At 40.4% G+C, this 144,179-nt stretch overlaps 1 protein-coding gene across 2 annotated transcripts; it reads left to right on the top strand.

Annotated features, from left to right (window-relative positions):
- The first annotated feature begins 30,345 nt into the window (after nucleotides 1-30,345).
- TSHZ3 (teashirt zinc finger homeobox 3) lies at nucleotides 30,346-99,490 on the top strand. Of its 2 annotated transcripts, XM_075189245.1 has the most exons (3): nucleotides 30,346-31,696; nucleotides 34,035-34,210; nucleotides 95,867-99,490. In XM_075189245.1, exons 2-3 carry the CDS (start codon nucleotides 34,171-34,173, stop codon nucleotides 99,061-99,063), a joined length of 3,237 nt encoding a protein of 1,078 aa, XP_075045346.1. In that variant the 5' UTR covers nucleotides 30,346-31,696; nucleotides 34,035-34,170; the 3' UTR covers nucleotides 99,064-99,490. The 2 variants fall into 2 exon arrangements, with proteins under 2 accessions (XP_075045346.1, XP_075045347.1); XM_075189246.1 differs by lacking the exon at nucleotides 30,346-31,696 and having other exon boundaries at nucleotides 33,719-34,210.
- Nucleotides 99,491-144,179: the final 44,689 nt, after the last annotated feature.

Raw genomic sequence — 144,179 nt, 5'->3', positions numbered from 1 at the left:
AAGAGCTTTGCATCGTACGGTTTGTTTTTTTAAGTTACATTAAAGCCCCTTCAAGCTAATACAGCCACTTAAAACAACATGGCAGCAATTATGGGAAGCTGCTCTTCAAGACCATTCTCTCTTTTGCGGTATTGATTAAAATCTGTGACGAGTTTATTTTTGAGAATGTCTTTTGATTAATAATCTAATTACATGGGTGCTGAAGTGAAATTAAAAAGGTCCTACAGTCTACAAAATAACATCTCCCCAAGGTCTTCATTATATATAATTATAAACTTAGAATGTTTAGACAGCAGGCTCGTGTGGGTTGGCCGCTGTAGTGGACAGGCGGCTCAGACATGTTTCCTTAACAGAGATCGTTCTACTCCTGGCTCTCTGCACTTTCTTTGGATGTTGGTCATGTAATTCTGTTCCTTTTAAACGTTTTCTTTTCTCTCTCTCTTTTCATTTTTGTCTCATTTATTTCCCACAATGGAATCATAAGATCATTTTCAAGTTAATGCCATTAACTTTTCTGCTGCTTTCTGTTAGTAAAATAAATATGAGAAGGATATTTCAGCTGTATCAATTCAGTTCAAAAAGATACTAGTCTGAGCTCAGACATCCCCCCCCCCCCCCCTAACAGAGAACTTGGCAGGCAGCCAGGACAACTGCTTGTTTTATATATCATTGCAACAATGTTGCAGTTTTCTGCAAACCGGTTAACCCTTGGTTCTACAGTGAAGCTGATCATTTTAAATCTTGCTTTAAACCGTAAGGAAGTAATATATTGGAAAGTGGACCAAGCCTACATTGATTTGTTCGTTTCGGATAAACAATTGGAGTGCCAGACCCACCAATCGCCAAGTTACTGAAACAGTCCAGTTGTTCGTCGGCAATGGACAACCAAACTTTTCCCATTTTCTGAAAGATTTGGCCAAATGGATGTGCACTTTCGATATTCATATGCAAAGTGTTTTTACGGACCGGGCGGCTGAATTGATATATCTGGCTTCCCAATGATCGCCTTGTTCCTGTTCTGTTTTCTCCATCTCTATTTTCTGGATCTTCTTTCTTTTGTTAGTTTCTCTGCTTTCAGTATTTTTAAAAAGCTCTGGGATATGGGGATGTATAGATGCTATATAAATCCAAATCCCTTTGCTTATGGGAATCAATGCTGCCTATCCGAAGAATATATTACCATCACAAAAGTGTCTCACCGAGGTGTCTGCAGTATCTTTAAAACACAGAGGTCCCTGAATGATGCTCAGAGAAAAATAGCTTGCTAAAACCAGACGACGTGCAAGTTGAAACAATGCACCGGGACTGGCGTTGTATTAAAGATTTCATGCAGCAGCTGTATATTATGTTCTTGTTACTGGGTGTTAGTTAAAATGTGCACTATTAAAGCGCTCTGTTTGCGGGGAGACGACAAATATTCTAAAGTTACTGTGCCTGTTAATAAAGCTTCTCTATGTAAAACATTCTCTTACTGAGTACTTTGAATTCTCCCCTAGTTCTGAAGGAAGAAATTTTGCCTTGGGCAACAAAATCTTTTCATTCAGTTCCTTCTGAAGCCCAAACCAATAATTGTCTATTGAAAGTTAAAACAGTTATGGTTTCGGTTGATGGTGAAGTTACTGTTATTAGGTGTGTTTTTGGGGGTTTTTACGCCCATTGTGCTTGATCAATCTTGCTACCTGTCTGTAGCTGCTGCTGCTTGTGATTTCGCTCACTTAGAAAGTATACCAAAAATGTATAACTGTATAATAGTGAAGTCCAAACACAACTAGATGTGAGGATTTCCGTCAATCTAACTGGACGGAAAATCCGGTTAATGAGCACTTCGGCCTTTGTGTCCTACTTGCCTACACTGCCGGATCACCCGGAAGACTCAAGAATTTTGGGGAATCCTCCCTAGCGGATCATGCCTCTCCTTTTCTAACGATTTGCATCATCTGGGCTTGATGATGATCCTGATGGCGCGATTTGTGTCATCCTAGCTGCGCATCCCTCCGCTGCACAATGGAGTTGTAATGGCGGGAACTTGCCCTTTGGACCCGTCCTTTTGCTCTGTGCGCAATTACCATCCGTCTGGAAACGCTGTGCATCTTGCAATCCAGCCGCAGAGTACAGCTATGAAGAATTGCTGCATCTCGTTCATCCTACAGAGACTCTCTGGCTGCAGAGGGTGGTTTAGAGTGCGCAACTTTAAATGAGGACCAGATGATTGACATTAAAAGGCTGATTGGTCACCGGATCTGTCCTATTTCCAGCCAAAATAAATTTCAATGAGGTATCTATCATATACATGATCCGACAGAGGGGGAGACACAAGGGTGGTCTGTGGCCTCGTTACTAACGTAGCACGTCCGAGACATGGCGGTGCTCTTTCTCAGAGTGGCTGGCTAGAATCACCTCTTGTTCTCTCTGAGGTCAACCTGACAAGAGGATGGGGAAACTTATTGCCCATTCACACAAGGTGTTTCAGCATCCATCTTTTTGCCCCCTGCTCCCACCACCACCAAAATAAAAAATTAGAATCGCTGTCCAAATGGAATTGTGTGTGTGGGCGAAATAACCACCTATCTGGTTGGTTGTGTGAAACGAGTGGATGAAAACCAGTGTCTGTAATACAGTCATTCTACTGCTCATTACAAAACATAAATTGCCTCAATGCTTTGTGTCCTCTCTGAAGACTGATCCCACGGACTCAGCAGGTTTCACACCTGCTCTGGGGTACTACAAACCGTGCATGCGGGAGCGCAGGTGTGTTCACTCATGACTGCCTGGAGATCTGTGTGTGCGTCATATTATTTCACTGACCGTTGCGAGAGATCTTGAAAACATGCCCAGCGAGGAGGACTCATTGCTGTGTTTGCTTTAGATACTGTAAGGAGTAACGTTTATTGACAAACTGCACAAAATAAATAAGAGTGCCTACTTTATTTGCATGCGGCTACTTGTCCGGCTAGGACATTTCAAGCTGCAGGTGTGTTACCCGGTCTTGGACCTGTCTCCGGAATTTGAATATACACCTTGTTTATGGATGGGCATGATGGAAAGAATATAACGTTGCTTCAAAGTCCAGTTTATTAGCCCTTCAGGGACACCCCTTTATTCATTCCAGTGGTTCAGTTTTTCTCTTAAACACTGAACGGTTTAGCTTAATTAGTTGCCTAAATTAATCATGAGTTTGTTGGGGCACAAGGACTGTCCTTGTGTAGGAATCTTGTGTTTGTGGATACTTCTATTACATTGTTCGGTGTGCAGTTGTGCACCTCTATAAAAGTGGGGCTCCACCGAAACTGGTTCCATGTAGGACATGACCTGAAGACCGCCAGTTGGTGCAAAATTAATTAAAAAAAAAAATCTCACTCCATAAATGGAAATCTTCTTACTGTGCTGTTCGGCAAAATGACGTGCACATCGTACGCACTCCATACTTTGTTAGGAGCGTCTTTACTCTGCCTGTGCTAGGTACTGCGCATATCGCCCGTAAACCCATGCGGTTCTAAAGCCGCTCCTTATCCGCTATGCAGTGGACATTATGATCTTTGTAAATGACCACTGTAGTGATTTTTAGAGGTCCAGGATATGTGTTTTGTGAGTAAAGGTGGTCCTGGGCTGAGTGGCCGTGTGCTCGGTCGGCTTCTCCTGGTTTTTAGGCCATCACGACCATTCCTTGTCTGCCGCTATCAGGCCCCAAGGGGGGTATAGTGGTTATGGTGACCTAAGAGAGCAATAATGGCAAAGAACTGTGAGTAATAGGTGCATTTATTTGAAGAGGTGTCTGTTTTGAGATCTGGGCACCATGCCCACTCATTGTTAGTTAGAGAACGGTTTGTTTGGTAAGAGCTAGACAGGAAAGGATGTTTTATGTTTTGTTTAGCTCATCCCCTATGTCGGAAAATCTGCACCCATTTCCCTTCTATCACCTGCGGATGAGATTAGAGTGTGTGTTAGCTATACTGCTGGATTCTGCCAATGTGTCTACCCCAGGAGAGGGCAATCTCCTCGTGGTTTGTACATAACCTCTGTATTATAACCTCTAATGGGCGAGATTCGTGCCCGACCACAACCTGGACGTAAGTGTGGTATTTAATAAGAACATGCGACTTGTGCGTAGTCCTTCCTGTAGTCTAATCCAAGGTGGTCTCAAGACACGTTACCATATGAATATGGGTGGAAGTAGATTCTGCCTAAACGGTACTTTCAGTCCGTAGTCACACCTAGTAGAGTAAAGCATACACACATACAGTAAAAGTTCACATCAGAACGCATACAATTTTATTTTATCATTATTTAAAATAACTTTTAACGGTATAATAAGATAAAAAAATATATAATTTTTTTTTACTACTTTTTTTACATTATTTACATAAATAAAGAATATTTCAATGTATACAATGCATTTATTATTATTATTATTATTATTATTATTATTATCGTAGATTTGTAAGGCACCACAGTGCTCCACAGCGCTGTACAGTAGGGAAAACAGTACATACAAAAAAAATCAGGGACATACAAGGAAGACAAAATAAATGTAGATGACAAAACAAAAAGGTTATGAAGGACCTTGCTCATTAGAGATCTTACATTCTAAGTGGGAGAGGGCACAGCTGAAACAAGAGGAGCGAGTGTGGCTCAGAGTGGAGATTGGGATAGTTGTGAGGCTGCATTAGTGTGAATAGTGTTATTGAGGATAAGGTCATCTCTAAATAAGAGATGTGTTTTCAAAGAACATATAAAGATTTGAAGGCTGAGGGAAAGTCTGATTGAGCGTGGTAGGGAATTCCATAAGTGGGGAGCAGCACGGGAGAAGTTTTCTTGGCTTATAGAGTATATTTATTTATTATTTTTATTTTATTTATTTATATAAAATATATAATATATACATTTATATTTAGATAGTATATCTTAGTTGCATACAGTTCTGTGATAGCTACTGACTCTCATGCATGTCGTTTTTATTTAAAAAAACTATGCCATGTCCGTCATCGCTATCATCCGCCATTTACACCTGACCTGTAGTGGGTAACGATACGGCTGAAACAAGTGCACTTACACTGACATCCTTATTGTACATGCCCTATGTTAATCTGCCCCTTCCCTTATCTGTTTCTCCCCACGAGTTGGAGGTGTCAGCTGCTTGTGGATATGAATCGTCTGCAAGTTGCGCTCATTGGCGTAATGTCCATATCTTGGCACGTGCAGTGTAGAATCACACATAGATACGTTCTGCAAACGGACGCAGGTCTGAATGTGTCAATCAGCCAGACACATTTACATTACTGTGAATAATTGTATCATAAAAATTGTATAACTTGGTGTTTAGAATGTAACCCTCAAATTACCTTTTTGTACCACCAGCGTGGATCAATAAATAAACCGCTCTGTTGGCAGAATTGTATATAATTTACCTTATTCGGTGACTTATAGATAATCAGTTGAAAGATGTGTGAGTTTGTTTTCCATTATATACAGTCCAGTCAACTTTGAATGGCCTTTGAAATGGCTTTGAACATGTGCAATGCGGTACAGATTCCTGAAATGTATCAAGCTGCAAGTTTCTGGCTGGTTTGAAAAGTGGAGATGTTGCCTATAGCAACCAGAGTCTATTTATTTATTGTATTCTACAAAATGACATAATGTAACTGGTTGCTATAGGCAGCATCTCCACTCTTCAAACCCGCCAGAAACTTGCAGCTTGATACATTCGCCCCCTGGAGGTGAGAGGGGAGGAAAGTCATTGCCTATCAGATGCACTGTCCTAGGATGATTTTGTAATAAATGGCTGTGAAATATCATCTTTTATCATTGCGATAAGGGTTGATATTTAACGGGGTATATGCAGCCATTAATAAATTAGCTCCATGTTTGGATACCAGACCCCTGATATCCTGCTACTCATTGAACAGGAGTTCTTTAAACCAAGTATTTATGTGTACGTGTGGTCTCACTTAAATGATACAAATTTATTGGAGCAGGTTTCCATCTGCTATCAGCAATGGGCATCCCGAAACACTTGTGGGGGAGCAGTTATAGCAACATGAAATCGCTGAATTATTATTTGATAACAACGTGGAACGGAGCCGCTCTCGGTGTAGTCTCTATATTTCTGCGAGTCAGTTTAAGACACGTTCTCAGCTCCTGGCATCTCTCCTATTGTGTACGAAACGATGTAATGGCATAAAACAGCTTTGTTTCCTTTTTTTGAGAATGAAAACAGTCTGCAGCTCTCCCTGTCTGCGGAGTCTGCCGGCGGAATCTGCCTGAAATTATTTTGAAACAATAAAACCAGCTGTCTGCCCACAAACAGATTTGTATATTCATGTCTCAAGCAAACCACACGTAACTAGCTGCGCTGGTGTCACAGCGCTCCGACAAAGGTTTTGTAACAATTTAAAAAATGATGGGAGATAAAGTAACTGTTTTATAGAGAACAGTAGCCGACGTGCTAAGAACAGATGATTGGACGGAATATAACAGATTATGATTCATTATGATTGTCGAAGAGAGACCATTGTGTTTTTTAATTTTAGTTTATTTTTCTGCAGAGTTCACAAATCGTAAATCAAAAAGGAGGGAGCGTGCACCTTTGTTTTTAGTACTTTGACCCTCTTCAACCCCTGCCAATTTCTATCTCATTTTTGTTTAACTTTTTACATTGGAGTTTAATTTTAAACCTAGTCCAGAAGACAGTGATGTATTGGTTACATCAAGACCAGTCTAAATGAGTCTCTCCCCTGTGATTTGAGAATTAAGGGAAGATCTGTGATACATAAGGGGGCTTGGGACACAATTGGCCTGTCCCTGCTTTCCACATACCGCTATACCATACATCAAGCTGTTTCGCCTATTCGGCAATATTTTTTAGGAAATGTACAATTTACTTTCCAATATTCTTTTTTTTCCCTGAGACTGTATCCATTGTTCTTGTTGCAACTGCTTGTTCTTTTTAAACTGATCGTTTTTCTTTTATACCTGATAGTTAATAAGTTTATATTTAGCTTACAAATAAAATTATACTCCTGCAAATTTTTATAATAAACTGGTGCACTCAGAACTGCAAAAAAAAAAGGTACTGTAATGCACAGCAACCAATGAGATTCTGTGATTTTTTTTAGTACAGTGCAAGAAAAAATGAAAAAGAATCTCTCATTGCCGTGGGAGACAGCTACTTTTTGCACCGGTTTAAACAAGTGTCCCCAATAAAGTCACAGCTCATTATCCTAAATTGGTATGGGTAGCACAGTGGTTAGCATTGCTGGCTCACAGCACTGAAGCAATGGGTTCTGTTTTGACCAGGGTGTTACCTGCATCCAGTGTGTATGTTCTTCGCGACTGTGTGTCCTATGGGAGCTCTGCTTTCTTCCCACAGTCCAAAATTTTACTAGTATGTTAATGTTCGTGTGTGCGGTAGATAATTTAGATTGTAATCTCCACTGGGGCAGGGACTGATGGGAGTTATGAAACATTATCTGTGTAATATGTTGATTCTTCATAACTAAAGGATGCGTATCGGGATTGTAACTTATGTCGGGAACAAAGGAGAACATAGGGATCTCTCATCTTTATGGCAAGTGCGCGAAAACCACATTGGTCATTAACACTTACATTAGGACAGGGACGATTAACCTGTTCTTTGCCTGGTACCCCAAGTGTCAATGTTCGTTTGTTCTAGGACCCTCAAACAAGAAGTTTATCAATAGAACACGTTGCATATCTGACATTCAGCAGACCCTAAAAACATATCTGGGACCCCACTTGAAATCACCTGTGCATAAGGAAACAACTGATAATGTATTAGAAATAGTGGGCGGAATCCAGAATTTGGGTTATACAGTGCTCTCCCCTGAAAGTTTTGCCAGCCGTGTGGCATTAAAAAGTAGCTGGGTGGGGGCTGTTGTAATACTTTGTAATAATAATGAAAAATGTTGGCGGTTATTGCTCACACCTGCCAGGACTGGTCAGACCGGTGGTCAGTGGTCTAACGCACACTGCTGGCTGTAGTGCTCACATAGTGCCTGTTCTAGTAGGAGATACAATGGTTTATTATATTATAATAGGACTCTGTTGGGCTCCACGAGCCGGGTGACAAGTAAAAACATCTGGGTGGAGCACCCGGGATATAGGTGCTGTGGAGAACACTGGGTTATAGCAATTTTTGGCCCAAATCTGTTTTAATGTTCAAATATCTCTTCCGTATCTCTTGTCACGTAGAACCTTCAGGGAGGTCTATGTATCAAGGTAAGAAAAGAGAAACGATTATTTCTTTCATATTTACTTCAAGACGGCCTATTCCCTGTAGGGGCGCGGCCAGAGGAGGAGTCAGGGTGGAGCGAGGATGCCCATGCATGGTTATGAGATGAATCGTTAACATGTGGCGTGCTCTCACGCTCCCTCCTCCAAAATCCTCCATCACCCCTGAAGCGGTGGAGGTCAGCCCTGCTATGTGTTTAAGCAGACCTGCGTTATATGCAATAATATTTAATATGGCACCGCTAGGGTCCTGGGTGTTCAGTAGATGACGTACAATGTCTTTTATTTCTCTACATCTGTTAATTTGGAACTTTCTTTCTAGTCTGACCAGAAACAAGTTCATGACAACTACATTAGATGTTGTATTTCTAGCAAAAAAATAAATACATTTTATTTTTCCTGTTTTGAAGTTGCAGTTTTATTGTATGCATGGTGACCCAACAGCAAGACAATAAAATAAATAACTTTATAATAAAAGGTATCTCCATTCTTAGGAAATGTTAATATGACCTTCACTTTACCTTATCTGACATTTGTCTTCAAGGCGATCTGCAACGCCATTCCCTTCTGCTTATTACGCTGTCAGACTGCCAGCGCTGCTCTCTTTAGCAGTTGGGTAGTGGTTGCCATTGGCAATAATGGCCAACTGAAGAGGCATGTAGTATCAAAGCAGAGTTACCCTTTAATGCTCTGCATGCCATAGATGTAACATTTCCTCCGGCAAGCGGTCGGCGGCTGCAATTGACACGCGGCTGGGTTAAGAGGAGCCCGGCCCACGAGCAGATCACTCAACGTGCGCTATCATAGCGACTTAAGGGATTGTGTGAAACATTGATGGTAATATTATCACCTGTTTGCCTAGAGGTTGCAAAATCTTGAAATGTTGTATATAGTTCGTGGGGATTGAATTAATTATGTAAAATTTGCCATGGGAAAAATCATGAACAGTTGGTATTTTCTGCTGTTTTTTCCCCCCTGTCCCCTGTGTAATGCCCTTTAATGGAAAAGATATTCGCTGTGGTATCAAAAGGCTGCCCTATTTGTCCTAAATAATCAACATAAAATATACTTCAAAAACATTTGAATAGTTCCTGGTGGAACCCAAGTGGCGCTGAATGTAGAAAGTGCCCCTGGCACATGTCGCTTCAAACCTGGCGCTGCACGGTGGTTAAGTGGTTAGCGCTTCTGCCTTACAGCACTGGGGTCATGTGTTCAAATCCTGACCATGGCCTTATCTGTGTGGAGTTTGTATGTTTTCCCTGTGTTTGCGTGGGTTTCCTCCGGGTGCTCCGGTTTCCTCCCACACTCCAAAAATATACTGGTAGGTTAATTGGCTGCTATCAAATTGACCCTAGTCTCTATCTCTCTCGCTCTCTGTATGTTAGGGGATTTAGACTGTAAGCTCCAATGGGGCAGGGACTGATGTGAGTGAGTTCTCTGTACAGCGCTGCGGAATTAGTAGCGCTATATAAATAAATAATGATGATGGCGCTGTGAGGCTTAAGATATATGCACTTTTGCAAATTGAGTTTGATCTATTGTCTTCTGTCATCCTCCATAGCGGTGTACGTCAATACTCTGCTGTACATAAAGGTTCTGGTTCATCATGGATGTAAACAGCGATTTTGTCCGTACAAACTGCAAAATCACCGGACCGTACGCTACAGAACGCACCCACGTTCAATTAATCTTCAAGTGCAAAGGACGCTTACTGCAGCCTACGAATTCACAGAGGGGATAGGACGAGGAAGGGGCGTATGCACGTAGTCAATATATAGTAAGGGCGCGCCAATCTTGAGTCCGATCCAGTCCCTGGGCATATCTCAAGTAATTGTTTTCAAGCCATATCAGGAGCAACTGTAAACATGTTTTCTATGTACAATAGATCTTCATAAAATACTAATAAATGTAGTAGTTGAATAGGTTGGGATTTTTTTCTGTGCGTCCTTTTGTGACTTTATATTCCACATATGTATTGTACGTACCCTGCAGTGTATTGTCTGTTAGAGCAGAACGGACCTAGACCCGTATTCATCACCAGACGTATCTTCACCTCCGCTTCTTGTTGAATTCGGGCGTACGTACCCAACATACATGCGTTTTAAAACAAACGCACGTTACGCTCAGTGTGCGTGCCTTAATGATTGCGGCCCAAAATGTCTACAATTAATAATACCTTTTAAATCAGAAAAGCTCATGAGACAGTGATTGTGAATAGAATCCCACATACTCACTCAGAGACCACACGCATCGACTGGAAGAAATGAAAAAAAAACATAATTTAATTGAATAAAAGGCCACCAAGAGATCTCTCACATCATCAAAAAATGGGTTTGGCACCAGTGCCTCCCCCGGGGCCCTGCGTTGCGTTATCACATGACCCGGACACCTCACATGATGTTACCCTCTGTGTACATGTCTCACACTACAGATCCCCAAGGAACACACAAACATTGTAATCTGGTGCACGGCTTAACCCTTTCATGTCGTCAGAGTAGTATGAAAGGAAGCTCCCCCGGCAATCCAAATCGGTCTGTCTCTTTTGGACATGAGGACTCCATCTGTTTACTAGAAAAGCAAGTTTCACCCAGGACTCGGATCATTATTTCAAGGAACATATATTCTAAACAAGCGTCATGAAAGGTCTCTGCTGCGTTTTATTTTTACACTATTGTTCCTTTTCCATCTGGAAAATAACCTTTCACACGGAACGCTGGTTTGTCTTGTTTTCCGCGTCTTTTTAATGAAGTAACTCCATAATGAAGTGTTATGTCACACTATAGCAGTGTCTCACACGTTTACTGTACAATGGAAATACAATGGGTGTATTACTGGTCCATGTGATGGCATCGTCAGCATTCTGATGGGGCTGTCCTGATTCTCTGACCCCTAGAGGGATATGGTTGGGCAGATCTGGGTGGAATTTGGAAATATTGAGTGTGTGGTTTGGGTGGGTCAAAGTGAGGGGGACCTAAGTTGTCCAATATAGTTGGGAATGTGGTTGAATATGTAGTAGTACAGTGCGTAGCGGTAGCACACATTAATGCCGGGGTGTTTATATTGTTCCAAGTCAGTGACTTGGAATATGGAGTGGAATATTTATTATGATAGCAGAGGGGGTGGGCAAATATTTACTGTGATGGGATGAGGAGGGGGACCGGAGCATTTACTGTGATCTGGACCGGAGCATTTAATGTGATGGGGACCAGAGCATTTACTGTGATGGGAAGGGGGAGCGGAGTATTTACTGTAATGGGAAGGGGGAGCGGAGTATTTACTTGATGGGGAGGCAGAGCATTTAATGTGATGGGAAGGGGGGAGCGGAGTATTTACTTAATGGGGAGGGGGAGGCGGAACATTTTCTGTGATGGGAGGCGGAGCATTTACTGTGATGGGTAGCAGAGCATTTACTGCAATAGGGGGGGTGAAGCGGAGCATTTACTGTGATTGGGGGGGTGGAGCATTTACTGTGATGGGGAAGGGGGAGTGGATAATTTACTGGGATTGGGGGGGTGGAGCATTTACTGTGCTGGGGAGGGGAGAGCAGAGCATCTACTGTGAAGGGAGGGGGGGGAGCCGAACATTTACTGTGATGGGGAGAGCAGAGCGTTTACTAGGATGGGGAGCAGAATATTTACTGCAATGGGGAGGGGGGAAGCGTAACATTTACTGTGATGGGGGCGGTGGAGCATTTACTGTGATTGGGAGAGGGGGAAGCACATGTATGGTGAAGAGGAAGAGGGGGAGGTCTGCCAGGTTAATTAGTACTGGGTCCCACAAATTCTGATGGCAGCCCTAAGTGTAGGTGCACGGGGCGCCGTTGTATTACCTTCTGTGTCTCTGCCAGGTGGCACAGCAGAGCAGATGCCAGTTCTAAGCACGCATGGGTTGGCACCTCTGCAGTATAGCCCCACTTTTGAGCGCAGAGCAGGGAAGCTATAGTGACGTTGCTGGGCCCTTTCTCACATTTTGCTGCGGAGCCCCTCCATACAAGGTTCCGCCTCTGTCACTTCTATTACTAAACGCTCTGCAGAATAACTTCTATCGCAGTTAATTATAAAATAATCCTTTAGCACTATATGTTTAGCAGTATATTACACAGCATTACAGTGCTTGCAGATAGTCAGAACTCTAGCAAGAGATGAAGAGTAACAGGTTGTTTTTCTCTCCTCTCTCACGTAGCCATCACAGTAATCCAGTCCCATCACATAAACGATTATCCACCTCTCTCTCGCCCATGTGTTTATGTCAGTCTGGTCGGCCATCGGATCTATCTAGATTACACAGAGAGGGGTTTCCATTTTCAACACGTTACAAAAAGCATACTTGGCTCCGCCGCGCCCTAACAAATGGTGTTGTGTTTAAATGACTTTCCCTTCTGTGCCGATCCTATTACACCCGTGGTACAACCTGGACCTGGATCAGATTTGTAGCAAAGGGAGTAGCTGGCGTTCAACGACTTCGTCTCCCAACCTGCGCTCCCCTAATATTGTGTTTATTGAATTATTCAGCAACTCTTAAAGGACCACTGTACCTAATATGTATTTGTAAATATTATAAAAGGTCTTCATACCTGTCTGTGTTTGGAGATGATTCTCTCCTAGTTATTGTGATGGAATACACCATAAATCAATGTTTGCACTCCACAGTTGCTCATGCCCATGTATCCAACCCCCCTTCTCTTATCCTGGATGTTAGCAGCAGTGGTACTTTAACTTTTTACATCTTTCCTTTTATTTTTATTTTATTTTTTTCTATCTCCGCATATGTTATACAATATTTCCCGTCTAATAGGGGATTCTCTTGCTGTTATGCGCAGGGTCTGTGTGTGGCAGTAACCGTCTTACATGTATTTTGTTTAAAGACCATTAACTTTAATTTTTTGGGGGGAATATTTTAAATATCTCTTCCTGTCAATCATACTTCTTGCATTAGGAATTGCTTTTGGGATGTATGAGGATTTTAGGATAACTCCTGATTTCCCTGTACTGTCGGTTGAATGCTGCGTTAGTGGTCCGCATAGTAATGATCTATTGACCAGTCGCCTGAACACAGCTTAATGTAGCTTCGTACAATTTGGCAATTGAAGTGATCACAATGGAACGAAAATCGTCAGTTAGTAAAACAATGAAGTATAGCTGAAGATGATCTGAATTCCCCAAAGTTGTTTTATAGTATGAGGAAACATTTGAGGCTGTCCTGCAACGTGACAATAATTATACATTAATTAATTTTCTTTTCACTGAAAAAAAAAAATGTAATGGAGAGTATAAAGCCAGTTAAAGGACCACTAAACCCTTAAATTAAAATATTCTGATATTAACCATTAATGGAAAATAGAATGTTTACTGTTACACAGAGAATTTTCTGCAGCTTTGTTACGGTATTAACTCCAAATTCCATTACAGACAGCTAAATCTCTTCCCACATCTTCAGTCATTTCAGCTGCTGTGACATCACTGCCCCTGTTTCTCTGTATGATTTCACACACTACATTACTGCAGAGCAGTGTGTACTATCCTGTGTCAGTAATCACTGTCGTTCGGCCCTGTAGTGTGTACAAATGATACAACTGAAACCAAGCGTACTTGCGAGAAACACAGGACTTGAATCGGCCTCTGTGTTACTGTGCATAGCTTGCATTAATCCGCTCCTTCCCTCATTACGCCCCTCAAGTCGTAGACAGTGCTAAGAGTCATTTGAGTTCAAACATGCTTGCAACTGCATGGGTTGTCGTAAGGTCCGTTGCTGAGCGTACGCAGAGCACAAGATATGACACGCAACGGGACCTGCGTCCAAACCTGAATCTGGCCCTCTATGTCTTCTGTTATGGAAGCTGGTGGTAATCGTTTTCACGATTACCACCATTCCGACACCGAGGATTCCTCCACTTAACTATTCGGGCCTGTGAAAAAACGATTTAAATATAAGCAGACTCTCCTCCATACCAACGCTCTTGATCTCCGATCGCAGCAGGATGCTGACCGCTATTTATTCCGACTAGTCAGGTGTCCGTCACTAGACTTTCACGTCATTGCGACCTCTATCGGTTTTAATTTAAAGCGGCAGCGTCCTGCTGCGATCGGAGATCTACAGTGTCTGTATGGAGGTGAGTCTGCTTATATTTAAATAATTTTTTCACAGATTTGGATTTTAAGTGGATGACTCCTCGGTGTCGGAACTTTTCTCACCGTTAAAGCACCCAAGCCATGGAAGCAGCTCCCTCCTAATAGAGCAACGTGCGAAGTTAGAGAGCAGGGTGGACATAGTTAGTTAAGCATAAACACTCCAGATATTTCACATATATCATTCAGCTCCGTAATATATAACATTTTATATCTACTCTCTTATGTTAGTGAATCTATAAAACGTGCTCCATCTCTCCTGTGATTTGATTGGGAGTTAATATAGGAAATGCTGTCTGTCTCAGGCCTGTTGTGCTGTAACATTCTTGTGTGATTGATGCTTCCTCCCTACACAAATATAATTGCGTGGCTATATGCAAGATATCAATAATTCTGCATTGTATTTATTATACCTAAGTATATAATCTCTGTGCACCTGATGTATTTCCATTATTTCTGCAGAAGAAGACAAGTCCATCTGTTATGTGCTTATTAAAACCACACGCATGTTACAGATCCCTCTCGGTAATCACAACAGCGCTACACGTACCTAGGTTGGTGTATCTTTATACAGGGACAATTATACATCTGGTACACCCACTGGTAATAAGATGACCTTTTCATCAGGCTTCAAAACACTAAAGGTTACAAAATGTGTGAAAGTAAGTTAGTACTTAAAAGAAAAAAAAATCCTACAAATTGCTGTTCTTTAATGGCTTAATGAAATAATGCAGAAAATATGCAGCATTAAGTGATATGTGATCCGGTAATGGGGGGTGGGGGGTCTGGGATGTGCCTAATGAAAGGGTGAGAATCAGCTTTGAATGTAAATGAAAGGTTATCTGGGCCTATAGTTGGATACATGTTTAATTGCAGAGCAGGGGGCGTATTTCAAATACACAGATGTCGTAAGAATACCGTTAACCGTTCAATGGCGCTGTGCGATCTTCTTTGTTCTAACTTATGTTTCTTATTATCGTCACCTGGAATCACAAGTTGTAAACATGATCGTTTTACCCTACGTACAAAAGAAGGTAATTACTGGGGCCAAATGAAATGATACAATGCATCTTGGTACAATAAAACTTGATTGTGGGAGCGTACACATGGTTGCAATATCTGACCAAACGGTTGTTTACAGTGTGATCTTCACAATAATAATTGTATTAGTGTGTTCCCAGGTTTACCTGACAGATGATGATAAAACAGCTAAATAAAAACATTCCTTTTTTTTCTATTTTTAGGGGTAGGAGGCTGTTGCAGTTTTATTTTTGTTTTTTTTTACCCAAATACCCCTGCTCCCCTTTCTCCACACACAGCCCTGTTTTGGTTCTGGATAAATAAACTACTCATTTTCCTCCAAAACCGTTTTGGCTAGTAGATTTATTGTAGCATCCTCCCAGTGTATTATTAGATGCTTTAGCGTTTTGTTTTCTTACTGATTAGAGTAAGTGTTTAGACCTTAACAAAGTGTGGCCAGAAGTCCATCAGTATGCGTATGGATGACTGTGAATGCAAATCCTGAAACGGAAATCATTCTAGACATTAAAACATACTTGCCAACTCTCCCGGAATATCGGGGAGACTCCCGAAATCTGGGTCAGTCTCCCGGGAGAGAGGGCAATTCTCCCGATTCCCGGGCAGCGGTGGTAAGTGAATGGAGGAGGCAGGGCTTAACGGCGCCTCGGCCGCGTCATTGTGGCCCCGCCCCCTTATTTTATTGGACGAAAAGGTGGTGACAGTTTTGGGGACGGGGCTAACGGCACAATTCTTCAAGCCCCGCCCCCACACGCACACCTGACCCCCGGACCTCCCGGAAATTAACCTGCCAATGTTGGCAGCTATGCATTAAAATGGTATTTTTTGTTTGCTTTAAAAATGTTAAATCACTTTGGCAGGTTATAAGACGAATGTTGGTAATTACCATTTTCCTTGGTTTGTTTCTTCAGGCTGCTGTTAATGATTTATAATCCTGCAAAGTGTCATAACACATGATGTAGTGAGCAGAGAAGCTATGGAACGCCCCTATGAGCTCTATCTGCACTGTAATACCCCGCCCCCCAATCTGCTGTTCCATGACTTCCTGACAGTTCTGAGTCTGTGTGTATTACTGGCAGCCATACTTTTCTGGTCTCCAGAGAGATTTTGGAAAGGAGATAATGATTTGCAGGTGGACAGCTGAGAAGAATGCCTCTCGGATACATGTGTAAGATATTCTTCATTTGCTATTTATAGAAAACATAAAATGAAACCAATCTAGGCTTGCTGCTTTAGTAAGTTAATTTTCAATATATTAACTTTGTAGCCTTCTGAAAGCAAAACAAGCCTATGTTAAAGTTGTTTTTACTGTATATACTTTAGAGCTGGAGATTTCAACTGAATGGGGAGTGTGAAAAGATATTAGTCTGGACTCCGTCACTAAAATAGAATTTATCAGGCATCTAAGACTACAGTGAGTTTCTTAGTTTGCTGCAACAATGTTGCTGCACTTTGCAAAATTGACAACTGTTAGTTCTGCGGAGAAGTTTCAGTATGTTAAGCTGAATATTAGAGTGTTGTGATTCAGCAGATTACCCCTAACATTTGCATGGGACATGGTTTAAATATGGCAGCTCTTACTGATTTGTTGTTTTTTCCACTTTATTGTTGTTCTACGTTTAGTTTTAAAATCTTGTTTTAGAAGGCAGTGTTTGTCCCCTTTAATTCCTGACCTATAATGAGATGTGAAGGCTGGATTGGAGAAGTCTGTTGCTATTGAAATGTAATAAAACCAGAGAACAGAAACCCTCTTCACAACAAGCCCAGAAACTCCACCACAAGTTCTGCAGCCAGAACCTCAGTTCTTTGTAATCAGCCAACTTGGCAGTTACATAGTGTTGTTCATTGATTTAAGTGTTTGTCAAGTGGGGAGTAGAGTTCATTCAAAATATATCCAGTTACAAATGGGAGACTACAGAACGCTCCTTTGCTCCCAGCCCTCTACCTGAACCAGTTAAAGCAGCACTTTATCCTGGGAAAAGAAGAAAGTATTTGGCTGTGGGCAAAGTACCAGAGGGTTCACTCCCTAACCAGGTTTACTTACCAGGAACGCCAGCTTGCACTGCTACCTGCACGTGGGCCGTTCTGACAATGCTTTGTGAAAGTGGCTCACGAGACAAAAATAAATAACACCCATCGAGGGACAGCTTTTAAACTGTGTAAATAAATCGTGCACAATATTTCACAAACATGGGATATATTTCATAGTAGAAGGGCTTCTCTTCCCTTCTTTTTTTCAAATGTGGCCGCTAACAGGGGAGTGGATTGGATGGGACATTTTTTTTAGGACTGAGCTTGCCACTTATTTGACAAAATGCAATATTTCTGCGACATTGTTTCAATAATAAAATAGCGCACAATTGGTATAGTATCTGGCAGCTAAAGGTTCACCCGAAGGGGCAGGGACCTGGCTCGCAGGACTTTGGGAAAGATTAAATTCTCAGCAAAGTTCTGTCGGACATCACTGCAATTCTAGTTAATACAGAACTGGAGTCTTCGATTACTGGGGGAGATTCAATTGGCCGCGATGTGGGGTGCATTCATCGCGCTGCACACATTACTGGCCTTTACGGTAGGAATCCCCGCCCATTATTTATTTGCTCCATAGAAGTGCAAGGAAAAATGAGTAGAGATTCAAGCCAGAATATCGGCGCGAGGTGTCTCCCGGGGACGCTCCCCAGACACCTTGAATTGAATCTGCCCTGCACTGAGTGAACGTTTCAGGCCGTGGACCATTCCAGAATGCGCTTTGCACATTCAGCGTTGGGGGGATGCTGGTTAACCTAATGACGTCACCAGGCATTACCTAGGTGGTGGGTACCCCAACAGCCGAGAAGCAGAGGTTAAGGTCATAAATCCCCTGCCACTAAAGTGATTAAATCAAGTATTACTTGGCTATAATGGCAACTAATATACCAGTTGCTATTAGAGCCAAATAACGCCTGATCTAATGGAGTTAGTGTGTAGGGAAGTCCCGTTATGTCTCCTCCTCAATATATGGTGTCACAAAGTGAAATATTTAATATATATAATGGGTTGGGTTTTTTTTTTCTAAAAATAATCTATAAAAATATATATTTGTCAGTAAAAAATAAAATAAAGATCCCTTCTGTCTCTAACCCCGCTCCCTGTGTGAATGTAAAAAAAAAAAAAAAACCTCAACCACCTCCCTGATATTTGCCTTCCTATGTCTGGCCCTTCACAATCTTTCTTCCAAACTAAGGGGTCTATTTATGGCCCCAACAGGGTAACAATGTGTATAGCTGCGAATTGCAGTGATATATAAAGAAGTATCGCTGTAATTTAACATGGCGGGGGCTGCTCTTGGAGTCCTGGCAAAGACCCCCCTCCTTTATGAAGTCTCTTTTCTCTTTACCAGCAGCCTAACGTTGCCGGTGAATGGAGAAAGTGTTATGCACATAGCGCTTCCACCCGTGAGGGATCCAGCACGAAAAGTCCGGAAACTCCATCCTGAGCTTTGCTTTTCGTAGCCTAATAATTAGCCTAATGCCACCGTCCCCATCGAGGTCTATGAGGACAGCAGTAAGTGACAGTAATCAGGTTAATGTCGGAGAAATCTCTGATTTCTTCACCTTTACCCTTTGATACATAAGGAAAAGAGGTGAAAATGCTTTTGCCGGCATTTTAGCTCCTCGAGGTTTGTTATAAATATTTTTTTTTATTTTTCCCCATATAACACCCATAAAATAAAATAATTTATTCTAATGTGCCACCGAAACAAAACACAACAGTAAAAAATTAATTTGTGTGGTCTAAGAAATAGAAAGTTTTACCCACTGGAATCGACACATCGCAAAGCGTGAAATTTAGTGCTGTCATGAAACCCTGTGGTCTTGATGTGGTTACACAGAAAAAAAAAAGCGATAAATATATACAAACTGTTTGGCATTTTTACAAATGTTGTGCAGGAAAAGGGACATTTCAAAAAAAAAAAAATCAAACAAAAAAAACCCATCCTGCCCTATTTCTATTCCGTTCATGCACAAAGTTATTATTTTAGAATTATACACCAAGTATGTGCCTTAGAGGGTTAAGTTAATATTGTTTTTTTTAATTATTATTGTTTTACACATATTACATTAATGTTAGTTACACACTGCTGCTGGAGGACCCTGCTCCTTCCACTATATAACTCTCAGTCTGTGGCGTCCTGCTTCCTCCATTCCCCTCCTCACATCATGTCACTGCCCCTATCACATGCAGCCCTGTCCTCACTGACACATCACTCATCTCCTGATATACTCTGTGCTGCTGGAGGACCCTGCTCCTTCCACTATATAACTCTCAGTCTGTGGCTTCCTGCTTCCTCCATTCCCCTCCTCACATCATGTCACTGCCCCGATCACATGCAGCCCTGTCCTCACTGACACATCACTCATCTCCTGATATACTCTGTGCTGCTGGAGGACCCTGCTCCTTCCACTATATAACTCTCAGTCTGTGGCTTCCTGCTGTCTCCATTCCCCTCTTCATATCACTGCCGCTATCACATGCAGCCCTGTCCTAATTAACATAATAACAACATCAGTGCTTGCCAACCAATCAGAGCGCTGGCTGCACATCTGACACCTGGGCTTTCTCAGCAGATCTTCCATGTAGGACCTGCAGTGAGTATTGTGAGTCTTGTATTTGTGATGGGGTGAGTGTTTTCTGTATGCGGTGTCGGTGTGAGTGAGGAAGGGATCTGTGTCCTGGATGTGGGTTTTCTTCTTTGGTGTTTTTAAACTTTTCCCCCATTGTACACTTTTTTTCCATGTCCCCTGAAGAGTGGAACATTGGGGTTCCACTATGTGTATATATATATATATATATATATATATATATATATATATATATATATATATATATATATATAATGTGTGTACTTCCTATTTTGTATGTCCCTGAACTTCTGCTGGTGGTGGCAGTGTTGGGGCAGTCACTCTGCCGCAGTGTGAGAGAGAGAGGAGACACAACAAATAGGTGGGGGGGGGGGACATGTAAATTCGGGCCTGCTCCTACGTTTTTGAGTCTGTCTTACAATTAGAAAGTATAAAATGACGGTGGGTGGGTGTCCAACGGATAAGTGAAGGGTCTGGAGTAAATAGCAGCAGTAAACACATGCAAAATGTATTTATTTTTTATCACGTATGAGCTTCATTTCTAAGGCAGCTGAGGGCAGTAAACGGGGTGGGGGGGAGCCTGGTAAAGCTGGTGCTCCCAGATCTGTGTGTTCCTTAATATCTTACAGATATTTTATGCAGATGAAATAATCTATGGTAATTGCATAAAAACTAGCCGCTTTGTAAACTTTTCCAGAGATTTTGCATGATAAATAGACTGCCAGGGGTAAAATGTTGCACATAACTAACTTGTATTAATGAGCAGAGGATGAGAGCGTCTGAACTGACCGCCTCATATAGAGAGAGGCGAATTTAACCTCTTCATTGCAGATGCTGCCGTCTATCCCAAACACTGCTGATTTTTAAATGCTGATCGTGTAACTTGCTCTGGCCCCAATGGGAGATCCTGGTTGGAGTTTATCATTGAGCGCTCCTTAAATGATCACATTTCTCTCATCTTGCACGGTCACAAAGTTTTAGGGGTATATTTACTAATCTGCGAGTTTGAAAAAGTGGAGATGTTGCCTGTAGCAACCAATCAGATTCTAGCTTTCATTTACTTAGTGCATTCTACAAAATGACAGCTTGAATCTGATTGGTTGCTATAGGCAACATCTCCACTTTTGCAAACCCGCAGTTTAATAAATATACCTCTTAGTCTCTCTTCGGAATTCTGTTTCTACAAATATTTTGGACAATACAAAACTCCTCCAGCGCCCAATGAGACTGGTGCAGAGTAAACCACGTCCGTTTACGTAACGTATCTTGTGTGAAATCACTCTGCATTTGTCCAGAAAATTTGTCCGCAATATAGAAATGTTTGTAATTGTCGTCTGTTTTGTGAATGCTGCACTGACTTTAATAGGTGCTTTTATTCATTACACGTTCATATTATTTTTTGTTTACACCGGATATTTTTAATTCGGCTAAGTGAACCAGGGAGTGAATAAATAGTTTGCAGACAAAACAAATGGTTCTAAACATGGATGTAAGTGTATGTGACGTGTGCCTGGGATATACTACTGGTGCAAGTGTCTTGCACCTTTACATATACACCTCAATTGCAGCTTTTTTAGTGAATGCAATTTGGGGCCAACTCTGCATAAGCCCCAAAGTGTTAAAGTTCCCAAATAGCAAATAATTGTGCAAAAGATTAGCTGTCGACTTGTTGGTCAGTTCTCTGTCATTCACAACTGTTTCCCACCCAAAATATCATATACCTCCCAACACGCAAGTCCCGGCACCAGGATAGGGAGCGTGGTTACGTTCCAATGAGGGCGTGACCAAGTCTCAGTGGGGGCGTGGCAATGTCTTGATGGGGCTGTCTCCCTTCCCCCCAACATTGCCACCCGCGGGACAGAGCCCTAAATTTGGGACTGTCCCGCTAAATTCGGGACAGTTGGGAGGTATGATGATATCAAGAAGTGGCAGCATTTCAACGATTCATCTTAGCATTTTTATTACTTTTAAGTTAAACTGGTAAGGAAAGGCGAATTTAATTTTCCCTTTATAAATAGGGCTTTCATTTGTTAACATTTTGTAATTCAGATATAAGGAGGTAGATGCAGGTAAATCCCTCGACCACCAGCTACCTCTGTCTAAAGACGCCTTATGTCTTACCTGGCTCTTTTTGAGCCTTTGACAGACGTCTTAAGTTAATTCAGCTTTCTGCAAAAAAAAAAATATATATATATATTAACATTAAAGCTGTCCTTTCTATATGGTGAAAGGACAGAAAAATTCTCAACCAAAGCGCACGTGAAGATTTCCATCTCTTTGGGAAGAAAAGAAAAAAACTAACAACCATGAACATGGGTATAAATTTGATTTAGGAAAATAATTATATTGTTTATTAGGGTAATTAATTAAAAATAAAACTTTGTCCAGCCCTGACCTACGATATAAAATAGTAAATAACGTGTCAAGCTACACGCGCTGTTTTTAAGCCTATAATGGCTGCTCTCAAACATGTCTTAGAGAGGTTGTATCTCACAAGTTTAAAAATCAATCCAATCAATGTAATCTGGTCGTAACACTCCCTGTGATGTTTTAATGAATTGGGGGGGGGGGGGGGGGGGGAAACATTGTTTTCAAACCATTAACCCCCCTTGCAAATAACAGACGTGAAAACAAGCTGACTCTACTATTGGGTGGGGGTATAGCCCTCGCTGGTTATGCAGATGTAAGGGTCACATGGGGGTACCTAGATTACCTCGCCTAGATGAAGAAAGTTTCTGTGCATTGGAGAAAGATTGACAGGACCTCAGCAGAGGGGGTCTGTGTCATTGAGCCCCCATATTTCTGATAGTTTGAGAGAGAGACGCCGTTGACTAAAAATCCACTTTGTGGATAGAAGTTTACTTAATAATACATAGTATTATAGCAGAATACCAAATTGTACTGATACTTGAATGCCTCACAATAGTGTTAGGTCTTTAAGTTCTATACCAAAGAGCCAAAAGTAATTAATCAGTTGTGTAAATTTTACAATTTCTTGAAGGGTGTGTTTTGCAACCTACTTCAAAGAAGGACTGTAATTACTGTACAGTACTTTTGTGTTCCATTAGTTAGAGGAACTAGGAGGGCGGCTTGTTCTGTATTACCTTTCATTCACTGTCAGAACAGAATAACTCGATTCTCGCTTCCATATTTCTCTAAATGTCTATCTCACACTCCAAGCCACTGACTTCTGTAAGGTGTTTCTAGGCCTATTATTTTATTACTATTGTTATTATTATTAATCTTTATTTATAGGGCACCACATGTGGTCCACAACACTTTACAGAGGGCAAACAACAAGACAGTAGAGTATAACAGTACAATACAGTAAACAACTAACATTACAACTCACAACACAGCTACTGGTGTGCAAGGCCTAGTCTATTAGTGAAACATTTCCATACACAGAAAAATACTGGAATATAATAAATGATTATGCTGGGTTGTGTCTAACAATAAACATTTCTATGTCTAGTGCAGCGAAACAAGCAACAAAAGTAAATAAACAAATATTTGAAAAACGTAATTTTTCTTGTAAACAAATAACAAATTGAATGAGGTTTACAAAATATATTACAGTGTACGCGAGTGGTCATTTTCATATAAAAATGTGTATTTCTGTCTAGATTGGCATTCAATTTTCAACATGAGAGGCATGCAAACTGCACAGACCAGGCAGCTGTTTAAGTGTAAAGCAAGTGAATCTGGTGCTCTGGCTGGCAAGTCCTGCTGGAACTTGTAGTTCCACAACAGTACCGCACCACCTCTAGCAGAAAATCCCCTTAGTCAGCGCAGAACCTCACTGAACTAGAAATACTTTGTGCATTTACATGGGTCTATAAAAGACCATATTCTCTGACTCATTATTGTTTTGTGTTTTTAACCAGAAAGGAGCAATTAGAATCCTTGGATTGTTTGTACAGAACCAGGGTTCTGCAGAGGAGGACAGTGGTCCAATCCTTGTCCTATTCCGCAGGCAGGAGATTTATACTTTAAGTTGTGACTGCACAGACAGCTCAAGGTGTTTTGTCAGCCCCTCTAGCAAAACGCACGAGAAGCTCCTATAGTGGAGGAGTTTTCTTTCATTACTTAATTTATTTTTATTTAAAAAAAACATAACAAACAAACAAAAAAAAAAGACACAGCACTTTTAAGGTCTAAATTCAGGATGACTTGGTTGCATACAGCAGGGTCCTAAAAACCTTGTTAAATGAGCATTGCAATCCCTTTGTGTAATTATCACAGGCCATCCTCATTAACACAACATCTATGGAGAGGGGGCATTAATACAATTAAGCAATGGACTCCATCAAAAGATTGTTTTAATTATTCATTAATAGATATTCTGTTTATTGGTGTCATTCTTACATTGTATAGTGTTTTCCAACAAAGGGGATGATTACTGCTTTTACTGTATATATTTAATGGTCTACATCATAACTGGTGTGAAATTAGCTCTTTTAATTATTTATAGTTATTATCTTAGTTGCTATTGCTTTTGAGTTCATCTTGCTATTGCCCACCACCCCTGCATTAAAACTGTGTAGTATACCATATTACAATAATGATGAACGACTCTCCTGACAAATATTGGTGATTTATGTCATCCCTATTGGCCATAGATAAAATTAATTTTGTTGGGGGGGGGGTTGTAGGATATAACTGGGGAACATCACTGAGCCCCAGGTCTGCTCCCACAGCAATTGAATGTACATATGTACTTAAAAATCTATAAGAGAGCTCAATATGCTGAATGCAGTTTAATACATAGCCAGGGCTAAGATATAGGAGCATTAAACCAAGACTCGCAGCTAATATATGACCAGACAGAGTTCCTCTTTCCAGTCACTTGCAGAGCAATCACTCAATTTTATCTGGTTTTTTTTTTTTTTCTTTCTTTTTTTTTTTTTTTGTTGCTTTTTTTACATCACTTTTATTTTTTAACCAGCCATTACACTTTTATGGGAAAATTGAGGAAATTAGATAAATACATCCCAATCAAATAAAAATAAATATTTAGATATATATATATATTTTTAAACGCTGCTTGGTCACTCCATCTCATTGCAGTTTATTGTGGCTTCAATGTGTGCTTAAGATGCTGTGGGCATAGGATGGGGGGGGGGGGTGTACAAGAGGCCAGAGAGGGTGACAAATTAGCTGGGAAATAGGTAATTATACAAGAGCCCCCCCCCTCCCCCCTCTTTTACAGGCAGTGCAGCAATTGCAGTTAGGCACATGGATAGTGCAATAGGCTGATTACTAAATGAGATTCTCATGCATTGTGTATTGCTGGTCCGTTCTCACTGTGTCAGGCATAGGTACTTATGAAGCAGGTGACCAATATATAATAATGTCTTGTTGTTTGCCATCATCTTATTTAAATGAAGACACAGGATGAATAATTTATTATAATATATTATGTACAAGCCATGTCTTCCCTGGCTTGTGAGTATATATGAAATAGCTGTTTGGGATTTGGAAAGGCACCTGCTTCCAGAACCTCAAATCATAAACAATTTATTATGGGAGGGGGGGGGCGGTTGTTTGAGGTGGGGGGGGGGGGGGTGCAGGCAATATCCATTGCTTAATTGTAATTATATCATTTAAATATTTTATTAGAGACAACAAATATGATTAATTCTTAATAGAGGAGGCACATAAGTCAGGTGGATCTCCATGGCAATTAAATCACAGTTAAGACACATTTTATTTCTCATATTATATGATGATTGCAATGTGCATTTTATTTTGACACCCAATGCTGATTATTTTACATAGGAGATTAAATCCTATACATAGAGGCGGTGATTTATGTCCCACCGGCAAATATAAAATACGAGTTAAAAATGTATGACTAAATAAACTTTAAGGAAGGCAGTGTTATGGGGGAATATTTTTTTTAACTTAATGGAATTAATCCCACCGGTTTAGGAAGCCTGTGGCTCTCCTGCGGAGTTAGAGAGGTCATGCTGGCACTTGTGGTTCTACAGCAGCAGGCGAGCCACAGGCTGGCATAGTGTGATGGAATGTGCCCAGCACCGAGCAGTTAGGGGCTGTAATGTCATTTATATGTTATAATTTTGTAGCCCAGTCAGTGACTCTGGGGCCGATGTGCTGGGGACCCATTGGAAAGGCTCACAATGCAGCCAGGTAATTAAGTCACGTTTTTTTTTTCTTGCGATATAATGCTTCCATTAGCGATCAGCAATCGATATCATTAGCGTATTACAGACTAGTTGCTAAGTTTACACAAAGTAAAGCTGCCAATTAGGCCGTTTAATTATGCCTCTGTGTTCTGCATCATCAGTATTGAGATAACTTGGTGTCTGACTCCCCCTATTTAGACGATAATTTGAGAGGAAGGACATCAAACACTCAGATCCCCACACTCATAATACAATGCAGAGTTATTGGGAATTAATTGCAACGAATTCTTCCATTGTGGCGTTCAGTTCTGCTGTCTGTAACATAGAGTGTTAGCCCACTGATACAAGCATTAACCCTTACATTTGCAAAGTATAACTAATGTATTGCACTGCTAAATTAACATGAGACACCCCAACATTTTACTAAGAAGGCAGCGGGCTGAATTGCAGTCGGAAAAATATTTTGAATGTTAGATGAACGATGGACAAGAATTGAGGGTGCATCCTATTTTGGGGACATGGCAACAGGATCACCCCTCTAAACCCCGAGCCAGTGATCTCTGATAAAATCTAAAAATTAACTTGGCTTCAGGTAAAAACTCTTATCACATAGGCACAATTTTCCACAAGGCCCCAGATTCATGTCACCCTGCAGAACAACGTGCCCAGGAAGGATGGATAATGCTTTGACTGTCGGTCTGTAGAGCGCTGGGTGGGCTGATGTGTAAAAGGGGGGGTCTATGGGTCATTGGCCTCTGGATTTACTTTGTAAAAAGTTAAAATTTTATAGCAGTTTTAGAAAATAAAAAAATCTGGTAATTGGGAGGATTTTAAACTGAGATACAGCGCATTTTGCGCACTGTAAAGAGCTCGTTTCACCTTTCTGTGTCCTTGAAACTTTTATATAAGGTGCCCTCATGGATAATAATTCTCTTCCCAGAGAAACATCACTGTACCATATATATGGCAGATAATTAGTTAAAACAACGCCATTCTAAACAAACTAGAAGTCCAGCAACTCTCCAGATGTTGTGGAACTACAAGTCCCAGCTGGAATAATCCACAACAGCTGAGAGGTTGCAAAAACGTGTGATGCCTATTCTAAGAAATGTTGTTTACTGGTTATTACACCATTTAAAGTCTCACTATGCAATAAAATGGGGACAGCCTGTGCCCGGGTTTTTGCGGCAGAGCCAGGTGATACAATTTAGGTTTAGAAGTCAGGATTGACTCCGCTCCCTGTTCACACTGTACAGGATTCTCAATATGTCAAAATTGGAGAATTTACAGACTGCATCTGGATCGTTACAAAGAAAAAGCCCAGAGTGAATTAACAAAACAAACTTTGCTGCTGTGCAAATTTCACTTAGCAAAACAATTTACATTCAAGCAAGACTTAGCCAGGACTTAAACCCTTTGTATAATATGAATTTAAGAGGCTGGAGGGACACTCAGAAACAGCTCAGCTCTTTTCAATTCGGATTTATTACAAGCGATGCAGAAGTGGATTTTGTTGCTCTCTTTGTAAAACAAATTGCAGAATTATTTTTATTTTCATTTTTATTATATTATTATGTGTTTATTTTATTTGCAGTAATGATCTATTTTGTTTCTCCTTGCTTTACATGTGTCCATTAAACACAGTACCTGACTGCCTCCATATCAAGCATTATAGGGAGCGGGGCTAAACCTTATTACATATAAACGTGATCACAAAAATAGCTTGAATGTTTATTTAATTTTACAAGAAGTTACAGACTGCAACATAATGTCATTTATATTGATCCACACACATTATAAGGGGAGTAGTAAAGGAATTCACATCGTGCCCCAACTTAAACCATTCATTTTCGTTTGTTGAGTGTGTCTGCAGCTACATTCGGTTACCTTACAACTAATGTATATGCAGTATATATGGGATTTTTAACACCATATACATTTACTAAAACTTTAACTTTAGTTTTGAAATTCCACATGCAAAACGATATACAATGATCGAGAGAAGATCGCACAGACTTTGAAGCATAATAATGTCAGAATTAATATATTCAGTTTATATTAAGTTACAAAGTGATCAACGTGTGGAAAGTGTATGACTGGGTGAGTGTGTATTTATTTTGTGTTTTCATATATCTGTCTAATGTCACACAAGTATACTTGCTTCTCTTCTGATCTTTCCTTTATAAATGTGTAGATTTTAGCATTTTATGACGCCTCTAAATATTATTATATAGCCTGTGTTGTTTACGAATATACAAAATTAATATTTATTAAAAATTCTATTAAATTTATATTAAACCTGGTCATAGTACAGTGAAATAAATGAGTGTTTGTGTGTGGGATTGTAGATAGTCTGTGTGTAGACTTTCACTATCTCAGACATACAGATTAATGGCAGATCAATACGGGACACTGCCCCAAATATTATTCTCGGTACCATCCTCCATCATTGACATTGCAGGTGCTTAATATTACTTGTAACACTGAGATGTCCTGTACAGTGATCGTAAAAGTGTGATTTTGTGGCCAAAACATAAATAAACGAACTAAAATGTCAGCAGATCTTTTACTGAACAGCAAAAACCTTCAACTAATGTAAAAAGACAATGAATGATTAATTAAATTCTACAAAAACAAAAAATATCTTTCCAGGCCACTTTAAACCCTATCCTCTGATATTGTAGGTTTTAAACCATGACTGGGGGGCAGCCAGACTAGAGTTTTGTCAACCCCCTATAAATCAGGGGTTGATGAGGCACTCGAAGATTAGGCAGCAGATTAAACCAGAAGTGGATGCTCATTGATTTTTACAATACATAGGTTAATGTAACACTCCATAACATGATATGTATGCCTAACGCAGGTGCTGACCTCCCCACCCCCAAATAAAAATCTAATACAATATGAAATGGAGGATTATTATTCTGATCAATAAAATCCCCTCTCCATTTTCTTCTTCACTGGCTGCTTAATAAAACGTCTTATTTACTTATTCAATTGCTAAAAATGTATTGTAAATAGACGAGCTTGTTCTGCACCTGTAAAGTGTCTACATGACATATTTTTGTTTATTTACATCCCTGTAGTTACAGATATATATCCAAAATAAACAAAAATGTTTTACAAAATATGTATCTGCAATTTAATTTAGATGTTTTCAACATCTGAAAAGCAAAATTAAACAATTATTGCAGGTTAAAAATAGGTTAAAAGTTGTGGTAAAATTACAGGGAGCAAAATATTAACAGAACTGGGATAAGTATTTTAACTATTGTAATATCACCTCCAAACGTGCACCTGGCCAGATAAACTGATGAAGGATATACAAGTGAGATTTGAAATGACTCTTAAAACTGAAATAGTTAATTAAACGATGTTCAACTTTTTTTTAAAGTAAATTACATTTTATGGATTGTATGCCATTATTCTAAAAAAAAATATTTGCTTTCAGATTCCCTTGAATAAATTGCATTACGATGCAATGCTCACCATTACTTTCTCTATAGAATTAGGGCACATTCAATTATATAAATAAATGTACAGATATTTGCTAATTCCAGACTCTCAAAACTTAAAACAAAACATCACTTATATATTTTTTTACAAAGACGTAGCTCCTGCAATAGCATAGAAAATAGCCAGATCGATCCATAGGACTCCAATAATTAATAACTAGATCTATTTTTACAACTTTTATTCATCTTGTTTTATTTCTGTTGATAAAATACATGTCATGTTATTTTCTCCAAAAAGCAAGTACAGAACATGAGATTGTAAGACTGCAATGATGTTATTTAGACTGAACAAATCACTTTTTTTTGCATTAAGTATTAGAAGCCACGGGAGGTGGGAGTTGTATCCTGTGTCTATCGTGCACTAGGAAGTTAATTAGGGGGTAAATCCAGGTTGGGTGGGCAGCGTGCAGGCAGCAGTGCAGGCAGTGCCCCCCCTTGGCTGGGCTGTGTGGCTGTGCAGGGTCTCATTGAATGGCAGCCTGTGTGTGTGTGTGTGTGTGTGTGTGTGTGTATATGTGATGTGTGGTGCTTGCAGAGTGCAGCAGTGTGACACTGATGGATGAGCCAATGGTTAGACGGACAGATGTTAGGGCGGATCTAAGAGCAAGCAATGCCAAAGCAGCAGATAGAAGGGGAGAGAGAGAGAGAGGGAGGCAGTGAGGAGGGAGGCAAGAGGAGGTTAGGCTGAAAAATCCCGATTCTTTAGAAAATCACCTAATCCTGACAGACACACACTGGATGTGGAGAGCATTCCCTCTGCAGATAACACCCTGGCTTCTCTGATCACCCCCCCTCCCCAAAAACCAGCGCACTTGGCATCCAGAAAAATCATCTCACCAACTCACCATCCTCTTGTGTGACTGCTATTTATTTGCTTTTAAATCCCCATTTCCACAGCACTTCTGGAAAAGCTGCAATATTATTTTTGGCGTCAGATCTAGCAGTTAAGATCAAGCAGCCTAGAGAGTATTTAAAAGAAAAGAAAAAAAAAAGCAAAACAGGAAGAAAAAAAACTTCAAAGTCCTAAGTGCACCAGTATTCCTGCAAGTTGGTGTGGAAAGCGGTCCTCTGGTTCTGTACACAGGATGTGAAGAAGTAACATCTGCGAAGGCATTTGGAAATATCCCAGGTCCTGAAGGATGGGGGCGGTAGGAGATTTTTTGATCTTGTAAGATCATCCTCTCGCTTTTTTTTTTTTTTTTCTCCCTCTCTCTCTCCCTGCAAACTGAAAGTAAAGGACGCAATGCTACTGATATCTGCTTGAGATCTGTAAAGTAGAAGGCGCATGGGACTTGGGAGAGAGCCTGTGATTTGCTGTAGCTGTCATGAAATATCTTTTAGCCACACAAAGAAAGAGGGGAAAAAGTGCAATTGGCAGCCAAGAAGGTGTTTGGCAATAGCTTGCAATGCAAGCTCAGAAAGCATTGAGACACTGTTAGGAGAGAGTCCATCCCTCCCCTCTGATGTTAACAGGATTTCAGCCAGGAATGCGTAATCGAGCTCAAAGCGCATCGATCGCCAGTAGCTCTGCCTGGGGTTCCCTTCTTGTGAACTTGGATTCAAGTAATCCAGCTTCTCCCTGAGATATCGAGCTAAAGAGAGCAGCAGCATCTGGGCGTCATCTGATCCTGGACATCAAAGTAATCAGCTCTTGAGAAAAAGGGCGTTGCAGGATCTGGTGTTCCAGATGTTGGAGACCCTGCCTGTGCTTTTTGGACACAAGTGATAAGCAACACACAGTCTAACATTAAAAAAAAAAAAAAATCAGCAAAAAATAACAACAACCCCAACATAGTTTTGTGGCTAGCTGATACACCTTGATGCACACCAGGGAGAAAGTCAAAGGGCCACCATTGAAACTCCGAATCCCTCTCACTGAGCCAAGTTGGGATTTGACTTGGAGACAGGAAGGTGCGCACTGTCAATCATGCGTTGATCTGCGTGTGTGTGCGTGGAACATACGACTGGCCGCTGTCCCCAAGAACAATAGCACATTTTTTGTAAGTACATTTGTTTCCCAAAGTATTTCTTCTGCATTAACATTTGCCAGGCTGGAATAAGAGTTGTTTAGCCATCTGCACATATGGTTTCCCCCCACCCCCAAAAAAGTGAGTGTCTTCTAGTTGTAAGGCATGTGAGCATTTTATGTCCTACAGTACGAGTTGTTTTTTTGTAATGGAAAATAGTATTATTAGCTGCTTGTTTTGTAAATCCGCGGTCACATTTGGGTTACTGGAATGTTCAGGCCCTCAGACTGGCAGTGTTGAGGGTATGCAAGGGTCATGGTGTGTGTGATATAGTGTAGAAGGGGGCAGGCTGGGTGAAGTATCAGTGTGTGTGGTTGGGGGTCATGCCGATTAGACATGGTTTGGATAGGGCCTCTACTGCAAGTGGCCTGAACTTAACTCAATTTAAAAAAGAAGGTGAGGCGTGTCTATTGTGGGAAATTGCTGCAAGCCTTCTAGGCGGTTGTGATTAATGTAGTCCTGGGAGCTCACACAGAGTACAGGGGGGTGTTGGAGAGCTGTTACTTAGATACTAAATGAAGAGTACAACAAAAAGCTATGTATTATTGAATACAATAAATAAGTTTGATGAAAGTTCTGTTGAGCAGTGTTTAATTATGGAGATGGGGATTAGGATTCGTGTTGGTTAGGAGATGCCTGGGTCAGATATAGGCTGGTGAAGGTGACACTACCCGCTCCTGTCAGTGGCATGAAGTGATGGTGAGCCGGACCTATCTGTGCTGACTGTCAGCTACTAATCACTGATGTCTCAGTGTATCCCCCTATATAAGAAGACCGGCAGAGCATTAAAGGGGGCAGCGCAGCATTGCTGGGCATCATGGCAGCTGCAGACACTGTATAAATGTCCTAAGTCTTGAGCTGTGTTACAGCAGAGATAGTAGTTGTAGGTTTTCTGTGTGTGATACATTGTGCATGCTTTTGTGGTTTCCAGCATTCGCTGGATATGTGTGTGTGTGCGTGTGAGTTGGCATTTAACGAGTTAATGAAACAGACACGACTGTGTACACTGTCAGACACTGGCTCTTTGTAGCAGCACAGATAAGAGTCGGTGTGACAGGCACCAGTTACTGTGTCTTCCCAGGATCTGCTGCTTGCAGCACGGGGTGGAAACAGTTAAAGTGACAGCTACACCCGGTGTCTGTGTGTGACACACGCTCCCAGCAACGATTGCCTATATGTAAAAGTGATGTCCTTCTGTGTGCATGTACACAGCCATCACCGACAGTCCCTCTGTCTCTGTAAATCCATATGTATGCAGCTTGTTCCACTGTCAGTGCTAGAATACCAGCCCTAGCCTGCACCTCGGGGCAAATACACTGTAACTGGCAGAACATGTGAATATATATTACTCCTGTTGGAAATGGACTATTATTACAGCAACACAGTTAATGTGACAGTACCTGTATTGTATCAATCTGCATGATCCTAGTAAGACAGAGAGTGACAGTCCCTATTTTCTGTATGCTATTAGTAAGGCAGACAGTGGAAGTCCCTGTGTCTGCATGCTTCTAAGAAGGCAGATAGTGTCAATCCCTCTTTTCTGCATGCTACTAGTATGGCAAGGCAGTGGCAGTCCCTATTTTATGCATGTTACTACTAGAGCAGACAGCGACAGTCCCTCTTGTCTGCATGTTCCTAGTAAGACAGCCAGTGACAGTCCCTGTTTTTGCATGCTCCTGGTAAGACAGTGATAATCCCTCTTTTGTGCCTGCTTCGTGTAAAACTCCGTGACAGTCTCTGTATCTGCATGCTGCTAGTAAGACTCCGTGACAGTCCCTGTATCTACATGCTGCTAGTAAGACTCCGTGACAGTCCCTCTTTTCTGCATGCTCCTAGTAAGGCATCATGACAGTCCCTCTTTTCTGCATGCTGCTAGGATGACACAGTCCCAGTATGTGCCTGCTGATGGGAGCACACACAGTTAATTCATGCATGGGCTCGGTCAGTTAAAGTGACAGTCCCAGCGCTCTCCCCCCAGGAAGGAGTTAAAGTGACAGCCCACTGGGTGCTGTGTGTCTCGCAGAGGGAGCTTTCCCGTTCTCAGACTACTTTGAGTGACGCGATCAGCTCTCTCTCTTTAAGCTCTGCCTGTTGCAGCTCAGACTGGAGCCGCGGACTGTGGATCAGGCTGGGAGCGTGTATTATTTGTGTGCTGCACCCCCCCACCTCCCCCAGCCCTCCCCATGCCTTGAGAGTGTCCCCGGGCATCCCCCCCCCTCACTCAGCTCCAAACTGGGGACGACATTGTGCAGACAGATCTATTTTTATATCTATTTTCTGTGTTGTTTTCTTGCAAACTTGCGGTGTGCAGGCAGCTTGTCGCGGTGGTGTCGGTGCATGAAACCTCCAAGAAGTGGATCAGCTCAGAGCATCTGTGGGGCCACAAGAACTCTTCCTGCCCCCTCCCCAAAAAAAGCCCAGCCACAGCAGGCACAGTGAGCAGCAGCATGCCGAGGAGGAAGCAGCAAGCGCCTAGACGGGCTGCAGGTACTGGCTCAGCATTGCAATCCTTTCTTCCATGTACTGTGCCATATTGTTACTAATTATCCCCTATTAACCATCTTTTCTTCATTATTACACCCCCATCACTTAACCACTTCATTGATTCTCCATGGAATGAATGGGCTTAGCTGTGTTTCTCTTGTGCCATCCCTCTCAGCCTGGTGGGGTTATCTGTTGGGGAATTTGCATGGCTGAAGAGGTGATAGAGACAATGTCCTTGGATGAGAAAGTTGAGAGAAGAAGGGGTTACTTGCATCCATTCTCTTTCTTTCACTTTTATTGCTCATTTTGTGAATCACTTCTGGGTTCAGTGGGGGTCAGTGCTTGTTTGCTTAGAGGAGGTGCCTGGATGTATTTAAGGTTAGTGGGGTAACAAGGGGGCAGAGAAAGTTCACCCAAGGGTCTTGTAGTGAGAATTCAGCATTGATCTCACGGTGGCAAAGATGGAGTTTTCTATTGATTTTTTTTGTTCTTCTTCTATGTTTGAAACTAAACTAGAGATGTGGGAAAAAAAAAACCCTAAAAGATCTGTTTCTTGTCAAAAGCTCTGACCCTGCCTGTTTCTTTTCCTCTCTCCTTATTTGGCACTCCATATATTAATTTCCCAGGGATGGCTGTTATTAACGTTGAGCCCTTGTTGCAAATGTCAACTCTTATTAGAATTTAGCAATCTCCTCTTTCTGAGGCTATAGGGGGTGAGAGGGGAGGGAGGGGTGGATAAAGGTAGGAGGGGAGGGGAAGGCAGCCAAAACATTATTTTGCAATAATGTTCAGTTAGGACATGTGAAGTGGGAAAAGGATTTCATTTTATGGACCGTTGCCATCCTTCATTTGATGACTGATTGAGTGCCTGTCACAAGGCTGTCTTTGATCTATTCATTGCCAATAAACATCAATAAATCACTTGCCATGGTAACACCAGGCTCCGTGACGTCACCGTTGCCCTGTAACTTCCTGCTGGAGCAGGTTCAGCGTAGTGAGAGTATTACAGGATCCATGTGGATGCATCCGTGGCATTGTGCAGGCTGTCATTTATCAGCTCACACCACCGTCACATTGCTGTTTATTTATTTTATTATCAATATACTGGCTAGGTATGGTCTGCGGTTCAGTGTTTTGCTTTTTTTTTTTTTTTAGTTCTGTTTATTATTTTTATTCTTATATGTTGTGGGTTATTATTTATGTTGTGGGTTGCAGCAGTGTTGTTGTTCAATGCAAATGCTTTTTTTATTTACCTGGATTAATTTTTTATAAAATTATATGTATAGTACAGTCTATTTGGGATATACAGTTTAATATTGTACGTACACAGGCTTGGACACAAAAGTGATTGCAAAGCTCCATGGTTCCTAAGTTTCTAGGGCTATATCTGGTAATTATATTGACACCCCTATAGCCTAACGGGTACATAGGTTCAACTTTCTGGCCTATGAGTGCTGCAGTGTGTATGTATATGTGTATATATATATATATATATATATATATATATATATATATATATATATACATACACACAAACACACACACACTTTAGTGTGTGTATATTTTAAAGGTAGCAGCCTGTGTGAACGTTTATTGATTTCCCCAGTCCAGTATTGTGTATTAGACAGTAAAGTTGTATCCATTGAACCCGCTCTGTGTTTCAGACGAGCCCAGCACCAAATAACTTTTCTCTGCTCGAGAAATCTTGGCCTCTACGGTGCTCGTACAGCAAGGAATGAAATGTACCATGTAGCCAGTTTATTGTTTTATTTCGCTAAAGGAATACTTAACTGTAAAATAATATATTGTGTCTAATAGTGTTACTGCAGAAATATAAATCTGCTATTTGTAATGCTAATCCATTTCCAAATAACGATGTAGCCTCGTCCTACACCTGAAATCTAACGTCACAACAAATGAACGTGTGTGCGCAGTATTTGTGGGGAAGTCACACTGCAGTTGGCCAGCGTAGGTCTGTTTACCTGAGCAGACATTTACAAGGTGCTGCTGACTACGCTGCTTTAAATATATAGATATATTTGCTCTTTGTCTTTCATGTTTTGTTTTGTATTCAGGATGCAGAATAATTAGCAATATTTAACACACAAAAAAAAATAATCTCTATTGTTTTTTTTATTTCCAATTACAATTATCAGGCTAGTTAAAAGGCATTAAAAAAAAAAACAACTTCTGCGCAAATAATACGAGATGCAAGAATGGCTTTACTCTATCAAAATGACCCGTCAGAACGACTTTGTTTCATATTTGATTTAATTGTCTCTCTCCTGACAGGCACATTCATCAATAGCTTAATGGTCAATCATAAGCTGGCATTGAGTGCTCTGCGCCTCTCATAGACTGCTGTAGTTTATCCCAGTGCCTCTGTCTAATGCATATAGCTGGGAATGACCGAATTGTTACTTATTTAGGCAGGAAAAGGAGGGGGACCCTCTATGCTGTTGATTGGATCGTGATGGGGAATGAGCGAGACTTGTTGGTTTCGTTCTTAAATAAACTCCTAATTTCCCCCGTCCTCTCTGGCCTTTTTTTTTTTTCGCAGCCAGAAGTTGTAGGGTTGATGGGTTGTCTCGTACAGAGAATGATGACAAATTGATTGTTTTATACTAGGATTCTGACTGGTAACTTGTAAAACCTATTTCTCCAGCAACCTTAAAAATATTTGAGAATTATTTTTTTTTTTTCACATTTCTCTTTCCCCAAACTGAAAGGTCCATTCAGCCGTTAAAAAAAAAAAGAAAAGAAAAGTTGTTTTTCCACCTTCATTAGTGTTCACCTAATTAGCTGTAAACCTGATGGATTCCTGACAGCTTTAATGATTGGAGATGACAAGCTGCACGCAGTGTCATTGAGGAGAATTAGGTTTGCAGCTAGTTTGATGTAATCAAGTTGATATTACACAGTCCTGCTTGGCTTTACTTGAGCATTAACTCAATTTTCTGCTGCAGGTGACAAATGGATTTTAGTACCTGGATAATCATTTCATAGGGATCAGACTAACAGTAGCAAAGCAGCCTTGCAGATCTCAGAGATAGTTCCACAGGTCACCAGTTTAACCCTTGCTGGAGGACTCTAATCAATAACCCCTAATAATACCTGTTCTGTCTCCTGAGTAGAACTTGTATTGTCTTCATATCAGTAGTAGCATCATATTTTGTGTTGCTGTTCTCCATGTAGCTGTGGATGCAATCACAGGGCATTCCCTCCACCAGAAAATGCATTGATAAGTAATATTTTGGGGAAATAGTACTATAGTTGTGTTGCAAATGCAACTTACACCTCCCAGACCTGCGGTCTCAGTAGGGTTGTGTCCCTTGAATAGTAAATATATTAAACTCAAAATCTGGCCCTTATTAACTTGTGCAACAGAAGCATTTCATATAAATATATATATATATATACATTGTAAGCTTGCGAGCAGGGCCTTCTCACCTCTTTGTCTGTTTTACCAAGTTTGTTTATTAGTTTACTGTGTTTGTCCCCAATTGTAAAGTGCTACAGAATATGTTGGCGCTATATAAATAAATGATAATGATGATGATATACACACGCACAGTCAAAAAACATACTGGTAGGTTAATTGTCTCTGACAAAATTAACCCTAGTCTGTGTGTGTTGGGGAATTTAGACTGTAAGCTCCAATGGGACAGGGATTGTTGTGATGCAGAATTGGTGGCACTATATTAATAAATGAATATATTTTATTATATAACAAACAGAATAGGCCGTGATGCGAGTACTTTCTCTGTCTTGGTAGATGCCCAAATTTCACTATTCAAAAACTCTAGCTTTTTATTCTTTAAAAGCATCGCAAAATGATTTTCACCGTCCTTTTTAAATACATTTTTTTTAATCCTTGTACTAGAAGTCATTGTTACTTATTTGTAAATTGTAATATATATTTTGCAATACAAACCCCCGGGTGCTTCAGCAGATACAAGATTTTTGGGAAAATAACACAACAAAACTGGGGGTCAGAGGGGTCAGTTGGGATGTACAGCATCCACAGACATTTTGTAACTACGTCAAAGTCTGGTCGACCCGGGAATGACATCGAAATCAGAAAATAGCCCCTTGTATGTATGTAGTTACAGTGATACCCCGGAGCATATTATGTGACACACGTCCGTTTGTTGGGGGGCTGAGATTTCCTACCAGTAGCAGACTGACAAAATGATTAGCTATGGATGTCCGTGGCTTCTTTTCTGCAAAGAAAAACGAACAATGCCAAAAAAAGAAAAAAAAAAAAAAAGGGCAATTTAAATAAACAGGCTAAACCGTGAGCCTAAGCCTGGAAGGTTCCAATGATATCCTGTGTTTGGAAGGGAAAAACAACAGACATTTTTGGAATCAGCTGCCATTTCTCCCATTAGCTTGACAGCTGTCAGTTAGTTCCTCAGTGGTTTCTCCCGCAATACAGTTTATTGCTTGTTGATGTTGTCATTTTGTTTTGTGTTTCGCCTTCAGCGTTATGAGCAGGAGTGAAATAGTCAATAGCTGATGTATCAGCAGTTATTTCTTAAATTGGCTCACAAGTCTGCATTGTCTTCTGTTTTGTTTTTTGTTTTTTCTCCTTCTCCTTAAGATTGTTTTATACAGTGATTAGAATGTATTGTGACTGGTATTCGGTTCTGGGGAATGTAGTTCATCCCGGGGGAGTTAAGCGGATCACAGTGGTCCCTTAGCCCCGATTTCAGGATCTCAATGAACTGCAGAACAGATGACTTCCTGGATACTGGGATATTATATATTTTGAGTTGCTTGTACAGCTCTGTGTGGCTATGACATTAGCGTTATCGTATCTCAGAAAGGCCATGTTAGTAAGACCCGTTGGCTTTATGTGAAAACGCCACTGTAATTAGCTTGTTGTTAACCTTTTGCGTTAACCAGTGGAAAGTAGGCTTCTCAAACACCAGCCGCTTCACAAAAATGCCATGAACATTGGACAATTAACCCGCGTGTAGACGCCGTAGTATTGCGTGACCCAGGGCCGTACCTCTTCACCAGTTGAGCCGTTTAAAAATTCCCAAGGTGTCGCGGATACTCTTTACACTGGATCTTTTGTAAAAGGTTGTAATTTATCGTTGTCCTAATTAATACGTAAGCCTGGATGGCTGTATGAGCACTGGAGTACCGAAACATACTCCAGGTAAATCCCACTGTACCCACCTAGGGGTAAGGAACGAGAGAAGGGACCAAACACTGACTATCTCTAGTTTTGGATTTGTTTCCGAACTGTAATTAAGCCAAATAGCTTCTCATTATTAATTTCTTTGACACATGCATGTAATAAGGTAAGATGACAAATATCCCTGGGCTTGACGAACTGCCATGGTACCTGCATTTAAATATCTATATGTCCTTTGCCCAGACAGACTAATTCTAGTTCTCAACATGTTTTTTTTTTTTCCTGTTACTCATTAGATTAATTTGACACGTACCTCCACCCCCCCCCCCACTTCAAACAATAGTAGTTTTGTATTTTTTCCTTTTTTTTTAATGTGTGTGTGTGATATCCCCTTAAGCATTAGCAATTCAACATATATTCTTTTCATGTCCCTTTGATTTCAACATTTAGAAAAAAAAACACAGTGCCATGCAGTTCAAAGGATTTTAATTATCACCCATGAAACAGAATTTAAATTCTAAAACTGAAGTATGCAAAACAGAGCGTTAAGTGTAGTGTGTGTGTATATGTGTGTGTATATATATATATATATATATATATATATATATATATATATATATATATATATAATTTTTTTTTTGCATGCCTAAGGAGGGTGACGTGAGACACCCTCTGGAAGGTTTTTAAAAAAAATATTATTGTTACTCTTAATAAGAATTTTGCAGCACGTGGAAAACACGGTAAATTGGCTGCTTAAGCGACGTTTAACTGCTCCCATTTAAAGGATTTAAGTAGATAATTAGTAAATTAGTCAGTGTTGCTTAGTAAACAATTAATAGGAGATGTAATATCATGATGCACAGTGAGTAGTCTATACAGCCACCAGAACACCCTCCATCATATTTGCCACGATATTTAAAGCGCCAGTCTTGACAATAATGTAACTTTTCCTTGTTTGTTCTTTCATTATAAATTATTAATTCATACTGTCAGGACACATGTTATTAATTACGACTGCTTTTTTTTTTTTTTCTTCTCCTTCACCTACAGCAGCTGTTAAGGAGAAACAGGTTGAGCAGTATTTGGTGGAAATATTAAACTGTTGGCAAATCACAGCACATTTTGCATTTTCAGCGTTTTACTGAAAACGCAACTTTAACATAAGACGTGATTCCATCAAGCTATTAAGTAACGCGTTATCAGAGTCATTTAAATGTTTGTTTGTTTTTTTTGAGTTTGTATCCAGTTACCTAGATGGTTGCTTGTCAGTCAGCAGCTAGAATAAGACGTCTATGCATGAAAAAGCAAGAATAAAAGAATAAAATATAAAAGCTCTTCTGGAATTCCTATAGTCCAGGTCGCCGGTAATGCCACGATAATCTAGCACCAGTGTCTTAACACTTGTATTTCCTTTGTAAATTATAATATGAATACAATTAGCTGTTGGGTTATCATAATGCTCTGTTCCATTTTAAAATTGTATTTGAATATAGATGAATATTAATGAAGCAGGATGAATTTATTTTGCATAAGTAAAGATGTATAACTCTCCCCTCCATTAACTACGGTCATTAATAAAGCGTGGTCATTATTTAAGAACATATTTATTTTTTATATGATTTTTTTTTTCGTTCTCCCCCCTTTTTCACATTTTCTTTTAATGAGACAGGCTCAATTAATTATTCAGACATGACAGCAGTTAACGGTTTAGGGTGTATATGTATAGCAGGTAATACGTGACTTTATATGTGTCGTTTTTGCCTACATAGCAGCAATTTTTTTACTTTTTTTTTTTTTTTTTTTTTTAGGCTTTTATTCACCTCTCGTTATGGCGCTAAGACAGTCAATAAAGTTGTATTTTATATGTTTATTCCTCGTCTCTGCTACTGCCTGACGAATCCACGGAATGATGTGATATTTTATAATTAATTCTCCAAGATGTAATTGCTGTAATCACATCAATGTTCCACCCGGCACAGATAGGGCTCTAAAGCATATGGAAAAATATACTGCAATCTACCCTCTTGTAATTCTCCAAATAAGCATTTCTGTGTGGTTTGAATTACAAAATTGCCAGGTAGTTGTTCTTGGAGCAAGTAGCGTTTATATATTACCTGCAGTGATTGGTATTTTGAAGGCACTGGAGGTAACCTTTGTTACGGGGAAAGATTACTCTGTGGAAGAATTTCTCACTTGAAAATAAGATGCGTGAAACTTTTATCTGCACGGGAAAATCGCGTGTGATGTTTGTATTTTCCCTCGTTAGTCTTGTTAGAAAGCGTTTATCCTTCGTTGTCTTTAGACGTTGCGATGGTTGTACTCCAGCAATGGGTAGGCCACACTCTATCTGTGCTCTATATAACAGAAGAAATCGGGGAACCGAACTGATCTATAATTTGGTACAGAATATTCTCACAGCTCCACTGCAAAAATATATACTCCTCGTTCCACTGCAAAAGTTCACGTTTGACCTAATGTCTTTTACGTAATACCCAATTACACCGGACTCGGAATGGATCGTCCGTTTATTCATAGGCTCTAAATTCCGCAAAGTGCGAATTTACCAGTAAAGTATGGAAATCAGAAGCAGAACTGCAAAATTGTATCGTTGGCACATTGTAACGCCTGTTTCCCTACACAACTCGCACCTTCAACGCAACTTCATTTATCTCTAGTCTGGAAAGAAATTGTGCTCTTCCACCCTCAAACTATTTTTACTGACCGTTGTAAGAAAAAAAAAAAAAGACTACTAGTTTTACTGACATTATTTAATAACACAATGAATTACATAAGGGACAAAGTAATTGTGTATCTGAGCTTCATAACATCACACAGGCCACTATATATCTATCATACACAGAAGGTATCAGCTGGTTCCTATTGTCATTCCCTATGTTGGTGTTAATATTCCCATATATCAGTGCGCAGCAGGTCTTAGGCCTTTAGGACTACGGGCCTCCGTTGGCGTCTCTGGGTTCAGCGCGGTACCGCTCTTAACCTTTTCAGTGCCGGCACAGCGCGTCAGCCGAGTTTTATTCCATAACGTGCTGCTTTATTTGGGAGCCTGCTACCCCAGCAGATGTCCTTCACACTTTCTAGCGTGGCTGTGTCTGTTTTGCAGATATATACGTATGGGCCCATGAGAAACATATTTATCGTCCTTATGTTTCAGACCATATTTTCATAAGGAAGCCTATAATGTATAGAGGCGTAGCCAAATGTTGGAATCCACCTGGCGCTGTATTATATAAGTCTCGTTTTATTCATTTTGTCTTTTTTAGCATTAAATCCATGTGTTTTTCAGTCTTTCTCCCTGCACAGCGATTCTTTATAAATAAACGGGACAAGATTTTTACACCAAGGACTCAATTGCTAACGTTGCATTTAGCAAACCACAGGAACCAATCAGACACTTGCTTTCATTGTATAGATTGCACTAGACAGATAAAACCTGATTGCTGATTGGCTGCTGGGGTTCAGCGCAAATTTTTCACCTAAATGCAAGTCTAGTAAATGGTCCCTACTAAGTCTCTTTACACGCAAATTGTAACATAAATGCATTTATTCCCAATCTTATAATTGATCGCAATGCCCTGCATCCTGGTGCCACCACAGTTGTCCTGTGTGTGAAGTGCCGGGTACAAACTACTATTAGTGAATAATCAAATAATCATTAATAACTATATGTGCAATATTTATATACAGTATTATTGTGTTTTTATATAGTGACAAAACCCCTGCAGCACTGTACAAAATGCAGGGCATTATATCAATTGCAAAAGCAACATCCGTTAGACGCGTAGAGAAACGCGGGTCCTGCTCACAAGAGCTCACAATCTAGTATATATTTATATCTAGATATAATTGCTGAGTTGTGTGGTGTATATAAGACTGGTGCATGTGGACTATGAAAACATCCTGCTCTTCCTGCAGCTGAACAGATTATCCCAAAGTAACCTATTACCGTTTTTTTTTTTATGTTACAGGAACAAGATGGGGGTACGTTGTTGTTATTATATTCAGTATCTATTTTTTTTATTTATTTTTTTGGGCCTGGGCTCTTTGCCCAGAAAAGTTCCTTTCCTGCTGGGTCAAGGCTGCTGCTGGAGGGCTAAATCACAGCAGGGGCACTGCGGATGACTGGCGGAGGCCGCTTAAGACTGGCAGCCATCAGTCATCCATCTGTGACACCGAGTCTGTTTTTTCTTGATGGCAGGGATGATAAAAAGGCCTGGGAACGGTACAGGCCCTTATAATCAGGACCACTAGTGACATCCTTCTCAACTGTGACAGCTTCTTCCTTTTCTCTTTTCACCGCCAAGATTGTCTGAACTGGATTTTTTTTTCTCTCCCTCTTGTTTCATGTACATGATCAGTCTCAGATGCTGGGAATTATTTTTTGTGTCTGAGGGGAGGGGAGGGAGGAGAAGGGGGAGCGTTGCTTTGGGTTTGTGGGTTGGGCAGGTGTGAGAGGAAGTCTCTCTCTCTCTCTCTCTTTTTTTTTTTTTTTCTCCCTCGTACTGTAGGCCCTGTTGCTAATTAATGTTCCTCCATAAGATTCTGTCTGAGTTGAGTAATGTTTTTGATCTTTATGTCTGATAAGTGCATACTTAATGAGATTTCAAAGCTGTGACTGCAGCTCCCTACAATTATTGACAGATGCCTTTCCTTTGCCATTGGGTTCAGCTTCATAAATCCTCTTTCGGTAATGAGGTTCACAAGTGCCACCCTGCCAGTGAGCTAATGAAAGAGAGGGGGGGGAGGGGGAACGCTCCTGTCTGTCTTGCACATTTTTTTTTTTTTGTTTTTTTTTTGTCTTTTAAAATTTACTATGCAGATCTCAAGCTGCAGGACGTTTACTGGATACATGCTAATTTTTTATCTTGCTTTTTTTTTTTGTGTGTGTGTTGTTGTTTTTTTCTGCCTTAGTCGTTGTAGTATGCACCGGGGAGCAGACCCCACCGTGCCACCTTTAACCATCGTTGCCTCCTCCTGTGCCACCACCCCTCAGATTTCACTCCTATTCCAAAGAACCGTTGGAGACTTGACAGCCGTCCGACACGAGTAGTCGTTCAATTTTTTCTTTCTCTCTTTTTAATATATAAATGTGAAGGGCACAGAGCGGATAAAGGACGAGTCGTTCGGCTGCCCTAAAATGTTGCAGATTCAATTTTCTGACTTGAATCCTGGTGGGGACAGAAAGCTCCAATACGCCAAACAGTCGATTTCCGTTTCTGCTGAGCCATATATCACTGACCCACTCTTTGCTCTTGACAGCATGACATGTGTCATTTATCAAATGGGTCCCTGCCAGACAACAAGGGAGGAAATAGCGCTGTTCTGCGTCCTCCTGTCTGTTCCCCTTTAGTACAATGTTTCAGGAAGAGCACTGCAGCCTCTAAGAGGGAAGTAGAGGGGAGAGGGAGAGACGGTTTGATGCTATGATTAAACAAGGTCCCTTATGGGTTAAATCCAGTCTTTCAACTTTACTCCAAACTTTTTTTCTTTTTTTTTTTTTAATATTTTTGTTTGTTTGGTTTCTTTTAAAGAGTTTTTTAAGAATGTTTTTGACACTCACTCATCGTTCAGTCTGCTTCGCTGGGGGTTGCGCACATGATTCAGTGAACTCCTAGGTTTCACAGGATCCAAAGATGGCAGAAGATGGATGTGTTTTGAGAAAGATTGATGATGGATATCAGACTTGTCATGCCAATTTATCATTTTGAATATTATTTAGACTTGCTGTGTACATCAGTAACTTGAGAGGTGGAGGAGCAGGGGCCTGAAGAAAAGGCCTCGATCTTTCTGGAGTTGATGGATGGGTTTGAGCTGCCTTTATTGTTTACCAGTCATTATGAGAATACTTTACCACTACTAAAGTGTTAATATAGTGGGGGGTTTATTGCAGTTGGGAAGAAAACAAGGAGCCTGTGCCTACGTAAACCACCTTCTCTACTATTAGGGTTTTAGTTAAAGTGGACTAAGTCTGTAATATGAAGCGGTTAAGAAAATAGTTGTAATTCTTTTGAAGTAACAGATTTAGAATGAGGAAGTGATCACTTTGTTACTGTAGTTGTGTTTGGTGGAAACTTTGTCACATGTTTGGGGCTTTAAATTCAAACTTTAACTGTTTACTGACAATAACATTGTGGTTTGTAGACCTGTGATGACATCACCTGGATGTGATATTCTTGTACATTGAAATAGATAGATATATGTTTATACAGTGGTTGAAGTGGAAATTTAGAAGTGGCTGCATGGGAAATGTAAGGGATTGGAATCTGATAGCATGGTAATGAGGATAGGAGGAGAAGTGGTGTGACATGCCCCCGTATACCCCCCACTTCCTCCACTGTGTGTACATATGTGTGTATGTAAGTACATAGTAAACCTCAGCCTTTCCTTACACTAAAAGTATTGAGCTATGTATATGTGTGCGTGTGTGTGTATGTGTGTATATATATATATATATATATATATATATATCAGTGGCGCACGCAGGGGGGGTCTGAGTCTCTAGAAACCCGCCCCTGCGCTAACTAAGTGACCACTGTCCTATACAGCAGCCGCGGCACTGTCAAAGAAGCAGACGCTTCTTAGACAGCGCCGTGGCTGCTGTTTAGGACAGCGCTGGCATGCAGCTCTCTCGGTTTTTTTTTTTCGGGTCGGCGGGGAGAACCCCCCCCGACAATCCTCCGTGCGCCCCTGTATATGTGTATGTATATGTATATATATATATATATATATATATATATATATATATATATATATATATATATATAGAGAGAGAGAGGGAGAGAGATACATGTATGTCTGTATGTATGTGGCTGTATGGCATACCACCGTATACATCCCCATTTCGACCACTGAGTATGTATAGTTGTGTGTGTGTGTGTGTGTGTGTGTGTGTTTGTATATATATAAATATACACTGAATTATATTGTATTCAGTATGATTCACATAGACACTAACATTCCCATTTGGTTGTATTGCCAAAAACTAATATGAGATCATATTAACATAAAAGATAATGTCCATTTTTTTCCCTCTCTCCTGTTTTGGGTTTGGATATCTCTCTTATAGGTAGTGACATCTAGTTTTTGGGGACGGTATTTGGGGACTGTGCGTCGTTTCGTGTGTGATAATTGGTCGAATTGTGATCATAACTGTTTATTTTTTTGTCTTGAGCATCATTTGCTTGTTTATATTTATGGGGTAAATGTATTTACCAAACATATAATACTTTTCAATACGTTTTTTATATTCATAAAAAGTCAAGAAAAAATCTGTTTTGTCGTTCCTCGCGTTTCGGCATGTTACATGTATTACAGAGTTGTTAACAATCCAGGTGGTGGTGATTATATTGCTCTTGATAAAGATTTTTGATGTGTTAACTCTTTCAGTGGGGGGGTTCCTCCTACACTCTAGTTACTCTTGGGGGGAGGGGTACACATCTGTTTTGTTTGTATTTATTTGCTTTTTTGAAGCTGCTATTTATCTTCACATTTCCACAAATGCCCGTTTCGCAGGGCTGATTATTAAATTGCCCTCTGCCCACATGTGGCGGGCCCCAGTGGCAAACCACACCTTGTGAACCGGTCCTGTGCCGGCCTGGCGTCTGTTTGAGTGTGTTCATTCGGATTATAGTCCTGCCACGTTTACAATGTTCTCCACAAGCTTTAGTGTAACTCCACTAAAAATATATATACAAACATATAACACTTATTGTATTCCTTTAGTTGTAACTTCACCACCATCTGGTCACATTTACTTGTTGTTTAACGCTTTGAAATCTGTTGATACTATTTATTAATCAAGTTTTATACATTTAAAGTTTTCATGAAAATCCCCAATTGACCTTCTACCTACGGAAGTCCTAAATCTTTACCTCTGTCTAATAACATTGGATTTTGTTGTCCTACGTTTGTGTTTGGGGGAAAAAACATTCTTTAATGAGACATATGTTGCTTTTGCATGATGCATATTTCAACCTGTGCAGAACATTTCCTGTAATGGACAGTGATCCTCTCCTGTTTACATGTGTTGGAAGTATCTGTCTTTTTTTTGTGTGTGCGTGTTTTTTAAAGAACGTTGTTTTTACATATTGTCTACAGAGCGCGTACTTCATTACTTGTCTGTCTCCGCTGTGTCTGTAAAATAATTACATAACAATAGACATTATTACATCTCCTGGCACTCTGCACACCAGTGAAATTCAGCTGCATAGCTCCGAAATATATCTCAACTTCCATGTTTCCAGCAACTGCTTTTTAAATGGGTTGAGCGATGGCCCGTCAGTCACGCCACAAAATGCAGACAACTGCATACTCTTGTACCCGTCCTCCTTAGTCCAGTAATCATCCCACTGAGCTTCAATCCCATGTGCTCATCGCTTAAATATTTTGGTGTTCGTACAAGAGAACGAACGTTTTATTATAGTTTCAAGCAAAATGTTGTCGAGAGCATATAAATCTCTTTATGTGGGTAGATGTCACTACAAGTATGTCCATCCTGATATTTTATTAATTGGTCAGCATTTTTCTGGCAAAAAGCTATGACTGTCCGGGGAAAAAGTGAGGAGCTTTAAGTGATTTACGAGCTATTGCAGTTTTATTTTAATCCTGAAAGTATGTTGCGGTTCCATCAGCCTAAATCCTCCAGTAAACTCACCATGGTGGTTATCTAACCCACACAATCTCCACTTAGCTGAGTGGAAGGCTCACTAACACCAGAGCCGTATTCGCCGTAAGAGTAAATAGTACCGTAGCTAAAGCAACACTGTTCTGGGGGCAGGGTAGAAATGGTTAGATGTTGATTTTACTTATTTTTTTAAATTTGATTTTCCACTTCGATTTTGACCGACCGCTTCATAGAGGATGTGGAGTTGAATCGATGATCCATAGCCCAGCAAAGATAATGGAGTGGACTGGGTTCAATAGATGAGCATCGGCCCACTATAGATAATGGGGGAGGCAGTGTTGGATAGATGGGCAACTTCCTACTAAAGATAGTGGATGTCACGATATTGGATAGTTGGTCATTGGCCCGGTAAAGATGATGGAGGAGCCGGTGTTGAAAAGATGGGATGTTCAGTAAAGATTTTGGAGGGATGGTATTGGATAGATGGCCATTGGCCCAGTAAAGATGATGGAGGAGATGGTGATGGATAGACTTGAGAGATGCACAGTTACTAATTTAGGGTGTTGTGACTGACATATCTAGGAAAAACTCAACTATGTTTCATCCAGCTAACATGAAAGTATTTTTTTCAAAATGTTATAAGAAAGTGATATATGACCTTTACTTTTTTTAGGCTGGTGTATAAGGTTTTATATGTAATATTTCAGATTTCTTTTAAAAAAGTTGTACTGTATTTTGCCCACATTGTGGCGCATTAAGCAGCCAGGGCCTGCACACACACACGGTAGTTCTCTTCTCCTGTGCAATATAACCCCAGACCTGTCTGTAGTCTATAGAAGCAGCCGGGGAAGATCAGCTTCTCGTACCTGTTACAGATTCATAGAGACGCCAACGACTCTGCGCCATTTCCCCTTCGAGTAGGAAACTTTGTCATCTAGGAGACAAAGTCCATTTCAGGTGTAATTGGGGAGGGTGCTGGGTCGACTCATGGGAAGAAACCTTGTTTTGTTTTTGTTCTCTTGTGTTCTTATCCCCCAGTTTTATAGCCGGAGACATGATTTATTACATCCATCCATCTTAGGGGCTCATCCATCACAGTCCCGTTGCTAGGCATTCGTGGCAGCAGCTGTTTGCTTTGAATCAGACAGAAAAGTTGTCAATCATCAGAGGCAGGTGAATAGCATTAGAAACCCGCTATTGTCAGACGGAATAATTAATCAAAGAGAGAAAAGATAATTAAAAAGATATGACCCTTGCAAGTACTTACTCTGGGTTGCCTGGAAAAAAAAAATAGAAGAAAGAAAATCTGCCTGGTCTGTTCTAGACACTTAAGCAGCGGAGAGCTGATAAAATATGCACTCTACAGTGCATAGTTTTTAATTAATTGAAAAAGGTTCAACATTCAAAGACGAAGCTGGAGAAAAATTCTGATTATGAGCAGAAGTAATATTTATTGTTTGCATGAAAGGCTTGACATGAAGTTTTAACGTCCTGTCACAAATCTCCCGCATACTTTGCAATAAGTCGCCCCCGGGCTTCTATCTCCACTCTGGAATTCCATTAAATGAAAGTTGAAGGAACTTTGATTCAACCTTTCTGGTGAGTCCTCGTGTTCAGATTCTGAGAGAGCCTGCGTGGTGTAGAGAGCCCCTGTGTACCCCCGTCTTCTAGAGGGTCTATGTATGCCCATCTTTTAGAGAGTCCCCTGTATCTGGTGGTCTCTAGACGGTGCCCATAAATCCCCGTATTTTCTAGTACCTATGTAATTAGTGGGTTTTTTTGCGAGCTCCTTTTATCCCCATTTTTTCAAGACTCCATGTATTAAAATTTCTTGTGTGAGACCCTATATTTGTTTTTTTCTGGAGATATACCAGCGATAGGCAACATGTGGCCCTTCAAGCACTCACCAGTGGCCCCTGGCTTATTTCTGCTTTATTGTCATATTTCTTTGTTATACCCAGTAACACTTGTTTAAAATACTGTTGATATATTATCACATTAGGTGTTTCTTTGATTAAATATTTTATTTTAACTTATTACTGTAATTAAGGGTAAAGTGTGGCCCTTTTGAAGATTAGAGACCCACCCATGTGGCCCCTGAAGTGTATCAGGTTGCCTATGACTTATGTCGGCTATACATGGAGAGTCTGTGTATTCCCTGATTACTAGACAGTACATGTCATTCCTGTTACCGGGGAACAGTTGTATTTGCTATGTCCAGGACAGCCCGTGTGTTTCAGAAGTTCTGATACTGGTGGACTATGTTAGTGAGGCTTCCGGTGTGTATACATCTGGATGGGAAAGCAGAATAATTCATATCACTCTACACCAATCCTCCTCCAACTTCACCGTCCTCACAGTCATTACCAGCATGATCCCATCCACACCTGTATCAACAATCACAGAGAAGAGGACAAATACCATTGTTTTCCTGTGTCTCATAAATCCGCCAAAAATTCTGCTTTCCAGAAACACATAATAAATGGATCATGCATATACTTAGTTACCTACATATGCACCTTCAATTCCACGTGTCTATACCTCTCCGTGTGTACCGCGTGTGTATACCTCTCCGTGTGTACCGCGTGTGTATACCTCTCCGTGTGCACCGCGTGTCTATACTTCTCCATGTACATAAAAAAGAAATGTGAATTTTTATAACTCTACCGTGTCTATGTAATTATTATAGAAAATACTATTATAATGCTCTTATAATTTTATATATGGGATAGTGCACTCCCTACTATACTTTTATATGGCTATATAAATGACTTTTGTATGTATAGACAATATAAAAGCACACTGTCCGGGGTCTCTTCTAATATCCGTCTAAAAACAATAGGGTGTTGGGGGGGGGGGGGGGGTGAATTATTATACATAAGTTTTCATAACTCACCAATTATTTTCAAGACTTTATACATATATTAACAGAACATTATATAATGTTAAAGAGCATTCCAAGTTGTGGTTTTATATCCCCAGTATATCCCAAGAGAGACAATAGAATGTCCTAACGTATATATTATTGTTTCTCTTTCTCTAGTATTGATACTGAGTGTACCGGTCGTGTGGGCGAAGGCAGCCATTTTTAGCCTATACATTTACTAGGAACCAGCAACATATAATTGAGTCACGTGACCAATATTGATCACTCATTGGTCCCTTGTGAATTCTTGATAAGTAAACAACATGCCTCACACCTCACTAGTTTACTGATAGACTCTTGACTAAGTGATCCTTTGCATATTGGTTAGAGAAAAGATATTTGTTTTTTGTCCTCTTCCCCCCTCCCCCCCCCCACTACCCCTTGTATAAAACCACTTTGTTATCAGCCATCTGAACTGTGAAAGAGTTAATGTTGTCACGTAGTGTGTTTAGTGCTGACATGAATGTGTTGGGATATGCATACACTTCCACTTGAATGTTTAGGGTCATTGACACGACATCTAGCTCAGCTTACATTCTCCAGCAACACATGTAGACATTGTACACAGAGCCATCTATATCATGGAGCATGTTAATGTTTTGTAAACTAATATAACTCAGTATTTGTCTTTCCTCCCACTCTTTGGATCGTGGGCTTGAGAGAACGGACCGCTAGTATTTCACCATTATTTCTGCCTCTCTATCCAGAATACTCAAGTAAATTCCATGTCTCGGAATTGTTTCATGAGCCTGCACTTTGTACTTCGTATCTCAATGATGTCACTAGTTCCTAGTTAGGTGATTTGGCTGAGAGATGCCCACAAAGTGACTCCACCCTTTATAATGTTCAGACATTTAATGATGTATTATATTAGCCTTCAGTTATGATGCCAACATGTTATGCAGTGCTGTATAGAGAAAGTTTTATAACCCGCCTTATTCCCTGTCCAGTGGAGCTTGCAATCTAAATTCTCTAACAGGCACGCAATAACATTAACTAACTGAACTATTTTTGGACTGTGCCACAGTGGTTAGCATTGCTGCCTCACAGCTCTGGGGTCATGAGATAAATTCCGACCAGGGACCTAGCTGTGTGGAGTTTGTATGTTTACCCTGTGTTTGCCTGGAATTCCTCCGGGTGCTCCGGTTTCCTCCCACACTCCAAAAACATAGCAGTAGGTTAATTGGATTCTGACAAATGTCCCCCGTGTGTGTGTGTGTTAGGGAATTTAGATTGTAAGCTTCAATGGGGCAAAGACTGATGTGAATAACTACATATTCTCTGTACAGTGCAGTGTAATATAATTTGTGCTTTATAACTAAAACGATATTATTAATGCCCTGGTCGAAATGAAAGACAAGGTCCCAGCACTGTGACGCACCTACCTACTGCGCCACCCTGTAGTATTAATTGTTAATTTATAAACACAACATATTATGCAGCACTATACATCGTTTTAGAAATTGAAGGTTGCTAGAGTTGTATTTGTAAGGCTGGGTACACACTACAGATTTTTCCGACCAATGTGTTCTCTACAATGATTTTACTAACAACTGAGAAGAAAAAAAAGTCACGATCAGCAGCCGAACCATGTCCACAAAAAGCTAAAATGTGTTTGAATGATTCTTACAGTCTTTGGGATTTTCTTGCCTTTCCAGTTTTTATTCAGGCATCCACATGCTAAACGGATGTTTAAATCAGATATGGATAAAAATGATTGAGTACAGTGGATTCATTCATAGACACGAACCTTGGACAGACAATTGTTATGTCATAAAACCATCCCCGCCAAAACTAATGTATTGCTTTGGATGACTTCATGGCTGTAACACACGTGTTACTGATTTTGGGGGGGAAGTGAAGCTGTGTAGTTTCCCGAGAGTTAGTATAATTGTAAGAAAATAGGACCTGACAAATTGCAGCGACTCCCCCCAGATAGCGTTGTGTATGTCTGAGTGTGACAGGACTACTACATTTCTCCATCATTAATCTTGGTGTGTGTGGGTTGGGTGAATAATCGCTAACGCATTTCAACAAAGAAAAATGAAAGTTCTCTGCTGCATTTGTTGTCCATACCCTGTGACAAATAATATCTAGGATAGAGCTGGTGGGAACTTAGAGCCTGGTTTTCCATAGTACTGAATACGTGTTATAAAAAGACAGATACCATTTAAATACATTATACTGAGCAACATAGAGTGTGCAGCATTTGGAGAAGGCATGTAAAGTTCTGCCCTTGTTGTTGTACATTTTATTTGGAGATGGTTATGGAGTACATAGCGTTATATCTATACAACTATAGAACAGTGTCTAATGTTTTTTTTATTTATTGTTTCAGCTTAAAGACTCTTTGTCAGTGTATCTGTTTATGCCGCTGCGTTCCGCTTTTGTCATTGTGTAACCATGTAAATCTTGTGAAGACACAAGTCTGTGCCAGCTTGTACCTGTAACTTTGTGGAGCAACTGATAGCTGCTGTTTAGAATATACAATGACTTGGGCATCTATTTGTACATGTTACAGTGATAAATGGATGTAATTAGTTATTTCTCAATCTGCTGCCGTGTCAGCCTTTTCTTACTGGCAGCTGCCATGATGATCTCACAATTTGAGACTGAAATGCTTTGCTTAGATTGTCTGTGTGATGTATAAACAGGCCGTAGGAATAACAAAAGTCTAATTGATTAGTGACCAAAGCTGCCGACGTGGGTCAGACATTCGCAAAAATATGGCAATCTGCACAGAACAAATGCTGAATTACTTTTCAGTGTAAACAAAACTGTCCTGATATTTTCCTGGAAAGAAGGTATTGTTTCCCCATTGTCTAAGACATATTAAAGCTTTGGGGGAATAAGGGGTTAATTTCAAGGAAGTCTTATGTTTTTATCTCAAATATGTGAGAGTGAGATTTATTTACCGCACACTGGCCGAAGATTCGCCAGTAATCCTGCCCGGATGCCCCCAAACGTTCAAGGACCCTAGGCAGCTGCCCAAGTTCTTTCAGCTTAATCCAGGCTGGTTCAGTGCCATGTAAGATATTAGACTACGTATTAAGTAGAAGAGCAAACACTGGAGACAGTTGCACAATGGCGGGTCGGAGTGCCTTATTTGACTTTATGTGATTTTTTTTGTTACACGTCTGAACCGACGGTATTCTCTGCAGAATGTATTGAAGCAAAACATATTTTTACTACTTCGTACACTTCATTGGAATGCCCCTAGACTAATACACACACATATATATATATATATATATATATATATATACACACAAACATACATATTTATATAGTATAACAGAGGTAAGCTGTGGAACTATAAATCCCAGAATGTCCTGACAGTTTGTGGTTGCATAAGTCTTAGGAATGCTGGGAATTGTAGTTAACCATCAACTGTAGAAACAAGAAAATTTGCAACATTGTAGCCCATACCGACCAATCAGACATTTGCTTTCATTTTATAATTGTTATACAAAAGTTACAGAATCTGTCACTATGGCTTACACCTAAATGTCCCCAGTGTGCTTACCTCTGTAATATGATTGTAATAACTAATTTATTGGTTAATATAACTAACTAACTCCTGCATATGTCAACTGCCATCGTTGAGCCTAATTCATTAAGACAAGAAAAGCAGAAAAAACAGGAGTAAATTTGCTCCTGGACTAAACCATGTTGCAATGCAAGGGGTGCAAACTAGTTTATTATTTTGCACATAAGTTAAATACTGGCTGTTTTTTCATGTAGCACACAAATACTTGATAGCTTTATATTTACACTGAAATGTAAAGTTGATCTAGGACATGGCCTACCCCAACTATAAATCTGTCCCCACTTTTTAAATTTACCACCCTCTGCAATGCAACATGGTTTTGGCCCAGTGCAAATTAACTTTTTTTTTTGTGTCTGTGCCTTAATGACTGGGGCCCATTGAGATCAGGGCAGAATTGAAGTTGAACAGTTTACCGTATTCAATCTTTCTTATTATATTATATTTGATCTTTTAATTAAATATTCTACTTTTACTTGCTGAAAATAGTTATGTTCTCATAAAACAACACTTTTTTTAACGGGATGCCATAACTAGAATTTTTATCCGTTCACAAAACTAACAGTAATGTTATTAGGCCACTGCTATGGAATATGATAAGATTATCAGAGTCCTCAGGCAACATCTTCAGACAAAGTGTGGGGTACAACCCAAAATAAGTCTTTTAACCGGCGAGGGAGCAGATTATGATTGTGGACCAGAGACGCAGATCTTGGGCAGACCAGAGAGGTCAATTTGGGAGATCGATTTGAAACAAGGGATGTTGGTGCAGTTTTGTTAATGTCTTTATATGTTATTAGACATATTTTATGTTATTATTGTTTTGTAAAGTACAGGCAACCTGTGTAGGGACTGAAAGAGTGGAGCAGCAGTAAGTTCAATGCTACATTCTAAATAGATTGTAGGGGTTGAAAGTGTGGTTCAGGGATGACCAGTAAGGAGGGAATTGCAATAGTCAATGCCAGAAATGATGATTGCAGGAATTATAGTTGTTGCAGAGTCTTGTGTGTATTCTGGAGATGTTTCATAGATGTATGTTACAGGACTTTGATAGAGATTGGATTTGAGGAACAAAGGACAATTATGGGTGAATGATAACACCTAGGACAGAGAGTTTGAGGATTATGGTTGATTCTCGTATCCTAATGATTTCACAGTGATGTCAGCCTCTCTATACACTAGAACCTATCTATATCCAGCTGGGATGATACTGACTGTCTTTCCTGCATAATTTACTGTCAAATTAAAATAAGGATTCTAAAAATTATGATAATCCAATGGAAGAAAAATAAGGACAAGGGCCGTTTTTTTTTTCTGTTGAGCTGTGTAACTCTCTAGCCATGTAGGGGTTAATCTAGCTACACTATTTTCGTACCATACAGCGAGACTGGTCTGATTAATCGGTAGGCATTGAGGAAACACAGGGATCACACTGTCTCCACAGACTTTCATAGACCTGGCGGAGTGTCAACATATTCCACCGCAATTGTTCTCAATTTCTTGCACTGTAAACAACGAAAAGGAAACTTTCCTTCATGCCACGGCTGAAATTCCCCCGTCTGACGGTCATAAATAGGTAAAGAGCCCAAAGCACAGCTGGAAAACGCGCCAACCAATTATATTTTCATAATGACAAATTTACTGTCTGACCACAATGGGGCAAGAGCCCGAAACGCGTTCTGGAGACACAGTAGGTCACCTACTCACCGGCCTAGCTTTTATTGTGATGTATGGACCATTTCCTTGATTGGTCCCAAAGTTCTTCCCATCAAGTTATGTTTTCTCTGTATCACGTCCGTCAATGGCTGTACAACGGCCTATTTTGTACTTAGCCGCATGAAAAATGGAAGTGTCGAAATAAACTTTACATCAGATTATTGCTAACAGGTGGCCAGGATAAGCAGCCTGTTCCCACCACACGTATCTCACAATTTTAAACATGTATTGTGATATAAAAGGTATTTACCAAGATCCAGCAACGTGTGCTGTATTCCAGAGTCTATAAAACACATTTCTGGCAAATGTTATAGACAAAGGAAAGTGCTAGTTGCCAGCAGTTTTGGAGTCACTTACACTAGTAAAGATGTAAGTGAATTTGAGGGGGGAGGGGGGTCGGTTTCACACACACACCCCTCTTATAGAAACTAATCACATTGACCTATAAACTTGAGCCATGCACGACTATAAATATAAACACTTCACATCTCTCTTTTGCAGCTCCCTTTACTTTGTCTAGTGAAAATTTGCTGGTAATTACTTTACTGACCTGTCCTAAGGAACCGCAGAACGTTTGATGTTTCCCAAATATGTCACAAAATATGCGTTCAGGTACATCTTGTACGGTTTTCCTGCAAACCTGAAATAGACTCAAAACTCAACTGACTCCTTGCTTGGGGATCCTCTACACAGGAGCAGGCACCTTGCAGCTCCAAATGTTGTGGCTTCCAGCCTTTTTCCTGAAGAGCCGCAAAAAATCCCACTTCTAACCCCAAAATAATCTTAAAACAGAGGTAGAAATGATGTAGTGTTCCAGATGTTGAACTACAAGTCCCATTGTGCTCTTTCAGCCTCTGGAAGGACTAACAGTTCCAGCAGCTGGAGGCCGACAGTGACTTAAAGGTATGCTGTCCATGTCTGGTCCCACTGACTTGCAAGATTTTGTGACTACGTAATTATGGCGAAAATGATGTTTAGGCAAAAAAAGTTAATTATTGGTCTAGAGCAGAACTGGCCAAGCTGTGGTTCTCCACATATTGTGAAACTACAAGTCCCAGCATACCTGGCCAGCTATTAGCTGGCCATCTAGTGGCACAGCATGCTGGGACTTGTAGTTTTACAACCTGGGGAGCCACAGGTTGGCCAGGTCTGGTCTAGAGCATGGGGGTCGCTTAATGTAAATGGCAGCACTGATCTAGGGTCTCTCTAATGAGTCCGAACATGGCCTTGGAGATTTTATTTCCCTGTACATGCAATTGATTAAAAGCAAGACCATGAATTGTGCTTCGATATATAGACCTGGCCACTCCCCAGCACTGCGAGTCTTTGTAAGTAAATCTGAAACTGCTTAGCTTGTGCTATTTCCAAGCTGCGGCACAGGATTGATAGATATTCAGTGTAGCGTTATCACAAAGGTTTCATAGTTTCAGCTAGTGGGTTATGTACGGGCGCTTTCTTGTACTGAACTGGTTAACTGTCTGAGCCTTCGGTCCTGCACCTCAAATAGATACTGATAGATCAGTATTGACAGCTTCAGCTGAAATGTGACAAGTGAGGACAGAATACATAAGATCAGTTATCTATGGATCAAAGAACTCTGCATGAAGAGAATGGGAGAATCCACCATTTCACTCCAATGCTTTGCGATATTGCCTTGAATCTTGCTCAACTTGATAGAGAATATTTTTTAGATTTGCAGATTTAGAGTCCTAAAGCAAGATACTAACCCAATAATTTTCAAAATGTTGGATTAGAGGGCAGATTGTACTATATTTTCTTACCTTAATTGTCATAAAATCTTTTGTCTACTTCAATTTTTTTTCTAAGTTGCTCATTACATGCTACCATAACGGCCAGAATCAACAAATTAACTTGTAGCAGAAGTCTAAACCATAATACATTTTTTGATCTCATTATTTTTTTTTTATAAATACTATATTAAAATAAAATAGTTAACGCAAGTATTTTTTTTTTTATTTATTATTAATTTTTTTATAATTATTATTATTATTTTTTATCATGGAAATGAATTAATGGCGCCCAGTACAACCCACTTTGGGAAAGCTCAAAAATCGTCCATGACTCAGGTTTAGGAACAGGTGCATCATTTACTTCACTGTAACAACCCTCCGTTATTTTAAATTGTGACAATTATGTACCACCGTTCGGCTACGTGAAGGGAGGGCAGGACGGGGGCGGCCTGAGCTGGCGGTAAGGGGGGCATCTGGGCCGGACCCATAGTGGGCTACCTTGGTCTGGGTCATTGAGCTACCTCCCATTTTTTTTAGTTCATTTAAAATGTTCTTAATAGGCTGCTGTGTCCAGTCTCGCCCCCTGGTTTAAAATTTGACAGCCAGCCCCTGATGTGAGGGGGTAAGAGGTCACAGGTGTTTATGCCAATGTTAGAGTTGAATTATGATTGCACTGTGCAAGGCTATAATGATGATACTGGGTGCAGTAACAGATGAGTGACCAGTGAAGCTGCATTTGGTGGAGCTGAATATAGGGTCATATTTAGATGCAGTTTCAGCTAGAAATGATGTTATAATAACAGCTACAAGTGTTACGCTATAATTCTGTGTAATATTGAGACAAGCCCAATATCTGTGTGTGTTGAAGGCTGTTTCATGAGTTGTATACCCTTAGGAACCAAAGAACCACGTTACTGACAGCATACTCTGTAATTTACATGCAAATCTCTTTATTGCCGAAATGACATCGTTTTTGTTTGTTTGTTTTTTTTTTAACTGACAAAAAAAGAAAATAGGGAAACGTTGTTATTTTCAGCTGCAGATATTATACAGGCGACTTATCTGGATCCGAAGCCCTGGTTGGTATGTTGCCCTGTGATACAGTGTCTCCCGCAGTTTCCTATGCCACTATAGACTGGATTTGAGGTTGGAGCACGGCTCTGTCTTAGACAGCCCCCTCTCTGGTTTGGTAGGAGTTAATACACCGGCAAGGATTTTGCACCTTTTGGATAGCTTTTATGTGTTTTTACACGCTCTCCCGCAAATGTTGCTTAATATATAACGTTTGTGTTTCCCCCAATGCCTTTATATCATCCAGGCAGTGCTCTTTTATGTTCCGTGTCCTCGGTTACTGTTACACTCGGTGGATACGTTGTATCCAGGAAATAGAGCAGAGCTGTGTCATATCCAAGGGAAGCAAAATAATTAAGTAAAAATCCCAGAAGATACAAAGGCGTTAGTGGAAGACACAGAAGACAGGAAGATAGACACAGAAATGTATTTAGTAAATTAAATACTTTAAGATATTTTTTTTAACTGCTCATTAATTCTATCTCAGTAATTTCCTGTTAGATTTCTTGTTTTGGAGGAATTGGGAGTGTTTCAAGTTTTTTTAATTTTTTCTTGTAAGCCTGGATCTACTACTACCCCAGTCTGAGAATCATTAGCTATCTGTGCTGCTGTCTGGAGTCAGATGTTCGTGGGGGAGTTATGTTGTCCCCCAGCACTGCTGACCATGCACATGTGTGTAATCACAGTGCACAGCCTGGTGTTTCACCATCAGCCTGGAGAGTGACAGGTCATGTTTGTAGGCCGGAATGGAGGGAAGGAGTTAATTAGCTCACATCTTGTAGCGATAACCTTTCTGGAGCAGTAAAACAATGGAGGTGATCTATCTCGGTCATTCACAGAATTTCTGAATCATCAGATTCAGCCAGCGCCCACTAATAATGAACATGGTAGCGTAAGGGCAAAATCACCCGTCTCCCAAATGAGGGATCTGAATATTGCCCAGTGTTCATCAAAATTAGGAGTCTGCGCTGCATTAGAACGTGTCTTAGTATTGCCCTAAGGCAAGGCTACCTACCTGGGGCCCAGGTGTGGCCCCCCAAAGCTTTTCTTGTGCCTGCAGTTTCCCTAACAACCTCCTCAGGCTCTATCATTACTTTAAAGGCAGCTCATGCAACGTGTGGCCCTGGTGAAACTACAACTCCCAGCATGCCCTGGAACATGTAAGAAGAGCCACAGGTTCTCTGCTGAAAGGTCATCATAGTAACATTGTCGCAGCCTGGTTACATAGACCCTCTAATGTTTGTTTATACCACTTTCAGGATAAAACTAAATGTAACTCGACTTGGTGATTTATTGCAGTAGAAAATAATATATTTATTTTCTTTATATTTCTTAATGATGTTGCTTCTTCAGTACCAATAGATAGAGCGTCCAAACAATATGCTGAAATAATAAAAACTATGAATTATTACGATTACATATTTTAATTCAATAAATAGCCGGATTATTATAATTGATTTTACAGAAACATATATTTTGATGATAATTTAAGAATAAAGATTCTCTAAGCTGCGGTCACTACATCTGCATTTTAATTTGAAATGGGAAATCCTCAATCTCAGAATAAAACTTGCTTGTCACATTTATAGACATGATTGAAGGAATTATCTATATAGGGCAGCATGGCGGCACAGTGGTTAGCATTGTCTCACACTGCTGGGGTCCTGGGTTCTGATTCCGACCATGGCCTGATCTGTGTGGAGTTGGTTTGTTTGCGTGAGTTTCCTGTGGGTGCTCCGGTTTTCGTCCACACTCCAAAAACATACTGGTAGGTTAATCTGCTTCTGACAAAAAACCGGAGCCTAATATTTGTGCATTATGGTATTTAGATTGTAAGCTCCACTGTCGTATGGACAGATGTGAGTGACTAACTACATATCCTCTCTTCAGCGCTGCTTAATAGGATTGTTGCTATATAAATAAACAATACCGTGAAAGAATCCCAATTCCTTTATTCATCACATTGTAAGTAACACTTTAAAAGTATAGAACTTATATGTGTGTTTCTCTTCTAAGATACATTGTTTTCTGAGTAAATATTGCACAGCTTGAAGGAAATATTGCAGCTAAGTTGACATGACATTGGCACACACAGTATTTCTGTGATCTGTAGTTATGTGTGTAACAATATGATTGTATTGTAACATTGTAACTAATGAAAGTGTTTCGTGTATATATAATAATTCTGTAACAATACATTATTTACAGAGCACAGAAGTGCAGCAACAAAGAAATGACCTTGTAGGGGCGCTGTGTGCTTCCGTTTGTGGAATAAGATGGCGGCCCTGGCAGAGGGTGGAGTGAGGGTGTTTTATCTGAGTAGGCGCACCAGTACAATAGTGATAAGAGGTGGGATTCGCACTTTTGCCCCTCTGCAGAGTCTTCCTCCTCCCTGGAAACAGAACCACTTCTAGTTTGTGGAGTCGTCTCCCCAGAGAGGAGAGTACCACGATTTCACTTCGACGCATGGCCTTTTGCGCTGTGCACTCAGTGCAGTTTCCAGTGAGGTCCTAGCAAGTCAAACCGTTTTAAGAAATAATTTATAGTAGGAGGTAGAACTTCTACTGACGATGCAAAGCACATTTCTGAGGAATTAATGGACTCAGGGAGGAGTTTCTAGGTAATGTTTCTAGATTGGTCAGTGATTAACAGCCACGTGGGATGGTTGTAATTTGCAGCGTTACAATCTGGCAATAAGTAAATAGATTAGTGATTGGGAGGGCGGAAGGTCACTGCGTCTGATACTTTCTCACAAGAAGTGGGAATTATGGGGAAATTACTACTGCAGAAATTGTACACATATGGCCAATAGATAACAGAGCTGTTAGGTAGTGAAGGGTGTAACCAGATGGATTTTGTATATTTTTTTTACTTGTAGTCTAACATGGCCCTCATGCTTCTATCCTAACATGTGGTCATGTTTGATGTGTTAATGTACTTTGCACTGCACGGTACTGCAGAAAAAACACTATTATTATAATTATCATAGCTTTGTAAGGCGCCACAGTGCTCCGCAGCGCCGTACAGTAGGGAAAACAAGGACATACATAAAACAGGACATACGTAAAACAAGAAGAGCCAAAACAAAGGGTATGGAGGACCCTGCTCATTAGAGATCTTACATTCTAAGTGGGGGAGGGCACAGCTGAAACAAGAGGAGCGAGTGTGGCTCAGAGTGGAAATTGGGACAGCTGTGAGGGTACATTAGTGTGAATAGTGTTATTTAAGTGAATTAAGGGTAGATCGGGGAGTGTAGGTACAAGCGGGTAGACTGCGTGGAATTTGACATGAGGCAATATCTTGTTGAATGGTGTCAATTTTGTCTTTGAAATAGGTGGCAAAACCATGAGCGAGGAGGAGGTGCAGGTGGCAGAGAAGTGAGTTGAAGGTGGCAAAGAGGCGACAAGGGGTTAGAAGACTGGGTGAATATTAGAGATTGGAAGAATGTTTGTTTGGTAATTGAAAGGGCAGCGCTGTAAGTAAAAAGGATGAATTTATAGTGGAGGAAATCGGGATAGGAACGAGATTTCCTCGAGTGGCGCTCTGCAGTGCAGGAGCACCTTTGCAGGTAGCTGGGTCTGTTTGTTGTGCCATAGCTGGGGTTTGTATCGTCTTAGACTATATGTAGTAGCTTGAGCTGCATTGTCTACATTCTGCTATACTCAGAGTAGAGGTCTATGGAGGTATCACATGTGTTGTGTACAACGTTTCTTTGCATGCTGGATCCCTAGACATCTGTTTAGCACCGAGTCCCTGCTGCATTAGTTGGCGTAGTACACAGGACGGATTTGTTTGCACTGTACTAAGCCCAGTTATGTAGATTTAGCTGAGTGATATTTTTGCCATCAGTTAAGCTCATATTGTGTTTGTACGTGGAAACACTGAAAACCTTCCATTATTATAAACCTGACAATAGTTATGTTGTGTGTTATTATCAGGTGGTTGTGATGTCAGGTATTATATAAGTAAATGGCATAAGGGGCAGTGTGCACTGTGTCCTGTGGCCATACAAAAGCTTCTGGCCACAGTCTTGCAATATCCTGATTACCTACAGGGGGTCTGTGATTCGTTACAATACCCATGTGACTGTCACACTGTACAGTTGTGTGAAACAACATGACTTATAAAAGGTGTAAATAATATTGTAGTAATGATAATAGTGTGTTATGCGTTTAATATAAGATTACGCATCTGTAATCTGCACAAAGACAATCACACTCATGAGGGCAACTATATTTATAACCCTGGCACTGTGACATCACAGCCCCAGAGGCAAAGTTGTCTGAGGTCACAGATACATTGTATCAAGGATTAGCCTTTGCATGGGCAGTATGAATGCTCAGTGATTGGGCCTTACAATAAACCAGCATCACAGGAGTTGTATCCACACTACATATAGGGTTAACCAGGAAGAGCTAATGTTTAGTAAATGTGCCAAAAGGAATACAAATATTCACTGGAACATTTCCTAGTCATGTATCTCTGGGGAGCGGAGATCTTACCACCCCGGTTCTCTGTTCCTAGACGTGTTTGTGTTTCAGTGTCAGAATGGCTGTGTTCTGAAGCGAGGGATTACCTTTGTATACGGGAAAGGAGGTGAAGTGGATCTCTGTGCACATCATAGAGGAACATCCTGCTAATAATGGGATGAAAGCGCCTCTTTCTGTGGCTGTAATGGCTGTGAATAGCATTCGTTTTGTGAAAGGGAATACGTGTCTGCTCCTGAGGGAATCATCATGAAAGAGATTGGCTGTGTTTAAGGCTTCTCACCTGTTTGAGAGACGTTCACAGCAAATACTCGCAGTGCGCTCGATTCCCGCGCTGTTCCCACATCACCGGGCCGCACTGATGCCAAGTGGGGTAACCCAACACCTGCAGTGCGAAAGTGGTTACTACGGACGTTCCAGAAGGGAATTCAATATAGATTTTCACTCTATCTTATGTACTGTGCTTGTATTATTTCTATGATATAACATTATTACTGGGTTGTGTATCCAGTCTGTGTAATGCGAGGGTAGGGGGCTGTGTATCATTTTAGGATGCTCTACTCCCATAAATTAAAGTTTGTCTACCTTGCAAAGGACTTTAATGTATTGGCTTAGAAGTACCTTCCTGCAGCTTTTACTAAATGCACAGCTGTTTTTTATTTATTTTTTATTCTGTATTTTGTTTTGCCATGATTTTATTACTAGGTAGAGAAGTTTATTGTCATTGTCCCATGAATACGACACAGGGCCGCTGTGCTCTCTGTGTTCGATACAATTGTATCCAGGGGCTCTGTCTGCCTGCAAGGAAACTAGTAAGAATAAAGCAATTCACATAGTATAAGTTGCAGCAGGAAAAGTAGAAGCAAATACCTTTAAATCGTCTGAAGGTGGAAACTCATTTATTTTCTGGGGGAGATGGAAATATTTTTGTGAAACTTGGATATTATCTTAATTCTTCTCAATTCTGGATGTAAATGCAACCGTCTAAAATCCAGGGGGCGTAAATGTATCAAGCTGCAAGTGTCTGGCGGGTTTGCAAAAGTGGAGATGTTGCCTATAGCAACCAATCAGATTCTAGCTGTCATTTATTTAGTAGTCTACAAAATGACAGCTAGAATCTGATTGGTTGCTATAGGCAACATCTCCACTATTTCAATCCCACAGAAAACTCGCAGCTTGATACATTTTCCCCCAGAAGGCACGATGAAGGATTTACCTGCCCTTGCTGCATACAAGGCTTAAACTGTTACTTAGAAGTCTGTTATTACAGTAAGTAATCTAAAGGATACTTATTTTGCTGTACATTGTTTTAAAAACACTTGACAACCTGTTCTGATCCGACATAGTACCTCTCTTAAAATGTGCGGACAGATTTAGAGTTGGGAGGGGGCTCTACTCTAAATCAAAAGCGTAAATATAAACCTGCAGTAATTTTGCACCACGTGCAAAATAAAATTGCATTTACGCTTTTTGCAGTATGTCTTATGTCAGCACAAATTTCCACCCAGGTTTAATCAGACCCTTAATGTAGAAATGATAAAAAAAAAATAAAAAAAAATCTGAGTGCACAGAATACTTTGAAATTCTCACTGCACAATAAATACTAGTAACTATTACCTTACAAATGTCTGTGTTTTATAAATAATAACAAGTAAATTGATGTAACTAATTGGTGACCAATTCTGGAAAGTAGCACACATTGAGTATTATGAGGAGTAAATGTGTAAAAGCAATATATAGGATGATATTGTCTTAGATTTCCTGACTTCTTCATGTAAATACTTATTAACTATGCTGGTGTGCTGTATACTATTAAAAAAGATGTCATATAATGAAGTCTGTGCATAAAATCAGTACGTGAGATGAGAGGGAAAATATATATTTACTTTCCTCCGAACCGACTTTGAGCTCCAAGCTTTGTGCCAGTGCCATTTGCTGGCTCCTTATAAAATATGTAATTCAGGCTTCATTTGTCTAGATTATAGTGAAGCGACCGGGGTCTTTCACGAACAAACCCAGGCCAAGGAACTTTGGGGTTATGATCTGTTAGACTTAACATTGTAATAATCATTGTCTTTTGATCCCTGAAGAACTGGGTTTGAGCACCTCTGGGCTAAGAGCTACGGACAGTTCATGTTTTCAGGATTTCTTTAGTCATCCACAGTAATTACCCGACCTGTCCGGATTCATGACCTGTTGGGAGCGTTTGACGACTGGGTTTGAGCACCTCTGGCGCTTATACAATACAGTATTAATTCCTATATGACAGTCCTAACCCAAGGAAGGTGCTGCACTACAGGTGTTGGGTTACCCCACTTATCAACCAGTGAACCGTTCTGAAAGTTGTCCCAGTGTCAGATAAAACTGGGCTCCTTCTCCTGTTCTGAACATTGCTTTCATTTATAAAAGATAACGAGTCGGACTCAGATTCCAGCCCGTTGTTGGTATGCAGAAGACTCTGCCATTGGAATAACTAAATTAATAATTGTAGTTTCTTTGTCTGATAACTTTTTAGATTTATAGGAAGAATTTTATCTGACCGCTGGTGATGTTATGAAGAACTTTTTTTTTTTAAGGATATTCACAGGAACTTTGTCCTCCTTTATTGTGTTTTGCTGGTTATATACAATACGTCAAGAAACACAATTGGTTTTGCAGCCTGTAAGATGTACTTGTAGTCTGTGCCAGGGCTTTGAAATAGAATTTCACAGTTGTTGCACCATCAAAGGGATGCAAGAAACTAAAACTTTTGATTAAATTCTGTAACTAGGACAATCCCTAATCTAGTATTTCTTAACCGTTATTTACGTTTATATTGGCACAAAGAGAAGAGACAGCGAGGTTTTGTTCTTAAGGAAATTGAAATAGTGCAGCTGCTATTATTTATAATATATTAAAATGATACCGTGTACTATTTATAGTGCACACAGCAGTGCTGGGCTCAAGAGGAAAGTAGGGTTAAAATATATAAAAACTAGGTTAAAAAAAACAAACCCTCAAAAAGGAATTCAAACCACACTGATGATTTGCATTAAAATATAAGTTAATAGGAAAATGCAGCTTGTAATACTCACATATTAACCAGTGATATTTGACAGTTTAGTGGATAGGTTTACTAAAGCTTCCAAAAGTTAAAATTGGAGTTGTTGTCCATAGCAACCAATCAGATTCTAGCCATCACTTATCTAGTACATTCTAGAACATGATAGCTAGAATATGATTGGTTGCTATGGGCAACATCTACAGTTTTCCTTTTTAGAAAGCTTTAGTAAATCTATTCCTTCCCTCCCCCCCCCCCCATTACAACTACTAGAATCCTCCTGAATCTGTCAGGGTTTCAGGAATATTTAATTAAAATGAAATGCTGGAAACAATTTTGTTTTTCGGTGGCCTACTGGGAAGTGTGTATGAAAATGGGAGTCGGTTGAGCCTATCAGTCGTGGGCTTTTTTCAATTTTTTTTTTTATCAAGATTGGAAAATGTTGGCAGGTATGGAACTGTAGGTAGTTTTACATAACTGGTACAGAACCTGGGTCTTACAGGAGGATTTATAGATTCAGTGATTGTTCTGGGTGGATGTATTGTTGTAGGCAAACATTTGACTCTCTGGATTGGTAGGGGGAAGGCTGGGAGGCCATGCTGGGACTTGTAGTACCACAACAGCTAGAGGTCCAAAGCTCATTATAGGTTATTGTAAGCCATTAATAACCTGTTCGTCATCAGAAACCGTAACATTTATAATAGTGTTCTACTTAGACCATAGATTGTATTCCTGTAGCACTTACCAATAACAAACCAACGTCAAGTATTCATCAAGTCTGTGTTTGAAACAATGTTTCAGGACACTTCAATGTCCCTATATAGAGGTATATTATAAATATTGGGACTTCACAGAGTGAGCTTACCTGCAAATGTACCTGTCTCTATTAGTAGCTATGTCCCACAAAATTAAATATTGTTTGTGCACTACGGTGGAAAACCATCTATCGGTTGAACAGCAGGTATTGCCATCTTGACCCACAAATATAATCCTTCAACTAGACCAGTGTTAGCTAACCTGTGACACGCCAGGTGTTGTGAAACTACAAGTCCCAGCATGCTTTGCCAGTATATAGCAGCTTATTGCTGGAAGGGTATGCTGGGACTTGTAGTTTCATAACACCTGGAGTGTCACAGGTTAGCCAACACTGGTGACGCCAAGCCTCTACGTTTGCATCTAGTTCAGTGAAGGTTCATTATTGTGTAGGCTGTGTCTACTGTTCCTCTTGTACAAACAGACATTGTGTATTGCTGAATTCACAACTTGTTACAAGGATTAATTCTCAGGGCTTTCTGCTCTGTATGTGTAGGAATGACAGTGCATGCAAATTCAGGATGGAAAGGGGAAAAACCCAGAGAGCACATTAACGCAATGTGCTGCAGATACATTTAGAGGCAAATTATTAAGATGATAATGGGCTCCTTGATTGTGTGACGACACCGAGAAGTAATTACCGTCCTGGAGATTGAGAACTATCTGCGTCCTCTTCACATTCCGCCATTTAGAATTTTCTAGTTCGCCGCTTCCCCTGACTTTTATCATTCACCTCGAGACATTCATTTTCTCCAGCAAAACTAAAATGTACGCATAATTTAATGATAAAAACTCCGCATTTCAATTTTTTTTGTCTTAGGGTAGGTGTTTACGATAAGAGATTCACATTTGAAAACTAATATCATTTCGTCGGAACCTTGCCAAAAGATTTTACAAAGAAGCGCTGAGGTACTTTTCTGGAAGAGGCATCTGATTAAAATGATATTTTCATTCGGAGAGAGATGAGCCGTACAGGCTCTCAGTTTGTATTAAGTTATACCGCACACTATGGTCGTGTACACAGCTTGTTCTGTCCGAGAGGCTCATTAGCACATTGCCTTGAGAATCAGCAACTTCATCTACTTAAATACATATCCTATGTTAATATAGTGGCAGCACAATCATATATTATTTAGGATGTGGACAGGCAAATGGAGTAGTCAGTGTGACATTATAAGGATGCTCCACACTATATATGTGTATATATAATGTGTGTATATACTCATTAGGATTCTGCTGAATACCGGATGATCTTACAAGAGGTTCTGTGGCACATTTGCTTGTTGAAATCAAGCAGGAGCAGCCTAAATCTCATTATACGTTTCTTTAATATTAGAATGAACAGTTCAGTACCCTAAAGATTAGGCCCAACATAAACCTTAACCCAAAGCATTTAAGATCTGGTGCATCTCTGTGGGAGATATCTGTAACGTTCCTACCTAGAGATCAACAGAGGCAGATTGATATTTACAGCAGAGAGATACAAATCAGTGATGTTGTTCTAATTAAACTAAAGAAGCATGCTAAGTAATATTTTTGGTATATTCTATATAGGTTTTGATTTTGGGTAAATTGTTTTACAAAAATGGGCAGCATGGCGGCTAACTGGTTAGCACTTCTGCCTTACAGCACTGGGGTCATGAGTTCAATTCCCGACCATGGCCTTATCCGTGTGGAGTTTGTATGTTCTCCCCGTGTTTGCGTGGGTTTCCTCCGGGTACTCGGGTTTCCTCCCACACTCGAAAAACATACTAGTAGGTAAATTGGCTGCTATCAAATTGACCCTAGTCTGTGTGTGTGTGTGTGTGTGTGTGTGTTAGGGAATTTAGACTAAGCTCCAATAGGGCAGGGACTGGTGTGAGTGAGTTCTCTGTACAGTGCTGCTGAATCAGTGGCGCTATATAAATGGCCACAAAGGGTCCCATTATATTGGAGGTAATGTGTGTAAGGCAGAGGAAGGCTTCTCCCTATACAGAGAACCAAGACTCTCTATACAGACTGCCTCTGTACTTAATGTATCTATAAATGCTCAGTACTGCACAATGTCTATCCTGCTTTATGTAAACACAGTATATTTCTCATGTAACAGATGGTTGCCCCTAAATATGCTATTCAAGGTCACACGGGATATCTTCATCTGTGTCTCCTGCATATTTCTGCCCCAGATTTAGCATTGAGCAGGGTGGAAGGTGATAGGACGTTTTCACAGAAGTATCGGTGCTCGATAACTCTCCTTTAGGCATCAGAACGGTATTTGTGAACCGTACTCCAACGTCCCTTCGCTGGGGACCAGAATAGATTGTTCTATCTCCAGGGTAGGAACTAATTGTTCTTAGATGATCCTAACGCATCCCAAGATGTGTTCTTTAAGACCATGTGTTTTACAGTCTCTCTCAGCGAGGAGGTGAAGTCAGATAGTCAGAATAAATTTGCTGTTTCAGGTCTCGAAAATATGATGAGAACAGCTAGAATTTAGTACTAAATATGGCTGCCAAGATCATCAGCACCCTGTAGTGTGGTATCGGATCCTGGCGCCATTTTATTGCCGTCTTTATTCACGTTATCTGTAGATAAATATTTCTGCACAGATACCATATTACATTTAATTAGCTGTAAAGAGATATATATATATATATATATATATATATATATATATATATATATATATATATATATTATATTCACACTTTACAGCAACCAAAACACAGATGTTGCTCTAATTGATTCAGGTTCTCTAATTTAATTCTTCAGCGAACGGGAGTACTCCCACATTTGGTATAACCCTCCAGGGTTCCCAAAAGTAGAAAACTATGCTTTGGGGTTGTGGTTTTAAGATTTATTCTAACTATTGTCAGAGATACATAGTATTTTAAAATCTTTATGTCACCTACACACAGTGGAGCCATTATCTGACCTGATGTTCAACTTATCACTGAGACATGAGGCACCTATTATGAGGCACAATATGTTTACCTCCATCGTTTGTAGGTAATGTTTACACTTCAGTTATGGGCAGTTGTTTTTGTCTATTAAAACAACTTCCTAAACATAGTAGAGACATTGTTTGCGTTCAGTGCTAAACTCTATATATAAACTCTACTGATGTGACCGTATGGCCCAATCTTACATACCTACGTGTAACCTATATGGTCATTGATTATCTTAGATACCAGAACAGAAGTCAGCGTTATTTCCTCTGATAGATTTATACATAATGCAGTTTACTTGTGTTTTTGTATTTTATTTAGAAATATTGGTGATACATTTCATTTTAGACATAGCTTTCCAAGTACTTTCTAAATATGAGTCTTTTTTTTTTTCCTCATGTAAATATATGAATTTCCTAATTAAATGAGTATGTTTCTGAGTTATTATTGTGGCCACAACAAGCAATAGTGTATATGTGAGGAGGCGCCAATCTGAGGCAAAGCCCAGCGGGCTGCCCGGGGGCCAAATAACACCAACGTAGCGGAGGAATCCGAGCAGAGACATGTACAAGACGCCTGTAACGTGTTATGTGTAATTGTTGCTGGACACTGCTCAGTTCACTCACTATATTCAAGTATAGGTTTAGTTTTGGACGTACATTTATAAATGGCACAAAAGAGAATTTGCTTTCAGATGTTTTAGGCCCAAATGGCCAAAATTCCAGATAACGACCTTATCGAAATCAATAGGATTAGAATTCGTTATGTCAGGAATTAAGCGTAATCAGTCTGCGTCCGTCCACCCTCCAGCCACAAGTGCTCCATACACTGGACCCGAGAAACAAACGGATGAATCTCAACCGATTTCATTCATTCCCAGAATCCTTTTCACCTGTAAAAGGAAAAAAGTCGTCAATAAAATCTTCCTTTCATGTTTTTGTATTGTGCCTGAACATAGTACATTATAAAGTAGTATAGTGCACAAGTGATATTGATAAAGATTATGGGCCGGATTCATATATGAGCGTAAATGGCGGTATGTCGAATATTTTTGCATGCCCAGAACCAGATTATACTACAGCCTGTGATTTCGGGGGCTGAGCGGGGAGGGGAAGGGGCGTATGCACATAGTCAGTGTACATACAGTAAGGGCGTGCCGAGCTGAAGCGCACGCAGCAGTGTGTGATTCAAACTTTGGGCATCTCTAAGGTCTGTGATTTGCAGCCGTATCACTTGCACCAGCTACAGGTCTAGTCTTAGCGCCGATTACTAGTGATGACAGCTGTGTATACAGGTAGAACATGTTTGCAGTCAGGAGCAACTGTAAAACTGTATTTTATGTACAGTATAATAACATCCTGATAAATGTATTTTGAGGAGAGAGGAAAAAAATAAAAAAAAATTTTTTTTTTTTAAATGTTTTGTTATTAATGACTATTATTAACAGGTAACAATCATTGATTAGTTTCCTGTGCGTTCTATTGTGACTTTATATTCCCCATATGTATTGGACGTATCCTGCAGTGTATTGTCTGCAGGAGCAGAGCGGACCTAGACCTGTATTGATCATCAGACTTATCTTCATATCAGATTCTTGTTGAATCCGGATGTGTGTATACCTGATGATTTCTTTTAGATGCTTTTAAACACACAGTATGTTAGATTTGCGACTGGTAATGAATCAGGCCCACTATGTATAAACAACTGTATATAATAACTATATATAAGCCATGTCATCAGAATGCACGGCTTATAATCACTGATCTCTAGTATGATCCCTTCGGTGTTCATTAGGAAAACATGTATAATGAGTAATAATGTCGGGTGCTACTGGATATTAACAGGGATATTATAAGTCACCTATAGAAACAAGTGCATTATCCTGTGTATAATAAATGTATTTCCACTTTGCACTCCATTGGTTCATTTTACTAGCGCAGTAATCCTTTTTTTTTTTTTATAAAATACGTAAATCCTACAATTGAGTGAAACATGGAACCAGCCTCATTGAGGTGACAAACGCCATCGATCTACTCCTGCATCTGAGTGTAGCAACATTTAGACATTAGAATTTGCCATTGTGCTAGGTGATACCAGTGACCAGATTTTGTTACGTCTGCCTAATACAGTGATTTTTGGTTCCCAGATCCCGCAGACACATGCAGCCCCGACGAATATCACGTTAATGGTTAATGATTTCACTTCTAATTATTTTGCTCTTTAAAACCATATGTATTGTGAGATTTATCTTTGGAAATCTGGCGTGGCAGAAGATGTAGGATTGCAACACAGCCTGTCCCACTGTGATACCAGCACAACAAACATGTTCCTCTTACAGGAACGCAGCATTTTCCCCAAGAATAAATATCAAACTGTTTTATGTATTGTGTAACCAGCCGCACACGTCTTTCATCGGTGTCCTTGTGACCTGGGGGCACATTTATCGGGGAAAGATGAGAAATACTTATCAATCCTTATCGCATGGATAAGGATTGATGTATTTCTCAAATTTATGAAAAATGGAACACAGAAACAGCAGTTCCGAAAAACTGCAGTTTCTGTGATAAAAAAAAAAACATTCACCACTGCCTCTTCGGAAGCGCTGTCTCCGGATCTTCTCCTCTCCGGTGTACTTTGTGGTCTTCATGCAACTGCGCATGTGCCGTCCGGAGAGCTTGAGGCTGTGACAGGGAGGGATCACAAGATCACTCCCTGCGCATGCGCTGTCCAGCTCTGCTCTCCGGAGCAGAGCTGGACATAACGAAGAACAAAAGTTTTAGCAGAATTTCGGATGATGAAGCTGGCGTACATTAACACAACAAGTTCCCGAAAAAAACATTTTTTCGGGACTTGTTAGATTGCGGCCAGAGCAGTCACCATTCTGTTGTATGGTGACTGCTCGCAAAAACGATGAGGAGTGCAAAGCAGCAGATATCCATGATATCTGCTGCGATGCACCTTTAATAAATTTGCGTAGGACACATCCTGGCCTAATTTACACGGTAAGTGCACGATGGTGCACTACCGTGATTTCTTAAATATGCCCCCTGGAAATCCAAAGATCGCCTAATATTCTCTCATACAGGAATACGGTATATTACTTTATCGTCATGCCAGTTGGCATCAATTTATATCTATAAAGCAACATGTGGCATTCCAATGGCAGGCAAGTCATGCTGGGTGTTCTAGTGCCACAGCAGCAGGAGAGACAAAGCTTGGGTGCCCGTTGTTTATATAGCGACATCTGTGGCATACACTACTTCTGCAGGAAGGCTAATCCATGTATGTACTACCTCCCTTTACCTAAATGTGTCCGCTTCAAAAAAAAAAACCTTTCTGGATGTATTTAGTTAATGGTTTGAGACACTAATTTCATTTGTCTTCCTATGTTGTCTGTTCAGGTTTATGCATAAAGAAGGTTTCCTGGCACGGGGTTGGCATAATGAATGTATGTTTGTGTCGGACTATTCCTGACCGTGTAATGACGACAGACATTACACTACTTTTTTCGGTTTTTGTTCACAAAACCACAAAATGCCGTTTCTAAGCTTAATATAATATAAATGTCAGATTGCATTGTCATGCATGAGGTTATTCTCATTTGGATCGAGCTGTTAAAACTCACTGGGGGGGGGGGGGAAGGGGGCTATTTATTAAGATGCGATCAGCCATAAACAAGGAGAAAACTGCACTATTCTCCCATCGCATATTTTATGAAGGGTTCAATGCAAATGAAATCATAGACTTCTCCAATAACATCACAGTTAACGTTTCTCAAAGCAGACACCATAAATTAATATCTGAAGTTCTCTAATTCATTAAGCTTCGAAAAGCTTTGTTTTTCCCAGCAAGGTAACGTCATCTCTTATCTGCCACTTTCTATGGGATCCCTCCCTCACCTGTGGAAGCGCTTCCTCCATTCACCCGCTAGGTTGGCGGTAAATAGTAAGAACAGTTTGTATGGGGGGGGGGGGGGGGAGTCGTCCCCGGGGCTCCGGGAGCTGCCCCCGCATGGTAAGTTTCAGCAGTGTTTAAATATGAATCACTGCAATTTGCAGAGATGGATATTGATTGACACCTCGTGACTTTAATAAACAGACCCCGGGGTCTTTTAGACTGAGTTTGGCTGACTGCTTGTCCCTATTCGTTTAGTGTGCAGGATACAGAATTAACGCTTCCATAGACTCCCAATTAAAGAACAGGCCTTTCCTGTTTTGTTTTAATATGCAAATCAGGGTTCAGATTTAGTTCAACATTTGGCTAAATCATTTGTATCCAAAAATGTGATGCCGTTACATTTAAAAAAAACATGAAACTGACCGCTGTAAATCCTTCTATCTGATCGGCATGTGGCGGCCGGCACAGACCCGTTATGGCCGTGCCCCGCTCTGGAAACTGCAAGTATTCTTGGCAGGGCCTCACATGGGCACCGAGCCTAAATAAAGCAGGGTTCATTAGGAAAGTCTCTCTTTCAGTACAGTGTGATTGGATCGACGTTCTCTGTGTTGATATCTGTGGAACTGTTAGAATTACGGGTCAGGGAGCACACGCTGCACGGTACGAGGGAGATGAAAGGATGACATAACGGACACTGGTGATTAAGCAAATTATACCTATCACACTAATTAACTGTCCCTATGAAGCGCTGTGGGTAGGGCAGCTCTATACCCGGCGTTTCCCAGGATGCTTCCTCTTTAAGCCACTGGGAATCTTTTTAACTCCTAACATTTGTTTTAGCAGAATTCAGCACCCGGCTAAACCGGTCTTTACAGGATGAAGTAGGGATAGGAGCCTATAACGGGTTCACTGTAGTTTGCAGACACAATAAAACGTGTCACATGAGTTCTGTATTTAAAAATAAAAAGGAGAGAGACTCCTGTCTGCATTTCCTGCTCGTCTGATAGATTAGGCGTGTGTGTACCTGCTGAGCACTGTATATGTATGGAGATATATATATACATACACACACACACACACACACACACTTTCAATGCAATGGGTGGTAAGGGGAAGACTTTGGGAAGCTTTGTATACTACATGCTGATCTTCCAGATCGTACTCAATGATATGTAATGTGATATGTCACCTGCATGATGGTATAAATGCATTATTATATATTATTGCATCCTTACCTAACTCTCTCAGAGCAACCGGGAGACTCTTGAATTTCGGGGAATCATCTCAAACACCCGGAGGGTAGACTACTCTCCCAGATCTCGCCTATTGAGTCAAGGTCCAAAAAGTAGGAAAGGTTATTGTAGAGAGTGAGGAGCGCGTTAAGGTTAATAGAAATATACAAAGTAAGTTTAATATTATACTGAAATTGGATCTTTAAAGGTAAAAATAAAAACGGCAGATAATTAGCTACTTTCATACCCGTGTAAAGTGAATGCTTCCAAACACTGGTTTGTTTCACAGACCAATCCAATTTAGCACCGCACAAAAGAGTGTTTGTAACATCCTCACCCAGCGCCCTTAACAAAAATGGAGGGGCAACAGACGTTGGCAGCTTCACGGATAAGAAGCGGCCGCTGCTGCCCCTCTATGTGGGGGTACGCGGACAGTAAGTCACTCGTTCAGTGTTTTAGGCACCCCACTACACTCAACCCTGGTAATAGTGCTACAAGAGCCCGCGTGACCCTGGTATTTGTGTAAAATGAAGGGCCAAAGTGGAGGCAGCCATTTTGTGAGGCGAATTAATAATAATGATGAGGGTGCGGCTTGCTCACCGCGACCCCATGACCTGGTTCCATAAGAAGTCATAGGCTACATTCTCGTGTCTGTTGGCTCAGCCCACAAACATGGCTACCTCCACTGTGTGTTTGTGACGGGTGCCTTTAAAACATATTAACGGCTTGCGACGGTATCCATCAGCATAACAGATGGCACCAGGCACATGCAAAGGGACAGTAAACTAGAACAGAATGAAGCCCAGATTCTATTACAGTGTCTGTGGGAATTCTTATGTATGTGATCTTTTTTTATCATTTTTTTTTTACTCTCTTATGGTTTAGCATTTTTATGGAGAATTGTCAAATTATCTGTTATACCCTCTTACAATGAAGTTTCTATCACACATAAAACAGATTTATATTACCATTAAAACACAATATCAAAGACTGAATAAGCAACTCAATAAAATTACAGTAGCACCAAGATAAAATGGAGTCCCTCTGAATAACTGTTTTATTTAAGAACATTTTGCAGACAAATCTGTTTATGGATCTTTTAAATGTGCATTCATCGTTCAGTTTCTAATAGAGCCATATACGCATTTTGTGGGGAGTTTTTTTCTTTTATATTGTACTCTGAAAAATATCTTGATTTTTTTGCACCAAAAATGCTCTGAAAACAGACAGGTATACAGTTTTGTTTAGGAACAACAGACATTGTCCTCTCACAGTGGTGAAATCTGGTGGATTTCAGATGCTGGGATTGCAGAATAGTGACATTAGTGAGAGACTTAATAACCAGTATTGAAGAGGCGCTGATAGACTGCATTCTTATCCAGATATAACTATGATGCCATGGTATAACTTTTACTTAAACTAAATATAGCAAAAAACTTTGCGATACTTTTTTTTACACTACAAAAAGTGAATGACAAACAAGAAGGAGTAATACATATAATTAAGCTCTCTACATTTTATATAACAGGGAGAAAATCCCAATTATTGAAGGACAAGCCTGTGTAGCTATCTTAAGTCAACGTGTGTGATATTGTCGTGTTTTGATATTTTAAGTGATCACAAATACAATCTTGCAGTGTGAAATATTTAGGCAATAGTTGATGATTCTGTTGTCTTATTGGTGAGTAACAGCATCTAGACCTTATTAAGTTTCACTGTAGCTTTATGGCTGCAGTTTGAGAGTGTCTTGTTTTTCCATTCTGAAGCTTGTTTAATGACACATGACAATGTGTGTGACAGGGGAATGGCAGTTTCCGTTGCAGCCGCGTCTCGAGCTGGGAAGTCCTAAAATGCTTGTGTGACAACAGCCTAAGTGGGAACCACCAAAACCCAAACTGAAAACACTAAAATACACTGTTTAGTGCTACCTTGACATTCTACCGCAACTCTTTTAAAAAGTAAAGTATTAACCTCTGCGCTCCATTACAGAGCTTCTCCCATATCTTTAGGACAAAAAGCTAACAATGCAATAATCACAGCTAGTCTTACATCAATGGCCCCGCCCCCTGTGTAGGAATCCACCAATCCACAGTTTTATTTCTGCAAAGCAAGTCTTCCAAGCTGTCAGTCATTACCTGCCTGTTTATTCAGAGAAGCGGCTTAGTCCTAGCAGGCCAGCCTGCAGCAGGAGAGTGCCAGAGAGCACCATAAGAATTTTTACAGACCTATAAACGCTGTAAATCATTCAGTAATACACAGCGTTTGATATATATGAATGTCAGATGGTGGCTTCACTCGCTCTTTAAATAGGTGCACAGTTGTATAAACATAATGTGTGCTATATCTGTGTGTGTGTATATAGGTTGTTTGCAGGCTGCAGAAAGGAGACAGTTCTCATTCTGACCTTCTGTGTTATGTCATACAGCAGTCATAATGTCTGGCTCAGTAGTGTCTTAATTATGCATCCTGTTTACATCCTTTTGTCTTTAATTCCAGAGTGTAGTTTACAGTCCTGGTGTAATTACCACCACCCTTTTACCTGCAGCCCTGATGTCTACTACATAAGGGGGGAGGAGGATTGACAGGGGAAGGGGGGAGAGAGAAATCAATGCCTCGCATATAAAATATAAGTGCATTTAGCATCATTAGACCATCCTTTGATTTCATTACTCCTGGGGCTGTAATAGCAGCGTATGTTAATGCTCAAGAGCTCTCTAGCCGTTCAACAAGAAGCAAAATGGACCCCTGACCCCGGTGGTGTTTCCTAAGTGTCGGCTGTAAGTAATCTTTTCTGGAACCTCGGCCTCTCTGGCGCTTTAAATAATTGCAATTATGGTCATTGCCAAAGTAAAAATAAAAAAAGCCGCACGTGAAGCCTTTAAAAGCCATAGATTAGAGGCAGATTAGGCTTTCTTTTCAGGACTAGGCCTTTCTGCAGAAAGCTGCTCTGCCTTTCTATGCACTGCGTCAGTGGTTCTGCACTGCGCCCTGGTGCTGTCACAGCAATGTCTATCGTGCTCCGTGAGTGCAGCAAATCGCACTCTTTCCACGGCACAGGCTGTGTGTTTGCAAGAGACTTTGATTGCATCATTAGTTTTGAAGTGCTGTGCTCGCTGAGACAGGCAAGCATCTTGGACATTAAACTGGTATCCTGTTGTTTATGAGGAGAGGACTTATATTCCTGTACTTCATCTTACAAACCTGCCTTTCCCCAGAGTATTCGTGCTGCATTAGGTAAACAATTACACAGAATGACTTTAGTGGTACTTTGCCTTCTCCTTAATTCATGCATACACGCAGTCTGCCGTTACCGCTGCCTGATGTATAATGGAGATTTGCAAACAGACATACTGGGAATCCAGCCTCATTTTCACAGAGAGGGAGAGAGAAGGCATCTTTAGTGGAGGTGGGATGGGATTGAGGGGGGGGGGAGACTGGGAAATAATATCACACTGCTCTAATATTTTGAGCTGGCACCATCCCCTCTTCCCAATGACATTAGGCTGTGAAAACAAACTCTGCTCATTTGCATTGTGTTGCAGTATAGTCCTCTCTGTTGTTAGTCCTTAAAAGGGAACTCTTCCCCCATAGGGGTAGCAGTAATTAGCATGGCCCAGTCTTGGGTGTCACTTGATTACTGCAGAATTATAGATACTGTCGGTTCTCTCTCTCTCTTTTTCTCTCTCTCTCTGTCTTAGAACAGCAAATAAAATAAAATAAAATAGGGGGACAGTGTATCTTTAACGTCTTTGTCCGGCTGGTTATATTTTATATGAGCTCAGCTCACATCACTTTTTATTAGCTTAATAAATCACCTTTCTTGTCAATCAAGGAGCAGAGAATAATTGGATATGGTTGAAGCCTCCGTGATGGATTATAAATCATTCAAGATTAAATTAAAAGATAATGCACAAACTTAATGGTTTGTGTTTTGCAGTCTAAATTGCCTGGAAGCACTGCTGTTTCCAGCTTTAGTGCAAGCCGTATTCTTTAAACTAGACTGATTACGTCCATTTATTATTTTATTTTTTTTCTGCTTGCTTATCAAATTTTTTTTTTTTCATATTCAAAACAGTTGTTCCCTTACTGTTTAAAGTTCAGTTCCCACTTGAGTGGGGTCATCTTCAACATGTTGGGGAAAAGATTATTTAAGTCCAAAAGAACAGGGTTCATATGTAACTTTTAACATGTATCACTCATAGGATGAAATACATTCAGGCTAGTGTTTAAGTGAATAAAAACGACCCGTGAACTCTCCAAGTAAATAGAGACTGTTCCATATTTTTTTGTGTACATTATTTGTACCAATAAAAGTGGCTGCTTGTTTTATTTTGCTTTAAAAAGAAATGTAGAATTGCTGCAGGAAGCAAAGTTGTAAACTGATTAGTATTCTGATTTGTAGAGAGACAACAGTAAAGGTTGTAAACCCATTTGTAGAGGGAGACCGAAGTTAGGGTATAATTGTGTCTTTTAATAAAACTAATTTGCACACCGACGCCTTATGTCATTGCTAGAGGTTGAACGTGTTCACCTTTTAAATAAAATAAATAAATAATAGATAATATTTAGGACTTTTATTTTTCTACAGGAGTAATTATGTTGACGACAAACAACAACCTTTAAATCACACAGTACATGACATGCAATGTTCTGTCTTGTCTTGATTTTATTTTTTCATTATTTGTCAAACTTGTCAAATCAGCCGCTGTCGCCACCAATCCGATGCGTCCTCGTCGCTGCGCATCTGTCATTGTATGAATTTCACAGCATTAATTTTTTGTTTGTTTGTTTGCGAAACATTTTGATTGGGGGTGGGGGGGGGGTGAGGAAGGGAGTAGGGGGGGGGGTTTGGATCAGTCACACGACAAGTTTCCAGGAGAACTCCGAACAGCCGCCCACTACTGACAAACAAACACAGCTTGATGGTCACATCTGCATGTCAGTAACATACGGAGAGAGCCCTGAATCTGTCACTGTGCACGGAAGAGCATTAGCGGTTTCAATTCTGCTTTATTTCTAAGTTGAAATGGAGAAAATCAGACCAGGGGAAAAAAAAAAAAAAAACAAATAAAGGGAAAAGCTAAACAGGAGCGTGAGAGCCAGCAATTTGCCAGGGCTCTCTGTGACAGACATTGTATTATCATAATTGTCTCCACTACATGATAGGACAGAAAAATAATAATGTCAGCCCGCATGCTCCTTTTATGAGAGTCAGGGAAGTGACTGCCAAGTGGAGTAGGTCAGATGACATCTTTTGATCAGACCTGTCCAAAGAGATCAAAGATGAATGGCAGGTAATGGATACTGGGTGACAAACCAAATCTACAGCAGAAATAGGACTGCCGCAATCTGCCACTTCCCCATTAGATGCTCACCTAACTAAGGCAGTCTGCCTGACACACCGGCCAACCACCTAAATCAGCTAAGCGACAGTGCTAAAATTGTGTATTATCATTGGAAATGGCTATTATTCCCCCCGTAACGTTTCTGTTAGGGGTTTGTTTGCATAGGGCGGCCTAGCAGGTGTCTGCCGCAGCACTATCACAGGCCACAAATTGCCTGCAAAGACATTTGGGGTCATTTGAACGTCACTCTACTGTGCTTTTATACTTGGCAAATTATCTTGTTTTGTGTTTTTGTTGTTAATTTAATTGTCTGTAGCGGCTCGTGCACAGATGAGATATGCAGAAACAGGGATGGTAATAGAGGGTGCAATAGGGCCAACAGTGGCCCCAAAACGTTCAGCTTTATTTACTTGGTAATTAATAAAAAGCCTTTATTGTTGTATTTAATAAATGAATATTTAATTTAAGGTCAACGTTGTGGATCTTTCACCCAGGTAAGAAAAATCTTGTTTTATGGCCCACCTATACATCTTGGGCAAATGCCCTTCTTTCTGTCCTACAGATCTACCCCCACTAACAAAACGATAGCTGCCCGACCCAGTTTTGTCCAGAACTTTGCAGCGTGGGAGTAATGAAATGTATTCATTTACACCACGGAATAGAGTAAATTAATCTTATTAATTTACAGCTTCTTCACTTGTGGCAGGTTTCACGTTCTCAACATTTATTCCTATTTTTCGTGTTGTATTTTCCCTTAAATCAGCAGTAAAGCTCGCGGACCGGGTACGGTGCGTAGGTAACTGGCCTCCCCTGCAAACAAAGTAACATTGTAAAGATTCACAAACGTCGGAGGAATTTTGCAGTCAACTACAATAGCGTAGAACCGATAACCTTAATGTCTGATCAGACCAGCGGAGATAATATATAGTGCATTATATACTGTAAATGCTTTACTGGATAGCTTGGACACAGATTGTTAAATCACAGAACAGTAAATTGTGCGAATCATCCTTCAGGGTCAAGGAGAGGAAAACAGTTCATTTAACCCCTCCTGGTTCTGCCAGAGTTACAGGGTTCACCAACCGGCAGAGGGTCCGATTCCTCCCAGACCACACTCCTAGATTAGGTGAGGGTGGACGAGAGGAAAGTCCTTGTTCTAGACAATATCGGGACCTAATTTTGAGCAGATATTTTCATATCATATAATGGGTACACAGAGATTCCCGAACAAAGAAATATGGTTATCACTTACACTTTTAGCTATGGGTAAATTCTATAGCCTCAGCATGGTAGATTCATGGGCTATATACAGATTCCAGTCTGTTTATTATAGCTATTGTACAATATAATACTGGTGTGTGACTCACACCTACTTAAGGACAATTGGGGACATTGATGCAAAAGATCACTTGTGTTGTTTCCCATAGAAACAAATCAGATGTTTGCTTTCATTTTCTAACCTGCACTTCTGTTAGTGGGTTACCCCGGGATGAGTGTTTACCCATCTTGTGGGCTGAACCAAATTTTCTTTATTAATGAAATAACTGAGGCACGTGGTTTAACCCACAAATGGGTGCCTCCATGAGTTTGCCATTTCCTAGTGAATGAGTAGATTGGATATAGGATAAGGCCGCCCAAAGGCTCCCTCCGATGAGTGTAGGCCACAGGCACAGTGGTTAACATTGCTGCCTGACAGCGCTGGGGTTATGAGTTCGTTTCTGTGGAGGCCCCTAATCTGTGGGGGGTTTGTATGTTCTCCCTGTGTGTGCGTGGGTTACCTCTGGGAGCTCCGATGCCCTCCCACAGTGCCAAAATATACAGGGAGGCTAATTAACTTATGACAAATAAAAAAGGGCCTAGTCTGTGTTTGCGTGTTGGTAGGGAATATAGATTGTAAGCTCCAATGGAGCAGGGACTATTGCAATTTACCTCATATCCTCTGTACAGAGCTAGGTAATATTATTGGTGCTATATTAATAAATATATATGTGTGCGTGGTGAGGATCAGTGTGAATGGGGTATGTATGAGGTCCAACTGTGTAGGATTCCTGAAGAAAACTATGGTCCAATCAGATGCAGAACACGTCGGCAGGTTACTATGGAGGTGGGACACTGTGGCCGGGATGGTGGGCCACGGCAGCCTGTCAAAGGGGTTGGACCACACGGTATAGGGTACATTGTAACCTGATGATCTTGCATCTCTTTAAACCATAATCTACTATATAAATGCATAGTGGCGTGTGTGAAAAAAAAAAACCAAGCTGCAGCGCCACCTGCTGGGCAGAGTTATACACTGACCTATATATTTCTTGAAGGAGAAGTGACAGTTGGGAGTGGTTGGTGGTTGCCGGGGGTGACAGTGGGGAGTTTTTAACACCTTAAGTAGCTTGATGAAGGATGTGGCGATGAAGATGAAGGATGAGGTGATGGAGAAAAATGATGAGGTGGCGACATGTGGACAAAACCACGTTAAAAAAGGGCGCTTGCGTCGGGAAGTAACGCTCTTCCCCTGAGGAGGCCTGGGCTAGGCCCAAATGCATGACAGGAACCTTTTTAACACCTTAAGTAGCTTGATTTGACTAGAATGCATGAGTATCATGCACGGGTTAACTTGTTAAGATATAAATTCCTAAAGTGACCTCCTTATGTGGCTTTTCATTGTTCAAGGAGGTTGTAGTCATTTAATATAGTCTGCCCTGTACAGTGCTATATATGTACATGGAGGTGTGTGGGTAATCTCAGATGATGGATAATGTCAACATTAGACAGGCAGACTGAGGATAGCTGCAGCAATGTATGATTCTGCTGGGATATTTCACCTTAGGTGACCTGAATGAGGGATAAGGGTGCATCAGTGTGCCCAGGATGTCCAATTAACGGTTTATGGGCTTCAGTTTAACGGAGAACCTCAATGCATTGTGGTAAACATCTATTTATACCGAGCCCAGCACTGAAATAAGGCAATGTGTCATAAATCGCATAACCTATCTGACATTATACATGGTATATATATATATATATATATATATATATATATATATATATATATATATATGGCACACAATATTTTATATGTAATATATTCTGGTAATGAGCACATTGCCAAAGAGATTTATACATTGTGGCAGCTAGATTCTTATGGACAGAGAGAACCATCATCATCATCATCATCATTTATTTATATAGCGCCACTGATTCCGCAGCGCTGTACAGAGAACTCACTCACAGCAGTCCCTGCCCCATTGGGACTTACAGTCTAAATTCCCTAATATACACACAGACAGAGAGAGACTAGGGTCCATATTTTGAAATAAACCTATATATTTTTTAAATTTAAACTAGTTAAAAAGAAGACATTACTATTACTCTAGGACAACAAGGGATTCCTTTATTTCAATATTACATGGGATTTCTACCTTTTTGGTATAGTTACCCCCAGCATAGTACATCAGTGATGTTACCTTGATGGTGTCTGGGATGTATTCATACCGGGAAACTCTGCTGGAGAAGTAAAGGAGGGATCTGACAACTCTCGTCCAATCAGGTGCCGGCGATCATTTCTTGCAACCCCATTAAGCCCCCCTCCTCTTCCTCAGGCCTTATACCACATGTGCTAAACTATATACTGGTGAGCTGGTGATTCCAGCGGACATGTATCAATTTGGTTTGAAAAGCTATAAGTCTGAGCTCTCACATCCTCCTCTGTTCCCTTCTCTACCTCAGTACTTAGCAAGTCAATGTTACTTGGTTAATTGTTTAATATAGAGAGCAGCAACAATGTAACTCTTTGGTGAAGCTGATTATTTTAAATCTTGTTGCAAATCTGTTTGTTCTCTTTAGGCCTTTTTTTCATCACGAGTAACACTGGATGGATGGATTGGGGGGAGGGGGGTGGGATTGGGGGTTTGCGCTGAAAATCAATATCCTCCCGCCATCATTTGCTGTAATTTTAATTCCCTCTCTGTGAAGCAGTGAATCGCTTTCACTTAGAACTGTGCCGTACCAACAATCTATCAACAGATTACAATTTTGCTTAATTTTAATGTGGCTAACTTAAGATGTTGTATAGTAAATTTATGCAACTGATCACAGTTATTAAATTACTGCATCTGCAAAAGAGGCAATCAAACCCCTTATTACAGTTGCTGTGCATGGATGGTAAATGTCAAGGATCTACCAATGCACCGCGGGGAGGCACGGTATTGTTAAAGATGCATAAAATATCAGCACTTTTTATATGCTTGTGCATTCAACAAAGACTCTCATCATAATTAACTGGTGTGGAATGAAATCATTTTTACAAACTACCTTGGATACACAGTTGTGGATGGGGCGCAGCCCCCACGTCACGGCGTAAAGGCTGAATTGTGATATTTAAACCTTTCGCTGTCTCTCAACTCACATATGCAAGGTTTAAATATTTCATGGCCTAACAATTTGGTAACTATATTGTACATTTTGATTGTGGTGCTAAAATGATTTACGATAAATTATTATTATTGCAGCGTATTGTAGTTTTTCACACCCCGTCCTGTTATTTTTGGTAGCATCCACGTGGGGATTAACTAGTTCCGCTATTGTTTTACCGATTATATGTAACAGAGAGCGAAGCACAGACAGTGATATAGAAACACATGCTGAGGGAATGCACCTAATAATCTGTTCAGACCACCGTCAACATTTTCCTCTGTTTCCAGGTGGATAGGATCATATAGGATCCAGAAATCAATCAAAATAACTTTGAGCAACTTATTCAATACTGATGTGTCTTAAGTGATACGACTGGTTTCAAAGTACGTCAACAAAGACTTGTATAAATGTTCATTTTAATTTCTTTTGCGTCAGAGCATTAACAACGCTAATCATATTATGCAGCACTATACAGACAATAGATAGTCATTCACTTTTGGATTGTAAGCTCAAATGGGGCACAGACTAATTACTTATCACACACACACTTACAGCCTTGCTTCATCTTGTCAGAAGCCAATTAACCTACCAGTATATTTTTGGACCATAGGAGGAAACCCACCTAAACACGGGAAGATCATACTAATTACACACAGATAGGCCCTTGGTTGGAAGCGAACTCATGACCCAAGCGCTGTGAGGCAGCAATTCTGACCACTGTGCTGTAATGTAAGCATAGGGAGCCAGACATATGCCGTATGCAAGTTATTTGGTTTGCATCGGTTTTGGTGTTGGCTGCACTGTTCAGTCGTTAACACTATGTAAAATAAAGCATGAAAGCACTACATAACCTACTATGCTGTAGCGTAGCATTAAGACACATTAATGAACACGTGTTGAAGCCTCTCTGATCAAATCATCTATTTTTCAGCAAAGGTAATTATACTGCCTGTGTGTCCTAAGCCTTACAGTGCACCTCTTTGGCTTTATTTGTGTTTGTATATTTTATATATTTGGTATTATATATGTGTATATGTTTATTATTGAGATAGGGTGTTTTATATAACAGGTCATGCATTTTGCTATTCAAAACTTGTTGACACATTCTTGCATTGTTATGTAATATTGAGCTATGCTGAGGGGAGATTTTAGCAGTTTAAAATGTGCCTCTCCCCTACTCACAGTAGAGGCAGACATATTGTGGGCTGAGTCAGTGTTCACAAGAACGCAGCCTGTCAGCTCCCTAGGGCTCGGACAGCCTGTCAGCTCACTTGGACTCTGATATTGTCCTTTTCTCTTCCTTTATAATACAGATATCTGGAGACCCCTTCAGCCACCCAAACTGAGATAGTCAGAGTTTCCTGCATTGTGCAAAGATTAGGGGGGTATATGTACTAAACTGCGGGTTTGAACAAGTGGAGATGTTGCCTATAGCAACCAATCAGGTTCTAGTTCTCATTTATTTAGTACATTCTACAAAATGACAGCTAGAATCTGATTGGTTGCTATAGGCAACATCTCCACATTTTCAAAACCGCAGTTCAGTAAATATACCCCTAGATGTTGGTGTCGTGTACAGGGATTTGCATCTCAAGTAGGGCAATGGAGGTCGTCGTCCCCCCCCCCCCCTGTTGTGCTACATGTGTTAGTTTGGTGTTGCTTTATGGAGTTGCAGCGACCTCTTATGTAGCGGAGCCGTCAATCAATTTGCGAGGCAGACAAGTGATTGACAGCTCATTTTGTAAGAAATTCTGCTGCTTGTTGTGCAGATGAATGGACTGATTTTCTGTGGGGGGAAAGCTCTCCTTAAACTGTTGCTGTGATTACACTCGTGTCTGATACTTTACAAAAATCCCCTTTCTACCCTCACGAAAGTTACATTACTGATGTTATTAATCCTGTGAAGTGATATTCGTACAGCTACAGATGGGTTTTCTGATGGTACCATAAGGGACCAGATTGGGCAGAGAACACACTCAGTGTGTGTATTTTCTTGAAGAAAGGCCCTTTCCCTCAACATTTATTTTACATTTTTTAAGGCAAACATACATTTTCATCTGTAAAAACAAACACCATTAAGAGTTTAATGCCTCACCGGCAGAAGTTGGAAGCCGGCCGAATAGCACCATTCAATTACAGAACGTGCGATGATTTCACCACAAACTGCACACGTTCTAAAACATCACCAAAGAGGAGATTTTATCCTCGATTTAAACTCACCGGGGGACGGTGCTGCAGATTTCACTGAAAAGGGTTAAACCTTGACGAGTATGGGAATTAAATGGTTGTTATATGAAATACTTGAACACATTATTGTATCCTGTATCCTATAGCTAAGTTTAGGCCTGAGAGCTGTGTGATGAAACTGAAATGTATTATACGATGGTACAAATAGCACTTTGCTGTTCTAACTCGGAGCAACCATCAACATCATCATCATTATCACTATATAGCGCCAGCAAATTCCGTAGCAACCAATCAGGAAGCAGCTTTTATGCCATCCCCTCAAATCTCAATGTCCCAGGGTGACCTCTGTGTTCAGGTCCTGGGGGGGTCAATGTAGGAGTCAGGGTGGGGTGGAGTTACCCCACATCTTAACCAAAATTCTAAGTTTCACTGAGACTAAAGTTTATTATATCACCTCCCTGCAATCTCATTGGCAGCTGTAGTGCCTGGTTTCAGGGCTGGGGAGATTATTTTTTTTAAAACTACTTTCTATTGAGGTTTTGCAAAATAAAACATCAAAGGGGAGAGAAACAGGAGGAGAGGGGACGGGTATATAAGGAATAACTGCACACAACAGCTAAATGCAAAAGAACAGACAACATAAGAGCAGCACAATTTTTTTAACCAAGGGTGTAGAGGCTGTTGTGATGGTTCAGAGGATGAGCTGGAATATATATGTGTGTGTGGGAAAAGACTGCTGCGACAGTGCTGAGGGGAAGCGGGATTGAGGGGGAGGCTGCAGGACGCTTGCAGCGACAGTGCTGAGGGGAGGCGGGATTGAGGGGGAGGCTGCAGGACGGTGTATCGCTTGCAGCGCTTTCTGAGTGTTAGCGCTCCAGCGAGACAGATGAGCATTTTCTCATTTGAGCCGTCTGACACCATCCTAAAAGGGGGGAGGGCATCACCTTTTTATCTTTGCCACTTTAGAAAGTTTACAATACTCTGATTGGTTTCTGTGTCACAGCACAGAAGTGTAATTTGCACCATATTTATTAAATAAACCTTCCAGTAGTATAATAAAAGCAGAACACATCGTCATTTGGTCTTGTATCGCTATAGTAACAGACAATCATTATGGCAGAAGCATTCTACGTATAATAATTGGTGCCATTCACCTTCCTGAAATGCTGCTTCGTTATGTGATCCAGCCTAATAGAGACAATAACGGACTATGTGAGGTCACCAGGTCTTCCCCCCCAAATTCTTTTTACTGATTGTAGCCTGTATTTCCAGTTATATCGGTTGCTCAGCCAGTTGTAAAGAAACAAAAAGCCATTAAAAGAAGTATTAATCTATAACATTATTTGTATATAAGATATGTATAAAATTACACACATTCAATTTTATACATCTCTTACTGTTCAGAAAGGTTGATTCTACTCGTCTCCCTAGTAACTTATTTGAATTAAGTGCATCATTTTTCCTTCTACAAATAGTAACTTTCTGCTGTATGTCCTGTAACATAACTTTACATTTTCTGCCCTAAGCACAGGGAACAGCACATTGCTATAACTTCCCGCAGTCAATCAGAATAAATCATCGAAGATATTTGTCTAAGCACTAAGAAAATATTTGAGTAGAGGCCTTATGAAGGTTTACTAAAAACAAATATTCCTGCTTTGCATATGGTGGTGGTTGCTTGGAGGTCAATCCATGTTTAAACGGTTTAGCTGAAGTTAAAATATGAATGAAGAAGTCCCTCTTGTTTACTGAAGGAAGGGGGGGGGGGGGGTTGCTTGAAAATTGTTAGAGCAAAAAATAAGAGTCTCATATTCAACTCTATCTAATCTGGGCACTATCTAATCTGGGCACCCCATTACCAAAAATTGGCTTGATGTAAAGGAGCGGAGAGCACCATGTAGACATTCAGAGAAGTGGCTAGTCCTATATGTAATTACAGATATCTAGCATCTCCTATGATTGTCGGCACTTGGGGAGCCTGGTGTCTTTACATAAAGTACCATGGGCAGCATGGTGGCTAAGTGGTTAGCACTTCTGCCTCACAGCACTGGGGTCATGAGTTTAATTCCCGACCATGGTCTTATCTGTGTGGAGTTTGTATGTTATCCCCGTGTTTGCGTGGGTTTCCTCCGGGTGCTCCGGTTTCCTCCCACACTCCAAAAACATACTGGTAGGTTAATTGGCTGCTATCAAAATTGACCCTAGTCTCTCTCTCTGTCTAAATTCCCTAACACACACAGACTGTAAGCTCCAATGGGGCAGGGACTGAGGTGAGCGAGTTCTCTGTACAGCGCTGCGGAATCAGTGGCACTATATAAATAAATGGTGATGATGATCAAGCCAATTTTCAGTATGGGGGTACACAGTTTCGATAGAGTGGGGTAAAAAAGGTAGAGAGAGGTTACGAACACCCTGTGGCTCCAGGAGAGGGTGGATGATACTTGGATTATGGGGGTTGTACTTTACACATATCCTAGGCCGGACATTTGGGTAATATACCATAGACGTCCTATAGGTAGAATGAGATGGAATTGGTGGAACATACTTGAGTAAAGTATGAGGTCATGACATGAGGATGTCATGACCTCATACTTTACTCTCAAGTCATGCAAGCGATAGAGCGCTCTTGCATTGTGTTTCACACCGGCTTAGAGATCACTGTTCGTTATGCCCCAAAAAAATGCCTGTACTGAGCGCGCAGTATCAGTTAAGGACTCGATGGGGGGAATTCAATCCGGCACGAGCTGCAGCGATGTGTCTCCAGAACAGTCCGCAGAAACACATTGTGTGGCAGGTTTTTTTTTACTTAAATTTCTACTCATTTTCCCTCTTGTTCCATAGAGATGCGAGGAAAAAACGAGCGAGGATCCTGTACCGTATTAGCCGGCAATATGCGCAGCCAGACATCGCGGGGAACTGAATTCGCCTCAGTGTTTAAAACAAAAAAAATGTAAAAATTGTAGGAAAATGCCGCTTGTTGCACGGGCTGAGTAATTGCTGCACAGATGCTGCAAAATCCACTTGTCTGAATGAAACCTTTGTGTACAGGATTGTAACCGACACGCTGTTTGAGTAAAGATCTCGCTGTTCTAAGTTGTTTTACAATAATATACATTATATATTAGTGTAACCGTATATACGTAATTGGTGTGTGTGTATGTAATATATATATATTATATATAATTTATACACACACATACACTTTATTTTGTTATATTCTCCATCTATAGAAACACTGATTTTCTATTCTGTACCGGGGTTGGAATAATGGGTACCGGTTCTGGAATGTTTTCCAGTTTCACATTAAAGGTTTCAGCTGCCGGAACGTGTTTAATGTAAATATGCTGTCACCCACCCTTCAAGTAATTGACAAGAGCAGATGATTAGTAGCGTTTCTCAATGGTATTTCTGCATAATCTTACACTTTGACAGAACGCCGCAGTGCCTTTATATTGTCAGAGCGCTGCAATCAGCAACATTTTTTTTCATTCTTTGACAACATTTAGTTTGTCATTAGAAATCTCCTAAGTGGTCATTTAACGTGTTTGGTATGCACAGCGCAGAATGAAAGGATTATTGGAAAAACATAATCTTTTACAGAACCTTTGCTTTCTGCACCAGCCTTAACCCCTTCTGTCCTAGTCGTGCCTGCAGACACCAATTAGACAGCGCCCAATTTAAACTGCATATGTAAGGATCAGTGTAGATAAGGTCAGGCTCATGGAACCTGTAGTTGTGGGGACTACAAGTCCCAGAATGTTTCTGGCACAATAAGAGACTTTTAGTTTAACACCAGCTGGAGAGGATCCCTGTCGCAGGTCTGGTGCCTGCCTTCTGTTCCTGCCATAGTCCCTATCTTGTGATTGTAGTTTGTTTGACACATAAAACGTAACAATGAACTCACCTAGTGTTACATTTGTATCCCTTTCCCCAAAGCTACAGCGCAATCTTTCTGCTTAGTCTCTCTCCTCCCTCTCATTTGCATAGAGGGAGGAGACTAGGATTTTATTCTGTAATTTTTCAATTAATGACCAATTGGAAAAGTCCTGTGGCTCAACCAGAAGGCATTGGTGGTGTTTGTTGTCTCTTGTTAAGTTCAACGTACAGGGAGCAACACTGTATAAACATCAATTTGCAATGTACAAGTAGTGCATTCAAAGTAATGCCTCCCCCTGCCAGCCCCCTCCTCTACTAACCAACAGCATTCTCAGGGCTAGTTATTAAAACAAGCTTTAGTGGTTCTTCACTGCCACTAAAGTCTATGTTTCTCATACATATCGCTCAGACTATGTTTTCTGTATTTAATGCGCAGACAAAACAAATACACTGCACAGTTTATATAATTGTTACAGGATATCACTTCATGGAATATTATCTCGCACTAATATAAATCAGGCACAACTCTCGCAGGTAACACAGCGCCACCCACTTACCTAATATCCAGTGTATAATACTATAGCGCAGGCCTGGCCAACCTGTGGCTCTCCAGGTGTTGTGAAACTACAAGCCCCAGCATGCTTTGCCAGTAGATAACTATCTGCTAGCTGGCCGAGCATGCTGGAACTCGTAGTTTCACAACACCTGGAGAGCCACAGGTTAGCCAGGTAAAGAGAAGATTCAGGACAAGCAGGAAGGAGACTACTGGAGACTCCTGGCCTTATGCTCTCTAAGGGCTGCTGCCCATTGTGGGGGGATCCTTAAGCTATTATAAGGGGCACAGCGTGCAGATGTCTGTTCTCTTAAGTCTTGGTTATAAAGATGTCTCATCCAGTCACTGGACTGTAATGCTGGATATTTCCAAATGGGCGTTTATCACTCACAACTGACCCCAATCCATCAGCCCCCATGTTCCTTATTCACACAATTCTGAGTAATTCTCTCTACACACCCATCGGAGGCTACAGGCCCAGCTGACTGTGGGAAGAATTATTACAGATTGGGATGAATCATTATTATTTTTAACAGACTTTCTTAGTAACCGGTGAGTCACTGAACAGCCTCGGATCGTCCATGTTTACATGTGACAATGCTGGGTTCAGGAGACACTTCAAAGGCTCTGGCTAGGCTTGTCTAGTCTCCTTCCAGCCAACACCCCTGACATAGACTAGGTGTGAAGGATCATGGGAAGGGACATATGTTTTGTCAGCCTTTTAACTGTTGTTAATGGCTGTGTTAGGTGACCTAACATGTTGGGACTTGTAGTTCCACAGCCCCTGGCGAGCCTCGTTGTACTGCATTGCACTCGGCTCTGCCTCCTTGCTGCACGTGCTTCAACAATAAACCTTTCGTACTCTGCTGACTTAATCCCAATTGATTCATAAGCTGACATTACTGTGCGTTACATTAATACTCCATATAAGTTCACTTTTATCGAAGCATCTCTAGTTTCTACATCAGTTCTGTAATCTATCTACATAGATTTCCAGGGTATAGCTCATATAGATCTGACCAGTGACAAGGGTTAGGACCAGTCTACTAGAACATCTACTTGTAGCTGGGAGAGTGTGCATTCATCAGTCCATCAGGTCGATGAGCTCGTACCTGGATCAATGGACGGCCGTGTGATCCCTCTCACAGCATAATGTGTTCGAGAACCCACATGCCGGGACGTTTCTCTGTCCTGGAGCCATTTATCTTTGAATGTCAAATTGCAATAATTAACCATTATTGATCTTAAATTCAATTAACTTCATTAACACAAGTCACGGTAAGGATCCTTGTAAAGGAAAGTCTTCTAACAACTGGCTGTGAGGCTGAGAATCAGTGTTTGGCTACAGGAGGATATAAAATATACACAGCGGATACACAAAACTAGGAGAAAGATTATCCTGTAAGATGTTCTACACATCTCCAGTCCACACAGTAATTAGCCAGATCCTGTATCATTCATATCTATTGTTAGTGGAGTCTTTTGGTTAATTACTTTTTTTTTTAAACAAAATCCAGGACACTCCCTCAACGTTATGGTCGGATTATAGGGAATATATTTAATTGTCTGCTATTTATTACTTCACACTAATCAAACATTTGTTATAATTAATGTTTACATAGAACCTGCTTACAAACTGCATGTGTAGCTGTTGCTATGATTGGCCATGAAGAGTTTTAAAAGGAGAATACACGACTATAAAACATCCCCTGTTATGAATGTTTCCCAATACAGACCTCTACCTAGCTGTGAAGTCACCTGTCAGTAGCTGTAAGGGGTCCTGCTTGAAAACAGGGGGGAGCAGTTTTCAAGCAGGAGTTGTGGCTACAAATGATTCCTCTTACTGCATAGAGAATGTTAGGGGGGTGAATAGGTTTATAAGAGTGGTCTTAACCATTAATTACTGAAAACCGCCCATAGGTCTCAAATCATTAGTTCATGGGGAGGTGATAAATCCAGCAATGTAAACAATGCACTTATAGGTAATGCCTCATTTGCATGTAATTCCATATGGGTGGGGTGGGGGGGGGGGGGGTACAGTCATTATTATATGACCTCGGCACCTGGGGGGGGATTGCCCCCGCATAGCCTCTGCTCTTTAGGGAAATAACACCTAGTTTTAGAATATAAGGGCAATTTGTACATCTTTATTTAATCCTGGTGGTTTTAGATGGGAATCTGGAGGTCAGTCAAGGTAGGGGTGAAAAAAAGAGCACGTCCGCTTCTGAAATATTCAGATATTCTGCGGTTCACAATCTATCCTCTCTTATACAATAGCTGGGATTGCACAGAGGCGTCCGAAGCCTTTGTGACAAAAGGATAGACGGATTCTGGTGGGTGGGAATCAATTTGTGCAGTAATAGGCCATAGTGAAAGTGTTATGATACACGAAGGAACGACCAGCCTCTTCTTTAATCACAAAGGAAAATCACCCAGGAAGTGCCATGTGTCCCTGAGGAGCAGTTACACATCTGATATATCCCCCCCCCCCTCTCTCGTCCTTCCAAGGAATTTATCATTTGTAGGTTGACGATTTAACTCTTCCCTGGCCGCAAATGGCTGAGCTTCTCCCAGCTATTGCAGGATTAAATCCTCAGTGTTTGCAACAGAATTAGCAGCATATTGACAATGCATTCTTTACATGGCACCGCTTGGCATGTGATTTATGTAATGCATACAAATATAAAGCGCTAGGATAAGAAAGGCAAACATCAAGAATACTGCTCACTTGCCAGTAAAATGTAGCTTATATACAGTAGTGACCTGAGAGCAGATTGTGCACCAATGTCTTTACAAATAAAGTTGCAGAGTTCAGGATTCCTTCTAGAGCCTGACCCCTGGATATATCCTCTCACAATTGCACAGTGTGCAATGCTTTTGTTATATACACATTTTGAGATTGCATTGAATAGACTCTGCAGTAGAAAGCAATAGGTCAGTTATGTTCAAAGTGTGATTGGTCTGTCTGACCCCATGTTGGCTGCATTACTATGAAATTACAGCAGGTCCTCCTCTAACACATGAATTTGACTCCCTGCCGACCTAAGTGACACAAATGAAAGGTTTTAAAGTTGGCAGCTATGATGCCATCTATAAGAATACCGTGCTTTATATAGTGGCCTTCAAATGTCACGAGAAAGGGAATAAAACAATTGGAATGTTGTTATTATCCGATCTTTCAGTTCTGATACCCTCATGTTAAAATAGGATTTCTTTTGTTTAATGCAAAAAAAAAACAAAAAACGTATTACTTACAAATACTCCAAAGCTCAGCTACTTTCAAATTTTCTTTTAGGGCTCAAAATCAGTTAATACTGAATAAATATTGAAATAGCTGTATTTATGGGGAAAATGTGTGTATATATACATTTAGTACAGCACAAATAGAAACCTATTTTTTTTTCATAGGGGAAAGAAAGAAGTTACCCAGAATTCCCCAAGGCACGGGCCATTTGGGGAGCGAGGGGTTAATGAAAATGAATTAGTAGTACAGGAACTGCACCTACATTACTTAAAATAAAAAGTGATTATAAGCTTTTAAGCCATTTTCTTTATACACTCAAGACGCATACAAAAATCTAAATCATTTTTTAATTTATTGTAATTGATGTAAATTTCTTTCATTGTAGGAATTATATTGATAGTTCTCTACTTTATGTTTATTAAAGGTTGAGGATCAGAAATGTAGTTGGATAAAAAAAAATGTGTGCTTAATTTAAATTGTGGAACTGTCTGTCAAGAAATGCATTAGGGGTAGAAAAAGCATAAGACATATTAATTGACAGACAGGAACTGCTGTCTCTAAGGTTGATACAAGTAATTTATTACTTTAGAAATGAATGCCACCTCTAGAATGTGCTTCATTAATTTCAAATTTAGTTTTAATTTCAAGCTGTTGCCCCTTGAGAAGAATAAGGTGGCAAATTATGTTTGAAGAGCTTTTTTTCTTTAGCTATTTTTCACGGAGAAGAAATGCTACAGCTTAACTATTATTAGACAAACATTCTGCCTTTTTGTAATCTGTAAATCGTATAGGAAGTTATGGGTGTTTTATCGAGAACACTGCGCTAACGACTTTTATTTTATCTTTGCAGCATACGTCTCTGACGAGTTGAAGGCAGCCGCACTTGACGATGACGCCGAAGGCGAGGACGGCATCGTTGAAGGAGAGCCATCGGCAAAGTACGTTTGTCCCGAAAAAGAGTTTGCTAAGAACTCTCCGAGCTACCAACATTCTCCGGCCGGCGAATTCTCCAGCCACGAGATGGACAGCGATTCTCACGTCAGTGAGACGAGCGACCGTTTGGCCGACTTTGAAAGTAACTCCATCAAAAATGAGGAGGAAAGTAAGGAAATGTTGGTTCCCCTGGAGGACTCCAATGTGTCAGACAGCCTGGAGCAGATGAAAGCTGTGTACAATAATTTCCTTTCCAATTCTTACTGGTCAAACCTCAGCTTAAATCTTCACCAGTCAACTTCAGAGAAGAACAATGCCAGTAGCAGCAGCAGTAGTAGCAGTAGCAGTAGCTGTGGAAGTGGGAGCTTTGACTGGCACCAGACAGCCATGGCCAAAAGCCTACAACAAGTATCTCAGAACAGAGTCCTCCTCCCTGAGCCAAGCCTCTTCAGCACTGTCCAATTGTACCGACAGAGCAGTAAACTCTATGGTTCCATTTTCACAGGTGCCAGTAAGTTCCGTTGTAAAGACTGTAGCGCTGCTTACGATACGCTAGTGGAATTAACGGTTCATATGAATGAAATGGGACATTACAGAGACGACAACCACGAAACCGATAACAATAACCCGAAACGTTGGTCGAAGCCGCGTAAACGTTCATTACTTGAAATGGAAGGAAAAGAAGATGCCCAAAAAGTGTTAAAGTGCATGTACTGTGGTCATTCTTTCGAATCTCTTCAGGACTTAAGTGTTCACATGATTAAAACGAAACACTACCAAAAAGTGCCTCTTAAAGAGCCCGTCACCCCCGTAGCAGCTAAAATTGTCCCAGCTTCTAGAAAAAAACTGTCTCTAGAATTTGAACTTCCGAGTTCCCCTGACTCGACAGGGGGGACTCCAAAAGCAACAATTTCAGATGCCAATGAAGCTTTCCAAAAGAATTCCAACCCATACATCACGCCAAATAACCGGTATGGGCACCAGAATGGTGCCAGCTATGCTTGGCATTTTGAAGCTAGGAAATCTCAGATACTCAAGTGTATGGAATGTGGCAGCTCACATGACACATTGCAGGAACTCACCGCCCATATGATGGTCACAGGACATTTTATAAAAGTGACAAATTCTGCCCTTAAGAAAGGAAAACCTGTCCTGGAACCTCCCGTGACACCGATCTCTTTATTGGATGAGAAGATACAGTCCGTACCGCTAGCTGCCACCACGTTTACACCCCCTGCCAACAACATCTCGTCTCTATCACCAAAACTGACTGTTGAAATAAAAAAAGAAGTTGATAAAGACAAAGTAATCCCAGATGACAGAATCAAAGACCAAGAGAAGTCTAGCGAAGACGAGGAGAAATTTGAGGTCTCTTCCAAGTATCATTATCTAACGGAAAACGATTTGGAAGACAGCCCTAAAGGTGGGTTAGATATCCTCAAATCTTTAGAAAACACAGTAACGTCTGCTATAAACAAAGCTCAGAATGGCACGCCAAGCTGGGGAGGGTACCCGAGTATTCACGCTGCCTACCAGCTCCCCAACATGATGAAGTTATCATTAGGTTCCTCAGGGAAAAGTGCTCCATTAAAACCAATGTATGGAAATAGTGACCTTATGTCACCCACCAAAAATCAGCCCCTGGTGTCACCACCAAGCAGCCAGACCTCCCCTGTGCCAAAAACTAACTTCCATGCCATGGAAGAATTAGTCAAGAAAGTGACGGAGAAGGTAGCTAAAGTGGAAGAAAAAATGAAGGAGCCAGAAGGAAAGTTTTCTCCCATCAAACGCGCGACACCATCTCCGAGCGGCAGCGAGATATCGGAACCTCCGAAAACCGATATCCTGAATGAAGTTGCGTTTAAAAGCCAGCAGAACAGTCCGATTCCTCAAAAAGACATTTGCAAAGAAAGCTCACTTCTAGAGCCAGTGGAGAACGGTAAGGACCACGTAAAATCAATAATAAGCAGCTTAAGTAGCAGCACTGCTATAATAACGGACCACCCTCCGGAACAACCATTTGTTAATCCATTAAGTGCATTGCAGTCTGTTATGAACATTCACCTTGGTAAGGCAGCTAAGCCATCTCTTCCTGCTCTGGATCCCATGAGCATGTTATTTAAAATGAGTAACAGCTTGGCTGAAAAGGCTGCGGTGGGGAACCCACCTGTTCAAGCCAGGAAAACAGACCACTTAACAGACCGTTATTTTTACCATGTCAACAATGACCAGCCCATAGATTTGACGAAAGGGAAGAGTGACAAAAACTGCTCTTTGGCTTCAGCGCTTTTGTCATCCACATCGACATCTTCTGCATCTTCTTCATCTACAGTGACAACAGCAAAGACATCTGCAGTCGTGTCATTCATGTCAAACTCGCCGCTGCGCGAGAATGCCCTGTCAGATATATCTGATATGCTGAAGAACCTGACAGAAAGCCACACGTCAAAATCTTCTACACCTACCAGTATATCTGAAAAATCTGACATTGACGGTACCACAATAGAAGAACCAGAGGAAAACACGCCGGCTCAGAAAAGGAAAGGACGGCAGTCCAACTGGAACCCGCAACATTTGCTCATCCTACAAGCCCAGTTTGCAGCCAGCTTGCGACAGACCTCAGAGGGGAAATATGTCATGTCAGATTTGAGCCCTCAAGAGCGAATGCACATTTCCAGGTTTACAGGACTCTCCATGACCACAATTAGCCATTGGCTTGCTAATGTGAAATACCAACTACGAAGGACAGGAGGGACAAAGTTCCTCAAGAACTTAGACACCGGACATCCGGTGTTCTTTTGTAATGACTGTGCCTCGCAAATCAGGACTCCCTCCACTTACATCTGTCATCTTGAATCACACCTAGGTTTTAGGATAAGGGACTTGTCAAAACTTTCTAGCGACCAGTTACACAATCAGATAGCACAAACAAAATCCCCTTCTGAAAAGCTGGTGACGTCCTCTCCGGAAGAGGAGACTGGGACCTCCTACCAGTGCAAGCTCTGCAACCGGACATTTGCAAGCAAGCACGCCGTGAAACTTCACTTGAGTAAAACGCACGGCAAGTCGCCTGAAGATCACCTCCTGTATGTGGCAGAACTAGAGAAACAGTAGTATTTACTTTTATTAAAGAAGACTGTAATTTGCTTTGAGGAAAACTGTCAGGAAAAACAAAACAAAAAAAAAAAAGCCTTAAAGCTACAATACTTGGCACACGTTCCTATTTTATCTCCGGAGAGTCACTCTGGGGGTGCGAACTGTTTTGTAAAACTGTACAGTGTTTAATAGAGGTGCATAATCAGCTGTTGTTACAGGTAACACATGAAGGTTAAAATGCCGTAGTGTTTGGAATTTGTGTAAATCGGATTAGCTGCGCGCCGGGCTGCATGAATTAACAGACAGTTTAATTAAGCATTTATATCTAAGATCTGGTACACTATTTTTCATTTGACCTGTGTGCTAGTATTTTTCATTCAGCCCATGACATTTTAGCCCTCTGAGTACTTTGGATCACAATTTCATGTTAATCTGGGAAGGGGGGGGGGGGGCGGGACGGGACAAAAACCTTTTTCTGTTTTAATTTATTTATTTTCTAAATAAAACGTACTGGCTCAGATCCACTTCATGATACGATTCTACACCTGCAGTTTTTTTTTGCTCGTCCTTAAATGAGTATCCACTGGGACCTTCAGTGCATCGCAGAGAAATGGGTAACCGACCCCTATGGTGGAGAAAGGGTTAAAACAAAAACAAACTGTGTATATAGTGTATAGACTTGCATTTTGAGAATTTTTGAAAACTGTGGTTGATGTTAGCAGCAATTCCCCCCCCCCCCCCCCCCCAAACCTCTTCTGCATTTCTAACTAGTATTTTTTTTCTCAGTATCTAATGCAGTACATCCTTTTTACATAAGCTGTGCCTATGTATAGTGTACAAAATTATGTTGTTTTTTTTTTAATAAAAAACAAACAAAACAAATTAACCTCTTATATGCCAGCAGAAAATTGGTGTTTCTGAATTCTTCTGGCAGTGAAAAGGTTTAATTTTTTTTTCTTTTAAACACCCAAGCATTGTAAATTTCAAAGGATACAACAAAAAAATAGTCTTTATAAAATATTCAAAAACTATTATTCTAAAACAAAAAATATAATTGTTTTACTATACATCTATATTGTTAAAAGTTCATGTTTAAATTATGCATATTTATTAGCTATGTAATATCATTTGTTTCCAATAATAATATCATTTGTCACAGATCACAGGAATACATAACCAACACTGCAAATTAAAAAATTTTCTTTGGTTTTTGCACAAAAAAATTTTTTTTTTTTCCCCTAAAGGAAGAAATGTATTTATTTAATGTGAAACAAAGATACTCAAACCATTCTCAGTGCTCAAAGGGTTAACATATTTGGATTAATTGAAGTGTACTCTTATTCCCTGAGAATTGCGAATGCTTTAAAATGAAAAAATAAATAAAAATAAAAACTGTTTTGTACTAGAAAACTTTGCTTAAAACATTAAGAGGCATTCTGTAATATAACCTCTTTTAATTATTTATAAGCAACCCGGGTTGTTATCCTATATTGTAGAATGCCTTTATATTTCATTTTGTAACTTGTTGTTTTTTTTTCTGTTTTGTTTTGTCTAATTATCCTTCCAAGATCCCCCCGTTCTGCCGCTTTATCTTAAAGCATATAAAAGGTTACCCGTGGTTACCGGCTCACTAAGTGATTCTGTTCTCCATTTTTGGCAGTTAATTTGCAGAACTAACTGACAGCTGACACTATACAAGGAATCTGTGTATAAAATATTGGCTTGTAAACAGCACATACACTGTAATGCACTCTGTTTTGTTTTTTTTTGGGTTGTTGTTGTTGACAATGAAATAACATTATATGATTCTTCTTCATATAACCCCTTTTTTTTTTTCTACAGCAGCATTAAAATGGTTTTTTTTTCCCTTTGCGATATAACCTTGTGTTACGTTTACAATTATGTCTGAATCGTTCTCCGGCTAACAAGCGCATTACAATGAAATTGTGTGTGTGTGTGTGTGTGTGTGTTTAAGTCTGGAGAGAGAGTGTTGGCAGATGAAGGTACCAAGTGCTAAATAAAATCACGAGACTGTAAAGAATGCACAGGAAAAAAAAAAGGAAATTAAAATATTTCATACGATTGTTTTTGAAAAACAATTCTGAGTTAACTGTAAATCAGTGGAACAAAAACACTAAGAACTGTGGGGGTCCGTACATCTGAGGAGGTGCAGAGAAATCTTCTAATTTTAAGCAATTTTATGTTCTCCATTACAACTCATTAAGCGTGAGCTATAACTTTTGGATCAATGAAAAAACATATCTCCTTTAATTATAGTTAACATTGGGGCAAACTAACAGTGAAGAGAGTCAACTTATTTGAGATGCAATTTTTTTGGAGCATATAAAGTTAAAGAGAGAAAGAAACAGTCCAAACAAAGTCTGTTACTAAAACTCTTAGGACACACATTTCCCATGAAGCATGGTGATAGAGAGTTTAGTGTATCCATTTACGTAATTGCCAAGTTTATATAAATGTTTTGTTTCCCATCCATAATATTTTACCCCCAGTGGAACATATTAATTTATTTTTTTTAAAAAATAAAAGTATTGGTTGTGCCATTAAACATATTCGTCCATCATACGGTATTATTTTCCTTGGGGTTAATATATACTCCCTGAAAATTATAACCTTGCTAGCTGCAGTATGGACATGCTGGTAATAATTTGTATAAGCTTAAATTAACAAAAAGTATATACACGCATAGTCTAAAAGTTCAGTCAAGGGAGGTATATTTACTAAACTGCGGGTTTGAAAAAGTGGAGATGTTGCCTATAGCAACCAATCAGATTCTAGGTGTCATTTTGTAGAATGTACTAAATAAATGAGAACTAGAATCTGATTGGTTGCTATAGGCAACATCTCCACTTTTTCAAGCCTGCAGTTTAGTAAATAAAACGTTCAATACACATAAAAAAAATCAGTATTGTTTATAAATTATTATGCGTCAAATAGCCTAATTTACAAATTGTAGTTAAAATTGTTTTAATAAATTACAATTATAATATCGGTATAGTGAATACAATTGCAAGTTGATAATTTTATATTATTCAACACATGAGTAAATTTAAATATTCTATTATCTGCCTAGAAGGTATTATAAAAAAGATTCACTCTCAGTATAAGACCCACAATACGTAGAATAGGACAAGCATGTTATCAAATTGTTACTGGTTAATGTACATATGTATGTTTTTCTGCTTGTCTTACTTGTCACAGAAAGAATATGTGTAGTAGACTAAAATGTGACATACCTGGGAATTACAATATTAAATAATCACTACACAGCCTGCAGGATGCGATCTCTGAAGAGTGAAATCTGGCGATACATTTTCTACGTGCAAAACAATTATAATGGCGCACACAGTCCTGACACAGGGATGGATACTTGTGACATGTAAGGCTCACATTTTTATTCATTAGTACTAACAGAAGCTATTTAGACCAAGGTTTCCCAACAGTGCAGGTTTTCCGGATCACTTGTGACATAATTAGGACCACCTGTGGATCTGTTACAATGTGTCAGTCAGTAATGAATACACCTGTGCTCCAGCAAGGAGATATGGAAAACATGCACTGTTGGGGAGCCCTGATTTAGACCATTCCATACAACAGACCTGAAGAAGGGGTATCGACTAGACAGCCTAGTTATGTCCAGTGACCTATCTGTAGCATGATATGGTATAAGGTTTTTAATTAGTAGTCTTTAGTAAATCATCAGTCTAGCTTCAGCTGGTACTTACGGTCTTTGTTTATATTTTGTTTCTCAAGTTTGGGTCATTCAGTAAGGGCCTAGGTGGACCCCTTTTTCACGGTCTTTGGGTCTGCCTCTGATAAATCTGTGCCTAGCTTGGAGAGATGGTGGGTACCCTTAAAAACAAGCATTGTGGAAACCTCACTGCAAAGTCTACTAACACGATATGACCAACATTTCTGTTTTTCTCCTAAAGTAGTGTTCCGTTTAGTTTCATCTAGGCATTAAATATAATGAGCGTGAGGGGACAGGCACCACTATGTGTTTGCATTTATAGCCGCACTTTATAACATTGGTCAAACTTCACTCTCCCCAAGTGGAAGGTGTAAAATCCATAGAATTTAAAAGATGAGGCCCCGATGGTGGAAAAATGAAGTCCTTTTACAGGGGAGAAAAAGTTCATCCTCCGTCAAAGCTAGCTCCCCCTCCCCAAATGCACCCTCTCCACCAGTTTATCTTCTATAAATATTGGTGTAAACGTAGCCACATTCATGTACCTCATCTGTATTTAGTAAGGCACGTAAACCCTACTGCGCTGCAATCTTGATTTGACCCGCAAATATACAACACATCCCTTTACACACAGCTGCATCTGTGAAAAATGTCACACACCAAAATCTACTTACTGTAACAAGTGCTGTACTGAAGAGACTTGAGATACAATAAGTCAGACCCCAGGTAAGTAACAAGTTTTGGGTGAAATAACTTGGTCCCAAAATTTCACTTGTGGGTGGAATTATCCTTAAAAAGAAAAAAAAAAACAAAACGCCTCAACACTGATTTTATGGAATATTGGGTTAGGCTCTAGTACGGTGAATATAGTGGGTTATTCCAAAAATGGAATATGTAATTTTATGTTGGGGAGGTGTGAGTGATCTAGCAGAAAATCTGCAGCTAATTTCAGATAAATGATTCATAATGTTCACTGAGGTACAGTCCTATGTTGTCTGAAATATACCCTCACACATCATGACGAATGAACAACCCTGAGGGTCGCATAAGGTAAAATTATTTGGTATCTCTCAAAACATGAATGAACGGGGGACATTAAAGACGGTAACAAATAGCAAGACCCCTGCTAGAATACATGACCTGAATCTGCCTGACCACACTCCACAGCTTTCATAGTTAGGCAGTATCTGATACCAACATCTAGATAAATGTGCAATTTAACTAATTTATAGCCGGATGATACCCACGCAAACCCACGCAAACAGGGGGAGAACATACAAACTCCACACAGGCTATGGTCGGGAATTGAACTCATGACCCCAGTGCTGTGAGGCAGAAGTGCTAACCACTTAGCCACCGTGCTGCTCATCCATGTAGAACATAAGTTGGGAGCCCGTCCATGTTACCTTAACACATTGGCCAGAGAAGTTGATGGCTAGAAGAGAAGCATAAGGGCTGGTCAGGAGATCTAAGTTGCCTGGGCTGAAGGTGTGTGGTGAATGTAGTACCTGATTGGACAGCAGTCGTGGCCAATCCAATCAGATGTCTCATTAACTCCACCCCTTCCCATCCAACCAGACTGATTATCTAGGATGGATTCTGGCCTTCAATTCTGAAAGCTCAAGTAAGAGGAGTAACCAACAAAGTGCTTTATGGAGTGGGGGACCTAGGGCCTATTCTACAAAAGTGGACAACCCCTTTAAGTCTAGTACTATAAACTTTTACCATTTACATGTAACCCCCTTAAAATACAAGTAATGTTTTATACAATCTGGGTATATAACAAACTAAAAAAAAAAGACTATCATTTGCAAACATATTTTGAGTCAATTACACACAAGAGAGTTAAAAGCAGCAACAAAATTTTGTACCACTTGATTCATGTCCACAATGACATTGTTACTACTAGAATGACAGCAGAGGGAGAACAAACAAAACTCCTATCCAAATACCGTCCAACCTGTGCAGTCTCACACCGAGGTCCTCTGCTGGTCCTCATCCTAAAATACCCGTCAGTCATTACAGCACCAGCGGTGACCAAAAAGTGCATAATATGTAACCAAAGTAGCATAAGTAACAAACACACAACTATTTTATGATACATGCACCTGGTTTTACGTGCACTTGTATAACCGGATGTCATCTCCGCGACAGATTATGGAAATGGGATAAAACGAGGGAGAAAGCGCATTTGCGGATTGTTCCCATAGTATTTTCCTTCACATGAAAGGATTTTACGTGTACACAGTAGGACTCGTTAATCACCTATACTTTTGGGGATACCCGTTGCACCTTCCATTTTTCACCAACGTAATAAAAACAGTACAATACTAAAAAGTGACAATGCAATAAAACAGTAGCAATGTCTCCTCCTGATTTACGTAGGGCATAAGGTTAAGCAGAGTTTTTAAGAGAAAAACAGAAGCTGAAATGAATGAAGGGTGTGCTCCTAAAGGGGTAGTGGGAAGGAACTTTTAACAACGTTGAGGTTGCTCTCCCCGGAGAGCTCCTAAAAATTTGTGAGTACCCCCAGACAATGCGGGAATGAAGACAACTATGTATCACACTATCATAATGTACCCTTTGCATTAGAAAAAAATACATCTAAAAGTACATAGCAACCTGATTAGTCACATGTGCTCTTTAAGGGCAAGGAACCTCTCTCCCCGTCGTGTCCTCTGACCAAGCTCCTTTTTGAACACAGAGAACAAGGATTAATGGAAGTTATAAAATGAATGATGGATTCCTATAAAACGTAACATTGATGCATGATTCTCTCTCCCTTCATTACACCTTCTGTCAATGTCTGAGTCAGACTAAACGTAGCACATACTGAGCAGCTGACCCCAAAAAGGTGGGTGTGATAAGAGTGAAAAAGAAAATTGTCTAGTTATATTTATTTATACAGCAAGTCGCTGTATAGATATAACACCTGCCTTGGAGGGGTTATTATCAAGCAAAAAAGTTGAGTTGCCAAAGCCCTGCTTTGTGATGGAGAGCAGTCTTTGCAGGGGTAGATTTATCAAATCTTGTAAAAAAGGAAAAGTGGGGGTGTTGCCCTTTGCTACATTCTAGAACACGACAGCTAGAATCTGATTGGTTTCTAAGAGCAACACCCCCACTTTTCCTTTTTTTATAAGGTTTGATAAATCTACCCCTGCAAAGTGGGGGTGTTGCCCTTAGAAACCAATCAGATTCTAGCTATCATGTATCTGCTACATTCTAGAACACGACAGCTAGAATCTGATTGGCTGCTAGGGACAACACCTCCAGTCTTCCTTTCTAGAAGGTTTGATAAATCTACTCCTGTGTGTTATTTACAGGTGAAACGTGGAACACAAGGACTCCCCGCTGTCGGGTTTTATAAGGGACACACGGAATGTTTGTCATCACTCCGCTTACAGAAATCATTAGACTGCTCCTCCTCTCCTCAGTCACATGTGATGTCATGTGACCGCTCTGCGACAGCTTTCGCTAAAGCCAGCGATCTAACTATAAAGCAATGACAGCACTGGGGTCATGAGTTCAATTCCCAACCATGGCCTTATCTGTGTGGAGTTTGTATGTTCTCCCTGTGTCTGCGTGGGTTTCCTCCGGGTGCTTCGGTTTCCTCCCACACTCCAAAAACATACTGGTAGGTTAATTGGTTACTATCAAATTCACCCTAGTCTGTGTGTGTGTGTGTGTGTGTGTGTGTGTGTCTGTATGTTAGGGAATTTAGACTGTAAGCTCCAATGGGGCAGGGACTGATGTGAGTGAGTTCTCTGTACAGCGCTGCGGAATTAGTGGCGCTATATAAATAAATGGTGATGATGATGACGTCATGCCGGGGTGGACGTGTCCTTAATAAAACCCCATGAAGTGGAGAGTTTGCTAACGGTAGCAAATTACTACGGAAGATATCTTGAAATTGATACGCTAAAAAAAAATAAAAAAAAAAAAATACAGAGGATACAAAACTATCAAAGCAATACTGGGAAGACAAAAGTGATGGGTTGATCACCGACAATGGCCCTCAGCAGGGTTTAACTTTAGTCATGGAGCTCAGAGGTGCGGGGGGCCATGAACACGTTACACCGGTCCACACTACTATATTTTGGGCTTCAATGCACATGCATTGGCCCTTGCGCACGCTCAGGAGGAGGATGGAAACACTTTGCACACATCACAATTTTTAGTGAGCGCTGTGATTGCATGTCATGCCCCTGGCCCTCAGTATGTATCACAAGAGTTCCGTAAATTAACAATAAAATGGGGAAATCACACACACACACACACACACACACACACACAACTTCTAGTCCATTCTCTGGTGAAAAAAAATATGTAACTGTTGTCAAGACATTTCTAACAGAGAGTCAGGATATGGGATCAGATCCAGAGCTCGGAATTCTGAACTACAGAAATGCATCAATTGAAGGGAGATTTTTACCTGCTTAATTGCTAATGGGCCGACGTTTATGATCTGTGACCCCAATCACCACAATATATATGCAAGGAAAGAGAGAGGCGCCAAGAGACACAGAGATGGTACTTTATTAAAACCGTCCCGCCATGATCAGCACTTGAAAAAAATTAGATACCTTAAAGAAAAACATAATAAAAAAATTAAAATAAAAAAAAAAAAAAAGAGCTGGTTTTGAAAAACCCGATTTAAAAAAAAGAAAATGAACATACTTAAATATACAAAAGCCAGACACACCCCTTGTTAGTCATTGGTGCTGCAAAGACAGGAAGATTAAACAACGTCAAGGGGGCTACAGAATGGCAATCAAACACTTAAACATCAGGGATGAAATGATGCAAGTTAATAGATTAATCAGTGTGGTCCTGCCACGTCAGGGAAGGCTTGGCCCCAAAACAATGGCCGTGACTTGCGTTAGACCGCCCCATTATTCCCAACCCCCTGGCTTTCAGATCGCCAGAACAATCCCCCAGAATGGAGATTTGACCTGCCTAAATCTGTATATTTGAGAGGTATGTGATTGTTACATGGAAAAAAAATTAATCTTTTTCATAAAGAACCCTACATTTTTTTTTTATTTTTTTTTTCACTGGTCAGCCAATCAATAACATGGTCCTGGCTGAATAAAGGATTGTCTGTCTTTCATTACCTAAGTTTGGATCCTTACTCTGAAAATACAGAAATGTGTGCGCTGTGAGACCACCAGGTGCTTCTACATGTGTCAAACTGGTGCTGGATGGGGGGCACTGGCCGGTGTTTACGCTACTGAACTTAGAGGCACGGAGACTAATGCACCCCTGGTATTCCCCAGGGACACCTAAAAGGAGGTTTGGTCTTAACTGCAAGGGACACGCAGGTCGCGGTTCTCTAAGGCAGTCTCCGGACGGTGAGTAGTCAAATGGACCAGGGGCAATACCAATCAGACAGTGAAGTACCGAACCAGAAGCCAAAGGGTGGTCAGAAAGTCCAAAGTCAGGAACAGGGAAGAGAGCAGTGACAGAAGCGAAATCCAAGTGGAGAGTCGAGAGCAAGGTCAGCACCAAGTATAACAACCAGGAAGGAATGTAAGGCAGAATGCTGGAGTAGGAGGTGACCTGATACTCTGGCACTCTAATGGTGCCAGAATAGGATTATATAGAGGTAGCCTGTGCCTGATTGGGTCCTCCCTGATTGGAGTGTCCTGGTCGCCTAGCAACTAGAGATGTTCAATGCCACCGTGGTTTGGTTTTGGATCAAGTTCGTGTTTTGGTTTTGGCAAAACCGCCCTCGCGTGCTTTGGTTCCCGATTTTTTTCTAAAATCCCCAGGGTTTTTTTTTGCTAAAATCACATAATTTGACTCTTTTTTTATCCCTACATTATTATTAACCTCAATACCATTAATTTCCAATCAATTTTTCCAAGTGACAAGAACAATGCTACCCCTCCTGTTTCTATGTGAGCAATGGCGCTGGATCTCCTGGTGAGGGAATGGAATGGAATTCAAAAGATCCGACAACGCAATGATGACTTTTTGCCTCGATTCAGATCGCGCAAAAGTAACAAGCGGAGCCTACTCGGATCCCCTAAGATCGGTTGGGCTTGGTTTTCAGAAAACCGAGCCTGAGCATCTCTATTAGCAAAGGTGACACGTGTTGTGCACCATCTCCGAGTAGTGAGAAGACTGCAGGGACGGTGCTTGACAACATGGTAATAATAAAAATATTTCTGCTACGTCACTTCTGGTCTTGCTCCCCCCTCCTTTGCTGAAGACATCATGCAAATGTCTTTGGGACCTGGCTGGACAGGATTATGATTGGCGGCTGATAAGTATCACCTACACTCAGTGTGACAGTCTTTAATAGTTCATTTTGCAGGTGTTTACTGTATGGTTATCTGTTAGCCCATTCCTGCCTAAATCTGTTCTGTCTCACATTTTGCTTTGGTTTTCTCCGTCCCACTAATTATTGTTACTGGGTACCCGGAGTTATTAGCAATTACTAGATTTTGAATCCTGAGAATCTGCTATTACTTGAATATCTTTGTGTATAGGGAGCTTATTGCAACCGGTTTAATAGTTTATTTTGCCTGCGTGATTACTGGGGTTTTCTTGTAAATTAGACTGTACGACAACAATGGGAGTTCATGGAATATTGATGCAAGAATTCGGGGAGCAACGTTCTCCATCACACCCTGGCTTGCCGTACGTGGTAATGTGCTGGAAGCCGTACAGATGAGTAACATTTCTGAGAAACAGGCGCATTGTGAGAGGAGATCTGACGAGAGCTGGGGATGGAAGAGCTTAAAAAAAAAAAAAGAAGCTATTTTTTTTCCACCATTAAAATTAACCTAGTAAAATCCCTAATTTCACTTACTTGTAATACTGCACATCTATTTTATGCTGCAGGAAACTGGGGACACATTTATAACAACTATAATAGTAAATTAGTGACCTTTTTAGCCAAGAGAGAGAGAGAAAATCACTTGAAAATGAAATTCTGTTTAATTGCTGCATTCATAAAATGTAAGGAGGAGAGGAGAGAGGAGGGGGGGGGGTTATATACGCTCCGGAAACTGGGGGAGAAAGTGAGATCCTGTCGTTTGCTGGAGATCACCCTTTGTTCTCCAGAGTTGGGGCGCAGTTTGGCCACTGAGGGTCTGGGATGAGGTGGGGGATTGACAGGAAGGAGCCTCAGTGATGAATCTTTAAAAACCAGGAGGTACCGCAACTGTAGTTCTGCCTCAGTGACCATGAAACCAAGTTGGCAAAAGCTGAAGGACTCTGAAAGCCTCATCAAGACTTGTCATCGCTCTAATGAATATCATTTAAATTGCTTTGTATATTGGTTGAATTTGGATGTCGATTTAATTTGTGCATGTGTTTGAGTTCTTCTGCTTGGCTAGTCTAACAGAGAGCAACAGCCTAATGAAAAGTGAGTTGGTGACAGTGTGATAAGTCCCCATCCCAATCAAATGGGTCTGAAGGCTCGTTTCTGACAGCGCCCTTAACCCTGCCGGCCCCGGGAGCGCTGGAGAAAGCTATAATCAGCACAAACGAAACATCGGAGCGGGAAGAGTTAAAGACGTGTCTCTAACAGCGGATTTAGGGACTACATATGAATTTATAGGCAGTGACACCGTAAGGATGGGGTGATGTAAGTGAAAGCAATCGCCATGCGGAGAGAGCGCATATTACAGCCTTGTTTCTTTCTCTTGCCTCAGTTTCCTATGGAAGACAGATCAGAGAATTGTATTTTATTTTAAGGTGACTCCAGAACAAATATAGAGGCTGCTCAAAGCCATTAACACGACTAAATAACGACTAAATAACTCTGGGGGCCTGAGCCCCCAGAGTTATAGTGCTTACTGTTACTTGTACTGTGCCATTGTTTGTCCTTGTACGGCGCAACGGATACTTTGTGGCGCCCTATAAATAAAAATTAATAAATAATAATAATAATAATAATAATAATAATAATAATAATAATAAATGTTCACATTTACCAGCCTGAGAAGATGGGATTGAGGAGGAATTTCAAGACTTCTAGGTCTATGTATCAAATTAAGGCAATATCAAAGATTATGTATCTATACTATGACAGCGATAGGACATCCCAGCTTGATTCAATTTATCAATAAAATATCATCGGGGCAGCTGGCAAAAGTATAAAAAAAAAAAAAAATGTAAATATTTTTTTTTAAAAAAAAGTTCCCGTAGTCATAGGAGGACAATGTAGATACTTGTACCACCACTGTCCTTGTAGGCACAGGGGAATGTTCACCGGCGGCACCCTAGGAACCGGCTGGGGGATTTATTAAATAGGGAGAAGTCCGTTTTAGCTAGATTCAGGACTTCTCCCAGTAGGGACGAAGGCGTCTCTTTATAACAGGGAGAGCACAAAATTGTCAGTAGGCCATCAAGAAAAAAATGTGGTCATGGTTGGAGGATGAGGACACCAGTAGGGGACTGCCACTGACGGTACGGCACAGCCGTCACCATCCCTTTAGGCCTACACCATTATAGTATAGTCCGAGATGTCAGGGCTGGAAAGACCAAACAATGTCATGGATCTCAGCAGGGGTGACTGCACCAGAGGCCGAACTATCGAGCATTGCGCCCCGATGCACCAATGGTAGTGACCGACACAACCCCAACACCTGCTCACTCCTCGTACCGAGGGATGACATATAAACATAACATAAAACTCTATATATATCTACTATATAAATGCCTAGTGGAGTGTGTGAAAAAAAAACAACCAAGCTGCAGCGCCACCTGCTGGGCAGAGTTATACACTGACCTATATATTTCTTGAAGGAGAAGTGACAGTTGGGAGTGGTTGGTGGTTGCCGGGGGTGACAGTGGGGAGTTTTTAACACCTTAAGTAGCTTGACTAGAATGCATGAGTATCATGCACGGGTTAACTATATATATATATATATATATATATATATATATATATATATATATATATATATATATATATATATATATATATATATATATATATACATATACATATACACACACATATATACACACACACACCATGAGGCTCACTGCTGCGCTTTACATGGACTATGACACACATGTACTTGCATGTATGTATACTGTTACCCACTATTATGTCACAACAGGGTATAAGATGATTGATCACGAGTCCCTGCGCTAGTTCTGCCGCTGTGGCTGGTAATATGCGGTGGCGAGTTACCCTAGATCCTTTGTTATAGAGCACAGCCCTGCCCTCCTAGTCTTTGTTTTCCCTGATCTTGTACTTACTTCTCCGCTTATATTTATTGTGTTTTAGGAATCATCTTTGGGACCACCCTAATCTCTGCAACAATTTGGCACTTCTTATTAATCATTATTATTATCTTCTACTTAGAATCTATACCGCACGGCTGTACGACGGGGAGATAAAACAGACAGACATTGGCTGCAGTACAGGAATAAAACATGAGAGAAACAGAGCAAGTGCCTTGATCACAAGAGCTTACAATCTAATGGGAGAAAAGGGAATGAATACAAGAGGCACAGGTCTGTGCACTTAACAATAGAATGACAACCTCAATAACACATAGTAGCTCTTGAGGGCTGGGTTTGAGCGCCTAACAGGTCATGTTTTCAGGATTTCTGTCTATAGATACAGGCGAGATAATTACTGACCCAGAAAAATAATTAGCTCACCTATGTGTGATTAAAGAAATCCTGAAAACATGAACTGTTGGAACTGAGTTTGAGCACTTCTGTATTAACATAAAGTGACTTAAGGTTGTTAGGTGTTCAGTGCTCTCATGAGGTATGTTATCATCATCATCTATTTATTTATATAGCGCCACTAATTCCGCAGCGCTGTACAGAGAACTCATTCACATCAGTCCCTGCCCCATTGGAGCTTACAGTCTAAATTCCCTAACACACACACACACACACACACACACACAGACAGACAGACAGCCCGAGATAGACTAAGGGAAATTTAATAGCAGCCAATTAACCTACTAGAATGTTTTTGGAGTGTGGGAGGAAACCGGAGCACCCGGAGGAAACCCACGCAAACACGGGGATAACATACAAACTCCACACAGATAAGGCCATGGTCGGGAATCAAACTCATGCCTCACGCAAGTGCTTTGAGGCAGAAGTGCTAACCACTCAGCCACCGTACTGCCCATATTCTATGGGACTGCTTCAATCTGAGAAGTGACGAACCGCGTTCCAGAGAATAAGGATGTCACATGGTTTAGCAATGTCATTAAACAAAAAAAAAAGATAATGGTGAAAATGGTGTCACTTGTGTTTTATGTACAAAACCATCTACCAATTATAACAAATCGTTTATCATTTATTTATAATTTATTTTGATCGTGAAACCTTGTATATTCTAATCTATAATAAAAATATATCCATCTTGAACAGACGCTGCAGTAAACAGGCCAGTTCTCCTTCACTGAAACAAATTGACGTTTTAATAAAGTCGTTATTGGTTTGTTACTATTGATTGGCGTTTGATCCCCTCTGCAGGGGCGCCCTCCGTCTGCAGTACATTACACACAGCCGCCGGCTGCCAGTCACAGCACCGTCCCGCGGACAGCTTTCCAAGGAGAGAGATTAGTCAACCCAGCCCCTGCCTTTAACCTCCTAACGGTGACCATATGGAAAACACCTGGAAGCGGCCTCGCAGCTGTTGTGGCATCGCCGATAAAGTGGAAAATGCTCGTCCAGAGCTGTAAGTCTGTTGGTTTCCACAAGGAAAACATTTTATTACGTTCAACTTTGTCCCTAAAACTCATTTACAACAAAGGAACATTTTGAAATGTTACAATTCAGTGTTTGCTCCAGGAACGGCCCATGAACAATGCGGTCATTATATCATATAACATAATAGAGATGAAGGAGAGGACCAAATCCACAAAGTTATGGTGCCATCAAATTATTATAAAAAGTAATTTGATTATAAATAAAGAGAGTAAAAAAAAAAAAATGTATCAATTTAATTCATTAAAATAATGTATCTAATGAGAAAACTAAAGACCTGTGGGAGATATAAAATGATTTGCATAATGCTCTGCGTAGAACTCTGAAAAATACTGAAAGAGCCAATCACATACCACGATATGTTTGGGGGGGCGTGACACGGTGTCTACGGCGCTCATCACCGGTGACAACTGTACGGGAAGTGGAGGTGAACAAAGACAGCGCTGGATCGAAATCTTCTGAATAATATCTGAATATTGTAATTTTGTATCTCTTGGCGCAAGGCAAATTTACACTTATTGTGGTTAGAATTTGCCTGGAGTTTTGGGACTACTTTACAGTTTCTTTTTCACTACTGTTCCCGTTTCCTTACCATTACTAGAGGTGGGCACGGGATTTGCCATTGGCTCAAGTTTCAGCAAATTGATTCTCAAATTTTTATTCCGGTTTTACACAGAAAAAAAAATAATATGAGAAACAAAAAAAGAGGGGAAAGGCGCCTATGGTGTAGTATTTAAGGGTGTGTAGTCCCAAAAACCAAGATTATATATATATATATATTAGTCCATAAATATTGGGACATCGACACAATTCTCATATTTTGGGCTCTATACACCACTACAATGGATTTGAAATGAAACTAACAAGATGTGCTTTAACTGCAGACTTTCAGCTTTAATTTGAGGGTATTTACATACAAATCAGGTGAACAGTGTAGGAATTACAATGTTTCTATATGTGCCTCCCACTTTGTAAGGGACCAAAAGTAATGGGACAATCGACTCAAAAGCTATTTCATGGACATGTGTGGGCTATTCCCTCGTTATTTCATCATCAATTAAGCAGGTAAAAGGTTTGGAATTGATTCTAGGTGTGACATTTGCATTTGGAATCTGTTGCTGTCGACTCTCAATATGAGATCCAAAGAGCTGTCACTATCAGTGAAGCAAGCCATCATTAGGCTGAGAAATCAAAACAAACCCATCAGAGAGATAGCAGAAACATTAGGTGTGGCCAAATCAACTGTTTGGAACATTCTTAAAAAGAAACGCACCGGAGACCTCAGCAACACCAAAAGGAAGGAAGACCACGGAAAACAACTGTGGTGGATGACAGAAGGATTTTTTCCCTGGTGAAGAAAAACCCCTTCACAACAGTTGGCCAAATCAAGAACTCTCTCCAGGAGGTAGGTGTATATGTGTCAAAGTCAACAATCAAGAGAAGACTTCACAAGAGTGGATATAGAGGGTTCACCACAAGATATAAACCATTTGTGAGCCACAAAAACAGGAAGACCAGATTAGAGTTTGCCAAACAACATCTAACAAAGCCATTACAGTTCTGGAAAAAACATCCTATGGACAGATGAGACAAAGATCAACTTGTACCAGAGTGATGGGAAGAGAAGAGTATGGAGAAGGAAAGGAACTGCTCATGATCCAAAACATACCACCTCATCAGTGAAGCATGGTGGTGGTAGTGTCATGGTGTGGGCATGTATGGCTGCCAATGGAACTGGTTCCCTTGTATTTATTGATGATGTGATTACCGACAAAAGCAGCAGGATGAATTCTGAAGTGTTTTGGGCAATATTATCTGCTCATCTTCAGTCAAATGCTTCAGAACTCATTGGATGGCGCTTCACAGTGCAGATGGACAATGACCCGAAGCATACTGCGAAAGCAACCAAAGAGTTATTTAAGGCTAACAAGTGGAATGTTATGCAATGGCCAAGTCAATCACCTGACCTGAATCTGACTGAGCTGCATTTCACTTGATGAAGACAAAACTGAAGGGAAAATGCCCCAAGAACAAGCAGGAACTGAAGACATTTGCAGTAGAGGCCTGGCAGAGCATCACCAGGGATGAAACCCAGCGTCTGGTGACGTCTATGCGTTCCAGACTTCAGGCTGTAATTGACTGCAAAGGATTTGTAACAAAGTATTAAAAAGTGAAAGTTTGATGTAGGATTGTTTAGTTTGTCCCATTACTTTTGGTCCCTTAAAAAGTGGGAGGCACATATAGAAACCATTGTAATCCCTACACTGTTCACTGATTTGGATGTAAATTCCCTCAAATTAAAGCTGAAAGTCTGCAGTTAAAGCACATCTTGTTAGTTTCATTTCAAATCCATTGTGGTGGTGTATAGAGTCCAAAATATGAGAATTGTGTCGATGTCCCAATATTTATGGACTTATATATATATATATATATATATATAAAATTTTTAGTTTCTCAGATTTGTCATATCGGCTTTACCACCTGAAGTTTGAAGGGAGGATGCCACCTTATATGAATGTGGTGTTCTGGTGTGAACGAACTGTGGATTATTGTCTACACAATCATTTTTATTGTTATTGGTTTCTAGAAAAAGGATATTTAAAGTTATAGGAGAATAAAAAGAACCTATCATTTATAATGGACATTAGTTTTGTTGGTTACTTTGGCTATTTCTGTACAATGTCTTGCTGAAATCACAATTTGTATCGCAATTTTATCAAACATTTTCCTAGGAGCGAATTTACTGGGAGTCCGTCTTAAGTGGACTATATCCCTCCGCCAAAATGTACTGAATGCTAAACTCTTCAGAACGTTATAACTCATCTGTAAATAGGACCGATACAATCGTGAGACATAGAACGTTCCTCCTTGTTCAGACAGGAGAACACAAGAACAGGTGACAGCTGAAAGCCGTATGTAATAGTTTCACATACAATAACCTATCGGCCGTGTAGCTGTTGCTTTTACTTTGCACAGACTCGTTAGTGCATCATCGAGACGTTCTCAGCTCTGCATATTTCAAGGGTTATTTGGCAACAAAACTAAAACTAAAAGTAGCCTCTTAATCTAATTAATTGACATTTCTGAATCTTGCTTCTACAACAACACAAGGTTTCATGGTCTGGATTTTAGCACTTGTCAAGCCTTTTTGGAGAATGTTTTGGTCAGAATGACAAGATAATTTGTGACTAAGGCTCCGAGCTAGAGAAGTGTTTAAGGCTATAATGATTTATTATCAGCAGAGAATAACACAATTTACAAAGCATTTCAGCTGAAATTCTGAAATGCGTTCGCCACCAGGGTTGCTGAATGAAGTAGGTTTCATAATTCAAATACAAATTCCTCTACGACCTTTTTCCTCCCACTTTTAATAGCTGCATTAAAGTCGTCTCGCTGGTATTTGACATTGAGCTGCGAGCCTGTCAGGGGGGACAATAGGTAAAGAGACGGAGCAGATAATGCAGGTGAGTCTTGAATCCGACCGCGATCTCGGTAAAGTACGGAAACAAATTTTTGTTATATAGCGAGCTGATTTTTTACAATCAAGTATTGATACTCGGTTAGTCCAGTGATGGACAACCTGATACTCTACAGGGGCCTTGCGGGCGGCCCTCTAACCTTCAAAAGGGCCACACATTACCCTTAAACTCAGTCCGTGAGAACCAAGTATGCTCCAAAATCTACAATAATGGCACCACATCATGCAGGTCTGCACAGAATGGTTTGATAACTAGGAGTGACCTATGTGTGGACATGAAGTATTGTCAGTATACCCCAAACCTCCTTATAGGTCCCAAGTAAGGTCAAACCGTTATAGGGACATATCCTCAGTTGTCCTGTAAATTTAGATGCATCATGGGGTCTTTGTAGAATTATTGCAAAACTAACATATAAGCTACAGATTTGTAGTGAAAAAACAAGGCGACAGTACTCAAAAAATAAGGACAAATGGTGGAGATATATGGTGGCCAAAAAAAAATCAGGTTGTAGAAAACATCACGTTATAATATATATATATATATATATATATATATATAGTATAAAGGTTTAATTATAGTGCAGAGGGTACGTGATCCTTAGGCAGAAAGGCCTCATAGCTGTCACGTATCCTAGCGTCTGTGCCGATGGAACTTAAATAATATTCAATTGTGGTTACACCTTCAGATAGCTTTGTCTGCATATGCCCCGCTGCAACTTCTCCTTCACTTAGACAGATGTGTTTATTTCTGTAGCCGTCGGATATAACAAATTTCAGCGCTGACGTGTGCACTGTATACAACTGTATACACATACAAGCTTTTGTTATGTCCAAGGACATTGGAAACTCTGTCTGGATGATATAGAGGGCCTGATGAAAAGCACAGTAAAGATTCAGAAAAATTAACAATACATTTAGTTGTGTGTGTACAAACTAGGGCATCAATAGAATTGTGGAAAATGCACTTAATGTTATTAATTAATGCTATCTCGGAAAGCTCTTTTTTTTTTTTTTTACAAAGTTCATGAGATCAGAACATATGAAACACTCTTCTTACCAGCAATAAGTGTGTAAAAATCTGTGTGATAGTAACGGACTTGGCAATGCACTCTGTACACCCCCACGGTGCTCACACTCACTAGCAGACAGTGCAGCAGTGTCAGGATCGGGTACATGACTAGATCTCCTTTATAATTACTAGACTAATACTTGTCTCTTGGTAAATTATAATTGTGTTGTGATAACTATAATCCCTCTATATGTTTCCGTCATGGCTGTCAGTCATGCTCCGTCTCTGAAATATTAACCCCTAAGGGGGAAAGTGCAGTATGATCACAGGGAGATTCTCACCAAAATAATCCTATTCTGTGTATGTATACAGTCTACCAATACTACATATATACATAGCAAGCACTACATATATCATCATTTATTTATATAGTGCCAGCAAATTCTGTAGCGCTTTCAATTGGGAACAAACATTAATAAAACAATACTGGGTAATACATACAGACAGAGAGGTAAGAGGGCCCTGATAGCAAGCTTACAATCTATGGGACAATGGGAGTTTGAAACACAAGGGCATGTGCTACATCACACTGGACCAGCTAGAATGCAAAGGTAAAAGTATTGAGTGGGCTGTGTGTGTGGCAATGTTGGTCAGAGGGTTGTTGTCTTGTGTTAGCTGTGTAGAGGGTGGTAATAGGGTATTCTAGGGAGAATAAGAGGGTAGTTGAGGAATATCATAAGCTTGTCTGAAGAGGTGGGTTTTCAGAGAACGTTTGAAGACTAGAGGAAAAACTTATTGTGCGAGGGAGGGAATTCCACAAAGTGGGTGCACCCCGAAAAAAGTCCTGTAACCGAGAATGAGTGGATGTGATGAGAGTGGAAGAGAGACGCAGATCTTGTGCAGAACGGAGTTGTCGAGTAGGGAGATATTTTGAGACAAGTGAGGAGATTTATGTCGGTGCAATTTTGTTGACGGCCTTGTATCATAGTAGAAGAATTGTATATTGGATTCGTTGAAAACCAGGCAACCAATGTAGTGACTGACAGAGTGGCTCAGCAGAGGAAGAATGATTTGCAAGGAAAATCAATCTAGTAGCTGCGTGCAAAATAGATTGTAGGGGTTCAAGTCTGACTTTGGGAAGACCAGTAAGAAGGGAATTGCTTCTCTTATCCTGTGTAAGCGGCTATCTTCCTCAGTGCCACTTCTCTTATCCTGTGTATACGGGAAGTCTTGCAGTACCACCTCCGTTGTTCTGTCTCCTGGATGTAAAGCGGATTATACACAGGACGATACATCTGCATTCCCCGACTGTCGAGTAGCCGGATCTCCGCCAGATTGAGCTATGTACATACAGACACCTGTGTGACCAAATCTGAAAACATTCAGCTGTTCAGAGGTTGGGCCGATTCCGACAGAGTCCCATTATCACGGACAGTGGCCCTAAGGATATGTTGTATTGCAACAGACTGATGATATGATTAGGACATTAAAATTACAGCCCCATTCTGTCTCAAATTTTATCCCCAACATGTGTTTCTACTGAAAAATCTTTTCAGGGTAAAAACTGTTCTACAATTGGGCTGAAGATGAATTTAATTTGACGTTACCAAACGAGCCTGGAAAATATTTACACTATCCGAAATTCTGCTGTAATCCATAACGTTTGCATCTGGAATAACTGAAATATTGACTGTAATGCAGAGAGCGTCCATCATCTGTCCCGTCCTATTGCAATAAAACCCTATTGATTACAGTAGCAGGTATCAGCTGGCCTAATATTACCCAGCATCCACCACTCGCTGCTTTCTCAGCATTGTGCTTTCATATGACGCTTCTCCTGACATCGGAGCACAAGGGGACATCTGTATTTAGGTTCGCTGTATATAATGGATACACGACTACTACCACACGCAGTACAGTCCCACATTTTAGATATCTGTCCTGGAATGTCCCAATTGTTTAGTTCTGTACAATTAAAAAGCCGGCTGACCTTCCAAAAGGTCCGCACGTTCCCCTTATCTCTGTAATAAGTTAAACAATACATCTACAAAGGAAGAGACGCCTATCTGTAATAACATACCAGCAGGTAGTATACACAAGTGTTACACACTATAAAGCAGGAAGGAGCTAGGGGCCACAGGTGAAAGTTCGGGGGGTTGCCCATTGTCCATCACTGGTCTGTAACTTGCTTACGTATCCCCTACTCAGCACGTCCCAGGAAATTATATTACATACTTGCAATAATGCTACTGTATACATTACTCGAAGCTTGATGCATGTGCCGACTGCTGTATATCCGCAGTGATTTACAGAAAACCTGGCATTAAGGTTGATAGTTACAGAATGTAATGAATATTTAAGCCCGGCTCCTGTACGGAGGTCTCCAGGTGTTTGAGACCATGTTTCCCAATCACAGACAGGCTACAACCCTCAACGCGCCGCGCTGCTGGGACGTATCCAAATCGCAGCCGCGGCGCCTGGAGGATTTCTCTGCGTTAACTAACTGGCGGGGCGAGAGGGGAAACAGTCTCTCTGAGCGTAATTAACAGATAAGTTCACATTCAAGGGACAAATCCAGGTTTGTGAGACTGTCAGAGACAAGGCCAGAAATAGGCCGTCTCCTGACGAATACCCTTATTAGCAGCCATGTTTCTCCGTTCTCGTACAGCACAGCTGGAGAGATCAGCAAGAAAGGGTCTCAGTCGGCACAATATCTCCCCCCGGACTTCTTAACCTATATAGATGTGTCGGTACAGCTGCAACGGGATTCCAGATCTTTTTTCAGGAGGCCAACACAAAAAACAAAACAAAACAGGGACAGGGGTATGACATGTCCATCTTTATGCACACATAGAACACACAAATAATTGGCAACTTATATCCACAAGTGTCCTAAATATGTATGCATGGGCAATGCAATAAACAAAAGAAAGGTCAATATAGCGACGGGAATAAATTAGTTATCAGAAAAAAAATAATTTATTTATAGTGTATATCCAGCCCCCCCAAACTGTCTCTATGTGACAGGGACTGTCCCGCTATCCCAGTAATCAGGACTGACTCAGGGACAGTGGAGAGAGATAACAAACGGAGAGATGCCCCTTTGATAGTGATCATACCCACGGAATTGAAGGGTGTGGGGGTTTTTAGGGAAGTGGGATAAGACACACCCCCTTCTAGTGTGACCACGCCCCTTCTTATACATGCTGCTGAATCTGCCTCCTCTCTGTGAATAGATGTTACTGACATAAGTAAGCAGTAAAGTGAGAACGATTAATAGGAAGAAATAAATGAAACCGTAATCAACAAGCATGACATAGTGACATATACAAGATGGCACTGTAATCAGAAAATGTTATCAGATACGACAAATGCAAAATAAAGATGGCAGCGATTGATTAGGAAAAAACATCAATGATCATTAATAACAATAACATGGCACTTCTAGAGACATTACGGAAAATCCAAGTCTAACGCGCTCCTTTGCAGTCATAGGGTTAATAAAAATGCCTTTTATGCTTGCCCTAAAATTGGTCATGTTACAGCCAACTGGCAACGCATGTTTAGGCAGCTGGTGGTCTCCCGTTATTGTGGAGCTACAAGTCCCAGCATGCTCTGACAGCGGCATCATCATCATCATCATCATTTATTTATATAGCGCCAGCAAATTCCGTAGCGCTTTACAATTGGGAACAAACATTAATAAGACAATACCGGGTAATACATACAGGCAGAGAGGTAAGAGAACCCTGCTCGCAAGCTTACAATCTATAGGACAATGGGAGTTAGAAACACAAGGGCATGTGCTACATCATATTGCACACTGGACCAGCCAGACTGCAAAGGTAAAAGTACTGAGTGGGCTGTGTGTGTTGCATAAACCTAATTGGTTCTAAGAACTCTCTAAAACTCAGGGTAGAATAAAATCTAATACTTTTACCAGGAGCAAATCAGCCTAGATGGTGATATTTTGAACCTTCACAAAATCATGTTAAACTGCGGGGTAGGGGGCAAATTTAAAATGAGTTGGGGGGGGGGGGGGGCGTTTCCTAAGTCAACTCTAAAATGCAATGGAAACAGGAAGCTGCCAAGGATGTGTGTGCTAGATGCACTTACCTCGGAACATGTCGGCCCTCGGGAGCGGTGTAGGGGGCGTGGCCACGGCACAATGCGGGCGTGGCCATGCTCCCAGTGGGCTGCTTGCCCTAAAGAGCTAGGTGGTCGTTAAGACATCTCCCTCCCCCCAACATTCCCACCCACCGGACAAACATGATCCAAAATGAGACATATCACTAAAATCGGGACAGTTGGGAGGTGTGGATACAACAGCAACCAGTATTTTCTTGCATGCAAAACAAAATTGTATTTGCCCCCCCAGTGCATTGGAAAATGGTTCGCCCGAGGGCAAATCTGAACCCTCGAGTTGGATCTGCTCTTAAATCTATATCGGCCCATTACATTCACCGTGTAGCGGACATAGTTACTGGTTCCTGGAGGTAGACAAATGGACAAATGCAGTGTTTAGAACCTCTAAGCCCATTGTCTGTGTATATGTGGTCACTTAGTATTATTTTATTATACGTGTTCTTTTGTTATATATTTAAATATAGAAAATCAGACACACTCAACATTTTATTTCCTGTTCATTAAAACTTCACCCCCCCAGCCCCAAAACGCCCCATCTACATACAATTAAATGTAACTTTTAATCTTTTGTTTAAAACAAAATTCAATTATTATTATTATTTATTTTTTTAATTCACGATGACTGATTGAATCATTCCTTCCCAATCTCTCATATGCCGGCGTGTTATAACCATCCGCCTCCCCCCACCCCCGCAGGAACGCAGAGTGTATGGTAGCAGGAATCCCAAGAGGGATGTAATGAGGAAGATTGGCAAAATGCATGCAAACAACGTAAAGTACATTTACGCAATAAAGTCTATTATGCAAAATGAAGTCTATTCCCATATTTGCTCACATTCGCTGGTGGGCAATTAAGGTTCCCAATAATACGAGGTGGACAGTGATCGACTAAGTATACAAAGTACAGCAATAAAAATGTAAAGTGAAAATTGCCGGGACGGGACTGAGGGAACGGCGAGCTGACCCCGGGGAGCAATAAATGGGGTTTTAGTCATTGTGTTGGGAAGTCTCTGAAGCAACATGGCTGTGATTATATAATGCATCCTGACAGAGAGCCCTCCGCATTATATGAATTTATGAAGCTATTTATTGTCTTTATTTCTTCACATTTCTTTTTCCCTTCTTTCTTTTCATTCATTAGGACAATATTTAGTCTAAGTAGGACATGTTGTGAGATGTCCCGTCTTAACTCTGACACCTGTCAGTCATCTGTCGTTACCCGTGTCTTGTCCGTGTGATAGGTGTGTGGGATAATGATGCACTAATAAGTGAGTAGGCTGGAACAAAGGACTATACTAGGTAGGGAGGGGGGCTGAACACATGGACTGCGGGGGGGGGGGGGGCTCATTGCCTTTACTGTGTGACAATAATGATTTGGTTACTGACGGATGACTGTAAAGTGACAGACAACATCTCCTTGGTTTCATCCAGATTTACACATGAAGTAGGAAGCTGTGATCTATGTTGTATTAAGGGGAATGAATTCTTCTCAGTATTGCAGCAGACAGACTTTCCTTCCGGTTACCTTTATATGCTGTTCCTCTAAGTCAATGTTTGCGATCAAACTAGCGACATTTATATTACAGCCTTACTGAACCTTTGTTATATAGTTACTGAATCTATTATACATTGTTAATGAATCTATGTTGTATCGTTACTGAACCATTGCTATATAGTTACTGAACCTTTGTTACAGAATCTGTTACAGAATCTATGTTGCACCATTACAGAATCTATGTTACACCGTTACGGAATCTATGTTACACTGTTACTGAATCCATGTTACACTATCTATGTTACACAGCACATTGGCCTAGTGGTTAGCAGTTCTGCCTCACAGCACTGGGGTCATGAGTTCAATTCCCGACCATGGCCTTATCTGTGTGGAGTTTGTATGTTCTTCCTGAGTTTACTGAATCTATGTTACACCATTACAGAATCTATGTTACACGGTTACACAATCTATGTTACACCGTTACACTGTTACACAATCTATGTTACACTGTTACACAATCTATGTTACACTGTTACACAATCTATGTTACACTGTTACACAATCTGTTACTGAATCTATGTTACACGGTTACACAATCTATGTTACACCGTTACACTGTTACGCAATCTATGTTACACTGTTACACAATCTATGTTACACTGTTACACAATCTATGTTACACTGTTACACAATCTATGTTACACTGTTACACAATCTATGTTACACTGTTACACAATCTATGTTACACTGTTACACAATCTGTTACTGAATCTATGTTACACGGTTACACAATCTATGTTACACCGTTACACTGTTACGCAATCTATGTTACACTGTTACAGAATCTATGTTACACGGTTTCATGTTACACAATCTGTTACTGAATCTATGTTACACTGTTACACAATCTATGTTACACTGTTACACAATCTATGTTACACTGTTACACAATCTATGTTACACTGTTACACAATCTGTTACTGAATCTATGTTACACTGTTACACAATCTATGTTACACCGTTACACTGTTACGCAATCTATGTTACACTGTTACACAATCTATGTTACACTGTTACACAATCTATGTTACACTGTTACACAATCTATGTTACACTGTTACACAATCTGTTACTGAATCTCTGTTACACTGTTACAGAATATGTGTTACACTGTTACAGATTCTATTTTACACTGTTACATAATCTATGTTACACTGTTACTGAATCTATGTTACACAATCTATGTTACACTGTTACTGAATCTATGTTACACTGTTACTGAATCTGTGTTACACAATCTATGTTACACTGTTACTGAATCTATGTTACACTGTTACTGAATCTATGTTACACAATCTGTGTTACACTGTTACTGAATCTGTGTTACACAATATATGTTACACTGTTACTGAATCTGTGTTACACAATCTATGTTACACTGTTACAGAATCTATGTTACAATGTTACTGAATCTATGTTACACTGTTACAGAATATGTGTTACACTGGTACTGAATCTATGTTACACTGTTACAGATTCTATTTTACACTGTTACATAATCTATGTTACACAATCTATGTTACACTGTTACTGAATCTGTGTTACACAATATATGTTACACTGTTACTGAATCTATGTTACACAATCTATGTTACACGGTTACAGAATCTATGCTACACCGTTACTGAATCTCTGTTACACTATTACAGAATCTATGTTACACTGTTACACAATCTATGTTACACTGTTACACAATCTATGTTACACAGCACAGTGGCCTAGTGGTTAGCAGTTCTGCCTCACAGCACTGGGGTCATGAGTTCAATTCCCGACCATGGCCTTATCTGTGTGGAGTTTGTATGTTCTTCCTGAGTTTACTGAATCTATGTTACACCGTTACAGAATCTATGTTACACGGTTTCATGTTACACAATCTGTTACTGAATCTATGTTACACGGTTACACAATCTATGTTACACCGTTACACAATCTGTGTTACACCGTTACACAATCTGTGTTACACCGTTACACAATCTGTGTTACACCGTTACGCAATCTATGTTACACTGTTACACAATCACTGTTACACAATCTATGTTACACTGTTACACAATCTGTTACTGAATCTATGTTACACTGTTACAGAATCTATGTTACAATGTTACTGAATCTATGTTACACTGTTACTGAATCTATGTTACACAATCTGTGTTACACTGTTACTGAATCTATGTTACACTGTTACTGAATCTATGCTACACCGTTACTGAATCTCTGTTACACTATTACAGAATCTATGTTACACTGTTACAGAATCTATGTTACACTGTTACACAATCTATGTTACACAGCACAGTGGCCTAGTGGTTAGCAGTTCTGCCTCACAGCACTGGGGTCATGAGTTCAATTCCCGACCATGGCCTTATCTGTGTGGAGTTTGTATGTTCTCCCTGAGTTTACACAATCTATGTTACACGGTTACAGAATCTATGCTACACCGTTACTGAATCTCTGTTACACTATTACACAATCTATGTTACATAATCACAGAATCTATGTTACACCGTTACAGAATCTGTGTTACACCGTTACTGAATCTGTGTTACACCGTTACTGAATCTGTGTTACACAATATATATTACACTGTTACAGAATATGTGTTACACCGTTACTGAATCTCTGTTACACTATTACAGAATCTATGTTACACAATCTATGTTACACTGTTACTGAATCTGTGTTACACTATTACTGAATCTATGTTACACAATCTATGTTACACTGTTACTGAATCTGTGTTACACTATTACTGAATCTATGTTACACAATCTATGTCACACTGTTACTGAATCTGTGTTACACTGTTACTGAATCTGTGTTATACAGTTACTGAATCTGTGTTACACCTTTACTGAATCTGTGTTACACCTTTTACTGAATCTGTGTTACACCTTTTACTGAATCTGTGTTACACCGTTACTGAATCTGTGTTACACCGTTACTGAATCTGTGTTACACCGTTACTGAATCTGTGTTACACCGTTACTGAATCTGTGTTACACCGTTACAGAATCTATGTTACACCGTTACTGAATCTGTGTTACACCGTTACAGAATCTGTGTTACACCGTTACAGAATCTATGTTACACCGTTACAGAATCTATGTTACACCGTTACAGAATCTATGTTACACCGTTACTGAATCTGTGTTACACCGTTACTGAATCTGTTATTTTGCCAGCTCTGAATGTCTGAATTTACTTTACAATTCAGTAACCACTGATTTATCCTGGCCCACATATTGTCACACACACCTCAGTAAACAACTGACACAATTTACATGACCACACCCCTACTACTCCCCATGTCATGTCCCCCCCACTTTGTGTCCGGTAAGTGCTCCCTGGGAGTCCAGGAGGTTTTCCTCCTCTAATCCATGATTTTCCAGGTGAAGGTAACTAAAAGGTTCCAGTAGTGCCGTAACTAGCACCGCGGGACAGTGTGTGGCGTCTACAGGCCCACACTCATCTCCAGGTCCCGTGGCTGCTGCAATGGTGGTAATTCCGCCATTGCTCACCACCATCCTCAATGTATCAAACAAGACAATATTCCCTTAAAGAAGAAAAGAACTTAGAATCCGCTGCTCCTCTTAAATGTCATCTTTCCCCCTATTACTGTTACTCTTGCAGAGCCGGACCACAAATCACCCCACAGATATATCATTATGTAGATAGAAGAGACTTCTGATTTAGACATCAAATGAAATGTGGATGGTGATAGGACGCTCCGCGCTACATGAAAGACCCATGATGGCTTCAGAAATGTTCTGGGCACGTTTTAAATGTAATGTCTCTTGACATGACCAATTACAGCGGGGCAATGTTTAAACAGCATGTCACAAGCTGTGCATCAGCATTGCCGTCTCGATCCTTCATCAGGGAAAAGAAAACATGGGCGATATCAGATGCGCCGTAATGATGAGCTTACATAAAGCTTGTCTTCTTTGCTTGAATTATCCGATAGGCCAAACACTATAATCATCATGGGATTTTTTTTCTCTTGCGTTGAGTTTCATTCCTAATGGCAGTTTTACAAAATACGGGTTTGTTCCCTTTTTAGATATTTTGTTGACAGTAATCACCACTTGCTGCTTCAAACGTCAGACTCCTACATAATCTCATGCAGTTGTCTACCTTGTGCCTGAACGACGCAGGTTCTCTAACAATGTAACACGCATCGTACAGACATTGCTGATGTACAGAGGAAGGGCGTGCATTTGCAAACGTGCGATTGTAGAGGCTGCTTTGCTCACTTACACTAAGACTGTGCGAGAGGGACAACTGCCCAGGGCGCAAACAAACGGGGCGTAGGGAAATTAATTTGGTAGGTTTTAGCCTGGGGGAGGGGGGGGGGCGCGAAACCGAGCTCCGCAGTATATTAGGAACATTTTAAAGGGGGAAAAATGCAGGTCCCCCAGTGATACAGCGCAAGGTAGCCCACTATGAGATCGACCTGGGGGGGACAAATGCCCCCTGCCCCCCCAACCGAACCACTGCATTCCCATGCAAAAATGAGATTTTGTTTTGTGGGACAAGGATATATAAATTAGGTGAAGGCGGTGTATTTAGAGGGGCGCAATCTGCTTTGCAGGAGGATGCAAAACTTGTTTCCCCCACAAAATGACTGCATTTTACCACCTCCTCTGAGGTGTCAGCTATTGGGCCTCATCCTTTTCTATCAATGGGACGTATATTGCGCCGTTTAGCTTTGTAGAATAACAGATATCTAAGTGCACTACGACCAACGTAACAACAATGCACGGAAGTGAGACACGTGTCAGTCCTGACGTCTCCTCACTCTCCTAATTAATGTAAGACATTGATGGGGGTGTTGTGGGGTAAGTTGAGAAGTATTTTATGTGAAAAATGTAAAAGTTGAAAATGAATGAAGAAGGGGGCACCTAAAGCGGTGGGAGGGTGTAACTTTAAAGCAACATTTCACCCAGTTACAGGTTGGTGGATCCACACGAAGATTCAAACTCCCCGTCTATGGGAATGTTTTTGAGGACAGGGATGTGACTGTGAACCCAATAGGCGGATAAAGCAGCGTGAGCAGTGGATCTTACTTTAGAGATACAGTCTTATTTACTAACCTCAAAAATCCCTTTATTTTATTTATTTTTTAAACCAAACTTACAGCAGATGTCTGCTGGCCCACACACGTTACAATCTGATCACCAAGACGCTCAGATTGGGTTGGAGAGGAAGGGATTACACAGCACGTGATTGCATGTGATCTTGCATCGGATGTGATTGGTTAGAACTCCAATAGACAATCCACATTATTAAACTTGTGGGGCACTACGGGCTTCTTTGGTTTGATGTGAGCAGAAGGATGCATCATGTGATCGGCTCACACCCAATCACTTATCCCCTTATGCAGCCCAGAATGCCCCACTGTTATGGTCAATGGTACAACTAAAAATATACAATTCCATAATTCTTGCCATCGTTTACTTCATCTAATCATCTCGCTCTCCTGAGTGTAGGGAAACCAAATATGTGTCCTGTGATGTGCCTACATTTTATTCCCGGGATGAAAGTTAAAATAAACTTTAAAATGCCTTTATTTTTCCTATTCCGCCTGTGTACATGGGTACAACATACGTGGATACATTTCCAAGTTTGTAAGAAATTATTAGGGGCCAGGCTAGAAGACAAATGTTTATCCTTCAGCGTGAATAACGAGTGTCACAGACAATGTGTGAATTGGTCTTGTTTGGTAGGTGGGGTTTGGAAAGTTTGTTTTTCTAAGTTGTTTTTTTTCTGTTCCGTTTTTTAATTCTTGTTCTTGCAGACAGGAAGTAGTCCCTGCACAAGAAAAGTCTTCCTCCACAATCAAAGATTTATCAATGTTGATACAATTTTAAGATACCCCCAAAAATATATTTGGGGATGTCGCGAGAAGCTCTTTAAGTAAAACTCTACATTTGTTTTTTACAGGAACTAGAGTTTAGGTAATTTCTTCCTACCTTACCCTATTGCATATATTGTCTTATATTAATTGATCTTGCTCAAGTAGGAAAACTGCGATGTTGTTCTACGCTGCGGGGCAGTCTGTATATTTTTCCATGATCCATAATTGTACGGCAACATAAGCTAAGGGATAACCTTTTATGAGAACAGTTCATGATAAAATCCAAGGAATAAAAAAAAAATGAATAAAAAAATTAGAACAATGACCAAAGAAACCTATAAAAATGCAATTGCGCTAATATAATTTTATCACTTATTTAAAAATTTAGTCGACCCAAAAGACTACGGAGTGTGAAATTAAAGAAGAGTGCCATCGTTTTATAGAAATCACTCTTCCTCACTTGTCTAATAGCCCAACTCTGTCAGATCATTTATTTCTCCTGGCTTTTAAATGAGCTTGACAGACAGAATTTTATAACATTACTTTGCTGAAAATAAGAATATCATTTTCACTTATTAAAAGTGAAGTTTAGAGAAAGCGTTAAAACAAGCGGTTCCTTCTTTGCTTATCCTCACGTATATAATAATGGTTTTGCAGGAGTTTTTTTAACCCATTTTAACTTCCATTTTTTAACCCCCGAAATAAATGCAGAGGATGCTATCGAATACAGCAACGGATACCTCGCTTGTGTGAACCTATAAGACAAGACTTCACAGCTCCAGTATTGTAGCGATTATTTGGTTAGGCTTGTCTGGTTTCCAGAGACAGTTTTGTCACTGCTTTTGCACATAACCTTTTCGACTGGGTGTTACGTTCTGGGTTAAACAATCCTGGAATAATGTACAACCGTGCAGAAGATTTGTTAAGCGACCCAAATATTCTCTGTCCAGCAGCGGCATCCATGCAGATGACAAACCAGGTTTTCTATTTCGGCTTCTGCCCCGTTAAGATGGACGTGAAAATGTAGTATTTAACCTCACCGTCAAACTGTTCTGAGATGAGCATTATAAAAATAAGTGATGAAAATGAATCATTTTATTATTAATACGAATAGAAAAGACTGTTTAGCGACTGTAGGAAACATCTGCTGCGGAATTCAATGCATCACTGAGGAATGACTGCTCAATAATACATTGACCAAAGTTTTGACCTTAATGACTACGACTCTACAATAGCAGCGGACGTAGTAATATGCTGTCACAATTAGGGGGGCTGTTTAAAGGCTGTAGCTGTCCCAGTTGTAGTGATACAGGGACTAAAGATTACAGGGCAAGCAAGATCTACAGACTAATAAGATCTAGAATCAATGGCGAAGAGTCTTGGAGGAATTGTGAAATAAACCCGAGGCCGACGACACGATGTAAGAGGATGTCTCCGGCTTTGTTTTCGGTTTGTTTTAGTGGAGAATTGTTCCTTAACCCCCTGCGTTCCCCACAAAGTTCAAGAGAAACAGAAAATTGAACATCGATTCCACTGGTGAAAAAAAAAAAAAAAAGTTTACGTACCAAATCGCCCAGAGGAAACTCGTCAACCTAATGCTGAAAATTAGACACTTTTAACGATCACTAAACCAAGCCTACAAGTTGATCCAAAAAGTAGATTCCAATCCAGCTCTGGAAAATGCAGAAATATATATACATACAATTTACCACATCATTAAAAGGTATCCAGGCAATTGATAAATGCGTTCTATGTATTATTGCTTACAAGCCGAAATGTGTCTATACTTTGTCATCAGAGGTCCCGGATTGGGGGGCACTTATCAGACCAGTTCATGGGGTTGTTCGGGGAACACTAACAGTTAACGTTATTATAAACCGGCATGATCCATTCCATTAGCTGGCCTAAGGCTGCCCGCTATTGGCGCAGACTAGGTTCTCCTGCAGCAGATATATTCGGATGGTGAACACTATTAACCAGTGACATTTCCTGGATCTATAGCTCCAAATGGCTGCAGCTCCGAAAAAATTGCTTCAGTGCACAGTTCTCAGAGTTCAGCTAAAAGGAAGTTGTAGCGGCCCGATGCCCCAATAAGTCAGTCTTCCCATACTGCGTCTCTCAGAGTCATAATAGGAATAAGAAAAACTTGGTGCACAGAGTAAAAATGCTTCCTCCTACAAAACAGCCTCTCTTATCTAGAATATCTTCTGATATACGTGTACTAAGGGCCGTATGGACCATAATATAATAATACAGGGCCTGATTCATTAAGGAACTTAGGCAAGAAGTTGAGTAAGTTTTATTACTTAGGTTTTCTGGACAAAACCATGTTACAATGCAAGGGGTGAAAATGAGTTTATTATTTTGCACATAAGAAAAATACTGGCTGCTTTTTCATGTAGGACGCAGATACTTGATAGCTTATTTTTACATTGAAATTTAACGTTGATCTAGGATAAAAAAAAGCCAGCATTTTCCTTATGTGCAAAATAAAACTACTTTTTACCCCCCTTGCATTGTAACATGGGTTTGTCCAGAAAACCTAAGTAATAAAACTTACTCAACTTCTTGCCTAAGTTCCTTAATGAACCAGGCCCATAATGCCCATCCCCTTCCCTACTACATTAAGGAGTTTGTCCACCTTCAGGTAACTCTCATAGTGTGGCATGTAAAATTTACATGCCCTCTTGCAACTTTTCTGACATATATTGCTTTATTTGTCTGTTTCCTGCCATGCTTCTCAGCCATTTATTTACATCACCAGGCACGAGTTGTTTATTGATACGCTGAGCTCTCTGCATTAGATACAAGTGTATCCCGTGACCACCTGTGTGTTGCCTAGCAAGGGCATTGGAATTAACCAACTCCGCCCAATGATATAAAGAAATGGCTGGAGAAACGGGGCAATGGAGAGATTTCTCTGGTTTATACAACCTGAACGGTGCTTGAATTAGCAAACTAGTGTGGGAACCTTTATAGTCGAAAGGAACGTGGATGTTACTGAATAGGGTTAAACATATCCCTAATTAAACAAGGGCGGCACATTATGAAGTCCCTGTATTCTACCCACCAATCTGTGATTTTAAAGTCGTGTATATTAAGCATGACCCACTACTGGCCCTCGAGGACCGCACTTGGACCCCTCTCTGTTACAACCTAAAACAATCAGTTAATGCATGCGTCAACGCGGAGAATCTCTGTGATTCATGTCTTTAAAATGTACTGTTCATTATACACAGCCAAGAGCATTGTACTTGCCCTGGACAATATTGCTCGGCATACTACCTGCCATTAATAAGTTAAACATCCATCAATACCTGTAACATAAATTCAGAAAGTAATTATAACAAATCTAGGTCACTTAAGCCTCAGAGATCTCTGAAAGGCAACCTTGAGGTAAGACAGGACATGCGTGTGACAGCTGGACAATAAATAGCGAGATGGTTAGTTTGATGTATTGAAGGGTTTAAAAGAGCACCTGGCTTGTTCCCTTCCCCGCCATCTGACAAGATACACTTTATCTTGGTAAAGTCATTTATAGGAGTTAAAAGGAAGACTGAATGAGCACAGCTGACACAGTGTAAAGGGACGGCAATAAAGAGGTAAGGCTATCACAGGTGTTGTGATTTTGTGGCCACTTTAGACCTAACTGGCCACAAATTGCAGTACGTATGGGCCCACACGACCATCGATCAGGGATTTATCGAAGGCCAATTGGGACGGACAATGATTGCGCCTGGCGATGAGTTTGGTCATCGTCCAATGGCGTCCTGTTAGATCTGGCGACACACCCTCGTATGTAGATGGGTGGCCTAATCAGAAAGGGATCTGACCACCGGGCGGTGGGATCGGACTTTATATGACCAAGGTATACCCAGAAGGAATTATGAATATCTGCTTGATCTCCTGAATGTTACAGTCTTTAAACTAGGAAAACCTGTAGCGGAGAGTGATAGAGATATTCCTCTAACCTTCTCCTGAAAGATTTAAGGAGTTTAATACGTACAGCTTATAGGAGAGATAAAAGATGAAGGAGGGGAAATACCAAAACAACTACGAACATCAAAGGGGCTTCCACAGCTCCCCTTCCATCAGACTATTACACAGATGTGATCTATTTGTACAATACAGCCCTGGCTGGGTGGTTTCCTATAGTGGTACCACTAGAAGACAGTGCAGAAGATTGTTGCATCATGCAATTAGCGGGCATTCAGAAGAGGAACCCCCCCCCCCATGTAACACCTCCCCCATAGGTGGAAATCACTCAAGGGTTTCAACAAAGTTCAGTGGGGATTATTTTCCAGAATAGATTATATTCTAGAACATGGGAATGCCCCAGTCTAGACTGAGAAAAAAGGTTGGAGGAAGCTTTCTGGTAATATTAGATAATACCATTGTACTGATTGAGTGGTACCAAGAGAACTTTAAGAGAAACAGGTTTAGGATAAACACAAGTTTGTCCAGAGAGAAAACTAGTAATCGGTAAGATGGGCAAACTACCGACTCTACAGAATCTGCCATCAACGTGATCTCTATTCCCACCGTTATAAAAATCATAATATTCTGTTTTATGGAACATAAAGGGGGACCTCAAAAACTCTTCAAAAGTGTAATTATTGGACCACAGTTTTCATAATTTCACACTGCTTTTCCTCATATATTAGCTTGCAAGAAGGAAAGCGTTGCTCAGTGGCTGAGTGTGTGGACTGTAAAGCAGAACACATCAAGACTTCTTCCAACCCGTGTGTTGGCTTCTGGGGAGTGAAACTGGCATAACTTCTCGTCTTGGAAAATCGTTGGAAGTGCTATCATTGTCACAATCAGTGACAATGGTAAATCCTCATGTTATTCAGTCTCAGAATTCTCGTGGTAGCTGCTAGAAAAGCTGCCATTGCAAACTTTTCTAGCAGCATACAAGTGCAAACTAAAAGCATACAAATTAGACTTCCAAAATCTCAAAGAATGATGAAAATATAAATTGAGGAATAAGGATTTATGAGTGGCCTGACTAGTCATGTAGGCGGATGCACAGAGGCAAGCTTTCCCCAGCATTATCCTGCCTTACTATGCTGCTGGCAGACCAGGAACAAAGATGGCATCCAATCACATCACCATATGCAGCAGCCCACTGCCACAGACCCGGTTTCCCACACCCGTAGGCTAGAAACTGGAGTAAACATTAGTAAAAAGTCATTGATGGCGGCAGCCTATCGCATGCGCTATCCTGACATGACTTATTAGAAAATGGAGACAAGTAATCTATCATTGTTGCGATGATAATTAACAGGGCAAAAACCCATTAATTATTAAAAAGAATCCTTAGATCAGGCCTGTTCAACCTGCGGCCCTCCAGATGTTGTGAAACTACAAGTCCCAGCATGCCCTTCCAGCTATCAACAGGTTGTCTACTAGCAAAGCATGCTGGGGTTTGTAGTTTCACAACACCTGGAGGGCCACAGGTTGGACAGGCCTGCCTTCGATTGATCCACAGGATAGTTTTTACTAAACTAACAACCGTTCAGACAGTCGTAATTTACTTTTACTCTTTTCTGAGTTCTGGATAACTCTTTCCCTCAACTTGTAATCTAGAATTATCAGAAATTACTTTACACCGAAGCTTAACATAACACACACTGCTTATCCTGCAATATACGATGGGCTGATATCTTAAAGCGCAGGTTATCCAATTAGAGCCAATAATCCTGTAAATGACACATATACTGTAGTTCTAAAACAACCACAAGAGGAAGTTGTTGAACATGTTATGCATTCCGTGTTCTTCCTGTATGGGGGCTTTCTGATAGGGGATACATGACATTTTGTGTTTAATGCTGTCACTTTGTTTACATTCCTTTCATATTGTAATGAGTTTGTGTATTGTTTCAGACCACACTGCTGAATTGACTTAATCTCTTTTGAGCATTTTCAGCCATCCAGACGAAACCCAAATAAAACCGTCTTGTCTCCGTGTTATTTTATGAAAAATCACAGGAGAGCACCAAGCGTAAATCAGAGTGTTTAATAAATAAAATCGAGAACCGGTTTGGCAAAGTTTAATGCTGTAAAACGGTGTTTTGCAAACTCACTTCTGCTGCCAGTCCTGTAACGCTGGGATTTGTAAATCAAAACCCCACATTTAAGGACGGCTTGACGTCGGCTGCAGATTTGCGACTCTATTTGCATATCTAGAGGAAAATATCGAAATTGATTTCCTAACTTATGGAACGTTTGAAATATTTCAAGAAAGCCCGGCTCCCAGCGCCATGATTTACAAATCAAACCTTTGTGGTTTGGAAATAAATGCAAGTTTGGTAAACTGGAAGAAATATACTTAAGTCACAGTACAAGTGCTAGAGGTGTAGATTTATAAATCTTTCGAGTAAATCACTTTATTTTACAACAGTGTTGAGCGCATTCCTGTCTAAGTCACACCAGCAATGTCTATTTACTGCCTAAAATTTGTGTGAGCCATTTTTTTCCTCTTATGTGAAATAGTAATGCAAGATTTAGAAAGCTTTGTCGTCATTTTTTTCCCCTCCTTCCCATTATTTAGAGCCGGTCAAAGTTTTTGGGAGAGAGTAGAACAGGAGACAATTAGAAACTACTGCACCCATGTCAAAAGCAATTTATTTCTATTTTTCTAAGGCTCAGGAATATTTACGCCAGTGCACCTGTCACCTCCATCTTTATGACGCTTACTCGTTGCGCACCACAAAACGCTTTGGTTTAGTACCTGTGCGCCTGTATGGTCCGCTCAGCAAAAGCCTCTGAGCGGCGCTGCGGAAAATCCAGAAGCGCACCTTGCTTAGCGGAGAGGTGGGATAATTCAAGAGGCGGACAGTGAAAAAGTGTCAATTCCACATCAGCGTCCAACCTCTTAGCGGTTTAGAACCACTGCTTATATTAAAAGTTTGGGCAAAAGTTAATTTTGAGCGTGAGAACATGTCAGAACGGTCTATTTCATGTTGGTACTTTTCTGTGTTTGAAGTGTTTTGTTACATTGCTTGGTGTAGGCCTAGAAATGTCAACCTGTCCTGGGATTTGTTATAAGTGGATGTGTCACCTACACATGCAGTCAATGACAGAAGCACAACAATGCACCTGCGGCAGTGCAAATGCTAGTTGCGCCCTGTTTTTGCACTTTTAAGCAATATGCACATAATTTCTATGTCTATAGGGCAGTGGTGCTATATTTTTCACCTTCTGATGGGAGACGCTGGCAGACCAAATTACACATCCACGTACAAAAAAAACAGATTTAATTTTGCAGGATATAAGTATTTAAATGAGGTGCGAGGGGGTGGAAAGTGTGCGTTGGGGGAGGAGTGTGTTCCCTGTTAACAAAAGTGCCACATAAATCTAGTGCAAATGACCCCTCAGTTTTATGATTACTTTAAAACATGCATAAAGCTAAACTGAGCAGTATATTAGGAGAAAAGTTGAAATAAATGAACAGACTGGTCCTTAAGCTGTAATAGGCTGGACTTTGGTGTGTTTCACAGGCAGACTCAGCAAAAAATGAAGCAAAGATCGTTCACAGCAGTAGTTCCAAAAGATGGGTTTTAAGGTGTGCTGTAGGTATGCTCCTTGTCATGTGCGAGGTAGAAAATTAGGTGCATTGCGCACAAAAATGTATTGCACACACACATGTATGGTTTGTTACAGTTATATAGTTTTTTTTTCTATATTCACCTTTTACTTCTCTGTATGTGTCTCAGTGATGAGAATCATCTTCATGTGTAATATTGTTTGCATGACCTTGCTATGTACTGACAAACGCATATTCACTGCTCCAAGGAAACTGGAGGAAGTCTGCCAGCTTAAGCTGGGTACACACTACAGAAATTTCAACCAACTTTTTATGCCGAGCGATTTTACATGCGATCGATGTTCCGATCGCTCGGTCCATGGACTGCATACACACTAGCCTTGTTTAGGACGATAAAGGGAAGAGCGGACGTCCCTTTAGCGACTTTTTACAGCCATGTTGTCGTGAGCAATGACTGTAATTTCGTACTCACTGTTGTGGATCGGTCGGAAGTTTATACACACTACACAACGGAAACGAGATTAGAACAAAAATATTAAAACGCTACGACCAGCCAAATGAGGCGACAATCGTTCATTTGGGCAGACTTTCGACCATCGTGTCACTGCACACACTGACCCGACTTTTGAACGAGCGGTCGTATGTCGGCTGATTTAGCCGATTATTGGATGAAAACTGTGTAGTGTGTACCCAGCTTTAGGCTGCTGATTGGCTCTGAATGATCACATGAGATCAACCAACATGATAGCCCCCACCAGCAGCTAATTTGCACTTTCTAGTGCAAAGCACCATTAAAAGGTACAAGAGATACGGAGCGATTTTCAAAGTGACTTTCTCAAGAAAGTTTTATTGCAGATAAGACTTTAAAAAAAAAAAAAAAAAAAAAAAAAAACCCCACAAAGATTAAATCTGTCTAAAATCTAAAAAGTAGTTTTGGTTGGAGTTCATCACAATAAGAGACCCCAATATTGTTACCTCAATATGGAAAGCTCAAAGTCCAGGGCTGTGGTCCTCTCCTTTACTAACACTTTTCTAATTTAAAAAGGCAGCAAATGGGAAGTTTTTTTTGGGTGGGGTATCGACAACTCTGCTGCTAATTTGAAAAAGGTCCACCATAGCAGAAGAACAAACTACGCCTTCCAGATAATGGGGTAACATTATACTGAAGGTAAGAGAAACATTGTATTTTCTCGAATTTTAGGAAAAACTGTACCCAAAACTAATTTTATACTTTTGTGTGACATTACCCTTTAAGATTTTATTCCACTGAAGTATAAGGGAGCACTTATGCAAGGTCCAGATCTTTTTGACTATATCTCCCATTATTAAGTCCATCAGTGACACAATTAGGATTTTAATAGGTATTGTACTCAGACAGCTAACAGGTTGTTAATCTTTGTAATATTAAATAAGAAATAACACTACACCGGAGGCATGCTGCCGACACAGAGAAACACCGTCTCTTCCAAAGTCTGCATGGAAATATCATTTTGCAAATCTTCAAGACAGGCACCATACTAGTCATAATTATATTAAATAATTTTAAGTACATGGAGGAGAGGGGAATTAGGCTGATGATATTAAATTCTTATCTGCTATGGATCCTCAGAGACGTTTTGCCGGAGCCCGGGCGGACCTCTTACACTACGTAAAAAAACTCAGGAGATACGATCGTGCAATTACCGAGATAAATTTCTATCTCATGCCAGTGTGACAGTTATAAACCACTTGAACTTTGCTTCCACGGTTTATGACATCATGAGAAGCAGAATAGGAATTCATCATTATAATTACCTGTTGTCTATCTATATTTTGTGTTTTGAGGTTGGTCTTGGAGGGGTTGTGTTTAATTTGATAAATTGGTATACAGTATAGGGAGTATGTGTTATTTTCTTGAATAAAAATGATTACACCGATATTCAGTTATGTTTCTTTACTTCAAACAATACCCCATTTTTATCCGTGATGGGCACGCGGACAATCTGTCATGATCAGAAAGGAAAGGACAACCTTCTGTTCTACCATGTAGTCTCCCAACCTTGAGCCTTTTCCCCCAACACAGGAGGAAGATTTATGGAGGTAAGGTGAGACAGTGAGAAAAGTCGCGGTATTGCTCTCTCTCTCGCTCTCGGCCTGAGTTCAAGACAACAATGGACAACGACTTGAGTCAAAAGTCTTCCCCTTCTTCATCAACCTTCTCTGTCAACGAATATACAGTCAAGTCCATAAATATTGGGACATCGACACAATTCTCATATTTTGGGCTCTATACACCACCACAATGGATTTGAAATGAAACCAACAAGATGTGCTTTAACTGCAGACTTTCAGCTTTAATTTGAGGGTATTTACATCCAAATCAGGTGAACGGTGTAGGAATTACAATGGTTTCTATATGTGCCTCCCACTTTTTAAGGGACCAAAAGTAATGGGACAATCGACTCAAAAGCTATTTCATGGCCATGTGTGGGCTATTCCCTCGTTATTTCATCATCAATTAAGCAGGTAAAAGGTCTAAAGTTGATTTTAGGTGTGACATTTGCATTTGGAATCTGTTGCCGTCGACTCAATATGAGATCCAAAGAGCTGTCACTATCAGTGAAGCAAGCCATCATTAGGCTGAACAATCAAAACAAACCCATCAGAGAGATAGCAAAAACATTAGCTGTGGCCAAATCAACTGTTTGGAACATTCTTAAAAAGAAAGAACGCACCGGAGAGCTCAGCAACACCAAAAGAAACAGAAGACCACGGAAAACAACTGTGGTGGATAACGGAAGAATTTTTTCCCTAGTAGAGAAAAACCCCTTCACAACAGTTGGCCAAATTAAGAACACTCTCCAGGTGGTAGGTGTATATGTGTCAAAGTCAACAATCAAGAGAAGACTTCGCAAGAGTGAATATAGAGGGTTCACCACAAGATGTAAACAATTTGTGAGCCACAAAAACAGGAAGACCAGATTAGAGTTTGGCAAACAGCATCTAAAAAAGCCATTACAGTTCTAGAACAACATCCTCTGGACAGATGAGACAAAGATCAACTTGTACCAGAGTGATGGGAAGAGAAGAGTATGGAGAAGGAAAGGAACTGCTCATGATCCAAAACATACCACCTCATCAGTGAAGCATGGTGGTGGTAGTGTCATGGTGTGGGCATGTATGGCTGCCAATGGAACTGGTTCCCTTGTATTTATTGATGATGTGACTGCTGACAAAAGCAGCAGGATGAATTCTGAAGTTTTTCGGGCAATATTATCTGCTCATATTCAGTCAAATGCTTCAGAACTCATTGGACGGCGCTTCACAGTGCAGATGGACAATGACCCGAAGCATACTGCAAAAGCAACCAAAGAGTTTTTTAAGGCTAACAAGTGGAATGTGATGCAATGGCCAAGTCAATCACCTGACCTGAATCTGATTGAGCTGCATTTCACTTGATGAAGACAAAACTGAAGGGAAAATGCCCCAAGAACAAGCAGGAACTGAAGACATTTGCAGTAGAGGCCTGGCAGAGCATCACCAGGGATGAAACCCAGCGTCTGGTGACGTCTATGTGTTCCAGACTTCAGGCTGTAATTGACTGCAAAGGATTTGCAACAAAGTATTAAAAAGTGAAAGTTTGATGTAGGATTGTTTCGTTTGTCCCATTACTTTTGGTCCCTTAAAAAGTGGAAGGCACATATACAAACCATTGTAATTCCTGCACAGTTCAACTGATTTGGATGTAAATACCCTCAAATTAAAGCTGACAGTCTGCAGTTAAAGCACATCTTGTTAGTTTCATTTCAAATCTATTGTGGTGGTGTATAGAGCCCAAAATATGAGAATTGTGTTGTCCCAATATTTATGGACTTGACTGTATCTCTTACTATTTGGAGAACATTTGGAAATCTTCCATTGGCGCTCAATAAATATATACTCAAAAGCTTCATACATATCTATGATTATGTATACTGGTTTACTGTCTAATGTGTTGAAGTCGTATAATTGGATGAACGAAAGTATATTGGTTTAATATTGGTTTGCCGTGCGTATTGCAAAGCGTACGCCACGTAACACGTGGCGTGATGCGATCGCACGGTAAAATACGCACGCACACACTAGCATTACAACATTTAGCTATTTATATAATTTATATTGGTTCCGTTACGCTGTAATTTATGAGCAGATAGCATTTGGTTTATTATTTGTTTATATAATATGATTATATGTACATTTTAGTGTTATTAAAGGTTTAGGTTATAGGTGTCATGCCTGATATCATATTGAAGCCCTAATCATCAGCAGCTGTCCGGTGCAGTCGGCGAAGAGATCGCACATTGCATACTTTAGTTATTGATATTAGGGAATAAACCTTTTGTATGATGCTGGCTATGAAAGGAGCAGACCCCCTGGAGAGACGACCCCCTCCTTTGGATTCCTTAGATTGAATCAGCCTATGAACTGTTTACCCTGAAGCCACCCTGTGCCTGGACCTATAGAAGCAAGCTACGTCATCTCTATTGTTCACAATGAAACACTGACTGTATATAATAGCTGCATCCCCGACCAGGGTCAGTCTACTTTGACCACAGTTATCTAACAGATACACATAATATAATAATGTATTGAATTGTTGATTATTTACATCTGCTAAAATAAACCACCATGTGCTTTGGAAACACATACAATTGATTGGGCAATGCTTATTTTAAAACGATAGAATTACTTTAATAAATGCTATCAAGAAGGAAAGTTGAGGTACCTGTCCTATTAAAATGTCGGACAATAGAGTCCATGGTCGTTGCTAAGGGCAGGGGAGCAGAGAACAACGAAAAAGGCATGGTTATCATCTAGATCAGTGCTTCTCAACTCCAGTCCTCAGGACCCACTAACAGTGCAGGATTACCAGGTGACCAGTGAAATAATTATACCACCTGCTACACTGTGTCAGTCAGTAATGAATACTCCTGTGCTCCAGCAAGGAGATATGGAAAACATGTACTGCTAGGGGGTCCTGAGGACTGGAGTTGAGAAACACTTATCTAGATCATCTACCCTAGGGTCCACCGACCTCTTGGTTCAGGGGGTCCGTGAAATTGGATGGGACAATATTACATCCTTAATTTGTAACTAAAAATGACCATTTCCTTTAATTATGAATTAGGCAACAACCACACTGGTATTAGAAGTACCTGTGACTTTGTCACCAATAGAAACAGATATTTCCAGATCATATTTGTAACTCGGGGTTTGTGTCGACTACGGGAAGGGTTTCATCAACTCCACTAGATTACCAAAGAGGTCCGTGGCACAAAAAGGGCAAGAACCTCTGATCTACATAGACATATTGTACATAGGTTTTCTATGAAGCTCATAACATCAGGCAGACAAGATCTAATACAATGTATCACGCCACAGCAACAAGTTACATGACTTAACGAAAAAAAAAAAAAGATGTACTACAGTAATCCTTATAAGAGTTCTGTGCATAACAATGTCACGGAGAGGTGAGATGCTGCCCCAAGGGCTTACAATCTACTTTTGAGATTTCCTTTGCGCGCTCAAGGTTTTCTGATGACAGAACTCATTTGTGTCCTGCACGTATAAATGGATTAGTAAAGGATTTCGCATTTGCAGGGGTTGGATCGAACTAAAAATAAGTAAATAAAATTCTAAGTGAAAACATAAAACAGATTAGAGAGTTATATGTAGGACGCACACACAGAGGAAAAAAAAACAAAAACCTCAAACGAGAGTCGATATTTTACCTTTATCCTCGGAAAAGGAAATGGAATTAGTGTATAAAAAAATAGTAACATATAAAGACACAAAGTAGTTTTACAACCGTAAAAAGCCACAGAAAACAAAACCAGAACATCATGTTCCTCTTGAAGAAAATAGATTTTCATTATTGCAAGCTAGTCATTGTCTTGGCCTTAAAACATGTATTGCACGTATATTTGTGTATCGGTAATATTTTAGGGCTTCCTTAATAATATAGCACATAGAGCAATGGTGCAGCAAGCAATCTAATATTAGCTTTTAGCAGAGGAGTGCAACAAGACGAATATGAAAGCTGATATCTGATTGGTTGTCAGAGAGTGGTTCAGATTCAGGTTAATCCGACCATTCCCAGTTTTATGTAGCCGACTCTAGCCTCAGATTAACTCAAAACTGCCCTGGTTCTCTCTGATCTGAAAGTTGGTCAAGACATCGTTTTCACATGATCGTGTCTCACGGGATTTGGATGCTTCCAGTCTAGGCTTCTAACTTTCTCGGAGTTGTAGTCCTGCTCAAATCTGTGCGTAATGTTATATCAGAAGCACAACTACAACTCCCAGAATTCCAAGCACAGGTCATATGGTATTATTGGACCAATCAGGGAGCAGCTAATTGCTAAACAGTCACCATGGTATATATTGTGTGACTATTCCAGTGGACTGTTTCCACCAACCAGTGTAATGCGAGAAGTTGTGTTGGTACAAACACACAATCACTCAAAGAATAGCCGATTATCTAAACATAAACTGTTAATTAGTGTAAATGACCCAAATACTAATGTCAACAACGTTTAGCATTTTTTTGGTGACTTCCACAACCAAAACACCAGCCTGGTTTTAACAAAACCAACACCACAACACGAGGATTGCTTAGGAACCAAGAACATCGAACGGTTGACTGTAGTTACCACACATGCTCTACTTGTACCATTAACTAATTTATGAGCGGTGATGAGGACAAGGATTATGGTGGTCCATTCTAGAGACCTAATCAGACCCTCGGAGATCATAACGTGGCGTTGGATCCAACTTATCTGGCTGAAACCCTGAGTTCAACAGTAGAGAAGTAGAAGCGTGGAGACTGGAGGACGTTAAAAGTATAGTTGGAAAGAGGAAAAACAAAACAACTGGACAACTGAGGGGAAAGTCCTAAGATGTCCATGATGTACGAAAGCTTGTTGGGCTCCCTGGGTCCATATATCCAGAACAACTGTACATTATTTAGGGAAGTTCACTCCACTTACAATAAGAGAAACTATTTTAAGCTAGCTGGTATTGAATTAGACTTTTAGTTGCATATTATTATTACTTATAAGGCACCATAAAGGGTCCGCAGCGCCGTACATTACATATATAGAAAACAGAACCAAG

This window comes from Mixophyes fleayi, chromosome 10 (assembly GCF_038048845.1).
Source record: "Mixophyes fleayi isolate aMixFle1 chromosome 10, aMixFle1.hap1, whole genome shotgun sequence".
NCBI classification, from domain to species: domain Eukaryota; kingdom Metazoa; phylum Chordata; class Amphibia; order Anura; family Limnodynastidae; genus Mixophyes; species Mixophyes fleayi.
This window is presented reverse-complemented; position numbering and strand designations above follow the sequence as displayed.

Coding starts and splice junctions, on each gene's coding strand:
- TSHZ3 (XM_075189245.1), top strand. CDS start 34,171: ATGCCGAGGAGGAAGCAGCAAGCGCCTAGACGGGCTGCAG. Junction 34,211..95,866: donor AGCGCCTAGACGGGCTGCAG/GTACTGGCTCAG, acceptor TTATCTTTGCAG/CATACGTCTCTGACGAGTTG.